The 144,179-nt window shown below is 36.6% G+C and overlaps 1 protein-coding gene and 1 non-coding gene across 2 annotated transcripts; one reads left to right on the forward strand and one right to left on the reverse strand.

Annotated features, from left to right (window-relative positions):
• Nucleotides 1-14,061: 14,061 nt before the first annotated feature.
• TSBP1 (testis expressed basic protein 1) lies at nt 14,062-99,536 on the forward strand. The gene is made up of 33 exons (XM_040462546.1): nt 14,062-15,080; nt 16,789-16,875; nt 17,622-17,654; nt 18,466-18,498; nt 19,642-19,674; nt 19,760-19,789; nt 19,883-19,903; nt 32,298-32,318; nt 36,493-36,513; nt 39,530-39,568; nt 40,117-40,137; nt 42,264-42,284; nt 43,007-43,027; nt 43,628-43,648; nt 44,302-44,322; nt 47,046-47,066; nt 47,585-47,605; nt 49,770-49,790; nt 50,661-50,675; nt 51,312-51,335; nt 51,794-51,817; nt 52,114-52,140; nt 52,596-52,616; nt 53,063-53,225; nt 56,965-57,046; nt 65,713-65,920; nt 65,978-66,058; nt 67,824-67,841; nt 70,333-70,350; nt 75,788-75,808; nt 92,989-93,009; nt 93,699-93,713; nt 98,454-99,536. The coding sequence occupies exons 1-33, from the start codon at nt 15,068-15,070 to the stop codon at nt 99,284-99,286; spliced, it is 2,070 nt and encodes a 689-aa protein (XP_040318480.1). The 5' UTR covers nt 14,062-15,067; the 3' UTR covers nt 99,287-99,536.
• On the reverse strand, nt 44,993-45,101 carry LOC121021868 (U6 spliceosomal RNA). Its single transcript, XR_005786724.1, has one exon. It is a non-coding gene; the product is annotated as a U6 spliceosomal RNA (small nuclear RNA).
• Nucleotides 99,537-144,179: the final 44,643 nt, after the last annotated feature.

Raw genomic sequence — 144,179 nt, forward strand, 5'->3', positions numbered from 1 at the left:
TAGAAGAAAAATCAACTACTCTCAACATCCAGGGTAGATTTTCCATAAACTGTAGGATTAATTATGTCAGACTGCAAAAAAATTGTAGAGGTAGCAGATATACACAATCCTTATTCTAAAGAAGGTAAATATGTAACCCTGTGAAGCTGGTATGAGAATGTTTCATTTAAATCTCTACTTTATGCTGTTATTTTGAAAACAACAATAAAAACAATAAAAGGAAGAAGAAAGGTAGTCTTTCTTCAGAGGGTTTTTAGGTGTGTGTGTGTGTGTGTGTGTGTGTGTGTGTGTGTGTCCTCATGCTCATATAAACATATAAATATCTGGATTAAATACTATCTTTACAGTCATGTGAGGTCTTTATTACTATCATATAAAAAGAGAAAAGCAACGTGCAGTCTAGAGTACACTCACTGCTGTCCCATGTCCTTATGTCACTCTCATGTCCCTGTTGGTTGTAGTACAGGGAGGAAGACAACTGAATGGCCTGAATGAAGCTTCTAGGTAATAGGTTTAGGTATTTCAGAGGGGGCTCAAGAGGAGAAGAGAGATGTACAGAGTATCCTGAGAAACATATTTTTGGGTTGGTGATTAAGCCAGGTAAGTGAAAAGAAATTTTCATGGTAGGGAAGAAGGGCAGAGTTGGGGAAGGTCAATAGAGACAGCGAACAAATCCAGGGGAAATGGCCTCAATTTAATGTCTTTCACCCTCATGATTTGTTCATCTATGTTCTAATTAGTTCCTTCCTGTAGTTAGAATTAATATTGAAGATTCTTCTACAAAGCTATAATCCTCTCCGATCTTAGATACTAGGTGTTCATCTTACTCTCTCTCGTCCTCAGAAATTATGTAGTTTTATTCTATTGGTTCTAAACCATTCCATGGTCCTTATATTATCCCTACATCCCTTAGTTCTCCTATCACTGCCTTTCCAACAGGAACATTTATTTTCTGTCAAATGAGAACACTCTGAGTCTCTTTTCTTTCCTGTACTCCCTCCCCAATCTCAATCACTCACCCAAAACCTACTCAAGAATTCGTTCAGGAAAATTAGAATCTTCCCTATGTCTTCTAGCTTTTCATACTTCCTTCAGGAAGATGAGGGTGACAGAAGGCTTATAACTAGGCAGGGCTTCCTATACTCCGCTAAATTAGTGCTGCCAAATGATACTACCTTTCTCAAAGTGCACATCTGACCCAGAACAGAAGCTCCTTCCCACTCTAACTCTGTCCTCAATTTACCTAAATAATACAAAAGCACTAATACTAAAGGATATATGCATTCTTATGTTTATAGCAGCATTATCTACAACAGCCAAATTATGGAAACAGCTCAAGTGTCCACTGACTGAAGAATGGACAAAGATGTGGTGTGTGTGTGTGTGTGTGTGTGTGTGTGTAGCCCATTTTTAGTTGGATTATTCATTTTTTGGGTTGTTGAGTTTTGTAAGTTCTTTATAGATTTTGGATATGACCTTAGCTGTGTGTGTGTGTGTGTGTGTGTGTTATTATATTGGAGTGATATATATATATATATGAATTATAATGGAATATTATATATTATTATATATGGTATATGTATATATAATGGAATATTACTCAGTCATAAAAAAGAACGAAATTTTGCCATTTGCAATGACATGGATGAAGCTAGAGTATTATGCTAAGTGAAATAAGTGAGTCCAAAAAAGACAAATACTCATATGTGGAATTTAAGAAACAAATGAGCAAAGGTGGGGGGGGAAGAGAGAGAGAGGCCAAGAAACAGACTATTAACTATCAAGAACAATTGATGATTGTCAGAGGGGAGGTGAGTGGGGGGATGGATTTAATAGGTGATATCGATTAAGGATTGCACTTGTGATGAGCATCAAGTGTTGTATGGAAATGTGGAATCATTATGTTGTACACTGGAAACTAATATTACACTGTATTGAACTAACTGAAATTTAAATAAAAATTAAAATTAATATTTTATCCCAAACCCTATATTAGCTTTTTATTACCTTAACAATGTAATTTTTTTAATTTTTTAATATTTATTTGTGAGAGATAGAGAGAAGGAGTGCAAGTGGGGGAAGAGGCAGAGAAAGAGAGGAAGATACAGAATCCAAATCAGGCTCTGAGCTGTCAGTAGAGTCTGATGCGGGGCTCACATTTGTGAACCATGAGCTCATGACCTGAGCTGAAGTCCGACGCTTAACCAACTGAGCCACCCAGGCACCCCAACAATGTATTGTTGAGAGCAGGATTTCATTTAAAAAATTAATCCTGGAAAAATCTATTAAAAAACAGTTCTTCCATGTATCATTTTAGTTTCTTTTGCTTTGCTTTTATATTATGTTTTCCTATAAATAAATGTACATGGTATGAGATGAGGACAAGGTTGATACTTAAAATATATATTCAGGGGAGCCCGAGTAGCTTACCAACTCTTGATATCGGCTCAGGTAATGATCTCACTGTTCGTGGGATCAAGCCCCTCATTAGGCTCTGCGCTGACAGTGTGGAGCCTGCTTGGGATTCTCTCTCTCCCTTTCTCTCTGCCCCTTCCCCTTCATGCTCTCTCTCTCAAAATAAATAAACATTTAAATATATATATAAATATTTTTAATAAATGACACCTAGATAACTGAATATTCAGTTATTCATTTATTAAAAATGTCATCTATTAAAAATGTCAGTGTCATTTATTAAAAATCTTAATTACCTTGACATCTTTGTAAAAATATCAGTTGACTTGCCAAAACCTAATGCTGGTGGTAATGTGGAGTAGCAGGAATGAGCATGCATGTCTGGTAAGAATGCAAAATGATACAGTCACTTTGGAAGACAGTTTGGCAGTTTCTTACAAAGCTAAACATCGTCTTACATACACTCCAACAATTGTGCTCTTAGTTATTTACCCAAATGAGTTGATAAGTTATGTCTATACAAAACCTACATGTGAATGCTTGTAGCAGTTTTAAACATAATTTCCAAACACTGGAAGCAACCAAGTGCTTCAATGGGTGAATGAATAAACAATAATATATTCATAAAATGAAACATTATAAAGCAATACAAATAAATTAACCTTTTGCATCAATGTTCCTCAGAGATATAGACCTGCAGTTTTCTCCTCTCATGATGTCATTGTCTGGCTTTGGTATCAGGATAATGCTGACCTCATAAAATTAATTTGGAAGTGTTCCCGCTCCTATTGTTTGCAAGAATTTAAGAGTAATTGGTATTCATTCTTTTTTGAATGTTTGGTAGAATTCACCTTTGAAACCATCTGGTCCTAGACCTTTCTTGGGATGTTTTTGACTACTGCTTCAATCTCCTTATTTATTGGTTTGTTTAAACATTCCATTTCTTCTTGACTCCATCTTGGGAGATTGATGTTTTAGGAATTTATTAATTTATGCTGCTGTATTATCCAATTTGTTGGCATGCAATTGTTTATAATAATATCTTAGGAAACTTTTTTGTTTCTGAGGCATTTGTTTTAATGTTTTCACTTTCACTTCAGATTTTATTTATTTGAGTCTTCTCTGTTTTCTTCTTAACTAATCTAGTCTAGCTTTGTGTTTATAAATTTTGTTTATCTTTTCAAAAAGCCACTCATTCTTTTGTTCATATTTTCTGTGTTTATGTATTATTAATTTATCTCTGCTCTGATCTTTACTATTTCCTTCCTTCTGCTAAGTTAGGCATAGTTTGTTCTTCTACTTCCTTGAGATGTAACATTAAACTGCTTGAGACCTTTCTTCTTTTTTAGTGTAGGTGTTTATTTCCATAAAATATCCCGCTTAATATTTCCTGAACAGAAATGTAAAAATCCTCAATAAAATATGGCAAAATGAATTCAATAGCACATCAAAAACATTATTCATCAGTATCAAGTGGGATTTATCCCTGGGATACAAGTTTTAAAATACACAAATCAGTCCATGCAACACAACATATTAACCAAGTGGGGTAGGCAGAGCACATGAAGAACATTAAGAGGTATAAACTTTCAACTATAAAATAAATAAGTCTTGGGAATAAAATCTAAAGCACAGGGAATATAGTAAATAATACTGTAATAACTTTGGTGATAGATGGTTAACTACACTTATGGTAGTTATTGTTGTATACATGGAACTAATATTATATGCCAACTGTACTTCCATTAAAAATTTTTTAAAAGCCTCTGCCAAAAAAACTTATAGAACTAACAAACAAATTCATCAAATTTGCAAGATACAAAACCAACACAAAAATCAGTAGTATTTATTTACACCAACAATGAAATATCCAAAAAGGAAATCAAGGGAACAATCTCATTTATAAAATCATCAAAAAGAAGAAAATACTTAGCAATAAATTTAACCAGGGAGGTGAAAGATCTGTACACTGAAAACTATAAAATACTGATGAATGAAATTTAGGAAGACATAAATAGAAAGATATCCCATGTTCATGGATTGGAAGAATTATCAATGCTAAAATGGCCACATCACCCACAGTGATCTGCAATTATAATACAATCCCTATCAAAGTTTCAATGGCATTTTCATGGAAATAGAAAAAAAAATCCTAAAATCTAATTAAACCAAAAATGACAACAAATAGCCAAAGCAATCTTAGAATAATAAAGTTGGAAGTATCACATTCTTTTATTTCAAATTATACTAATCTAAACAGTATGACACTGGACTACAAGTAGACATATAGATCAATAGAATGAAGTAGAAAGCCCAGAAATAAACCCAAGCATATAGGGTCAACTAATTTTAAGGAAGGATGCCAAGAATACACAATGAGGAAAGAAAAATCTCTTTGACAGTGTTGGGAAAACTATATATTCACATGAAAAACAATGAAATTGGACCTTTATCTTACACAATGCACAAAGATAAACTCAAATGTGCTAAAGAATTAAATGGAAGTCCTGAAACTATAAAACTCACAGAAAAAAAAAGCGTAAGGAAAAAGCTCCTTAATAATGCTCTTGTCAACAACTTTTTTGGATATGACACCAAAAGCACAGACAACAAAAGCAAACATAAACCAAGTAGAGATATATCCAACTAAAAAGCTTTTATACAGTAAAGAAAATAATCAACAGAGTGAAGAGATAACTGACAGAATGAGGAAAAATATTTGCAAACCATGTTAAGGGGTTAATATCCAAAATATATAAAAGACTCAAATAACTCACACATGTTAGAATAGCTACTATCAAAAAGACAAGGGGCACCTTGGTGGCTCAGTTGGTTGAGTGTCCAACCCTTGATTTCAGCTCAGCTCACGAACCCAGGGTCATGAGATTGAGCTCCACATTGGGTTCCATGCCAGGTATGGAGCCTGCTTTAAATTCTCTCTTTCTCTTCCCTGTCCCTCCCCTGCTCTCTCTCTCCCTTTCTAAAATAATTTTTTTAAATTTTATATATATTTAATTTTTTTAATGTTTATCTTTGAGAGCAAGAGAGAGCTCACACATGCACACGTGAGTGGGGGGATGGTGAGAGAGAGAGAGAGAGAGAGAGAGAGAGAGAGAGAGAGAACCCAAAGCAGACTCGAGGCTCTGAGCTGTCTGCACAGAGCCTGATGCAGGGCTTGAATGCATGAGCTGTGAGATCATGACCTGAGCTGAAGTAGGACGCTTAACTGACTGAGCCACCCAGGTGCCCCTAAAATAGAAAAAAAATTTTAAACAAAAAAGATAAGTGTTGGAGAGGGTATGCAGTAAAGGGAACTCTTGTAAACTGTTGGTAGGAATGTAATTAGTAGAGTCATTATAGAAAACAAATAGAGGTTTTTCTTAAAAAATGAAAAATAGACCCACTCATTCGTTAGTAGGGTGTTCTTTAACCTCCATGTTTTTGGAGGTTTTCCAGACTTTTTCCTGTGGTTGATTTCAAGCTTCATAGCATTGTGGTCTGAAAGTATGCATGGTATAATTTCAATTCTTGTAAACTTATGAAGGGCTGTTTTGTGACCCAGTATATGATCTATCTTGGAGAATGTTCCATGTGCACTCGAGAAGAAAGTCTATTCTGTTGCTTTGGGATGCAGAGTTCTAAATATATCTGTCAAGTCCATCTGATCCAATGTCTCATTCAGGGCCCTTGTTTCTTTATTGACCGTGTGTCTAGATGATCTATCCATTTCTGTAAGTGGGGTGTTAAAGTCCCCTGCAATGACCACATTCTTATCAATAAGGTTGCTTGTGTTTATGAGTAATTGTTTTATATATTTGGGGGCTCCGGTATTCGGCGCATAGACATTTATAATTGTTAGCTCTTCCTGATGGATAGACCCTGTCACTATTATATAATGTCCTTCTTCATCTCTTGTTACAGCCTTTAATTTAAAGTCTAGTTTGTCTGATCTAAGTATGGCTACTCCAGCTTTCTTTTGGCTTCCAGTAGCATGATAAATAGGTCTCCATCCCCTCACTCTCAATCTAAAGGTGTCCTCAGGTCTAAAATGAGTCTCTTGTAGACAGCAAATAGATGGGTCTTGTTTTTTTATCCATTCTGATACCCTATGTCTTTTGGTTGGCGCATTTAATCCATTTACATTCAGTGTTATTATAGAAAGATATGGGTTTAGAGTCATTGTGATGTCTGTATGTTTTATGCTTGTAGTGATGTCTCTGGTACTTTGTCTCACAGGGTCCCCCTTAGGATCTCTTGGAGGGCTGGTTTAGTGGTGACAAATTCCTTCAGTTTTTGTTTGTTTGGGAAGACCTTTATCTCTCCTTCTATTCTAAATGACAGGCTTGCTGGATAAAGGATTCTCGGCTGCATATATTTTCTGTCTAGCAAACTGAAAATCTCGTGCCAATTCTTTCTGGCCTGCCAAGTTTCAAAAGAGAGATCAGTCACGAGTCTTATAGGTCTCCCTTTCTATGTGAGGGCACGTTTACCCCTTGCTGCTTTCAGAATTTTCTCTTTATCCTTGTATTTTGCCAGTTTCACTATGATATGTCATGCAGAAGATCGATTCAAGTTACGTCTGAAGGGAGTTCTCTGTGCCTCTTGGATTTCAATGCCTTTTTCCTTCCCCAGTTCAGGGAAGTTCTCAGCTATTATTTCTTCAAGTACCCCTTCAGCACCTTTCCCTCTCTCTTCCTCCTCTGGGATACCAATGATGCGTATATTATTTCTTTTTAGTGTATCACTTAGTTCTCTAATTTTCCCTCATACTCCTGGATTTTTTTATCTCTCTTTTTCTCAGCTTCCTCTTTTTCCATAACTTTATCTTCTAGTTCACCTATTCTCTCCTCTGCCTCTTCAATCCGAGCTGTCGTCGTTTCCATTTTGTTTTGCATTTCATTTCATTTCATTTCATGCTTTTCAGCTCCTCGTGACTGTTCCTTAGTCCCTTGATCTCTGTAGCAAGAGATCCTCTGCTGTCCTCTATACTGTTTTCAAGCCCAGCGATTAATTTTATGACTATTATTCTAAATTCACTTTCTGTTATATTATTTAAATCCTTTTTGATCAGTTCATTAGCTGTTGTTATTTCCTGGAGATTCTTCTGAGGGGAATTCTTCCGCTTGGTCATTTTGGATAGTCCCTGGAGTGGTGAGGACCTGCAGGGCACTTCCCCTGTGCTGTGGTGTATAACTGGAGTTGGTGGGCGGAGCCACAGTCAGACCTGATGTCTGCTGGTGTTATTTTAATAGGGATTGCACTGAATGTGTAGATTGTTTTGGGTAGTATTAACATTTTAGCAATGTTTGTTCTTTCAATCCAGGAGCATGGAATGTTTTTCCATTTTTTGTGTCTTCTTCAATTTCTTTCATAAGCTTTCTATAGTTTTCAGTGTACAGATCTTTTACCTCTTGGTTAGGTTTATTCCCAGGTATTGTAGTTTTTGTCACAGCTGCACACACACCAAAGGGCAGGGATTGCTCCCTGCATGGCCAGCTAAGAGGCTTGGCTGCAGGAAATGTGGGTGTGCTCATGTGCAAGGTTATCTCTTCCCTTCCCCAAGGCAACAGTCATTTTGGAGTGATGCTGGTCCTGGCAAGGGCTGCCTGCTTGATGTGGTAGGGTAGTAGCTGCTTTGGAGAGATGCCTGCCGAAGTGTGTGGTTGGATGGTTGGGTCAGGATGGGAATGCTAGGAGGAGACTTACAGTGCTAGCAAAATACATAAAGAGTATTAGCAAGAGCTCCCACAAGTGTCTGACTATCTAGGTTGAGGAAGGGTAGAAAAATAGTACCCACTAGATCTTTGTTCCCTGAGTAATCCTCTGCAGACCCTGCCCCACTAGAACACATTATAAGGATAGTCAATAAATCTCCTTCAGATTTATCCCAGTTATCCCTCAAACTGCTGTGTCTGTGCTATATCCCTTTCTGAGTTATTTAGTATGCTTGCACTCTGAGGGCAGGAACGTGGTTTCTTACTGGCCTCCAGCTCTCCTGAGTTAAGCCTGCTGATTTCTAAAGCTCAAGGAGTTACACTTTGCTGGTTTTCAAAGCCAGATATTGTAGGGACTGATTTTCCCAGTGTGGGTCCCCATGGCCATGGGGGCCCAGTGTGGGGTCCGATCTCAGTTTTCTGTGCTTGTAATGTTTCTTTCATTTGTGATTAGTCAGGCTGGGGTTGTGGTTCCCAACCAGACCTCCACATTTTTTTTTTTTTTACCCTTCTGGATGTGGCCTTCTCTCTACAATTGGCTGTGAAAGATCTGTTCTGCCAGGTCATTCTCAGAGTCTTATAGATGTAGATGTCACCTTGGTGTGTCATGGGATGAGGTGAGCTCAGGATTCTCCTACTATGCTATCTTTCTTGGTTCCTATTTTAATCTTTTTAAGGAGCTTCTATACTATTTTTTATATGGCTATACCAATTTATAATATCACCAAAATAAGATAACTGCTATTGGGAATGTGGGGAAGAGAAGTTATCTTTTTAGTCTGTTGATTGTTTTCTTTACTGTGGAAAATTTTTTTGGTTGATGCAGTGCCACTTGCCTATTTTTGCTGTTTTGCTTGTGCTTTCTTTGAAGGTCATACCGAAAAAATCATTGCTAACACCAACACAAGAAGCTTTTCCTCTATGTTCTATTCCAGCAGTTTTATATTTTCAGGTCTTCTATTTAAGTCTTTATTCCACTTCAAGTTGGTTTCTGCATGTGATGTGAGGTACAGGTCAATTTTCATTCTTCTTCACAAGGATATACAGTTTTTGGAACAAAATTTATTGAAGACACTATCCTTCCCCCATTGTATGTTTTGACACCTTAAAGATGAATTTATTATAAATGTGTGGATTTCTTTTTGGGCTTTCTATTCTCTTCCATTGATCTATATGTCTGTTTTATGCCAGTATTATGCTGTTTTCATTATTATAGCTTTGGAATGTATTTTGAAGTCTTGTGGTGTGATTTCCCCCCGTGTTCTTTTTGCTCAACATATCCTTGGCTTCAGTGTTTTTGTGGTTCCAAATGAATTTTAGGATTTTGTTTTCTATTTGTTAAGAAATTCATTGGAATTTTGATAGGGATTGCATTGTATCTGTAGATTACTTTGGGTAATATGTACCTTTTAATAATATTAATTTTTCCAATCCATGACATGATATTTACTCATTTGTGTCTACTAAAATCTTTTCATTGATGTCTTTTAAAAAGTTTTCAGTATAATATCTTTCACCTCCTTGGTTAAATGATCTCCTAGGTATTTTTTTAATACTACTGTAAAGGGATAGTTTTCTTAATTTCTTTTTTTAGATAGTTCATTGTTAGTGTATAGAAACACAACAGATTTTTGTATGCTATTTTATATCTTGCAACTTTATTGAATTTATTAGTTCTACAGCTTTTAGTTGATCTTTGCATTATTCTACATGTACTATCAAGCCATCTGCAAACTGAGTATTTTATTTTTTCATTCAGATTCAGATGACTTTTTTTCTTGCCTAATTGCTCTAGTTGAGACTTGTAGTCCTATATTCAATAAAATGGTGACTATGGGCATCTTGTCTTGTTCTTGATCTCACAGGAAAAGCTTTTAGCTTTTCACTTGTGAGTATGATGTTAGCTGTGGGTTTCTCATATAAGGCCTTTATAATGTTGGGGCACCTTTTTACATACATAACTTGTTGAGAGTTTTATCCTGAAGAGGTGTTGGATCTTGTCATATGCTTTTTTGTGTCTACTTAAGTGTTCATGTGATTTTTAACCTGATGTCTGTTAATGTGGTGTATTATACTTCTTGATTTGCATATGCTAAATCATCCTTTCATCTCAGGGGTAAAACCCACTAGGTTATGATTTCTGATACTTGTAATATTCTGTTGAATTCAGATTAATTGCATTTTGTTGCAGAGTTTTGTATCTATGCTCATCAGTGTATTGACCTATAATTTTCTTGTAGTGCACTGTTCTGCCTTTGTATGAAGATAATGCTGGCTTTAAAAAATAAGTTTGCAAATGTTCCCTCTTCTTAAACTTTTCAGAATAGTTGACAAGGATTGGCATTAATTTTTATCTTAATATTTAATAAAATTCACCTATGAAATTATGTCCTGGGCCTTTCTTTATGAGAGGGTTTTGAATACTGATGCAATCTCTTTAGTCCTTACTGGGCAGTTCAGATTTTCTATTTCTTCATGATTCAGTCTTCATAGGTTGTAAGTTTGTAGGAATTTATCCATTTCTTCTAAATTATCTGACTTTTTGGTGTTATTTGTTCATAGTGGCCTTGACATAGTGATCTTTTGTATTTCTGTTTTATCAGTTGTAAGATCTTCTTTTTCATATATAATTTTTTTACACCTTCTCCCATGTTTCTAAGGTAGTGTAACTAAAGATTTGTCAATTTTGTTAATCTTTCCAAAAAACAAGTCTTAGTTTCACTGAACTTTTCTATTGTTTCTCTAGCTTTTCTTTCATTTATTTCTGCTATGATCTTTAGTATTTCCTTCCTTTAATAATATTGGGTTTAGTTCCTTCTTCTTGTATTTCCGTAGAGTGTCCATTTAGGTTGTTTATTTGAGATTTCTCTTCTTTCTTTATTTTATTATTTTTAATATTTAATTTTTTTGAGGGAGAGAGAGGACATGAGTGGGGAGGGGCAGAGAGAGACCCAGAATCCGAAGCAGTCTCCAGGCTCCAAGCTGTCAGCACACAGCCCAAACCGGGGCTTGAACTCACGAGCTGTGAGATCATGACTGAGCCGAAGTCAGACACTTAACCAACTGAGCCACCCAGGCTCCCCTTTCTTCTTTCTTAATGTAGGAATTTATTACTAAGAAATTTCTCTCTTAGAACTGTTTTTGCTATTTCCCTTTGGTTTCTGTATGTTGTGTTTCCATTTTCATATATCATAAGATATTTTTGATTTACCTTTTGTTTTCTTTTTTGACCAACTGGCTTCTCAGAATCATGTTGTTTAATCTCATTTGTCAATTTTTCACCTTGCCTCCAGTTATCGACCTCTAGTTTCATATCATTGGCATTGATGAACATTCTTGAGGATAACAATTTTCTAAATTTGTCAACTTGTCTTGTGATCTAACATATGATTTATCCTGGAAAGTGTTCCTTCTTGAGCTCTGAGAAGAATATGCATTTTAGTGTGTTGAATGGGATGATCTATGTATACCTGTTAGGTCCATTTGATATAAAATGTACTTCAAGTCCAATGTTTCCTTATTGACTCCAGGTCTGGGTGATCTATCCATTGAAGAAAGTTGGGCATTGATGTCCCCTACCATGATTGTATTATTTATTTCTCCCTGGATTTTTGTTTGTAAATCTCCAAAATGTGGACAGTTTCTTGGGGATTGAAAACAGCAGAGCTTTTACAAATATTTCCATTCCTTCAATTAACTTATTCCTGTCTTTTTTCTCTCTTCAGTCTCATTCCTGTCCTCTCAATTTACTTTCTTATTTTCTCTTTCTCAGTAGTTTACTTCAGTATGATAATGATTATCATCATGATAGGTGAAAGCAAAACTTGGAGACACAGGAATAATTGAGGATAAGTAATTTGACGAACAGCAGAAAGAGAAAAAAGGAAGGATGCACTGAGGAAAGAAGGAACAAAATTATGACAATATTATTTACTTTTGAAAACTTTTCCAGTTAAGTATTAAAAATTATATAGTGATTGTTTCAATTAAATAAGTTGTGAAGAATTAACTGACAACTCAATTGGATAGTGCTGCAGTATCTACCAATGTAAAAAAGTGAAAGTGACAAAGGCTGAAAAACTATTTGTATGCATTCATTGCCATTATTCACTTCCTAAGTTCTTATGATGAATTCCAGAACCCTCGGGGTGCTTGGGTGGCTCAGTTGGTTGGGAGTCTGATCATGACTTCGTCTCAGGTCATGATCTCACTGCTTGTGGGTTCGAGCCTCCCGTAGACCTCTGTGCTGACAGCTCACAGCCTGCGACTGCTTCGGATTCAGTGTCTCCGTCTCTCTCTGCCCCCAGCCCACTTGTGCTCTGTCTCTCTTTCTCTCAAAAATAAACATTAAAAACATTTAATAAAATCCTATGCCAATAGTTGACAAATGAATAATACTTGTGTGTATATATATATTATACATACAGATATAACATGTATGTATAACATATGCTTATATGAATAAACATGTAATTGGTGACTATATATATCATAAATATATATATACACACACACACATATATATTCCATATATCTCCATATATCCCACTCGCACACACACGCAGATCTGTATGTGTGTGTGTGGGTAGGGGGTATATGGAGATAGAAGGATAGACATAGAAAAAGTTAAAGAACTTATTAGGGGAAGAAAGAATGAAAATGTTATAAAAAGATGTTAATAAAGTGTAACCACAAGAACTAATAACCCACATTTATTCTCTAAATTCAGTAAAATCATCACTCTTCTCCCTTCCTTTTTCATTTCCTGGAGAGCATTATGTAAATCAAAGTGAGCTCACCTGCTTCCAAGTGTGTGTGTGTGTGTGTGTGTGTGTGTGTGTGTGTGTGCATGTGCGTGCAGCATCCTGGTTACTTTTGACTTTACATTCTTATTTTTCAACAAAGTCTAATTTTCTTCTTGTCTGTTTACCTTGATATTTACATTAATATCACATTAATCCTTTTGTTTTGTTTTTCAGAAGAACTTCAGAAAAGAAATGTGAGACCTGAAACCATAAAAATCCTTGAAAAGGGCACAAGCAGCAATGTCTCTAACATCAGCCCTAACTATATCTTTCTAGATATCTCTTCTGAGGCAAGGGAAACAAAAGCAAAAATAAACTATTGGGACTACATCAAAATAAAAACTTTCCATTCCATCCTATGGGATGGAAGAAGGGTAGTATCCAAAATATATAAAGAACTGATACAATTAATATCCAAACCATAATCCAATTACAAAGCCATAGAAGACATGAACAGACATTTCTCCAAAGAAGACATACAAATGGCTAACAGACATGTGAAAAGATGCTCAACCTTACTCATCATCAGGGAAATGCAAATCAGAACTACAATGAATTATCACCTCACACCTGTCAGAGTAGCTAAAATCAACAAGACAAGAACAACATGCATTGAGGAGGATGTGGAGAAAAATGAACTCTCATGAGCTGTTGGTGGGAATGCAAACTGTGGAAAACAGTATGGAGGCCCCTCAAAAAATTAAAAATAGAACTACCCTATGATCCAGCAGTTGTACTATTTGTTATTACCCCCAAGATATACAAAAACACTAATTCAAAGGAATACATGCACCCTTATGTTTATTGCAGCATTATTTACAATAGCCAAACTATGGAAGCAGCCCAAATGTCCATCCATGGATAAGTGGATAAAGATGTGGTATATATATACAATGCAATATTATTCAGCCATAAAAAAAATGAAATCTTGCTATTTGCAACAACATGGATGGACCCAGAGATTCTGATGCTAAGTGAAATCAGAGAGACAAGTACCATATGATTTCACTCATATGTGGAATTTAAGAAACAAAACAAAGGAGCAAAGGAGAAAAAAGAGAGCAAGAGACAAACCAAGAAACAGCCTCTTAACTGCAGAGAACAAAATGATTGTTGCCAGAGGGGAGGTGGGGGGGGGTGTAAAAGATAAATCAAAGTAGTCCAGAGCTACCCCAAACCTGGAGGGTGCAGCATCCTCAAAATGGAGGCCATCACTGTGCTCTTCCAGTGGCTGACTGCTTGGCCTATGACATACTACCACAAACAGCAGGCCCCCAAGATTGAAATGAAATGTGGCTTTGTGAATACAATGTGGGCTCTGGAGTCAGAAACTCTGCCATTTGTTGGCTGGGTGACTTCAGATGTCTCAGCCTTGAAGAGTTTCATTGTAAATGTTATTAAGGATTAAATAAATTGTACGTGTAAAGTATGTGTCTAATATAAAGCCTTGGAGTTCATATAATTTTATTACTCCCCTTGTTGTCTACAGTGGCTTGAAATCCCATTCACTGGCTCTTTTTTCCTAGCACCACAGACCTCTTGACTTTCCCTTACTATCTAATTCCAATGGCTTCCCTTCACCGGTTCACCCTCCATTTGTTTCAAGGCCCTCCTTTTTATAGATATAGGAATTTTTCTCTCTTCTAATTATTAAACATTTATTAAGTGCCTATTCTATAGGAAGTTCTCTGCTTCAAAATGTCTAGAAGTTACAAGGATGAAGGAAACAATCTCTGGCCTCAAAATGTCTGGAAAATAAGAACTTATTCAAGAGCCCAAATAGAGTAAATCCCCTTTCAAAATCATAAAATCCCCCTCCAAAATATTCTGAAGTCTTCCCAGCCTCTTGGTCCTCAACTTCCTTTCTTCTTGTCTCTCTGAAGTTCTAGTTCTTTGTTATGACACAGATTCTGGAACCTTCACAGGCCACACTCCTTTAGTCTGCTTAGGTCTGATTAACCTGAGCCACATAGTTCCTCTGTAACCCTCTGCATGCTTGTCTACAAGGACCTCTGCCACATCCAAGTTCATACTGCTCAGAAACAGTGAGCTTGGGGTGTTCCTTTTATCTTGATCTCCCTTTGACAAAGAAATCCGGATGACACAGAACCCTCTGAAGACAACACCTGAAAAATGGCAGTCTTGGGTATGGACTGACTCCTTCTCTAAGGTCACCCAGACCTTACTGGCTCAGAACTCTTCTCTTCAGAGACTTTAACACACTCCTTATCTGTCTGCTTTCTTTCAAATTCAACATCCTTTCTTTCACTCTCATTGATTCCTCTGGGAGCCTGAGGAAAACCACTCAGAGTCACCTCAGCTCTAGAGTGAGGACAATGATTTCTTCTTTGGTTTCAAGAGTTTGGACAACTAAAACAAAACAACCATCCTCTGGAACAATAGGAAAATTCCTTAGCCTGTTGTCTTACTTCTGGTAGTATTGCTCACTTTATAATGTTTTAACCCTTCTTCTTATTTTCCTCAAAAATGGAATGGATCATCTTTTGTCTAATAGCCAGAACATTTCAGACACCACTCAAAGGGAGTACTGCCTTCCAGAAGCTTGATCCAAGTACACCACCTGGTTATCCCTTCCTCCTCTAAGGATTACTTCACATCAGTTATGAAATTCTGACTTGCCATGAAAGAGGCCAAACTATTTACTATTCATTTTAGTGGTCCATTAGGAGCAAATCTCTGAAGGTTGTTTTGTTGGGAAATTGTTCTCACGTGACCTAACAACTGAAAGATTGTGTAGACATATGACTGATTTTCCCCAACTTGAGGTGTTTCATTACATCTTGAGGTGAATTCATCTACTGCTTTCTTGCAGCAGCTTAATCTTGGTGTAATTAAATTTTTTAGCCCTTCATAGTTCAGTTGTCTCAGCATTTATCACTGTCACAGGCAGATTTATGATTGGTTTATTCACTCATTTATTCATTTCTTCCTTCTGCCACCTTCCCTTCCTACATCTTTTTCTTTCTCTTTCTCTTTTTCTCTTTCTTCTTTCCCTCCCTCCCTCTCTTCCTTTCTTCTCCCCAGAGCTCCTTAGTCTCAGTTCTTCATAACCGTAGCAAGGTATCTACTTAAGATTTGTCTCTCCAGTTATACATAAATAGATATAGGCTAGCAGTCCCAGCATGGGACTTTGGGAGAAATTCTATTAACCAAAGTAACAACTGTCACAAATATGTCTTATCATGAGAGGCTTTGTGGGTGATGACTGAAAGGTCTTTCCCAATGATAAGAAATTTCTGTCTTCTGTTGTGGTTTTCGTTAATATGATCATGTTCAGTCAGGGGCCTCTAAAATTTTTGATCGCCTACCCATGTAAAAGTATTTGTACACACACTGCATACACTGCATACACACACACACACACACACACACACACACACACACACGTTGTAAACATACTACTGTACTAATACATGCTTCAAAACAGAAAATCTAGAATTTTAGTTGTAATATAAAATTACATAAAAATAGAACTAATATTTTTTCTCACACCCCAGTCAATTACTTTACTTTGTATCAATGATTTCCTCTAACCTTCTGCCTACATAGAGTAAGGGATTCAACTAAGGAGGAAATGTGTCACATTTTCCACTCTCTAAACCAAGGGTACATAGAATCTGAGGTTCTTAGTATCTGACCAATAGGACCAATATAAATAATGAGTAGGGGAAGGAATGTGGAGACAATAAGATAAGGAACATTAAGGAAGAAAGCAGAAAAGGGGGCATAGGGGAGATGCCTATTTGGTGAAAACAGTTAAGAGGTGACCAGAAGCTGTCTCTGATCATGACACAGTCTAAATAAGAAAGAGTACAGTTGAATTTTTGTTGCAGAAATAACTTTGGCTGTCATCCTGACTCTACTGGGACTTGTTATTCTGGCTATTTTATTAACAAGATGGACACGACGCAAACAAAATGGTGAGTAACAAGTCAAAATGGAGATTCCCTGTGAAAGTCACAGTGGAAGGAATGCCAAGGTTCAGTCTCAGTTTCTACTTAGTTGATAGCTAGAGACTTTGCCAATATTCTGGGAGCCCATGTCAATACATGAACCACAGAATCTTTGACCTACTAGTGATTCCCCCTGCACTTTTAAACTCCCAAAGCTCATATTACCAATAAGGCCAACCCCCCCAAAAAGCAGACTGAATTTAACAACAGTAACAACAAGAATACTCTAAAATTATCTGAGACCCAAGGGAAATTATCTGAGGAATAAAAATGGAAAAAAGAAGACACTGTGCTAGTATTATATAAAAAGAATTCAAGAATTTTAGTGACTTCATACAGAAGAGATGATAAGAGACCAGTATACAGTATTTGTCAATGAACCCGAGATGGGACTCATGTAGGCAATAATGTATTTCCATGCCACAACATCTCTCTTTCCAGGATTTTCCTTAGTATTCTCCCACCTCCCTTCTAATCAGCTGCATCCCCTCCTTATTTCTCATCCTAGCACCTATGTGGAGAATTAGTGTGGAGGGATAGGTAGAACAGGGCTGGCTGGAGGTGCTTAAAAGAGGTAGGAACCAGTAATGCATCATATTAGGGGGCCACCTTGGGAGCAAGAACCACAGTTTAGAGTGAGGAGAGTTGCGTTAGGAGGAAAAACACCTCTTGCAAGTAGATAATTGTAATATTTTTGCTTGATTCTTCCACAGAAATTGATGTCTCAAGATACAGTTCAGAACAAAGTAAGTACTTAGATCCATGAGAAAAGGAAAAGTTAGAAAGCATAATGGCATTTCTATAAGTCAGGGATCAAATCTGTCTTGTTTATCATTGTATTCCCAGCACCTTGCATAATGCATCATTCCATGAACTGAACTTCTAATTTACTGGGAGAAACCCACCACCAGAGATTTCCATGCAACACTGAGTGTCAAACTGAAACTGGGCAGAATGAACTAATAGAGGGTAGGTCTGCATGATTCTGAGGCTCTCTTCAGATGCCTCCTGTGGTCCAAGAGCAGCAACAGAAATACCAAGCCATGAAAACAGCAGACTCCTCAGGCAATGGAACAGAAGGTCTCAATCTGGTAGTGAAGAGGGCCTCAGCAAGGTGGGTAGGTAGGCGAATGGAATGTAGCTAGGAATAGCAAGAGTGAATACAACTAAGATAATTATGATTCAAAAGAGAACCAAGTTCAAGATGTAAAGAGGTGAAGCAGATTTTCTACGGCAATGTCTAGTAAGATGCCAAAGTTGCTGAAAAGACAGCCCAGGATTAGTAAGAGAAGAAAAACAGGAGTTAAGTGCTGGAGTACCAAGAAGGAAGAGTATTCTGAGGCCCTTCTGATTACTATGTAGCCCGGTGAAACTGATGACCAGCACGGTCACTTACCACCTGCTCCTGCTATGCACAGTCCTAGTTCCTGCAAAAAAAATTAATTCCTATTATTATTCACTATCAGGAGTTCATGTCTACATTAGCTCTCAGAGTCTTAAAGCTCCACTCATTTTCAAGAAGCAAAACCATGGAGCACTCTCTCCTTTTTTCTCCAGGTGCTGGTCTTCTGGACTATGAAGATGGTAGAGGTAAATAGATTAGGAACTACTACAGAATTAATGGAAGAATGTGTTCCTTAGAGCATAAAATGAACTCATCTCCCTTTGAGTATGATTTGTTAAGTCAGCACATCTTTTCCTGTCATACTATCTAACTGCCAATCCATCTGTGTGTGCGCGTGTATGTGTATATATGTATATAAATAAGATTTCAGCACTTTTCTCAGAAAAGACAAATAGGCCTCCTTCCTAAGACCATTAAAAAAATCCCTTCCAACTCCTGTTTATCCCAAAATCATGGAAAGGCTAAGAAACCTCTCTGAAACAATTTCCTGGATGGGTAAAATAGGGATAAAGTACATAAAATTCATGAGTTGTCATAAAGTCTGAATACTCTGCATAAAAAGATGCTTTGTAAAGCTATAAAGTACAATAGGTGAGCACAACTTATATTATCTTCATTTTAGAAGGTGAAATTGATACTCAAAAGGTTATGAGACTTACCCAAATTCACCTAGCAAAAGGAGGAGTTGGATAGAAAATCCAGGTTTGTGGCCCTGAGTCCAGCACTCATATTCTCAATTACACTATCCCCACTTGGTTAAGACAAAAAAGGCTCATTTTATACTGAATTTCAGTATTTATTATTAATATTACTAATATTAAATTAATCAATATTAATCAAATCAGGACATGTGGTCTAATGTAACTGAAAAACAACATAAAGCTTATTTGAAATAAAACATCCAGAAACCTAATGGTTCTAAGTAGATTCCAAGGCACTCTACTTTTTTGTAGCGACACACACATGTACGCATGCATACACATGTGCGCGCGCACACACACACACGCACACACACACACGCTACAAGTATAGGGATTCACATTTCCAAAAGGAGAGAGGAAGTAGCTTGATCACGCTGCTTGCTGTCATGCCCCACACTTGGCCTCTTGGTCCATGCCTCCTCCTCTTACTTCTATGATTCATCTGTCATGAACAACAGAGTGAGGAGCAAAGCATATGGCATCCTTTCTTTCTTTTCTGAAATGGAATCCAAAGAAAATGGGAATATCTGGGAAGGGAGAAAAATCTTCCTGGCTGGATTTAGACATACGATGAAACATTTCTTGATGCGCTGTTAGTAAATTTAATCTGTTTCTTTTCTCCAAAAGATTTTCCCTCTCAGAGATCTAAAAGAGGAAGAGGTAAACAGATTTTTACCTAATAAGAAAACGATGCAGACATAGTTGCCAAGGTAGAATCTCATTATGTTTTCATGTTGTCTTTCAGGATTCCGACATTTATATTCAACAGAAAGTGGTAAATAAATTATATGCTGAATTGCTAAGAAATTAATACAGAAATCCATTTATGAGAAATTAAGAATCTTATGTTTTTCCTTCAACCCTCTAGACACTTCATATGATGATCGAGGTAAGTATATTTAGAGATTATGGTAAAATTAAAAAGGAAAATCAATGCTTTTTAAACTGTTATAACAGGAGGTGCTTTAAAACCTAGGTAAAATAATAGGAAACCAAAGTAACAAATAGAGGATTCTGAGAAGTATTCATAAATGTTTCCCTTCACACTGTGCATTATTTTTACCCCTAGTACTATCCAATTCCTCTTTTATCCACCTACTAATAGGCTAAAAGTAATCTGAGTACTCAAGAAAAATTCAAATGCTAGCCACTCAGTGTGCCGTTCTTCACATAAATGTTAAGAAATGGAGGAATAAACCCCTGAAAATTCGTCACATTACAGTTTGACCTGTGTACTGAAATTCCAAGAGCACAAAGAAGGGCTGCTTTTGTCTACTGTTGTCATTTACATCTCCTGTTTCTTGGGAAACCCCCTCAGAATAGTTTATCATCATGACACCACATTAAATCAGTGCAAGAAGCTAATGTAAGGGTACACAGATAAGTAAAATGCAATATACAGTATAGGAGAGGAAGAGAATTAAGATGCACTTGGTACTTCCTATGTGCTAGCCACTCTTGTGGATGTTTTTCATTTTATTTTAATATCTACAAGTGACCCTGTGAACCACACAAGGGTGAACTACCCCAAAAGCCCCTGTGTCCGTTCAGGGCCTCTTCAGGTTGGCCTACAGGTTGCTTTGGTACAAATTAAAGAGTGCTCCTTTCTCTAGGCAGATGCAGCCCCACTCAAGAATACTGCTGGGATTTCAGTCCCCAAATCCCTCTGTGCTCTGAACAACCTATACAACCATAATACAGTGGTCCTGAATATAGAGGAGAGGTATCTCACTCTTAACATGTCCAAAACCCAAGGCTTGATCCTGCTACTTACAGATATGGACACCTGCATTCCCCCAGGTGCTCAGGCCGTCTACCTCTTTAACTTCTTTATTTCACTCTCCTCATCCAATCCACCAGGAAATCACATCCCCACTACTTTCAAATTATATTCCAAATTAGACCACTTTTCACCATGATGGCAATCTTGGCCCAAGCATCAACATCTCTTCCTTGAACTGCTTTAACTGACCCTAACTGGTTTCTCTCTACTCTTGCCCTCTTATAGTCTGTTTTCCTCATAGTAAAGATAATCCTTAATAAGCAGTTCTTAAATCAATTAACTTGCTATGTATTGTTATCCCAAATTTACAGAAGAGAAATATATGCATGAAAAATGCTAGTGACTTGCCTAAAGCTATAGTGACTTGCAAGCCACTCAACCTAACAGAAATTCAGAATTGTCTGACTCTAGATTTCATGTAGTTTATTTTTACACAATTTAATAATATCTTATTAATTTCTTGCTATGGATCTTTAGTGTAGAGTCTGTAATCTTAGCTTCTTTCTATTCCAGGCAAACCTTGTATTCTTAGGGAAAACCTGGATCAATAAGTATTTTATTGTCCATTTTATTTGTGATCCAAAAAAGCCACAATTTAAAATTCATAAAGCCAAATGGCAACTTATTTCTTCAATTTCCCAATCACCTCTAAGGTGGCCCTATAAATCCTAGTCATCTTGTTTCTAAGTTTCCAAGCTCTACCACTCTTCCCTCTATCATCTCTGGACACAGAAATATAAATGTGGTGGTCAACTAGAGACTACAAAAATCTTCTGACGGGAAAATATTGGACAAGGTCACTGTATCAGTTTAAGTGCATGGAATTTAGTAAATTTTAAATTTTAAATTTTGGTATTTAAATATATCACATGTTATATCTATTTTTCAGTTTTTTAAACAATTTTTTATAGTTTATATATTTATTTTGAGAGGGAGAGAGAGCATGTGAGCAGGGGCGGGGCAGAGAGAGAATCCAAAGCAGGCTGTGCACTGTCAGTACAGAACCCAAAGCGGGGCTTGAACTCACAAATTGCAACATCATGACCTGAGCTGAAACTAAGAGTCGGATGCTCAACTGACTGAGCCACCGAGGTGCCCCACATCTTATATGTTAAAGTTGCCATGATAATTCAAAAGTTTTGAAAGGCACTGAATTTATTTTTAATGTTACTAATTTTTACAGCAAGTGTAAGTGCAGCACATCAAAGTGTTCAGCACCTTAGTATTTTCTGTTTTTAAAATACCAGCAGAGGCCCCTGAGTGGCTCAGGTGGTTAAGCATCTGACTCTTGATTTTGGCTCAGGCCATGATCTCACGGTTTGTGAGTTTGAGGGCCCACCCCCTAGCTGGGCCCTTCGTTACAAGCACAGGGCCTGCTTGGGATTCTCTCTGCCCCTCCCCCACCCACACAGGCATTCTCTGTCTCTGTAAAAATAAATAGATCAATCAATCAATCAATCAATAAAATACAAAACCAGGAGAAACAAGTAACACTAATGTAAACCAGAAGATTTTGTGTTTCTTGGACTTAATCACACTCAAGTATGTAAGGAAAGCACTCATTTTATTTTTTTTATTTTTTTTCCAATATATGAAATTTATTGTCAAATTGGTTTCCATACAACACCCAGTGCTCATCCCAAAAGGTGCCCTCCTCAATACCCATCACCCACCCTCCCCTCCCTCCCACCCCCCATCAACCCTCAGTTTGTTCTCAGTTTTTAAGAGTCTCATGCTTTGGCTCTCTCCCACTCTAACCTCTTTTTTTTTTTCCTTCCCCTCCCCCATGGGTTTCTGTTAAGTTTCTCAGGATCCACATAAGAGTGAAAACATATGGTATCTGTCTTTCTCTGTATGGCTTATTTCACTCAGCATCACACTCTCCAGTTCCATCCACATTGCTACGAAGGGCCATATTTCGTTCTTTCTCATTGCCCTGTAGTACTCCATTGTGTATATAAACCACAATTTCTTTCTCCATTCATCAGTTGATGGACATTTAGGCTCTTTCCATAATTTGGCTATTGTTGAGAGTGCTGCTATAAACATTGGGGTACAAGTGCCCCTATGCATCAGCACTCCTGTATCCCTTGGGTAAATTCCTAGCAGTGCTATTGCTGGGTCATAGGGTAGGTCTATTTTTAATTTTCTGAGGAACCTCCACACTGCTTTCCAGAGCGGCTGCACCAATTTGCATTCCCACCAACAGTGCAAGAGGGTTCCCGTTTCTCCACATCCTCTCCAGCATCTATAGTCTCCTGATTTGTTCATTTTGGCCACTCTGACTGGCGTGAGGTGATATCTGAGTGTGGTTTAGAAAGCACTCATTTTAAGAAAAGAGATGAGAAAAAAAAATACATGCTGTCTTTACATTTCTGGGTAGATCTTTACTTATACACTAGGAAAATATCAAATTGGACCATCATGCAACATAATTTAAGTCACTTCCAGCTTGTTGGTATTATTTATTTTTACACTTTTCATTAAAACAATAGCAACAATAGCATGACAACTTTTTGTGTAATTCGCTTTGTCTGTCTCCAGGTCTTTTAGAAAATGTTTCCATGACATCATTAAGAAATAAGTTTTAAGCTATAGGATGCACATCCAATCACAATAGATATGTGTGTGTGTGTGTATTCATTATAATTTCCCATCTCTTCATTAAATTTGAATTCTCAGTCAGCTGAGTCAATATTTTGCCATTTTTCTCTTACTTGGCCTCAACTTACTTTATAACTAATATATTAGTCTGTTTCAGTGTTTCTTTCCATGTATAGTTTGTTATTTCTTCTCACTACATATTTACCTTCATTAACCTTTGCCTGCTTTGTCTTGTCATTTGGCTCATAAATTAAGCCATGAAAAGATTTTGCCTCTAGTTTCTTGACTATTTGACTCTTTGACGGTGTTGATTGGATAATCCTCTCTTGATGATATCAAAACTACAGAAATAGAATATCCAAACTGATTTTTCTTGGTTTTACTTGTGTTTTCAGAGGGATCCAAAGGAGATTACAATTAAGTATTGTCTTGTTTTTCAACAAAATTCAACAAAAATTTGCTTCCCATCAGTAACACTTCTCTAGATTGTAAACACTTTGAGGAAAGAGAGAAACCATCAGTTCATACGAATATTAAGCAACAGAGAAAGTCTCCGAACACTGGTTTAGAATAGTCTGACAATAATAAACTGTCAGTTTCCAAACTTGGTCTGTTGGTTTCCATACTGACTGAGAGGAAAGGGAAAAAAAATAGAGGAAATGATGAGTGAGAAAAAACGAAAGAAATAGAAATAAAATAGAAGAAAAGAAAAGGGGATGGAAATGAGGGAGGGAGAGAGAAGGACAGAGAAAAATTAAGCCACAGAGTTTCGTAGAAATAACATCTGTCTACTAAAGTAGAAAAACCCTTATTAGAAATTGAAAGGATGAAGTTGGGAGTGGCCTCCAGTTCTCACCACCAGGTCAGTGGGTCTCCCTGGGCCTGGGCCTGGGCCTGGGCTTCAACTCCTAAGAGGGCATGATGACTGACACTGATATGGAAAGGTCAGGAATCGAAATTCTGATGATTCACCTCACGCTTCTGTATGTTTTAGCACCATCATTCAATTCCCTAGGTAAGTTCTTGTGGCTTTTCCACTGTCATCTGGTTTGCACACCTTGTAGTTTTTGTATTTGTCTTTTTGTCTCTTGAAGAAATTTTTAAATTAAAGTGCAAAACTAATTGACACTTGTAAATCCACACCCTAGGTTTCACAACTGATATTTTGTCATATTTCTCAAGTGACAGATAATCTAGAAATCCCTTTTGTCCCCATCCCTATACCCATTCCACTCTCCCCACTTCCCAAACTCTATAACGTACCATAAATCTTAAATTTATTTTCATCTGTTTATATAATCTCTATGTATCACTGAACAATACATAGTATTGTCTTGTATGTATTTCTTTAAAATTTTTACTAAAATGACATCATTTTGAAAGTATCATTACAGCTTGCTTTTTTCCTCCAAAATATTGTAATACTGAAAATATATAGAAATCCAAGGTATGCATTTTAAGTGCTAAATAAATATTCCAACTTACAAATACGTTTTTCTATTATTTCTCCTACTGAGGCATTCTCAATGTTTGCAATTTCTGCTATCATAAATATTGCTTGCGAAATGTCCTTAAGTAATTTGGAAAACAGTTTATCCAGAGTAGATACGCTGTAATGGGATTAATGAATTGTCATGTATATAACATTTATGTAACTTAAGCACATTTTTACTATACTATCTGTTGTTTAATTGAATTCCATGGTAGTTACATAACAGGCACACCAAAATGTGTAAAAGTTTCCCACTTCCCTGAATTAATAACCCCAATTCCATCATACTTTCACAATATTGCCACTTTGATAGGTATAAAATTTTTAATTTGCATTTTCCTGCTCATTCCTGAAACTGAGAATTTTCTTGTATGTATATTACCCACTTAGGCTTCACCTTACACAAACTATTCATTCACTGATTTATCCATTAGGTTATTGATTGCAGAAATTCTTTATAATTTTGAAAACTAATCTTTTATATTTTGTTAAATATTTAGAAATGCTTCCTCAAATTCTCTTACTTTTAAAATTTTGTGGTGTCTCTTGACATTTAGAAGGTTCCATTCTCCCTCCTCCCCAACCACACACACAATTTGTTGTAATAATATTTGTCAATCTTTTGTTTTCTTTTATATTTTGTGCTTTTTTTGGTCTTTCTTTCCTAGATATCACAAAGATGTTATACTATACTTTCTCTTAATAGTTACAAAGTTTCTCTTTCTACATATAGAACCTTAATCCAAATGGACGTTTCTGCATTTGGGATTTTTTTGTTTGTTTATAAATATAAAGGTCTAATTTTTCTAAAGAAAAATTTTCTTCTGGAAACCAACTATTCCAACTGAATTTATTAACTCACACATTCTTTCTCCACTGATTTGTAACACCTCTTTTATCTCGTGCCTAGTTTTTCCCTGATTTTCTCTTCTGTTTCAGTGAACTTTTGTCTCTTGCTTAATAGATCCTAAATTTCTTCCATTACTAAAGCTTCAAGACATGTATTATGAGGAACAGCACATTCTCTTTGTTGTTCTTTTCAGAAATGTTTTGGCTATTCTTGGACCTTTATTCTTAAACAAATTTTAGAATCCATTTCTCAGGGCGCCTGGGTGGCTCAGTCGGTTAAGCACTGACTTCGGCTCAGGTCATGATCTCGTGGCTTGTGAGTTCACACTCACAAGCCCTGAGTTGGGCTCTGTGCTGACACCTCAGAGTCTGGAGCCTGCTTTGGATCCTGTGTCTCCCTCTCTTTCTGCCCCTCCCCCACACTTGTTCTCTGTCTCAATCTCTCTCTCTCTCTCTCAAAAATAAAATAAACATTAAAATATTCTATTAAAAAAAAAAGAATCCATTTCTGAAGTTCATATGAGTCACACTAGGACTTCACTGGAATTTCACTGAGTCTATACATTTATAAAATCAGTTCTTCCCATGCATTAATACGATGATGTATCTATTATTCAAATCTTCTTATATGACCTTCAATAATGTTCTAGAATTTTCTCTAAAGGGTCTGGAACATCTATTGTTATATTAATTCCTATGCACATATTTGTTTTTGTTGTCAATGACATTTTTTTCTACTGGATTTTACAAATAATTATTGCCACTATATAAATAATTGTATGTTGTACTTTTGGAAGAGATTTTGGATCTAGCCAGCCTGCTGAGCTCTAGGAGTTTTAATAATTTAGAGTCTCTTGGATTTTGTATGTAAAATCCTATCTCCAAAACTAACAATTTTGAGTTTTCTTTCCAGTTCTTAAAACTGTTTCCTTATTTTATTGTTTTGCCCAAAATATCCAACACAATGTTAATACCAGCAGTGATCATACGCATCCCTCTTGGTATCTGACTTTAGCAGGAATGCCTCTGGTTTCACCATTAAATGTGATGCTTGCTTCCATTTGGCAGCTCCCTTTTATTGGGTTAAGACAATTCCTTTCAATTTCTAGTTTGCTAACAAAAATCTTATTAATAAGTTTGAATGTATTTTAATTAATTTTGTTTGTATTTAATGTCATAAAATTATTTCATTATTCTAAAAATTGCTCACTCTATCTATGGACATGCCCTATTTTTGTTCCTAGCATCACTGGGCTTGTGCCTTCTTTCTTTGATCATTCATGCCAAAGATAGTTGTTCCTACCTATTAATCTATTAAAAGCTCAATGGTGGGGGCCCTGGGGTGGCTCAGTCAGTCAAGCATGAAACTCTTGGTTTCAGCTCAGGTCACAATCTCACGGTTCATGGGTTTGAGCTGCACGTTGGACTCCACACTGACAGCACGGAGCCTGCTTGAGATTTTTTCTCCCTCTCTGCTCCTCTACCTCCTCAAAATAAATAAATAAATAAAAACTTAAAAAAGCAAAAATAAATTTTGGTTTTGTTAAACATCTACTAATTATTTTTCTCTATTTTATTAGTTTCTGTTTTTATTTTTAGTATTTCCTTCTTTCTACTTTTTCTTCCTTTTCCTAGTTTAATATGTGAAACTCTGCATAAATTTTAAGACTTTCTTATTTTCTTATAAGCATTTAAATCCATTCTGATGCTACTAAAAGCTTTGATATATAGCATTGTCTTTGATTTTCAGTTTAAACATTTCATAATTTCCATAATTTTAACAAATAAGTTACATAAAAAGTGTTTTAGTTTAATCCATTTTAGCTTTATTATTGATTTAAAATTGTATTGTATTATGATACAAAAGTGGGATGTGTATAATTTAGATTCTCTGAAGTGTGTTGAGACTTTTGAGTATCTGTAAGTAAACTTTCAAAGAATATTTTTTATTGGTTTGGGCTCAGGATTTTACCCACAGATGTACTATCAGCCCAAACTTATTAATATTCAAATGTTCTCTATTGTTATTCTTTTTCATGATATACTAGTTTCAAAAAGATATGTTTAAGACAACTACAATTGTCTCCTTTTGATGTCATTTTTCTTTTTAATACTTCCCATTTTTCCTTTACATATTTTGATTTTTGTTAGATGTATACAAGTTCATAATTGTTCTTTTTTATTAAATTTTGCTTTGTTCAATGATACCATGTCCATCCATAGACTCAGGAACACTTCTGGCTAAGTTCCACATTATCTGATACCAGTATTGCTCCAAAATCTTTGTTGTAATATGTGTTTGCCTGTTATTTATTTTTCTATCCTTTTATTTTCAACTTCACAGTTTGTTTTTGTCTCACTTGTATCTTTTTTAAATAGCATATTGCATGACTATGCATATTAACCATTATAAAATTTTTTCTCAAATAAATTTAGTCCATTTTACATTTATTGTAAATTGCTGATATATTTCATCTAAGTTATGCCAGTTTTATTGCATTTTCTATTTACCAGGTTTTGCTCTTTTATTTTTTAAATCTTCTTTCCTACTTTCTATTAGATTGCTAGATTTTGTTCCTTTTGCTTTATCTGTTTGGTAGCTTTTGTTTTCTTCATCCTTACATTTGTAACATGCATACTTCTTGATTTTTGCAAAAAAAAAAAAACAAACAAAAAAAACCTAATCAGTATCTTTTTCTTCCTCCAAGAGTAGACAATAGCCTCTTCAGACTATCTTCCCTGTCAATGTCTTCCATATAGTATGATTTAAAAAAAATTTTTTTAATGTTTATTTTTGAAAGAGAGACAGAGTGTGAAAGGGAAGGGGCAGAGAGAGGAGACACAGAATCTGAAGCAGGCTCCAGGCTCTGCTGTCAGCAGAGAACCCAATGCAGGACTTGAACCCACGGGCTGTGACATCATGACCTGAGCCAAAGTCGGATGCTTAACCAACTGAGCCACACAGGTGCCCCTATAGTATGATTTTTAAAAACAAAATTTTATACAAAATTGACTCCTTTATAAATAGCTTTAAAAAAATGTCAGCATTTTCTCTGTTTATAATTGTTTGTCATAGCCTGTGCCTTCTTCTCCTTAATTCTTGCCCAAGTATAATCCTTTAGTCATTCTTAAGGTCCTATATGTGTGTGAAAATGTCTTTAAGCCCTTTATGAATTAAAATACCTTTACTTCACCCTCAATCGTGAGAGTTTAAGTATACAATTAACATTTCTTTTCTCTCAAGATTTTGAAGATTTGTTCCATTTCCTTCTGGCATTTCTTATTGTTGATAACAATCTGCTATTAGTTTGATGGTTCCTAAGTAAATATGGCTTTAAGATTTTCTCTTTATCCTTGTATTCTTCATTTTAATTATGATGTATCTGGGTTTAAGATTAACTTCGTTTATCTTGCTCACGACTCAAGATTTTCCATTCTGTGGACTCATATCTTTCTTTAATTATAGAAAATTCTTCACTTTAACTGCTATGAATATATCCCATTTTTATAACTACCTCTATACTTATCTAACAAACTATAGTCTCTCCTTTTTTTTATTTTTTATTTAAATTTTAGTTAGTTAACATACAGTGCAATATTGGTTTCAGGAGCAGAATTCAGTAATTCATCACTTAATATAATACCCGGTGCTTCTCACAAGTGCCCTACAGTCTCTCCTAAGATTACTATCAAATATATGTAAAGATTCTCCTCTCATCTTTCTGGCCTGTTAACTTCTCTTTTGTCTATCTCGTCTTTATTAATTAAGTTAGTCTGTGACCTTGTAACAGATGAATCTTAAAATCTCAGTGGTTCTATTCATAAAATTCTTTTATTATGTAAAATCAGGGATGCCTGATTGGTAGTTGGCTCTCCTCTCAGCAATGACTTAAGCAAGCAAGTTCATCTTTTTTTTTAAGTTTATTTATTTTGAGAGAGAGAGAGAGAGAGAGAGAGAGAGAGAGAGAGGAAGAGAACCCATGTAGGGCAGACAGAGAGGGAGAGAGAGAAAATCCCAAACAGGCTCCTCACTGTCAGCACAGAGCCGGACGCAGGGCTCAAACTCAAGAACGATGAGATCATGACCTGAGCTGAAATCAAGAGTCAGATACTTAAGCGACTAAGCCACTCAGGTGCCCCCAAGAAAGTTCATCTTATCCTATGTATTTCCACCATTTTCAACTAACAGCTTCTAGGTTTATCACATCTGTCTTAAGTGAGCACAGGAGAAGAAGAGTAGACAGCATGAGTGGGAGGGTTTTATGGGGAAGCCTGGATGTTATTGTACATATCACTTTGACAATTACATTGGCTACAACTCAACAGTATAGCCCCACCTAACTGCAAGAGAATCTGGGGGAAATAGTTTAACCGTGTTGTATTAGTTTTCTTTCGCTACTGAAACAAATTACCACAAACTTAATGGCCTAAAACAACACAAATTTATTATCTTAGTTCTACATGTTAGAAATGTGACACATGTCTCACTGGGCTAGGGTGTCAGCAGGGCTGCACTGCTTCTGAAATTCTAGGAGCAAACCTGTTTCCTTGCTTTTTCAGTTTCTAGATATTCCTTGCTTCATGGTCTCCCATTCCCCATCTTCAGAACTAGCAAAAATTAACCAACCCACACCCACACAACACTCTAGCCTTTTTCCATTGTCATGTCTTTTTCTCTGACACCTTTTAATCCCCTGCTTCCAATTTTAAAGACTCTTATGATTCCATTGAGCCCACACAGATAATCCAGGATAATATATTTCCCTATTTAAGGTCAACTGATTAGCAACCTCAATTCCATCTGTAGCCTTAAATCCCTTTTGCCATGTAGCCTAACATATTCAGGTTCCATGGACAGGGATTAGGACAGGGACAACTCGGGGGGGGCCGTGGGGATCCTATCCACCACATATGTGCCTTGGAGAAAAAGGAAATTATTTGGTGAACAGCAAAGCAATCTCTATCACACTATCTCCTTATTTCTCGATACTCATTCCTGGATGATTTCCCTCATATTTACCATTCATTAATTCTTTCTTCAGTTCAGTCTATTTTCTTTGTTTTCTCACCTAATGATTTTCTAATTTAATGACTGTATTTTCTATATCTGCTATTTCCATTTTGCCCTTTATCAAATGTATTTGCTCCTGATTAATGCTTTCTTAAAGCTTTATGGATTCCATTCCTTCTTTCACATCTCCAAATATACTAAACACACTTGGTTAAAAATTCCTTTTGAATTCCCCTTTTTATATGTGTTACCCCAACTGTTGTGGCTATCAGTCATGTCATTAAGTCTCTTCAAATGTATTTTAACTTTAGTCTGTGAGTTCATTAGTTACCACTTGTTTGAATTCCTCATAAACTTCCCATTGTTGTAATAATCCTATTAATGCATAGATTTCATAGGTTAGTTTTTATAACTGTTTCTGCATTCATAGTTTCTTCCCTACATGAATGTAGGGAAACTACATGAATGGTTCAAATGTAAGCCTTATACCTGAACTTGGCTTACCCTGAGAGTTTTACAATTGCTAGAGACTCAATTTCCAGCCATAGCCTGGTACAAATAGATCACTTCCTGACAAACCCTGACAAACAGATCTAGATTAATGGTGCCTTTTTCACAGATAGTGCTTATGTGAGCCTTAGATATACAAGATGGCTAGTTCCAGGTTCTTCCAAGGCATGAGGTCTGTGGCCTTAATTTTCACTCCTGATTATGTGTTGAAAACCCAACCTCTCAAAAAGATACATGGGTGATGAAACCTCTTACTCGCTATTGAAATTATGGGCTCCCTCTTGATATAGGACTCTTGGAGACTTCTCTTACTAGTTTTCAAGTTAAGCTTCATATTTTAAAACTTTAACAAATACTGTGCCCAACTTTTCCAAGTGATTAGAGGAGAGGGTGAAATATCTATCTTGATAGCAAGCAATGCCCGTTTCCCTGCCCTGACTCTTTATCTTCTAATATCTAGAGATGTCCTGATTTTGTTTTCTTGGTATTAAACATCCCCACAGGAAACAAATGATTTTTGAAAAAAGTAGAGACCCCTTGTTGAAGCTATTAAGTAGCAATAGTTTGCTGCAAAGATCTTTCAAACAAAGGGGAAAAAAGAGAAAGAAAACTGAGATAGAAGAGGAGGAGAAAGATAGGTAGAGAAGGAAAACAGAACAAAAACAGCAGGATCTGGAAAGAAGAAAAACAAAGAGGCAGAAAAGTTTCCATGGACTAAGAAACTAGCAATCCCCCTAAACATTGTTATTCTCTTACTAGGAGAACTTAAAAGATAGGTTGCGGAGGTCTTGCAATCCTACCCTACCATAAGAGTATTACTGAGGAAATACACAAAAGCCTAAAATTTATAACCCAAAACGAATCCTTAAGTGGATATCCATCTGCCCACAACACTGCATTGCACCTGATCATAGAAAATGGGATGTGACCCATGGCAGTCTTCTTTCCCACAACCTCTTCCTTATATAGTAGCTGTGGAATCTGAAGTTCTCCCTGAAACACAAATATCTCATTCTTACTTTGTTTTCTTTTAGCACTGTCTCAATCAAGTATTGGTAAGTTCCTTTACTTTTCTCCAATTCAATTCAAGGTGCCCCCAGGTTTAAATGGCAACAATGAAGATATCTAATCCCCTACCTCCTTGAGCCACCACTGACACTCAGGGGTTGGTGCTCCCAGGGGTTCCCTATTTTGATACTCCCCAAATCAAAAACAGCAACAAAAAATGCCAAACAGCCAGGAGAACAAAGGGGTAAGTTCCTTTTCTGTTTCTCAATTCTATTCTCTTTGGTGTATCACAGACATGGGGATCATGTCCTAACTGTGGTTAGCCTTGTCCCTCATCTTCTTTTCCTTCTCCATCATTGAACATTTTACTTGAAATTAACGAGAGCTTTAGAAAATAAAAGGTCCATTGATTAAGAATGAAGAGAGAATTCAAATGGTTTTAGCTGGCTACAATGATTTCAGCAAAACAAAATATCTTCTTTCACTCAGAAACAAGAGGAAGGAAAGAGGTTGTTAAAAGGGCAGAGAATGGAAGAAAAGAGGAGAGTTGTAATTCAAAAAGCCATGTTTGTTGAGTCTATATTTACCGGTATTAGAGATGAGAAAAGTGAAGTTCAAGGACATTATCTAACCAAAAGGCACATAGCTCATAGAAAGTAAAATTGAAGTTCTAAACACTGACTTTTCGACTCTAAATCCCATGCTTGTCCAACTACCCCCAGGACACCATTGAAAATATTTAATTTTTCAGGGGCACTTGGATGACTCAGTTCAGTTGAGCATCCTACTCTTGATTTCGGCTCAGGTCATGATCCCAGGGTCATGGGATCAAGCCCTGCCTCAGACTCCATGCTGAGCATAAAGCTTGCTTAAGATTCTCTCTCTCCCTCTGCACCCCCTCCCAGTTCATGCTGTCTCTTAAAGAAAATTAATTTTTCAATTTAAAGTTATCTTCCTGAAATAAAAAGTCTCAAGAAATTTAGGATATTATGCATATATGAAAAAATGTTACTTCAATTTTTAAAACATAATTCAAAATGCAAAAAATGTGAATTAATCTGAATCTCAAAATTATTTTGCTAGTCTACTACTGTGGCATAACTGCATCCCATGAATGAGGCTGTTTTATTACATATATATGTAATATGTATATATTTATACATATTACATATATATGCCATATATATATATACACACACATATATATAGTATGGGATCAAAAAATTGACATTGTTCAGAGGGCTGCAAGAGACACAATATTTTATTTTATTTTTATTACTTTTTAAAAGTTTATTTATTTTGAGAGACAGAGACAGAGCGCTAGTGGGGGAGGGGAAGAAAGAGCAGGAGACACAGAATCCGAAGCAGGCTCCAAGCAATGTGATGGGATTTTAGACAGTAAGGAAGAAAATCAAATTAGGAGTTATACTAATCATTATGATAATATACTTCTTAAGATGAGAATTATCCTCTGATGGTAAATAAGGTAAATAAATATGTGATACATATTGGGTTTAATCTCAGAGGAAGGGAGTAATTAGTTATTATAAATAGTATTTAGCTGAAAGATGCATGGGGCCATTCATCCCTGAAGTTCAATAGGCTGTGTGGTTCTACAGGATGAATGAGGCCCTCCTGAGATGTACCTATACAGGCATACATAGATAAGGACTGCAATTCGAAACAATAATATAAAAATATGTACAGAGTTTATGTGCCAAGCTGTATCCTAAGCATAACAATCCTATGAAGTAGATATTATTATACATCTTGTATTTAAAATGAATAATCTTAGGCACAAAAACGTCAAGTAACTTGTGCAAGGTCACACAGCTATAAGGTAGAGGAACTAGGATTCAAATCCAAGTATTTTAGCATCTGATCTCCCACTGTACTTCATGAAAACTAATCAGGACCCCCTTTCTGTTAAATCAATTAATCCAGACTCCTGTGGATTTTTGTTATTATTCTTCAGCGTCGACTCCAGAAATGGTATTTAAGTCTCTTTCTATTTCTCAGTTCAGGAAAGAGAAATGTGAGTAAGCAGGAGGTCAAAATAAAGGAGTATATAAGGCAGCTAATGAAGGTTTAACCAAGACCTGGGTCTTCTGAGTTCCCTTAAGAGTTTCAATCTTCACACAGGCTGAAAAGAAAGAGTAAATGGCCTCCCTGCTCATCACCAGTCCTACAAGTCTTTCTGCGCCTCCATCACAGCACCAAAACACAGTACCCTTACACTATCCATGACTAAATCACACCGCAGGTGGCATAGAGGATTTGGTAATTCCTGGAGATGCCAGTGTGAGAGCTTCTCTCTGAAGCTTCTCTTCAAAGGGTATTAATTCTGACGACTTTAAGCAGAAGACCTCAGGAATTTATCTGTGTGTCCATTTAGTAGTTTACTAGGGAACCGAGCACGTCCTGATTGCTTCTCTGTCATGAAACCTTGGTATCTGGAGGCTTTTACCCTGTCTTCTCTCTCCTAGGCAGGCCCTAAATTTAGAATGTGAGCCCCATGGAGCACCTGAGTGGCTCAGTCAGTTAAGCCTCTGACTTTGACTCCGGTCATGATCTCACGGTTTGTGAGTTGCATCCCGGTGTCAGGCTCTGTGCTGACAGCTAGGAGCTTGGAGCCTGCTTCGGATTCTGTCTCTCTCTTTCTCTACTCCTCCCCCACTTGTGCTCTGTCTCTCAAAAATATATAAATGTAAAAAACAAATTTAGAATGTCAGCCCTTTTGCTTCCCCATTATCCTAGATTTTATCAGCTGAGGCTGAAAGACCCAGGAATAACAAGACTACAGTGTGTGGATTTAGACTAATTGAATCATTAAAAGTTGGGCTTAACAGAGCATTGTTAAACCCTGTTGTTTTAGAGATTAGTTAAATAAGGTCCCCAAAAGATGATGGAAATGATCAAAGATCATACTTTAAATTGGAGCAATTTAACCTCCAACGTAAGACAAATAAGGCAAATGCTTCCTTCTTTCATTCTTTTTTTTCATCCTTCCTTCAATAAATATAGTGGGGTTCATTCAATAGTAGTCTATATTTCTGTACTGTCATAATTTTTATTAAAAGTTACACAAATCTTCCCTATTATTTAGATCACTTTATAAGAGGAACACTCTAGAGATTAATAAAAAGAACAGAAAAAAATTGGGAGAGTCAATATGTAGGAAAGAAGTTAATTTACTTCATAAAGGAATATTCCAAAAGGAACAGAAAGAGAAAACTGTGTGAGGTACAGAGGAAAGTGCACTGAACCAAAGTCAGAAAAATTGGAGACTAAAACTGCATATAATTTTTATTAAAAAATTTTTTTCTGATGTTTATTTTTGAGAGAGAGACACACAGAGTGTGGGGGGGGGGCCCGGGGGGGGCCCAGAGAGAGAGGGAGACACAGAATCTGAAGCAGGCTCCAGGCTCTGAGCTGTCAGCACAGAGCCTGACACGGGGCTCAATTCCACGAGCCATGAGATTATGACCTGAGCCAAAGTCGGACACTTAACTGAATGAGCCACCCAGGCACCCCATAAATGACTGCATATAATTTTTAGCACACTCAGCCACAGACCTTCTCTTCTCCCAGCCTCAGTTTTCTTTTTTTATAAAATTAGAAATTTTTTTTTTAGAGTGAGAGAGCACATGCAAGTGGGGGCAGGAGAGGGCAGGAAGGATGTGGGGGGTGAGAGAGAGAGAGAGAGAGAGAGGGAATCACAAGTAGGCTCCATGCTCAGCACAGAGCCTGATGCAATCTCCAGGCTGGATCTCATGACCCTGAGATCATGACGTGAGCTGAAATCATGTGTCAGATGTTTAACTGGCTGAGCCACCCGGAAGCCCCAAATTGGAACCTTTCTAACATTGCCTTTCTTTGGTTCTTGAAGCTATTACATTATGGAGAGGAGATTTTCCAAACTGAGAAAAGAAAGAATGAGGGAGAAATGGAAAATAGGGGAAAGAAAAGATGCTGAATGAAATCAGAATATTGAAAATACAGTAAACCTGGATTCTCTCCTGACCACTTTTACTCCTGGAATAGTGTCCAAGGGGGAAGAAGGTTCAAGACCTGCAAGCGTGGTAATAATCCATGTGCCTATGGGGGAATGGAGGGTCTAAGGTGTCCTGAGGGTACAATTTCCAGAAAGACTCCTGGGAAATGGGTGGATTACTTAAACCATTAACTCTACTGATCTGAATATTTGTTACTGTTCTTTAGCTTTGGTGCAAGGATCCATGAGTAAGTTTTTCTTTTCCTTTCAAAATCTGGTATTGTAGGGCTCCCACACTAGGCAGAGGATGTCTCCCTGTCTTATTTGTTCCCTGGTATGTCAGAGTGGCAGGGCTTGAAGCTCATCATTCTCTGCCTTCTCCTTCATTAGGTATCTTACCTACGTCAGGCGTACCTGTCTCCCCTTCTTGTCTTGAAGCAAATTCCTCCACTTATGTCCAGTTATGGGACCTCATCTCCCAGCCCGACCTTCTCTTCAGCAGTCACAGCTTCTCCCTTCTATATCTTTGTATTTTCCTCTTCCAGTAATTCCCTCTCCTGAAAGTATAGAGCAGGTTTGGTTTTCTTCCACCCCAAACAGATCCTCCCTTGACTCTGTGTCCCTCTCTAACTACAAGCCCCCCAGGCCCACAAAGAAGGAAATTATGCTGTTTACTTTGGCTGTGGGCTTGGGAATAAGTTACTGTTTCACCTCTACTATTGAAAAAATGCATTATTTCTCCATGAATTGAGAGTGGTACAATAAGACTTTTAAAAAACCACTTTAAAAATAAGCCTGCTTACTTATTAATGTATTATAAATAAACAGAGAGACTGTTACATAACGCAGGTTCTGGAGCCAGGCCGTCTGGAATTGCATTCCAGCCCCCTATTTACTGGTTCTTTGAACACAGGCAAGTTATTTAGTCTTTCATTAAGCTTTTATTTTTTTTTTTTTAAATTTTTTTTCAACGTTTATTTATTTTTGGGACAGAGAGAGACAGAGCATGAACAGGGGAGGGGCAGAGAGAGAGAGGGAGACACAGAATCGGAAACAGGCTCCAGGCTCTGAGCCATCAGCCCAGAGCCCGACGCGGGGCTCGAACTCACGGACCGCGAGATCGTGACCTGGCTGAAGTCGGACGCTTAACCGACTGCGCCACCCAGGCGCCCCTCATTAAGCTTTTAAATTCAACAACCAATTGAAAAACTAACAGAACAGAACACAGATGTGAGTAAAAATAGAAGACATGAATACAGAAGGAAGAAAACTCAAGATAACGCTTAAATCAGTCTCCTGGAACTGATTTCCACTTACTGCCAAACCGAGATGAACACATTTTCTAAACAAATGAAGAGTGAGAGAGGAATGAGGTACAGAAAAGTAAGGCAATCAGAGAAGATCACACACACACACACACACACGCACACACACACACACACAAATTCAGAAGCGAGAAACAATCCTGGTTGGACAGATTTTTTTCTTCTAAGTTTATGTGCTTCTGATAAAATTTTTCATATTGAATATTTACTTTTGGTCATACTTACAGCAAGCAAAACTGTTTCTTGTTCAAAGATAATAATTTCATGATTTTCTCCAAAAAGTATCACAACTTCCAGGTGCTTCACAACCTCAACAGGTTTGTCAATCACAGGTGTGAATTAAATGTGACCCAACCAATACCTGTGATTAAATTAATGGAAAAAAAGGGATTCATTTGGTCTATCTCAGCTCAGCCACAGCCTGTGGTGACACTGATCTCACACCACACTGTTGTGGAAGAATGTAGGGTGCGTACTTAAATCCCTTCCTTTTTCAAAGTAAAGCTCCCAAACTGGCAATCCATTGGTCCAATGCCACCTGTATATTGGCTGACCAATAAAGCATTATTTTAAATCTTGCGTTTGAATGATTCTAGATAGGGTATGCACTTTTCAAATGACCAACTTCTTTACTACCCTGTATATAGCTGACAGATTCACAATTCAGGAGACTTGCTGAGGCAACAGAGCATACGACCCCCTGTGTTTTATAAATTATCTCTATTTAGTAGTGGGAATGGCTGTATGCTACCTTAGTCTACAATACATAGAAAAGGTTGTATCTCTTCCCAAGTGCTGAGATCTTATCATTTCTGTGAAAAGCTATTATTTTCTTCCAAACATAATAACAAACAAAATTGAGTCATAAATATACAAGAACTATATTTAATTATTTCAAGAGAAATAAATTACATTTTTCAACTCACTAAAAGCTTTCTAAGTGTAATTTTTTTTAAATAATACTTTAGCATTTAAAGAATGCTCAACAAAGAGAAATAAAAGTACATAAAGAAAAGATCTGAATAGGTAAAAGAAGAAAGTGTGGGAAGGAAAGCAATAGGAAGGTAGAATTTCAGTGAAAATCTCCAGAACAGGAAAATGGAAGACCAAAATAGGTTCTGAAAGTCCAAATCATAGTTTCACACATACAGAAAACCTTTGAAATTCCACGGGAAAATTAGCTCATCTCGTAAACAAACTTGTTTCAGTAAAGAGGCTTTCAACATCTTCAAATAAGATTGGTTACTCTCAAGGCAGAAGCAATGGTTCTCAACTGATGTCAAAACTCACTGAAATGTCAGCTTGCGTAACTAAGGTACTGAGGTAACTAAGGAATACCAAAGTATATTTTTTTTAAGAATTGAATCACACAGATTAACAAATAAACAAAGAACACAGAGAAATACTCATGAAAATGCCCTGTCACCAGCATTCAGAACTTTCCAAATGACGGTAAAGAGGGAAAAATAGAGAAAGTAGAAAGTAAACTAAAGCTTAATGCCTTAAACACAGTGAAAACTTTCTACTTTGCAGAAGAGTTTCATTCCTTTGTAGTCCCTGAATATTTCTTTCATAACAATTTTGATAGAACTTTTCAGCTTTCCTATCCATTATTACTCTTGATTTTTCACTGCAGCCATTTGATGTAAGAAAGGAGATATAATTTTCATTTTAAAGATTAGAAAAGTAATGTTCCAAAGTTTAGTGACTTACCTAGTCATAGAGCTACAGAGTAGTAAAGCTGGGACTCTAGTCTTGGATCTTTAACCTCAAGACTATTTGTACCTCACATGTGGGGAGGAGGGAATAGGACTGCCTACATTTCATGCTCTCTGAAAGTCTAAATCTAGATAAGATTATATTTGTCTTTTTTTTTTTTTTTTTTTTGCTTAAACAACAAACATTTATGTCTCATAGTTCTTCGCAATTTTCATTACAGGTAATACAAAAGCCTTCAAAGCAACTTCAGAACCTTTATGTAAGTTTCTCCTATTTCTCAACTCAGTTCTTTTTGATCTTCTACAAAGTGCCTACTATTGGGGGAGTTGCGTGGGGGCTAAGGAGGCACAAAAAAAAGGAAGAGGAAAGGAGAACAACCTACTATTTAACTGTTCTCCTTTGCCTTTACCAGTATGAGGAACCTGAGGCTGATTTCAGGACCCCCCTAAGTAACTGATGATTTTCTTATTTAGCAAAGTGGAAACTCTGCTAATAAAATTAATTAATAAGTGAAAGGAAAAATCCTGTGATTAGATGGAGCTGTTTGTCAAAAACAAATAGTTCTAGAAATATCTGACAACAGAAAGATAGCAAAAATTGAAAACAAGAAAAGTAACTGCAGGAAATATGATCTTATGGGTCTCCTGGGGGGAGGGGGCTTGGTGGGGGAGGGAAAATACTGACTGACCTTCTTACGGCTTTTCATGTAAATGTAATATGTAGTAAATGCTTGACCTGAATCTCCCTGAAATGTACATCCTTCATGCATGCACTCTCCAGACTTACCTTTTTGTGTTTGTGTTTTAGCAGGCAGTGCAAGACCCATAAGTAAGTTTCTTTTCTGTGCTTTAATTCCCATGTGCTTTGCTTTACTACACTGTTAGAATATGTAATATGTAAGACACTCCTATTCATGGATGTTTTTATTTCCTCCTGCACAAATTGCCAATTCTTTTGTCCTTCTTTATTTCCTATTCTTTTTTTAAAGTTTATTTATTTTGAGAGAGATAGAGAAAGAGAGACAGAATCCCAAGCAGGCTCTGCACTGTCAGCACAGAGCCCAATGAGGGGCTCAAACTCACAAAACATGAGATCATGACCTGAGCCTAAGTCAAACACTTAACTGACTGAGCCACCTAGGCGCCCCAATGCTTCCTATTCTTATTCTTTTTTTTTTTTCAACGTTTATTTATTTTTTTGGGACAGAGAGAGATAGAGCATGAATGGGGGAGGGGCAGAGAGAGAGGGAGACACAGAATCAGAAACAGGCTCCAGGCTCTGAGCCATCAGCCCAGAGCCTGACGCGGGGCTCGAACTCACGGACCGTGAGATCGTGACCTGGCTGAAGTTGGACGCTTAACCCGACTGCACCACCCAGGCGCCCTGTGCTTCCTATTCTTATTCTAATAAGCTGGGAGCTTCAGTGAGGAAGTATTATCACTTTTAGTTTTCTCAAAATCTTGAGATTCAATAGCAAAGAGAAAAGTGCTAACAACAAAAGTGGTAGAAAGGTAGGAAGGTCCCTTGCTAAAAATCCCAGTCACACCAAGAGGAAGGGAGCAGTGAGTCCCAGCTCGCTGAGTGAGGCTCCCTAGGCTGCTGTGGATAGTGGTGTGGAATGTATATGCCCTGCTATTAGGCCCTGATGTCAACAAAGAATCAGTCTGGAAGAAGTGTCCAGATTGCATCTTAAAGGACATTACATCAAACATCTCTGGCAGAAGCACTGGTAGAGGACAAAGAATGAGGGATGGGTGAGAAGCAGTTGATTTAGAAAAGAAAAAAAATGATAAATGGACACAGTGATATATAAATGCTCTGACCTTTTACCCATCTGTTAATGGCCTTGCCGCTTAAAGCGGGTCCAAGGATCTGCATCAGCATCACCTTGAAGTTTGTTAGAAATGCAGAATCTCCACCTAATGCCTACCAAATCAGAATCTGCATTTTAACAAGATCCCCAGATGGTTTAGAACCATTACTTTGCAGAGTTTCAATCCTCTGTATGTAGAAAACAAATGTAAAGTTGAGTGTTCTTGATCTAAGTTTAACCAGCTCCTCCATTCCTTCAGATTCTCCACAGGAAGAGTAGCCTTAATGCCAGTGACAAGAAAAATGAAACTCACCAAGGTTTCGTTCATTTCTTAACATATTTCTGTCCATTGCCTCTAAGGACATTCAGACATTGAGCTCCTGGGTCAGAGCCAACACTAAAGGAAGACGAAGAATGATTTGAGGGTTAGAGCTCAAGGCAAACCACACTCTGTGTCTACACCTCCTGGAGCATTTATACACATGAAACATGATTTAAAAAATCAAAAGTCAATCAAGAGCAAACACTGAGCAAGTGTCACTAAAGCACAGGTAGCCCAAGAGATACAGAGAGGTGTCTGTGCAAATGTGTTTGTAAAGGAGAAGGCTGTTATTGCTAAGCATGTGGGTCTAGTTAATGCCTCAATCCCTTTACCCACTAACTTCACCTACAAAAGTCTTGAACCTACCCAAGAGTTTCTATTTCCTCTTATGCTAAGATATTGCAAGCCAAGTTACTCTGATGACTAAGGCAGTCAAAGGTCACCCACAGGAGACAGAAATTCCCACTGTCTCCTTCAGAAGATGAGGCTATAGATTCTGGCTACCCGAGTTCAAATTAGACCAGTTGAAAGAAAGGCAATTATCTATGGAATCTACTGAGTTACAAACAGTGACCCATCAAGACAGGAACCTTGACCACTGCATCCCTCCAGCTCCACCCATCAGATCCCAGTAGTTATGAGGGTCCTCCAAGGTGGGGAATGAAGAATGAAGCTTATTTGCTCCTCTGGTGAAGTAGAAATATTGTTCCTTGTGTCTGTTTTTTATAATGTTTTCCCCAAAATAATTTCAACTCAAACTAAATTTTCTATGCCAAAGAACCATACTAATTAGTCTGTCTTGCTTTTCCCATATTTTAGCTGGAGTCATTGGACCCATAAGTGAGTTCCTTTTCTGTTTCCTAATTCCGACACTCTTTGGTCTTCTGTGAGGTATGGGACCTCTCCTCACCCAAGCTCTTTCCATTTCTAGGCCTTCCCACCCATGCTTCTTGAGTACATTTGAATTACTGATACTTCTAATGCCCAAACCTTCAGGGGGGAAAAAAAAACCCCAGCCTGAACTGACACTAAGTTTAAGACAAAGGAAAACTAAATCATTCATATTTAAAATAACGCCCCAGAAAAAACATTCTCTCAACTATGATAAAAATGATTAAAACAATTATTGTGGACTTTTGCTAAACTGAAGGTAATGCTACAAGAAGAGCAAGTGGTTCTAGAAGGTGAAAGAATAAGCACGATAAAGACCAAAGAGGAGGGTGATGAAAAATGGCCAAAAGACATTCTACCTACCCCTGGGAGTGTCAATCCTTTGAGACAGCTGAGTGTTGGGCAGGGCAAAGAAGGAAAGAGAGGAGAGATGAAAGTGAAGGAGACTAACAACCTTCAGCCCAGGTTCTATACATTTCCCTCTGCCATTTAAGATGAACTCTGAATGACTTGATCTGGTGGGAGGGGTATGGGGCTCCTTTGCTACTACCTATCTGCAGTAGTAATTCTCCCTCTGAGTTGCTTCACGGGTTCTTTTAAAAAGAATATTGGTGGCATGGGCATTCTAATAATGTCAAACCACACTGATTTTCCTCTTCTTTGTATTTTAGTGCAATTCACAGCACCAATTCGTAAGTATTGAATTTGTTTCTCCACTTTGGTTCCTTTCACTTCTTACCCTCAAGGCCTTAAGTATTGACCTACCCTGTTTTCTTGATACCATGTTTCTCAACTTCCCTAGCATTCCTATTACACAGATTTCAAAGAAGCTATGCATGAAATAGACAGACTGCAAAGCCCACGGGCTAACATAAGAAAAGAGAAAAGGACCCTCTTAATAGCAGCCATAATGCCCTGGCAGTAGGGAAGGTTCACTTTTCAAGTAACAGTAAGCCCCTAATGAAATGAGAAAGAGAGAGAGAGAGAGAGAGAGAGAGAGAGAGAGAGGAAATTTTTTAAAGGAGACATTATAAATTAGTATGGAATGAGTCTATCCCAATCCTCTAAAGGTTTCAAACATCACTGAAAACAAGGCTGGTGGAGGGGGTGGTCTATTCCTATAAATCCCTTATATTGTACAACAGGGAGCTTATTCAAAGATTGCCAGGCAAACAACCCCAGATGTTCCTAGGGTTTCTACTTATGACACTCCCTCTAGAGTAAGTTTTGGGGAATGGCTATTTCCTTCACAGTGATGAAGCATACTGATTTTCTCCCTCTCTGTTTCTCAGCTGGCGGTACAGGACCTATCAGTAAGTTTACTGTCTGATTCTTCACTGTAAAGAATTTTAATTTCCTGCAATATCTTAGGGACCTTTCCTTGAATCCCATGTTGGGATTTCAGGGGTTTGTGGGTCCACATTTTCTTGGCCTTTTTTGTTTTCTTCTACCTAGCATTTCCATTAAGTCATTAATAATCATGTGAATGTACACTCCACCACTAAACACAAACTGTAAAGTGGAGGATGAACCCTTAAAGGTTTCCAGTGGCTTATCAACATCAGCAAGGGATTTTTAAAAACAGAGTGAAATGAAAAGAAGTGAAATAATAGGAGAGAGGAAGAAAATTAAGTTTAAACAGAGAAGGATTTTTCCAACCATCTACAGGGGTTTCAATGGGCCAAAGTGGGGTCCCCTACTTAGTACCTTTGCTACTTACCCTCTCAGTGGATGCATTAGGTAAAGAGGCCCTTATATATATTAGATTGTCTTAGCATCTTAGCAAAAAAACAAACAACAACAACAAAAAACACCTCAACTTCCCTACTACCCCACTGCAGCTGAGCCCAAATTTAGTGGTACAGATTCTTACCAGGAAAAGCATATAAATGAGAACTATGGCCTCCAGAGCCCAAGAGCACCTACTAACTTATTCTCTCTTTTCTTTTATTTATTTATTTTTTAGAGCTGTCTCAAAAAACCATTGGTAAGTCACCTAAACCTCAATTACAATGCCTTTTGGTCCTTTACAATGTTTAGAATGTCAGTCAATTTCTATTTCAATGACTCGTGCTCACAAACCCCAGGATCAAGTGTTTCTACTGTCTCATTATCCCACTCAGAATTCCCAGAGGTTAGATTCAACCAGGTTCTTCAATAGAAAGATATTAACTATGAAGCTGAAATACAATATCAAAAAATAACCCCCTAGGAATGGTCTTTTCTAAGTTATCTAATCTAGCTTTACTACCAACCAGTAATAAAGATTTAGAACAAGTACCTAAACTTCTTGCTTTTCCTGCAAATAATTTGTTACTAGATTATGTTCAAAATAATGCAAATCTTAAATTCTTTTTATTTCTAATTGCTCTGAAAAGTTCTCTCCAGGACACATGGGTTTATTGTCACCAATTTTTAGCAACTTACCCTATTGCATTTTTCCACAGAAACATTATAAATAATAGGTTCCAAGATATAGTCGTTCATAATTACATATTTTTAAACTAAGAGCAAATAGTTATATCTTCACACACTGGATTACAGTATTCCTAATAAAAATTAGGAATTTTTGAAATTAGAAAAGTAAAGAAATATGATTTGAGGTTCCCCACATTCACCTGACAGAATGAATATAAGTCCTGTATAGGTACCTGGTCATTCTTTGCATGATTCCTTCAGGAATTTGTGAGTCATCCTTGCACAGGGGCCATGCTAATCTTCTCTGTACCACTCCAATTTTTGTATATGTGCTGCTGAAGTGAGCACTTTGTGATTCCTGTAATGGCTTACAGTTTTTCTACCCCTCACATGCATTATTTTGTTGGGCCTACCAACATTTCAATGGTGGTACATAAAGCAGATATTATACCCATCTTTAGAGATGGAAAAATTGTTTCCCGTAAAAATTTGTTTACTCCCAAATAAGGGGAGGAGGACAATTAATAATGAAGTTAGGACTGAAGTTGTGCTGACTCTTAGTTGAGTTGTTTCCACTACTATTTTGAGTGCTCTAATAGGTTATTAGCAAGAGAAACCATGAACTTCTAATATTAGAAACCAGGGACACAAAGACTTATGGGGAGAGGAAGTGAGACAATGCAACAAAAATAACACACAGACAATGAAGATGTTAAAAAGACAAAAATCAAAAGAAATTTGAAAAGAACAAAAGTAGGAAGAATACTGGAAGAAGAAAGATTAAGTGAGTTGGAGGCAGGAGAAGAGTAAATATAAATAAAACTGAAAAAGAGAAGAAAAGGAAAGCTACAAGGACTCACAAACTAAAAAAAAAAAAAAAAGTAAGAAAATATAGGAAAACTGAAGAAACAAATAAAATTTGAAATGATTTTCTCTCCAAAGATTTTAGTGGCTTATACCAAAGGCAGGTGTCCTAGGAGTTTTATTCCAGGATCAAGGGCAATTTTTTTTTCAATATATGAAATTTATTGTCAAATTGGTTTCCATACAACACCCAGTGCTCATCCCAAAAGGTGAAGGGCAATTTTTTTATAGATACAGTCAAAGCCAACAAATTATTTTTGCAAAGTAACCTAAATTTCTAGCTTGTCTACAACTCATAGCCCAGGACATCCATAACTGGTAAGACACCTTCTAGCTTTTTCACCTAGAAAAAAATATATCAAAATTAAAGGTTTAGGGGTATATGGGTCAGAACTGAGATATTTTTCATCATGAGTGCCATGAAGCTATGGAGGAGAAAGACAATGAAACACCCACTGGGAAGACGGGTGGTCTATTTAGAAAAAATATTTAACCTGCAATAAACCATGCAGACTCACAAGATGATCCCAGTCCTCACCTGGCACCAGGCTACTCAGCAGAACTTAAGGCAGGAAGCACAGCTTGCCACCAAGGCAGCATCAGCCATCCCTCTTTTGTGGCAGTAGTCCTCAAAGCTGTCTATGCAGGGGTCTACAGAGCCACCCAGCAACTATTCTCTTTGGCTGTCCATAGCTATGTACAGGAGCTGCCCTGACTTAGAAGCCCCGGGAGCTAAAATATCCTGTAAAAACTCCACATATATAAACTGCAGGGATCCTACAAGGAACATGCCCAAATACATGGTCACTACACTCAGGGAAGCCCAAAGATACGACCTTCTAACAGGTATTTATAGTTCTCCCAGTTCACAAGCAGTTTACCAACCAAGGATCATTCTTAAAGAAAAGGAATGTTACAAGTAAGACAGTAGGTGTAATCAGAGCTGGAAAATCAACCGAAGGCCAAATTCTCATTAAAAAGTGAAGGTGTTGTTGACCCTTTCTTTGCCCAGAGACACTCAAGCTAATCAAAGCGATAGTCAATAAGCTGAAAGCTATCCACCTTCACACCTACCCTAGAGCATATTAGTTGGTCAGAAATATTTTAGTACAAGTATGGTGCAGTCCACTTAAAAAGTAGTATCTTCTGTTACTGACAAGAAAGAAAAGTGTAAAGTTTCAAACTTTAATGTCTTGAACCTCTCCTAGGTTGACAAGGATTCTAGAGAGACCCTCATCTCAGGCAATATAGGCTAAATATCTCTTTTGTTGTATAGTTATCATAACCGGTTTAGTTCTCCCTAATGTTCTAATTCTGTTATCACTTCCTCTCCCTTACTCTACCTTCCAAAGCCCCATCCCTAGAATAAAATTAAAAATTTATTCTTCAAACACCCACACTAATATGTCAATTTGGATCTCTTTTTAGTGCAAACTCCAGGACCTATTGGTAAGTTGCCTATTTATATATAACAATTCATATATATCACTCAAATTCATAATAGCATAACATTTTTCTAGTAATGATTATAGTAGCTTGTCTATAATCATCAGAAGAATATTCCAAAGCAAAGGTGCAATAGAGAGAATCTGGGGGAGGACATAAGAAATGAGAAAGAAGACAAAAGAAGGACAGCCAAGAGAGTGAAAAAAAAAGTGACATGAGAGAAAAAAGATGGGGAAAAGCAGAAGGAAAGGAATACAATAAAGATTTTACTTCAAACACCTGTAGTAGTCAAGGGCAAGAATGAAGTGGTTCTCCTTCCAATTAAAACAGCGTTACAAGTCTCCTAGAATAAGATCTGATTTTTATGGAGAGGATATAGTCCAATAAAAATATTTAATCCCGAAGACTGAGATTTAGTAATTCTGGGACATTATTTAACTGTCCCCTTTGGAAAACATCAATAGTATGTGTGTTTATCATGTTCAACAACCACAGTAATTTATGTTTGTTTCTATTTTTAGTGCAATATACTGGGCCCAATGGTAAGTCCCTTATCTATCTTTTTCCTCTGGTGTACTCTGATCTTCTACAGTGTATAGAGGGCCTATCTCCAGTCCCAAATGTAACCATTACCATAAGGATAGTGTGTTTTTAGGCATGTTTCCATGCATCCCAGTTTCCACTTGCTGAGAATTCTCCAGGGTTATTTTTTTTTAAAGAAAAAAGTAAGAACATTTCCCCAGTAATGGTCAGAATGGCTTCCATAACAATACAGAATTTTCTAAAGTAAGAGAAAGAATAAGAGTAGCTTTCCATTTCTGAAGCGCTTTGTAGTTCATAAAGGGCCTATCAAACACAACAGAGATAATATAAAGAAAATGAAAAAAGGAAAGCAAATTTTAAAAACAAATGTAGAAGACGGAAAAAACAAATTTAAATAAACTGAGGTCTGATCAGGTTTCCTCCTCGTTTCCTAGGAAAGGTGTACCAGGGAATACTACTAAGGATCCTACGTACCTTGAGTTCTCCAACCTTCTCTCTCAATGCCATTTTCCTCATGTCCTATCCTGTCCACTTGCCCCAAATACCCAACACACACACACACACACACACACACACACACACACACACACAGCTTCAGGGAACAGGATATGACAGGAGGTGGGCTGCCAACTACAGGAACTGGCAGATGCGTCAGGTATTCACAAACCATAAGTGAAAGTGAAAGGTAAACTCATATTGTGACTAGCTAGGGCAAAAACAGTGTCAATTTCTAGAATATCAAAACAAACTTTGGTTCATTGGGAATTCTGAGTCTGGAAATTAAGTGATAACATTCCAGAGTGTAAGCTGAACAAGAACATTATCAGAAGGCAAGTCAGATGTACTCAAACATTCCTTCAACTAGGTGAGCTCTTGTATCAGAAACTGAGCTGAGGCCTAGAGACAAAGTCATGAATAAAAAAGAGAAAGATTTGGCTGATCTCTTGCGACATGGAGTTTACAGTCCTATAAGACACCTTAAGGAAAGGAACTCAAAACATGGAGAGGGCAGGCAGTCTCCCACACAACCACACTATGACCACTAAAACTGGATGCTGCCTGCTCTAAACACTGGTTCTAAATACCTTCCTGTTATAAATGAACATAACCCATCAACTATTCTCCTAAATCAGGGTTTCCTTTCTCAGTACTCTTAATTATCACCAAGACTTACAGCCTTAGAAGTTCTCAAAGGGGCGCCTGGGTGGCTCAGTCAGTTAAGCGTCTGACTTGGGCTCAGGTCATGATTTCACAGCCTGTGAGTTCAAGCCCCGTGTCAGGCTCTATGCTGTCAGTTCGGAGCCTGGAGCCTGCTTCGGATTCTGTATCTCCCTTTCTCTCTGCCCTTCCCCATTCATGCTCTGTCTCTCTCTGTCTCGCAAAAAAATGAATAAATGTTAAAAAAATTTTTTTTTAAAGTTCTCATAATTCTTATAAAGGAGAAACCATAAGCCAGCTCACCTCAGAGGACCTCACTGAGGCTAAAGGAAGGGTTTCATCTGGCCCAAAGTCCCCCAAATAACTACCATGTGCCTGAGAATCTATATGGGTACATGGATTCCCTTTCCCTTTTCTTTCCTGCATAATTCCCTCTCCCCTATGTATAAACACTTAAAACAAAGAGTAATATATAAATGAAAATTATACTTCTACATTTATTCATTCCTAGCTTTCCCTTAAATTACAGGTCATTTGGAGAAAATGAAAAATGCACTGATTATTTTTTTTAATGAACAAAAATGAGTGCTTCAGATGGGAGTAGTAAAAAAAGAAAGGAGTGGGAAGAAAACTTTTCAGATCAACTAAACAGTTAGGTAGGAAAAAGAGATAAATGAAAATGAAAATGACAAAAGTGCACAGAAGTACAAATTTAAGACATTATGAACCCCTAGAAAGTTCAAGCATTTACCACCCCAGAAAGGAATGGAATGGAAGGAGCACAGCCACTCTCCTGCCCCAGACCAGCAGAAGGAAGCCTGAGGATGCAAAGCACAGAGGTGGGAGCTTAGGTCCAGACATCACAATGAGCTAACAGGCAGGTTTTACAGCTCCCTGCATCCTCTCTACAGTTACCCTTTTTAAGCCCATCATAGGAGAACTGAGTTCACTTAGTTCTACACACACTAATTTCTCTCTTTTCTTTCCCTTCCATTTTTCCACCAGTGGAAACTTCAGAAATGACCAGTAAGTTCCATACCTGCTCCTATATAATAGTTTCCTTTGGCTTCCTACAGGGTCTGCAATCCTTTACTTCTGTCTCATAGGTAAAGACTTTCAGGTTTCTCCATCATTTGCTTATTCCACTACCTAGCTGCACCCCCACCCAAGGAATGAATGAATTAAGGGGAATACAGGGGCGCCTGGGTGGCTCAGTCGGTTAAGCATCCGACTTCGGCTCAGGTCATGATCTCGCGGTTCATGAGTTCAAGCCCCGCGTCAGGCTCTGTGCTGATGGCTCAGAGCCTGGATCCTGTTTCAGATTCTGTGTCTTCCTCTCTCTCAGACCCTCCCCCGTTCATGCTCTGTCTCTCTCTGCCTCAAAAATAAATAAACGTTAAAAAATTAAAAAAAAAAAAAAGAAGGGGAATACAAACCCCACTTAATAATCCAAACTACTGTGAATAATATATATATGTATAAATAAAAAAATCGGATGAAAATATCTGAAGTTTATTATGACTTGTCAACAAAGGAGGGAGGACATTTGTACGAGTGTGTGGATATGTGAAAGTTTACACAGGATAGCAGAAATAGGGAGAAGAAAAGTAAAAACAGCAGTTTAAATTACCAATCCCCTGTAGGATTTTAAGCAGTTACCAGTCACTGCAAAGGGGAAGAGAAAAATCATCCCCCTTTCCCGAAGCCTCTCAGACTAAGCAGGAGGCAGAATCCCACAAGGCATGATGGCAGCTGTGTTCCCCAGCACTGTGCACTGCAATACCTATAAGGGTTTGATGCTCCCTCCGTGAGCATTTCTGATATTCCCTCTCAGAAAACTAGCAGAAAACTAATTTCAGCAGCCTTTCCTCACTAACTTCTCTCTTTGTTTTTCAGCTACAGAATCCTCTTGTAAGTCTCCTTTCATGATGGAACTCAATTACCTCCAGCAGTGTCTAACAGACCTACTTGAACAAAAATGTGTCCATCCACATTGGGATCGCAATAGTTTAAAGCTCCTATTTCCTTGACCCCTATTTTTCCATTACTCAGAATTCCACTAGGTTATTAATAAGTTTCTAAAATGTTCACTGAGTCACATAACAATTAAAGAACAGAGAAAAAAGTTTCTCCATGGCTCTAAAGACTGTCAGGGACCCTCTCTATATAGAAGGAGAAAAAAATGAACAGGGAAAACAAAGATACAGATAATATTTCTGTTTACCAGCTGGGTCACCTATTCAAGCAGTTAGTAAGTTGTATATTTGTTTCTTTGCTGTGCACTTATCAAAGTCCAGTGATATATATTAAAACTTGAGTTCAAGTATAGGAACTTTAAACTCATTTTCTTAGCTTTTGCTTCTCCGTTAACCAGAATTCCACCAGCTGATTTTAAGTTTTCTGGAAAGTTCAGATATGCCTGGTCAGAAAACCTTTTCAAGCAGTTACATCACTAGAAAATTTACCAATTTCTACATCACTAGAAAAAAATGAATAGGACAGTAAATGAGGAGGGTGCAATAAGAAATCTTTCTGCTTATTTTTCAGTGGAATCAACTCCTCACACAAACAGTAAGTCTTGTGTTTTCATTTAATTCTGTCACAGGGTTCAATTGGTTTCTAGTGAGGTCCAAGACCTCTTTATCTGGACATGATGGTATGCGAAGGGCTTGAGGTAACTCTTGGCCCCTTGCTTCCCTCATTGTCAAAGTCCCTCTGGGTTATTAATGATGTACTAGAAAGTTCTAACACTACTGATTTATATAAATATAAAGAGGAAAGAAAAAAAGTTTTGCTTCGTTACAAAGACCATCAATGAGAGGCGATCTACAGAAAAGGAAAAAATGATGTAAGAAGAACAGTTTTTCATTTGGAAATGAAAATTTTATGATTTACATACAAAATAAAGATCAGAGGGGAACATTTCCCAGAAGTTAAAAATGACATGTTATAAGGGACTTGACAAATTGAAAAACTGAATGAGGAAAAAAAGAAAAGGAGATAACAATTTTCTCTGTTCTGTTTTCCAGAGGGAGCGGTTCCACCTGCCCTCAGTAAGTCTTTCCATGTTTCCTCCACTGTGGGGTCCTGTAACTTCTTTCTCTGACAATGTTGCATTTCTGGACATGGGTACATACTTCCTAAACTACTTGCCTTCCCGTCGCCAAATCCCATGGTTATTAATGCTTTTTGGAAAGTTCAAATCCTGCGGATTTATATTAACAGTAAATGAAGGCCAAAGGGTACATTGTCCCTATTGTTATAATGACCTAGTGAACAAGAACTCTCTACACAGAGAGGAAAAAAAACAGTGAGAGAGAAAAGGCTTGTAAAGATACTTCTCTTTCAGCTGGTCCACCACCTTCAGTGCACAGTGGTAAGTTCAGTCTGTTCTTTTACTGTTTTCTGTTGTTGTTGTTCTTTATGAGGCCTATGAACCTGTAATTACCCTACTCATTTCTCATCCCTGTGCAGCCACCTGAGACTCATAGTTCTCATCTTCCTTTGCTTTCTGCTTATCCTGTGAAGTAAACTTACATTTACTTAATATCAAGCATATGTTTACTTTGCATCTCCTCAGTGATAAGAACTACATAGGTGCTTTAACTACTACATGATATCCCATTCAATCCTTGGGGTAAATCAATTGATCTCTTTGTAATGGCTAAGAGACCGAAGCCACATACTTGCCTAAGAACACGCTCACTGAACAACAGTTGGAACCAAGAGCTGTGTGACTACCAAACTTCTTCACCACACAAATATGCTTCCCTAGAAAGATACTTGTTCCTTTCAAACAATTATTCACTGATATCTAATTTGTTTTTTAAGGTTTGCCCTTGGCACCAATAAGTAAGTATTATATTTGTTTCTCTACTATAGTTCTCTGTGCGGTCTTCTTCAAAGTCTAAGGAACTTTGTTCTGTTAAAGTGATTTGAGTTTCTCACTGCTCTTGCATTCTGGGTAATAAGCTATTACCCAGCTTCCCCCTATAGTATAGATAATTTAAGAAAATACTGATTAAAAGAAAAGGAGTATAGTAGCATTGGTTGACAACAACAAAAACCTAAAAAATATTAAAAACCCTGAAAAAAAATACCAGAGGTAGGCAAAACGTTTGAGACAGGAAGTCCAAAAGGATGTTTAAATGGAGAGAGATTTTTGAGTGTTCCCTCAAAGTATGCTTTCTCGTATGTCTACCCAAGTCCTCCCCTCAGAGACACCAGTGGAATATATTAGATAATACTATGTTTTCTCTATTTAAGAAAAATTGATATTTTTTTTTGCTTTTTTTTAGTGATTTCACAAAGAACCTCAAGTAAGTTCTTTACTTCTCAGCCTGTCAAATATAAGACCTTTTCTGAGCACAGATATTATATTTTTAAAGTGCACCAAGGATTGAGATTCATGTTTCCATACTTTTTGCTTTCATATTACCCACAGGCCTCCCAATTAGAACTGCAAGACAATCTTTTCGATTCATAACTGTAGGAGTTCCCATTACTTCAGTTATTAAATCAACTTCCCAGGAAACCGATACCAACAGTGACTCAATATTTAAACCAGATCAAGTACTGACAACAAGGTGGTATTTAACATAGAAGTCGCCTTTAACACTATGTCCTACATTCTATAATTCAAATCTGGTCCTCATATCTATGTTACAAATGATTTTCATATAATACCAATATCCCTTGGGGTTCCTCAGACTGGAATTAAGTCACATTAATATTAAAACCCCAAGATTTAATTCAGACTAATATTCAGATGCCAACAGAGCCCAGGCAGATAATGAAAATGAATAGGTGAGGAACACCACCTGGGAATAGTGGAAAGATCATGTACAGTCTAAAGAGGGTGGCTGCTGCTCAGCTCCAGCCAGTTTCTCCACACAAGAACACATATCTAGAGCATTTGAAATTTTTCAATAATGTCAGGACACATTTGGAACTGTTAACATAGACATTCTACACATTCTTTCTGAGTCCTGAGCAAGGAAGATGACCAGCTAAACAGTCTCACTGACAAATGAAAATACTGAGTCCATGGAGTCAATGATGCAGACCCAAGGATGAGGTTGGAAACCTCAGATGTCCATGTTTGAGAACAGACCCTACAACTGTGAACATTTGAGTTCAGCAGAAGGGATTATTGGTTTCGCAGCCAGAAATTATAATCCAGAAGCTAAACTGAAATAATTTAGTGTCTTTTTTCAGTGGAGGCACCAGAAAGGGTCGAAGGAAAGAGTTTTAAAATCCAAAACCCAAGGGATCGGGAGAGGGAAAGGCACTAAAGGATAGTGCCTTCTTTATGGCTGTCTTGGTCTTGGCTGCTATGTATTTTTATTATTAAAAGTACACAGCAGAGCTTAAGCATAAAAAGAGGTCCTATGGGGTAGAATGATTTCCAAGGGGGCAGAAACTGAATAGGAAAACATTGTAAGGAGAAACTAACATTAAGTTCTTGGCATTTTGTTGAGAAAATTTAAATAGGAAAAAAAGGAAAAACACAAATGTAGGAATAAAAAAGGAACTTACCTACATACACAGTAAAAATTTTTTAATCATAAAAGAATACACTAAAAAACTCTATGGGAATACATTAAAAACAAAATTACCAATTAAAAAAATACATGAATTACCAAAACTGACTCAAAGAAATATAAAACCCCCAAATTATCCATAATTAGAAAATAAAATGAACAGTGAGTCAAAAAAACTTTCACCTAAAAAGCCCCAAACAAGATAGTTTTACAGGGAAGGACTTTCAAGGAACAAATTTTCAAGGAACAAATCATTCCTCTATTTGGAACTGTTCCAAAGAATACAAAAGAAATGAAACTCACTTCAACTCATTTTATGATGTTGTTATTCCTTAATTTCAAAGCAAGGCAAAGATTGTAAGAAAAAAAATGCATAGACATATTTTACTTAGAAACACAGATACAAATTTCCTAAATAAACAGTGCAATGTTACACCGATCATAAACACAGTGATACAGAATTTATTTTTAATGCCTCATAACTATGATAGAAATTATAGAAAATTTATCAATAAATTCACTAAATTCATGGATAAAAAAGAAAATGTATGATCATTTATAAAAATAAAGAAAAATTATTGTATAAAATTCAACACAGAATCCTAACCAGAATTCTTTTTGGAAGAAATAAAAACTTAAAAGGGAATAGATAAGAACTTCTTTAATCTAATTAAGGAGATCTATTCCTTTATCATTCTTAAGGATCCTAAAAAACAAGGGGTGCCTAGGTGGCTCAGTTGGTTAAGCATCTGACTCTAGATTTTGGCTCAGGTCATGATCTCCCGGTTTGTTGGATCAAGCCCCATGTCAGGCTCTGTGTTGTCAGCTTGGGATTCTCTCTCTCCCTATCTCTCTGCCCCATTCCTGCTCTTTCTCTCTCAAAATAAATAAATATATAACAAAAAGAATTCTAAGAAATAAAATTTTAGAAGCATTGCCACTCAAGTCAAAATCAATAACAAGATGACGACTACCAATTTATACCAGCCTGTGCAATAAAATAAAGGCAAAAGATATAAAGACACAAAGGGAGAAATTCATCATTATTTTCAGATTATGATTATCTGCATAAAAACTACAAAAAATGAACAAACTACTAATACTTAATATGAAGTCAGCAAAGTTGCTACATAACAAAACAGCAAACAAAACTTAAAACATTGTTTATGCCAGCAATAGCAATTCAGAAAACAGAATTTAAAAACAAAATTATACCAATCACTAAAGAAGCATAATAAAAATCTCCTAAGAATAAACTTCTAAAAAATGTGTTGTCTTATAGAGAGAGCATGACAAATATTGAGAAAGCAAACTGAACCCCTTGTTTTTTAACCTAGCCAGGTCAGTCATTTTGCCTGAGCACTTGACATTACAGAAGATGAAAAAATTTTATATCCTGAGATAAACTGAGAGATAAATATGGGGAGGTAAGAAAAGTAGGGGAAGGGAAAGAAGGAGGAAGTAAGGAAGAAGGAAAAAAGGGAGGGACAGAAGAGAGGCCATCCATCCAACTGGTCTTGTCTACTCTTAAATAGCTCAGTTTAGCACAAGGACCTAAAATAAAACTTTAAGCCCATTTGCTCTATACTGCTGCTGTTATGCCCAGAATTCGTGATCCCCAAAGACCACTAGGGAGCCGAGTCCGATGCAAAAGCAAAGAGCCTTTATTCGAGCTAGCTCGAGCCCAATCCCCTACCTGCACCGACGCAGCGGTGAGATACCAGGGAAAGAGAGCGAGTTTCAAAAGGACAAAGGTTTTATTGGGGCCTGGGGGCAGTTGGTGAGGTAATGGCTGTGGCCTCAGCCAACTGGCTGGGGAAGGGTCCTGGGGAAGGGTCCGAGTCCTGTTAGGCAGGTGAGGGGGGGTTACTCAAGGGGAGGAGGTGTGGTAAGGTGAATGACACAGAACAAGATGGAGTTGGCTGGCGTAGGCCCGCCCTTTCACTGCCTCCCTAATGGAAATAATTTTAGTGCTGACTTTAACAATGTCAATACATATAGATGGGTAGTGACCTTTGTCAATATATAATTATAATGCAGAATTCATTTATTTGCTAATGATAACAATGAGAAAGCTGACTATAACTTTGTAGATTATTCCCCTTATATTCCTGCTGTATCTTTTATTATGTGAGCAGTTCTTCTGAATCAAGTCTCCCTCCAAGCATTGCAACTTGAAAGAAAGAAAGAAGAGAAAGCTATTTCTAGGCATTCACTTTGCCTCTAGCTTTTGACAATACCTTTAAAAGACATAATATAAGACCTGAAAATAGATAAACTATTTTAAAAGACAGGGAAATTCAAGAACATATAAATGTTAATTCTCCCCCCAACTAATTTGTAATTCAATAAATTCAAATAAAATCACCAACAGGATTTTTTGTGCATCTTGACAAATCCATTCTATAATTCATATAAAAGAGAAAAACAATCCAAGAATAAATAACATATTTATAAACATGAAGTTCCCAAGAGGGAAGGCTCACCCTAGGTATTTCATTTGATTATCAAGTCATTTAAAACACTATAGTGATTGAATGCATCTGGTCTTAGCATAAGAATAAACTAATCAGTGGGGGTATACTAACCAGTGGGGGTAAAGGAGAGTGACATCAGCAAAATGGCAGCAATGAAATTTCTAGCACATGTCTCTCCAGAAACAGCAATGTGAACAATTATCCACACATGAGAATACCTTCAAGAAGCCAAGGATTCCAGATGAGGGACTACAGCACCTGGGTAAAGTACAGAAATAAGACCCACTGAGGAAGGAAGGAGAGACAGATTCACGTTATTCACATCACCTCTCTTTCATGCACAGGCAGCCCAGCAGAGAGGGAGACACCTATGGGAGGAGAGTCCTCAGGTCCTCAGCTCACTCTGGCACACACTAACGAACTCCTATGGCATCAAGCTCCTGATAAACTCCCATGAATCAGACTCCCCACACACCCCAGCACTGGTGAGCTCTTGTGGCCTGAGACTCCAGGACAGCCTTATCACTGGGCCATTTCCCTTCGACCCCAGCTGCCACACCCAGTCCCGTGAAACCAGGCTCCAAGCCCATTCCTGTACTGGACCAACATCCACGGACTAAGACGCTAGGCATAACTCAATGGTTACCAATGCCTGATTGGTAGCTATGGACACAGGATCTAGATCTGCCCATGTTGACCCAGGTCACAGTCCCTTCATCACATTCAAGGACCAGGCCCAGGCTTGCTCCCACAGACCCAGGTACCAGGCTGGTCTCCATGTACCCAAAAACAGGCTTACCTATCTGCTGACCCATGAACCAGATCTGCTTTCCTGAAAACTCTAGCAGCAAGTCTGCTCATGGCATCACAAGCAGGCCTACCCAGAATCTCTTAATGGCCTGAATGGTGGAGTTTTGCTGCCAAATCCATTCTGTAAAGACTGGAAGTGGTGCCTACTCCCTCAAATACATAGACACCAAAACAAGGCCACAACAATCATTAATCAAGAAAACATGACTCCATCAAAGGAAACTAAAGAAATGACAATCTATGTACTATTTGACAAAACATTCAGAATAACCATCTTAAAGAAATTCAGTGGACTATAGAATAGACAACTACTGAAAATAAGAAAACAATGCATAAACAAAGTGAGAAATTCAACAAAGTAATAGAAACCATTTTTAAAAAAACAACTTGGAGCTGAAGAAAAAATTGAACTGAAGAATTCAATACAGAGGCTCCGTAAGAATTCAGCCAAGTAGAAGGTAGAAGAGTGAACTAAAAGACAGGTCATTTGAAATCATCCAGTCAGAAGAGCAAAAAAAAAAAAAAAATGAAAACTAGTGAAGAAAGCCCACCTGAATTACTTACAGGACACAAAAGAAACAATCTGCACATTCTTGGAGTCTCAGAAAAAGAGGGGGAAAAGAGCAGAAAGCTTATTTAGAGAAATAATGACATAAAACTTCCCAATCTGGGAAGAAATTTCGAAATCCAAATTCATGAAGCTAGTTAGTCACCTCAAAATTTCAACCCAAAACATTCTTGTCCAAGGCACATTATTTACAGATATCTAAAATCAATACTAAGAATTTTATTTAATTTTAAACTATGATGGCTTTATTTTTTTAAGTTTATTTATTTATTTTTGAGAGAGAGAGAGAAAGAAAGAGAGAGCAAGGGAGGGTCAGAGAGAGAGTAGAGGGAGAATCCCAAGCAGGATATGCACCACCAGCACAGAGCCCGCTGTGGGGCTCAAACCCATGAACCATGAGCCTGTACCAGTTGGATGTTCAACTGGCTGAGCCACCTAGGCACCCCAATCTAAGAATTTTAAAAGCAGCGAGAGAAAAAAATGGAATCCTCCTAAGGCTTTCAATTAATTTCTCAGCAGAAATCTTTCAGGCCAGGAAAGTAGATTGATATATTCAAAGTGCTAAAAGGAAAACACTGCAAACCAGAATACACAGCAAAGTTGCCTTTTAGGAATGAAGAAGAGAGAAAGACTCTCAAACAAACAAAAATGAAGGAGTTCATCACTACTATATATGACTTACAAGAAATTCTGAAAGGAATCCTTCGGGGTGAAATGAAATGCTACTTATTAGTAATACTAAAATATAAGACACTCTGATAAAGTTAAACATGTAGCCAAATTCAGAATATTCTATTACTAATACATTGTGGTGTGTTAATCGCTTAAATCTAGTATAAAGTTTTAAAGGATAAAAGTATTAAAGTAACTAGCTACAATAATTCGTTATGGGTATGCAATATGAAGAAGTTAATTATGATATCAAAAACATAAACTATAGGAGAAAATAAAAAGAGTTTTGTACAGGATTGAAAATATCAGCTTAAAATAGAATGCTATAAAATGTTTTATGTAAGCCTCATGATAACCACAAGGCAAAACCCTACAGTATATTCATAAAAGATAAAGAGAAGGGGGATCAAATCATACCACTTGGGAAAATTTTCCATTCACAAAGAAAGACAGCAAAAGAGGAATACAGAAATAAGGGGCTTAAAAAAAAAACAGCCAAAAAACCAGTAAGATGGCATTAGTAAATCCTTACCTATCAATATTTACCCTAAATATAATTAGATTAAATTCCTCAATAAAGAAGCAGAAATGATTAAAAAAATAAGACCCAAGTATATGCTACTTATAAGAAACTCACTTCACCTTTAAGGATACACTTAGGCTTACAGTGAAAGATGACAAAAGACATTACATGCATGAGGAAATGAAAAGAGAACAGAGAGGTAGCTGTACCTCTATCAGACAAAATAGACTTTAAACAAAGACTATAACAAGAGACAAAGAAGTTCGTTATATAATTATAAAGTGATCAATTCTTCAAAAGGATATAACAATTATAAATATATATGCACCAAACTTTGGAGTAGCTAAATATATTCAGCAACTATTAACAGATATTAAGCAAATACTAACAGGGAGAAATTGACAATAATACTATAATAGTAGGGGACTTCAACACCTCACTTTCAAAGTGGAAAGATCATACACAGACTGAAAATCAATAAGGAAACACTGGATTTGAAATAATATCTTAGACTAATGAACCCAACAAACATATACAAAACATTCCACCCAACAGCTGAATAAACATTCTTCTCAAGTGCACACATATATTCTCCAGATATATAGGTCACATCTTAGATCACAATTTAAGGCTTAGCAAACACAGAACACTGAATCATATCAAATACCTTTTCCAGCCAAAATGCTATGAAACTAGAAATCAACACTAAGGAGAAAACAAGAAAATTCACAAATGTGTGGACATTAAACAACAGGCTGCTGAATAAACAATGGGTCACAGAAGAAATTGAAAGGCAAACCAAAAAATATCATAAGACAAAAAGTAGAAAAACAACATATCAAAATTTATGAGATGCAGCAAAAGCAGTTCTCAGGGGGAAGTTTCATAATGAAAAACACCTATGTTAAGAAAACAACCCACAAACAACCTAACTTTCCACCTCAAAGAATTACAGAAAGAACAAACTAAGCCAAACTTAGCAGAAGGGAAGAAATACTAAAGATTAAGATCAGAAATAAATGAAATAAAGACCAGAAAAACAATAGAGAAGACCAAGGAAACTAAGAGCTATTTTTCTGAGAAAATAAACAAAATTGACAAACTATTAGCTAGAATAAGTGAAAAAGACTCAAAATCAGAAATGAAACAGGACCATTACAACTGAAACCACAGAAACACAAAGATTATAAAAGACTACTATGAATATTTATATGTCAACAACTGGATAACCTAGCAGAGGTGGATGTTACTAGAACCATACAACCCACCAAGACTGAAACAGGAAGTAATAACATTTGAACAGACCAATAATGTGTAAGGAAACTGAAGCAGTAATCAAAACCTCCCAACAGGGGCGCCTGGGTGGCGCAGTCGGTTAAGCGTCCGACTTCAGCCAGGTCACGATCTCGCGCTCCGTGAGTTCGAGCCCCGCGTCAGGCTCTGGGCTGATGGCTCAGAGCCTGGAGCCTGTTTCCGATTCTGTGTCTCCCTCTCTCTCTGCCCCTCCCCCGTTCATGCTCTGTCTCTCTCTGTCCCAAAAATAAATAAACGTTGAAAAAAAAAAAAAAAAAAAAACCTCCCAACAAAGAAATGCCCAACACCTGATTGTTTCATTGGTCAATTACATCAAACACTTAAAAAGAGGTGACACTAATCTCTCTCAAATTCTTTCCCAAAAGATGAAGTGTAGGAACACTCTCAAATTTTATGAGGCCAGCATTAACCTCACAACAAAGCCAAATGAAGCCACTATAATAAAAGAAAACTATAAACCAATATCCCTGATAAAAAAGATGCAAAAAATCTAAACAAAATACTAGGAAACTAAATTCACCATCACATTTATAAGATCATACACCATGATAAGGTAGGATTTACCCCTAGGATATAAGGATGGCTCAACACATACAAACCAATAAATGTGATACATCACATTAATAGAATGAAAGATAAAAATCATATGACCATCTCAAGAAATGCAAAATAAAAAAAAAGCATTGGATGAAATTCACCATCCTTTCATAATAAAAATTCTCAGCAAATTCGATGTAGAAGAAATATACCTCAACATAATAAAGGCCATATAGGAAAAACCGCAAATAACAACATACTCCATAGTAAAAGGTTGAAAGCTTTTCCTCTAATATCAGGAATAGGGCAAGAGTGCCCACTGTCACCACTCCTATTCAGTGTAGTGCTGGAAGTCCTGGCCAGAGTGATTAGCTAAGGATAAGAAATTGAAGGCATTCAAATTGGAAAGGAAGAAGCAAAACTGTCTTGCATGTATAGGATATGATTTTATATACAGAAAACCTTAAAGACTCCACTGAAAATCTGTTAAAACTAATAAACTCAGTAAAGTTGCTGGATACAAAATAAACACACAAAATCAGTTGCATTTCTATACACTAACAATGCAACATCTGGAAAAAATGAAAGAATCCATTTACAATAGCATCAAAAACAATAAAATACTCAGGGATAAGTTTAAGCAAGAATGTCAAAGATCTGTTCTAAAAATTACAGGATGCTGATGAAAGAACTTGAAGAGGACATAAATATATGGAAAAATATCATGTGTTCACACACTAGAAGAATTAATATTGTTAAAAGTCCATACTACCCAAAGCCATTTATAGAGTCAATGCAATTCCTATCAATTTTCCAATGGCAATCTTCCCAAAAAGAGAAAATACAATTCTAAAATTTGTATGGTACCACAAAAGACTGTGAATAACCAAAGCAATCCTGAGTAAGAAGAACAAAGCTGAAAGGCATCACATCTCCTGATTTGAAACACTGTTACAAAGCTATAGTAATCAAAACAGTATGTTGTGGCATAAAACACTGACCAGTGGAATAGAATTGAGAGCCCAGAAATAAACCCGGTCATATACAGCTATCTAATACTTGACAAGAGAGCCAAGAATATTCAAAAGCAAAAGGATAGTCTCTTCAATAAATGGTGCTGGGAAAACAACATATCCACATGCAAACTAGACTCCTATCTTACCCCATTTGCAAAAATAAACTCAAAATTGATAAGAACAAACACTGTAAAATTATTAGGAGAAAATCAAGGGAAAAACTCCTTAACATAGACAAAATAAAAAGGTGTAAATACACCAAACTAAAAGGCTACTGCATAGCAAAAGAAACAATCTGCAAAATGAAAAGGCAACTTATAGAATTAGAAAAAAAAATACCTGCAACCCCCCTAGTTGATAACAGATTCATTTCATTCATATATCTCATGTATTATATAGAAATCAACTCAATAGCAAAAATTCTGATTTAAAAATGAGTAGCAGAATTGAATTGAGATTTTTTCAGAGAAAACATACAATGGCTATGCTAGCAGGTACATGAAAAGATGTTCAACATCACTGAGATGCAAATCAAAAGTACAATGAGATATCACCTCACATCTGTTATAATGGCTATTATGGTAAAGAAAAGAAACAAGTGTTAGTGAGGTTATGGAGAAAAGGGAACCTTGTCCACTGTTGGTAGTTCACACTATGAGGTTCCTAGAAAATTAAAAACAGAACTACAATATGATCCAGCAATCCTATATCCAAATATATATCTGAAGGAAATAAAATCATTATCTCAAAGAGATATCTGTACCCTTATGTTCACTGCATGTGGTACTGTAAGGGTCATTTACAATAGCTAAGACATGGAAACAATCTCAGTGTCCATCAACAGATGAATGGGTACATATATATATACCATTTATGATACCATTATAAATTTTAGAATTGTGGTCTATGCGCACACACACACACACACACACACACACACACACACACACACACAGAAAAATTATTCAGCCATTAAAAAAGGATATCCTGCCTTTTGTGACATGGATGGACCTTGAGGGCATTATGCTAAGTGAGATAAGCAGACAGAAAAAGACAAATACTATATGTTCTCATTTATATGTGGAATCCAAAAAAGCTGAATTCAGAAGTAGAGAGTAGAATAATGGTTGCCAGAGGCTGGAGTGTGGTTGGAGAAATAGGGAGATGGTGGTCAAAGGGTACAAACTTCCAGCTGTAAGATGAATAAGTTCTGGAGATCTAATGTACAGCATGGTCACCAAAGTTAACATTACTGTACTGTATACTTGAAAATTGTTGAGATCTTAAATGTTATCACCACACACACACACACACACACACACACACACACACAAAGGGTAATTATGTGAGGGACTAGAAGTGTTAACCTTATTGTGGTAATCTTACCACAATGTGTATGTGTATTAAGCCACCACATTGTACACCTTAAACCTACATGTTTATATGTCAATAATATCTCAGTGAAGCTGGAAAAAAAATCAGTGAGACAAAATCAAAAACCCAGAGATAGATCCTTATTGTATGAGAAAGTTGAGCTCATAACAGATGAAGAATTCAATAATTAGTCTCAGGTCAAAAGATGTTCTACCTCATACTTTCCTAAAGTAAATCCAGCTGAATTAAATACCTAAATATCTATTACCATTTAAGAAAACACAATAGAATTGATATATGACTCAGATAGGAAGGAGGCTTCCTTCTAAAATACCCAGAAAAAAAGGTAAAATAAATGTTGACTAACAAAAACTCAAAACTTCTTATGGACCAAACACAGTACAAACAAAGTTAAAAGACAAGAGGGAGTTGGTTGAGAGAAAATTTTTGCAGTGTGCATAGTTATCAATGTTACACAGCATTAAGAATATAAATAAAATCCCACAATCGGTAAGAAAAATAAATTACATGACTTAAGGACAAGAATAAACAGTTCACAAAATAGGGAAATTGAATGCCTAATAAACATAAATTGCCAAATTTCATTAATGATCAAAAATACAACATGAAAATGAGATATTGCTTTTCTCAAAATATACTGGCCAAAATTTTAAAGCTTGACAAGATCAAACATTATTGAGATATGTGGTTAAGTGTCAACTCTCTCTGAACAGCAATTTGTCAATATCTAAATTAAATCTAAAGCATACTCTGAATTCTACTTCTGGGTATAAACACTAAAGTCATACATATGTACATAAAATGTCACGTACAAAGATGTTTGCTGTGACTTTTTAATAATCAAAAGTCAAAAATAAATTAACATATGTATGCTGATAGGATAATACACAGCAGCTTAAAATGAACTAACTACGTATCTATGTGTATATAAGCAACATCTCAAATCATAGTGTTGAATGAAACAAACCAGATGCAAAATGACATCTCTTGATACAAAATGATACTAAAAGATGACACGCAAATTAAAGCAAAAATATTCAAACCCACCATATTCCTTAAGTATCCACATATATATGAAAGTACCTTTAAAAATAATTGGATATACATTGAACTCATAATTGAGGGAAGAAAATGAACCTGGGGTTGGTGATTCAAAGGAATTTTATCCATCCCTGTATTATTTTCTTTCTTAGAAGAAAAGTTGGGAACAAATATGACAAATGTTACATGATAGGTAGTATGATTATTGATTCCTGAGGTATTATTATTTTTTACAATATCTCAAAGAGAAGGCAGGTCATCATGAAAAAGCCACTGATCTTCAGAGTGCCTCAGGGTGCTGGGTCCAAGAAAAATAAAATTTTCATACTCTGCACTGATACTTATAACCTGAGTTCCAAAACAGCACAGATTGAGTTCAGTCTCATAACACTACTTCAGTGAAATTGCTGCTTACTCAACTGTAAACAAGAACACACACACACACACACACACACACACACACACACACACACACATTCTTACACACTCAAGGAACAGTTTTCACCATTAGCACAATCCAAGTTCATACATAGAAAACAATAATCTAGAAGCGCCTGGGTGGCTCAATAGGTTAAGCATCCTACTTCAGCTTAGGTCATGATCTCATGGCTTGTGGATTCGAGCCCCGCATCAGGCTCTGTGCTGACAGCTCAGAGCCTGGAGCCTGCATCAGATTCTGTGTATCCCTCTCTCTCTGTCCCTCTCCTGCTCATGCTCTCTCTCAAAAATAAACAAACATTTAAAAAATTTTTAAAAAGAAAGAAAGAAAACAATAATCTTCTTTGTGGGTTTTCCATTCTTACACGTAGTTTGATTACTTGGAGTCATAGTGTATCAGATATCTCCTTTTCAAATCTCACTTTGTCATGTGATCTCTGCTTTGTTTTTTTTTCATACGTGGCCCTTTTAATGATTTCCTAGAAAAAAAGAACAAGCTGCCCCAAACGTGTATTATTTCAACTCTTGCTAGATTTAAAACAAAAAACAAAAAAACAAAAACATAACTTTGAACTTATTGTTCCTGGTCTGATTAAGTTTTCAAAATCTTACAGCTAAAAACCTTCCAGGGCTTAGGCACAAAACGTCATACGATCACCCCTCTCCCACAGTCTCTTCTGCTCACCCTCATACATCTTATAGCAGAGATCACTGTGTGCCTTCAAATACCCCATACCTGTTTCACCTGCAAGGCACAGAACCTTCTTAATGGGTGCTTGAAGAGAACAGAGGGAAAGGGGGAGCAACCTGATGCTGGCTACAGTAGGGAGAATTTCTTCCTTGATTCAGCAAAGATTTGTTAAGTGTCTGCTCTCTCAGAGACCATGCTGAGTGTGGGGTTTGATGAAGAGAAGATAGAACCTGCTCTCATAGAAGGGAGTGACAGTATGGGCAAACCAAGTAAGGAACAATGGCGAGGACTGCAGAGATGGAGAATGTGGGTAGAGATTAGAAAAGAAAAATGACAGAGGAAGAGAAAGAAAGTAACTCAATTAAAATAGGTTGGGATACGACACATTTCCTGATTTCACACAATCAGAGACCTAGAGGGGAAAGGGAAAAGTGAGCTCCGTCACTGGCTCTGTATCCTTCCTTCCAGAACATTCCCAAGGCAAATGCCCCTTGTCACTACTGTTCAGTGTGTGATGCTTCCACTGGAATGACATCAGTGAAAATGTGTTTCTGTTTCATCAGACAACCACACTAATTTGTTTGTCTTTTTTTTTATTAAAGCAAGACCCGAGAAATCTAAGAGTAAGTCCCATGTTTCTCTCAATTATATTATTATCATTGGTGTTTTATGGTATGTAGAGGCTCTTTTGTGTCCTGTTTTTAGTGTGAATCTACCAAAATTTAAGATTTATATTCCTGCCTCTGGTTTTATTAATATTTCCAGCATTCTTTGTCTTCTAGCTTCTTGTTTTCTTATTCCTATTTCCAGTAACTTGTTCCATTTTCAACTATCCATGTCCATTTGGAGGCTATAATTAAAATTGGTACTTAATATGGTGGTAGTATAATAATAAATAATACTTATTCAGTAATTACAGTGTGTCGGGGACTTTATTCAGGGCCTTATATGTGCGTATACATTATATCAGATAAGTATTGTTATTCCTATTACAAACAGAAGAAAATAGTGAAACTAAGTAACTTGCCCATGATCCCACAATTAATGAGCAGCAGAGGCTGGGAATCTAATCTGGACTCTAAAAGTCTGGCAGTGCCTCCATCTCAGTGAGAAATATGGTCACCCAGCCCTAAGATACTTATGCTTACAGGGAAAAGAGAAACCTTTCTAAAATGAACATAATGAACAGTAATTAGCCAAAAAGAATCACAGTAATGATCAAGATAAACCAACACAATCATCCCAAAGAAATGATGGGAAGAGAGGAATAATAATAAAACAAAGTGTAAGTGAGAAAAATCTTACCCGTCAATGGGTTTTTCAAAATGCTTATTTAGGGGCGCCTGGGTGGCTCAGTCAGTTAAGAGTCCGACTTCGGCTCAGGTCATAATCTCGCGGTCCGTGGGTTCGAGCCCTGCATCGGGCTCTGTGCTGACCGCTCAGAGCCTGGAGCCTGTTTCAGATTCTGTGTCTCCCTCTCTCTCTGACCCTCCCCCGTTCATGCTCTGTCTCTCTCTGTCTCAAAAATAAATAAACGTTAAAAAAAAATATTTATGTTTTGAGGAGGGGAGGTTCAGAGAGAGAAAGAGAGAGAGAATCACAAGCAGGTTCCACACTGTCAGTGCAGAGCCTGAGGCGGGGGCTTTAACTCACAAACCATGAGATCAAGACCTGAGCTGAAAATCAGAGTCGGATGCTAAATTGACAGAGCCACATGGGCACCCGCCCCATCAGTCAATGTTTTTTTGAGAGTTTGAATTAGCAGACAGAAACCAAAAGGAAGAAATAGCATCTCCCAATGATTCCATTCTTAACCTTTCTTTCCAAAAAGGCACTCAAATTAAGAAAGACTGGGGCAGAGTGATCTGAAAGATACTTATTCTCGCATCATAGTGAATTGATTCTAAATACAGATTTGGTAGTTTCTCAAAGTCCTATTTCTAAAACTTCCAGCATAAAGTTTAAGAAGTAACTCCATTGTTCATCCAGAAACCTTTCACTCATTTATTTATTTGATTTTTTTTTTTCCCACAGAAAGACAAGAATACCCAAGTAAGTTCTATATCTATTCATCAATTCTGGGGTTGGTTCCCATACCTGTTATGTCCTTTTCTGGACATGAAAGACCCTGACATTCAAAATTTTGAAGTTTGTCTCTCCTGTTTTTGTATTAAATAACTTCCTCTAAAGTAAATGATGAATACTTTAGAAAGAAAAAAACCCATAGATGGCAGATCAAATAATGAAATGGCTAATGCTGACCTGGAATTAGAAATAATACTTCTGAACATTTTTAGTAAATTGTCACCTATAGAAAAATATTCTAGGGGCGCCTGGGTGGCGCAGTCGGTTAAGCGTCTGACTTCAGCCAGGTCACGATCTCGCGGTCCGTGAGTTCGAGCCCCGCGTCGGGCTCTGGGCTGATGGCTCGGAGCCTGGAGCCTGTTTCCGATTCTGTGTCTCCCTCTCTCTCTGCTCCTCCCCTGTTCATGCTCTGTCTCTCTCTGTCCCAAAAATAAATAAACGTTGAAAAAAAAATTAAAAAAAAAATATTCTAGTTGTTACTACTTTCACTACTAGAGTCTTTAAATGCTTTTGGTAGCAAATTTAATGACAGAAATAAAACTGAGTTGCAAAGTTAAATTGAGATCTTACTCACTCAAATATGTATATATTTATTGAGGGCCTACCCTGTGCCAGGCACTGGGAATACAGCAGGGGGAAGAGAAGAGAATAACTAACCTCCTGGAGTTTGCATATGAATTTAAACATTCCTGACATGCTTCTTATTCAGTGAAGTTGAGGAGAATATAAAGAAAAAGTAGTTCATTTCTCTCCACTTCTAAAAATGGAGCTCTTGCATCTGACAAATAATGCTTTGGTAATAAAAGAGAGTATACTTCTGTCTTCACCCATTGAACAGTACCAATGACAGCCATGTTCTCTGTATCCACTTTAAGACACTGCAATTCTAAGAAACTCCCTTTCTGTTTGATATTTCTGTTATGCACTCACTGTGGGTATTTTTCCTAAACGTGGCTGTTTCCATTTCAAAAGAAAGATTGACATTTCTATTTCTCACACCCTCTCCTCAGAATTCTACTGGAATATTTATCATTTTTCACAAAACACAAACCACAGATTGGTGGAAAAATCAATCATGTTGATTTTTTTTCCTAGTAAGCTAAAATGTCCTACCTAAAGCAAGACTTGACATGCTTAACACTCATGATAAGGACATAACAGAATCATAAACTATTGCCTGAGGAGGGAGGCAGGAAAAGTAGGATTTATCCTCATTTCTGACTGGCTGGAGCTGCTCCTGTGCACTGATCTTTGCTTACACCTCAACCAACATTTTGTCTCTTGGATTACTGAATAATGTCTGGAAAATGAAACTGATAAAAAGAAATAATTAAGAGTGAGATGAAAATCTCTTCGGATTGACTCTACTTTTCAACAAAATACATTTTCAACTAAATATAAGGTATAAATGACGGAGAAAAGTGGGAAAACTCAGAGTAAGCAAATGAAAGAAGGGAGTAGAATGAAAATGAAAGCAAAAATATGTAGAAAATAAGGCTTTTCCAGCTCTGTGGTATTCAATTTCCAAAAGAAACTGGATGATAAAAGGAAAACCAGTCAGTTCCTTGCCACTCTTTCAAAATGACTATGTTACTGGAAAAGAGAGACTAAGATAACTCATGTGAAAGGCTAGAGTTTGCTTTCCCTTTTTCATTCTAGAAATTCCCATCTGGAAACAGTATCAGTAAGATTAATGTCAATGTAAATTTTGTTATCAATATCAACCTATCCTAATAACTTGTGTTTGGATTTTAGCATATGTAGCAGTACCTATCAATAAGTTCTGTTTCTCTTCCTAAATCTGGTACAAGATGGGTTCCCAAAATAAGGAGAAAATTTTTTCTAACTGACCATTTCCATTCAATTCTTGTGTTTATAAATATTTCCTCTCCCTCTTGGCAACCTACTAGGTTATTACTCAATAGAAAGAATAAACATTTAACTAAGAGACTATAAAAGAAACAAATTTTGTTTTCTAAAACCAATTTCAAATAGCTTTTAATAACACATAAAAGGAAAGATACATAAGGTGGAATATCACAAATGTGGAAATACCAACAAGGGGCAGAGGAAAAATCAGGAAGATATCTTAGGTGTAAAAAGGAAAAAGAGTAATGATAATTAGCATTCAAATTTACAATTTAACAGTCCTCTGTGGGATTTAAATCCTGCATACTAGGTGATAAAGAAAAAGAATGACCTAAGGACATGTATTCTAGCCTACTCTGCCTTTCTACTAAAATGAAATATAAGAAAGCCAGTTACATGAGAATGAAACTATTCCTGTAACAGAAAAGAAATACTAATCCCTCTTATTTCATTACGGATGTTTTTACTGGGGGATTTGGCCGTCTTCCAAACATCTATTTGCTAATATCTTGGGAAAAGAAAAAAAGGAAACTATATTCTTGATCCAAAAACTCTGCTAATATATTTTTGTTTCATATTATTCTGCCAGTTACTCCAATACCTATTGGTAAGTGATCATTCACCTATTTCTTAATTCCAGTGTCTTTTAGAAAAATTTCCTTTAAGTAAAGGATTTCACATTCACATTCTCAACCCCCTTTATATCCCCATTATGTAGTACCTCTTTAAGTTACAGATGAATTTAGAAACTATAGTATGCCCAATGTTTAGATAGATAGATAGATAGATAGATGAATATCAAAACACTGAGGTAGTATTTCTCAGCTAATAAAAAGAAAATTTTAAATATGATAAGCAATGACAGCAATGCTTTGGGAAAAATTACACATTCATCATACACCACTGACCCCATTTAAATTTCTGTAACCTTTTAGAAAGCAAACTTTCAGTATGTTGCAAGGTACAATGAAATACAGTTTCCCTTAAACTCATAATTCCATTTCAAGAGAGATGCTCTAAGGAATAATTCTAAATATGGAATAAAACCATTTGCATGATATTATTTGTTTGGGGGGTTTTGCATGATATTAATTAGTAAAAATTATTTTTTTAACAATTATTTGCATGATATTAATCTGTAAAAAAAAATGCTAAGGTAATATACTGCAATGGTTAATCAGGTAATCAGATGGACCTAGTTTCAAATCCCAACTAAAACACTTAACCAGATATGTGCTTTGGGTGAATTATTTAATTTCTCTAAAGCTTTAATTTGTGTTATCTCTAGTTATCTTCCCTCAGGCAAAAGAGAAAGGGCATGAAAGTTGAAAGCTAAGTTCAAATGTGGCAACACCTGATTCCTTCCTCCTACTAGTGCTTCAAAGTGTCTACTTTAGCATACTTTTCAGTGGATGATTTTCAAGAGAAACACTTTTTCAAAACTCACCCGCGAATGTGTAATTTTTTTCCCAATCTCCTAAGAATTGTGTATATTTCCCTATCCTTATCTATATCACCTAAAATAGACTTAAAGTTTTTATGTTCTAGTTACTGAAGGATGATGACCTCACCAACCCAATTAGGCAGAGAGACTATATTACTTTTTGAAAAAAATTGTTTAATGTTTATCTATTTTTGAGAGAGAAAGAGACAGAGTGCAGGCATGGGAGGGGCAGAGAGAAAGGGAGACACAGAATCCCAAGCAGGCTCCAGGCTCTGAGCTGTTAGCACCAGAGTCCTACGAGGGGCTCAAACTCACGAGCCATGAGATCATGACCTGAGCTGAAGTCGGACGCTTAACCGACTGAGCCACCCAGGCGCCCCATGTTACTCTTCTAAAATAATCCTTCCAAAGAGGACCTATTTGTCTTTTTTTAATTAAGGTTTTTTTTTAAATTATCAACTTTTTATTTATTATTTTCTTATTTTATCTATTATTTATTTATACTATTACTTAAGTATTATTTATTAAGGTTTTTTTCTTTATTAATCTTTCCAAAGAGGACCTATTTTTTTTTCTCTATTAAGGTACATTGACACACAATGTTACATTAGTTTCAAGTGTACAACACAGTGATTGGAAAATTCTATACATTATGCTACCATCTGTCACAATATCATTGACTATGTTCCCTATGCTGTATATTTTTATGTGTTTGATGGAGGATTGTGAAGTACCTCTAGTAGTTTTAGCCCTTTATTTGGGAGTCATAAAGAGCCTCAAAGTTGAAATAAGCTGGTGCAATCGCTTTAAGTATTGTGAAAGAGCTGGGTATTTTTATCAGATTATATAACATTTGCCCATTCTTACTATTTTTAAGAGCACTAGAATTAAGACAAATTCTGTTCAAGACACTAGGTGGAGGTATGACTCTGACTTGGATAAAACTTTCTGTATAAACTCACCAGCTGCCTATCTCTCAGCAGCTTTCCATATTCCCTCCACCTCAAAAAAAGCCAGCCATTTTATCTAATGACTGTATTTCAACTCTTTTCTAAATGACCTATAAGCAAAGAATAAATTTTTAATTTATTGTAACAGTCTTTACAGTCACTATTAGCTTAAAACTCATAAGTAATGCTTATCAATAATTATACAAAATTAATATTTGATACTAACTGGAAACTAATATCTATTAATAACTCCTAATAGCATAACAATAATAGTTATTGCATGCCATCCCCCACCACTCTGCTGCAGTTTATACAAAGTTGGGGATATACTGATGCCTCCAGCTTTGCCCTTTGGCCTAAAGCTGACCGAACAAAACGATGGAACAGTGGATCTACTGTATTTCTTGGCAGCTTCCTTCTTAGGAAGGAGGACAGTTTCAGGAATTCTTTTCCTCATCTGCTATAAAGAATATGATTAGTTACTGAATTTTGGTGAGCTTAAATTTTGTGTTAGGTTGATTAGTTTTTTCCCCAAACCCACCAATACTGCTGCGTGGCAAGTCTAGCATCCTTTGGACTCCCACAGGGTTCAGGTTTCATGCTGCCATGGGCTGAAATCGCTTCTGTTAACGCAAACTTAAGTGGCATACTTTTCCATCTTCTCTTTGCTGTCAGATTTTTCTGCATTTCCTAAAATTACTGATTTTAAGTGAAAAATCTACTGATGCAAAGGATAAGGAGGACAGATATTATATGGACTTATTAAAAAAATAGAACAAATTTCCTAAAATAATAAGACTTTACTTCAGGTATTTTTTTAAGTATGACAAGGAATCAGTAAATAAAGGATGGACCTAGAATAATAATATTATGGAAAGTGAAGAACAGAACAAAGACATTATGAGATAAGAGATCGAAACAGGAAAGAAATAAATGAGTGAAATCTAAATAATCATTGCTAGCTCTTGTAGAGTTTTAAATTCACATAAAAACTGATAATGAAGAGCAGCTAAACTCGACTCCATTTTGCTGACACTAAAGATAACTACCTTGAAAGATTTAGGACTGTTAAAGAGGATCAGGAAATTGAAGCTTTGGAGATTTCTCACTTATGATAATAGTTATAATCCTTACTGTATCCTATTCTACACTTACTGTCTAACTCATTCTACTTTTTACTGTCTACTTCTTACTGTCTAACTCATTCTACTTCTGTTTTTTCTTAATTTAAATTTTAGTTAATGTAGAGTGCAATATTGGTTTCAGGAGTAGAATTCAACACCCAGTGCTCATCACAAGTGCCCTTCTTAGTACCCATCAGCCATCTAAGCCCATGCCCCACCCGCCTCCTTTCATCCTCCAGCCCCCTTCCACCCTCAGTTTTTTCTCTATTGTTAAGTCTCTTGTGGTTTGTTTCCCTCACTTTTCTTCCCCACGCCCTACTTCCCACAACTGTTTTGTTTCTTAAATTCCACATATGAGTGAAATCATATGGCATTTGTCTCTGATTGACTTAGTTTGCTTAGCATAATACATTCAAGTTCCATCCACGTTGTTACAAATGGCAAGAATTCATTCTTTTGGATGGCTGAGTAATACTCCATTGTACATACATGCCACATCTTCTTTATCCGTTCATCAGTTGATGGACATTTGGGCTCTCTCCAGAGTTTGGCTATTATTGATAATGCTGCTATAAATATTGGGGAGCATGTACCCCTTTTAATATGTATTTTTGTATCCTTTGGATAAATACCTAATACTGCAATTGCTGGATTGTACGGTAGCTGTATTTTTAGGTTTTTGAGGAACCTCCATACTATTCTCCAAAGTAGCTGCACTAGTTTGTATTCCCACCAGCAGTGCAAGAGGGTTCCCCTTTCTCTGCATCTTGCAAACACCTGTTGTTTCCTGTATTGTTAGTTTTAACCAATCTGACAGGTGTGAGGTGGTATCTCACTGTGGTTTTGATTTGTATTTCCCTGATGATAAGTCATGTTAAGCATCTTTTCATGTGTCTTGATGGCCATCTGTATGTCTTCTTTAGAAAAGTGTCTATTCATTTCTTCTGCCTATTTCTTAACTAGATTGTCTGGTTTTTGGGTGTTGAGTTTGAGAAGGTCTTTAGAGATTTTGGATACTAACCCTTTATCAGATATGTGGTTTTGCAAATATCTTCTATTCTGTAGGTTGCTTTTTAGTTTTATCGTTTCCTTTGCTGTGCAGAAGCATTTTAACTTGATGAAGTCCCAATAGGTCCATGTTTGCTTTTGTTTCCCTTGCCTTCAGCAACATGTCCAGTAAAAAGTTGCTCTGCTTGAGTTCAGAGAGGGTGCTGTTTTTGTTCTCCTCTAAGATTTTGATGGTTTCCTGTCTCACATTTAGGTCTTTCATCCATTTTGAATTTATTTTTGTGTATGGTATAAGAGAATGGTCCAGTCTCATTCTTCTGCATGTTGCTGTCCAGTTTTCCCAATGCCATTTGTTGAAGAGCCTGTTTCTTTTTCCATTGGATAAACTTTCCTGCTTTGTCAAAGATGAGTTGGCCATATAATTGTGGGTCCATTTCTGGGTTCTCTATTCTGTTCCATTGAACTATATAGGTCTGTTTTTGTGCCAGTATCATACTGTCTTGATGACTACAGCTTTGTAATAAAGTTTGAAATCTGGAATCGTGATGCCTCCAGTTTTGTTTTCCTTTTTCAGGACTGCTTTGGCTATTCAGCGTCTTTTGTGGTTCCATAAATTTTTGGATTGTTTGTTCTAGCTCTGCAAAAACTGCTGATGGTTTTTGTTAGGGATTGCATTAAATGTGTAGGTTGCTTTGGGTGATATAGACATTTTAACAATGTTTGTTCTTCCAATCCATGAGCATGGAATGTTTTTCCATTTCTTTGTCTTCAATTTCTTTCATAAGCGTTCTATAGTTTTCAGAGTACAGATCTGATTTTACCTCTTTTGTTACGTTTATTTCTAGGTATCTTATTATTTTGGTGCAATTGCAAATGGGATTGATTCCTTGATTTCTTTTTCTGCTGCCTCATTATTGGTGAATAGAAATGCAACAGATTTTTACATATTGATTTTTATATCCTATAACATTGCTGAATTTATGACTCATGCTACCTCTTAAAATGGATTTAGAATCTGGATTTAACCCTAGAGATTATCAGAAAGAAAAAAAAAAACAGAGATAAATGATCGTGAGAAAAGTTTTTAAATTGGTAGTTAAAATAATCTTTCTATACTGCAAAAAGGAATACAATGAAAGCTGACATGGTGATAGAGGTTTGCAAGGGAGATAAAATGTTGAAATACAGTGAAGAAGATGAAGAAGGAACTTTAGTAACCTTTAACTGGTAACCAGTCTCCTTCAAGGCTGTGACCCTTGGCATGGTTAAGAGTGTTTAAAAAAATATTTCGTTAAAAAAACTAAGTTTTACTCATATAATCCACCAAACAGGTATTCCAAAAAATTCTACCTATTTACATTATTAAACTGTAGCTAATATTGAATTAATAAGGGATAGCATATTTATGTAAGATTTAATGTTTCCCAATAGTCCTTTTCCAATATTCCAAGTAGATTTTCAATAGGAACTGAGTACATAATTTTAAAAACTAATAATGTATTTTATTTTCTTTTTTAGTAATTGGTCCAGTATCAGCTGGTAAGTTCCAATTGTCTTTCTCCATTTCCTCTGGTCCTCTGTAACATCTGGGTTGCTTTATTCACACTGATACTTTTGACACCTGGCCACTCTGAACCTGGAGAGTTAGATTATATTCCATCCCTTCTCCTCCATACTTTCTAATATTCCTTTAATTTACAAATTATTTGGGGGTAATGGGTGGTATAACAAAGTCCCAGAGAAGGGCAAGAACAAAGAAAAAAAGTTGTTCAGCTGGTTACACTATTAAGTTACAGAAGAGGAACAAAGGGAAACAATGTTCATAAAATATGTTGGGGTCAGATCACAGGAAAGACCATGGAAATAGCACACTAAGAAATTTATATTTCAATCTGAAACTTTATGGTCACAAAACAAAATCCAAAAGATGAAAAGTGGAAAACATATAATGAGAAGATAATGAAGTTCTCCTTCATAAAGTACCTAAATCTGAACCACCACTGCTGTTCAGAGAAAAAGGGTAAAGAGCAGTACTTCGAAAGCCTTTTCTGACTTCTCCTTGAAAGAATCTTTTGGGACTTGCCATTCATACCATTCAGGCAAACTACAAAAATTTGTGTTTCCATAAAAAAAAAACAAACACAAACCTATTGGTCTAAATGTACCAATTAAAAAACAAAGACTAACAAAACTCTTATAAATAGAACCAAAGAAAAACCAAATAAATAGCTATTCCATGTTCATGAATGAATAGGAAGACTCAATATTGTCAAGATATCAATTCTTCACAACTTAATCTATAGATTCAGTGCAATGCCATCAAAATCCCAGCAAGATATTTTTTGGATATTGGCAAACTGATTGTAAAATTTATGTGAAAAATCCAAAGACCCAGAACAGCCAATACAATGTTTAAGGAGAACAAAGTTGGAGGACTGATACTACTCTCCCTCAAGATTTACCTGATAAAGCTACAGTAATCCAGATAGTGTGGTACTGTTGAACACATAGACAACAGACAACAGTGGAACAGAACAGGCATCTCAGAAACAGTCCCACATAAATATAGTTAACTTTGACAAAGAAGCAAAGGCAATACTATGGAGCAAAGATATTCTTTTCAACAAATGATGTTAGGACAACTGGACATCCACTTAAAGAAAACAAGTATCTTCTCCCATACCTTACACTCTTCACAAAAATTACCTCAAAATGGATCACAGACCTAAATGTAAAACTTAAAACTATAACACTCCTAGAAAATAACATCAGAGAAAAGCCAGATAACTTTGGGTATGGTAATGGCTTTTTAGATATAATACCAAAAGCATGACTCACGAAAGAAATAATTGATAAGCTCAATAACTCAATAACTCAATAACATTAAGAACTTCTGAAGACAGACAATCTAATTTAAAAATGGGCAGAGGATTAACTAAATATTTTTCTAAAGAAGAGATACAGATGGCCAACAGATACATGAAAAGATGTTCAATGCCACTAATTATCAGGGAAACAAATCAAAACCACAATGAGATATCACCTTACACTTGTCAGAATGGCTAAAATCAAAACCACAAGAAATAACAAGTGTTGAGGATGTGGAAAAAAAGAAATCCTGCTGCACTATTGTAAGTTGTTTTGAACCGTGAAAAACAGTATGGAGTTTCCTCAAAAAATTAAAAGAAATATCATGTGATCCAATAATCTACCCAAAGGAAACAAAATATTAACTTGAAAAGGTATATGCACCCCTATGTTTATCACAGAATCATTTACAATAGTCAAGATACAGAAGTAACCTAAGTGATGATCAATAGACAAATGAACAAGAAAAAGGTGATATACAGAGAGAATATTATACAGCCACAAAAAGGATGTGATCATGCCATGTGCAACACCACGGTTAAACCTAGAAGATACTATGTTGAGTACATAATTTTAAAAAATAACAATGTCAAGTAAGTCAAAGAAGACAAATACCATATTATTTCACTTATATGGAGATTCTAAAAAAAAACAGAACAAATGAATAAACAAACAAAAGCAGAATCAGGCCTATAAATACAGAGAACAAACTAATGGTTGCTAGAGAGAAGTGGGGCTGGGGGGTGAAAAAAATGGGTGAAAGGGGTATGGGAGATATAGTCTTCCAGTTATGAAATGAATAAGTCACAGAGATAAAAGGTACAGCATAGGGAATACAATCAATGTTTCTGTAATAGTACTGTATGCTGATACAATTTAAAAAATACAATTTAAAAAAAAATACAACTTAAAAAGAAATTACAAATTTCTGTTACCAAACAATCCAGCAACCATGCTTCTTGGTATTTACCCAAAGAAGTTGAAAACCTATAACCACATGAAACCTACACACAGATGTTGACATCAACTTTATTCACAGTTGGTAAAAACTTGGAAGCACCTAAAGGTCCTTCAGTAGGTACATGGATAAATAAACTGTGGTACATCTGGAAAATGGATTGTTATTCAGTGCTAAAAAGAAAAGAGCTATCAAGTATAAAAGACACAGCAAAAACTTAAATGCATATTACCAGGTAAAAGAAGCCAATCTGAAAAAGCTACATACTATATGATTCCAATTACATGACATTCTGAAAAGGCAAAACTACTAGGACAATAAAAAGATCAGTGGTTGCCAGGTGGAGTAGAAGAATAAGGATGGATAAAGAGGCAGAGCACAGATTATTTTCAGGGCGGTAACAATACTCTGTATGATATTATAATAATGTATACATGTTACTATATATTTATGCAAACACACAGAATGTACAACACCAAGAGTAAACCATAATGCAAACTATGGAGTTTGAATGATCACTATGTGTCAATATAGGTTGATTAATTGTGACAAATGTACCACTCTAGTGGGAGACAATAATGGGGAGGCTGTGCAATTGCATGTGGGCAGGGGGCATATGGGAAATCTCTATACCATCCTCTTAATATTGCTGTTAACCTAAAAGTGTTCTAAAAAAGTAATCGCTTTTAAAAAATTATCAGAGCAGATTTAAAAAACTGACCCAACTCAACCCTCCAAAAAATGAATAATCCAATTAAAAAATGGACAGAAGACATAGACATTTTTCCAAAGACACACACATGAAAAGATGGTCAACATCACTCATCGTCAGGGGAATGCAAATCAAAATCACAATGAGGTATCACCTCACACCTGTCAGAATGGCTATAATCAACAACACAAGAAACAATAGATGTTGGCACAGATGTGGAGAAAGGGGAACCCTCTTGCACTGTTGGTGGGAATGCAAACTGATGCAGCCACTATGGAAAACTGTATGTTAAAGTTAAAAATTAACTTTAAATTAAAAACAGTTAAAAACAGAACTACCCTACAGTCCAGTAATCGCACTACTGGGTATTTATTCAAAGGATACAAAGACACTAATTCAAGTGGATATATGCACCTCTATGTTTATAGCAACACTATAATTATGGAAACAGCCCAAGTAACCATCAATTGATGAATGAATGCATAAAGAAGATATGTATGTTTACACACACACACACACACACACACACACACACTGAAATATTACTCAACCATAAAAAAGAATGAAATCTTGCTATTTGCAAGGACATGGATGGAGCTAGTGTATTATGCTAAATGAAATAAGTCACAGAAAGACAAATACCTTATGATTTCACTGATATGCAGAATTTAAGAAACAAAACAAATGAGCAAAGGGACAAAAAAAGAGACAGAGGCAAACCAAGAAACAGATTTTTTTAAAAAATATTTACTTATGTTTGAGAGAGCGCAAGCAGGGCAGGGGCAGAGAGAGAGGGGGGGACAGAAGATCCAAAGGAAGCTCTGCACTGACAGGCTAACAGCTAATGAGCCCAACGTGGGGCTGGAACTCACAAACCGTGAGATCATGACCTGAGCTGAAGTCAGATGCTCAACCGACTGAGCTACCCAGGTGCCCCCAAAATAGATTCTTAACTATAGAGAACAAACTGATGGTTACCAGAGGAGAAGTGGGTGGGGGCACTGGTTATATAGGTAATGGAGATTAAGGAGGGCACTTGGGGATTAAGGCACTTACATTACATTAAAACTTCTAAAAATAAGTAAAATAAATAAAATTTTAAAATTTAATAAAATAAATCAAAATTTAAAAATGACCCAGCTATATGCTATCTGTAAGAAACTCCAAATTTTACAATAAAGAGAAAATGACAGAAAATGTATACAATGGAAGCATTAATTTTTTTAAAAGCAAGAGGAGCTATATTAATATCACATAAAGTAGACCTCAGAGTAAAAATTTACCAGAAACAAGAAGGGATATTACATAATGATTTTAAAAAATCCAACAAGAAGACCTAGAAATCCCAAATGTGTATGCACAAAACAAGACAGCTTCAAAATATATGGAAGAAAAAACTGATAGAACTGAAAAGAGAAAGAGAAAAAACTCAGTTATAGCTGGGAAATTCAATACCCCATTCTCAGCAATTGATAAAACTACCATATAGAACATGAAAGAAGTGAGAGGATCAGCCATGTGGATATCTGAGTGGAGAATAATTTAGGCAGAGAGGACAAGGAGTAAACCAGTCTGGAGTAGGAATGTTTTTAGACTATTTGAGGGATAGCAAGAAAGCAAGGGTGGCTGGTACAGAATAAAATAATACAATGAAGATAAGCTATTAGTGAGTTATAGGGGACAGATCTTCCAGTATTTTCTTCTGAGAGGTGCTGTAATGGCTTTGACTGTGAATCAAGAAAGATGGAAAGTTATAAGTGAATCATAATCACAGGGGTGACATGAATCTTAAAAGGATCCCTGTGGCTGCTATATTGGGACTCACTGGAAGGCAAGGGTGAAATCAAAGCAATCAGAGAGATGAAAGTAACTTGGATCACAGTGACAGTCATAAAGGTAGTGAGTAGTAGCAGGTTCTTACATCATACTGAGGGATCTGCTGTCCTACTAAAGCACTGTATCCTGCTAGGAGTCTTGAATGGTACTTAGAACAAAGAATTAGGGAAATGGGAATACAGAACTGTGTTTCTAATCCAAAAACACTACCATTGGGGCGCCTGGGTGGCGCAGTCGGTTAGGCGTCCGACTTCAGCCAGGTCACGATCTCGCGGTCCGGGAGTTCGAGCCCCGCGTCGGGCTCTGGGCTGATGGCTCAGAGCCTGGAGCCTGTTTCCAATTCTGTGTCTCCCTCTCTCTCTGCCCCTCCCCCGTTCATGCTCTGTCTCTCTCTGTCCCAAAAATAAATAAAACGTTGAAAAAAAAAATTTTTTAAACAAAAACACTACCATTAACATACTTTGTTGTTTCGACTTTCAGAAATGCCTTAAGTACCTCGTAGTAAGTTCCTAATCTATTTCTAATACTTTAGTTTCTTTTAGGGCAGAGGTGGGGGAACTTTTCTATAGAGGGACAGATAATAAATATTTTAAGCCTTACAAGCCATAAAGTTTCTGTCGTTACTACTCAACTAGGCTGCCATAGCACATAAGTAGTCATAGACAACATGTGAAAGAAAAAACATGGATGTGTCACAATAGAACATTATTTGTAGACAATGAAACTTGGTTTTCATATAATTTTCTCATGTCACAAAATACCATTCTTATTTTTGCAACCATTTAAAAATGTAGATCCATCCTTAACCCATAAGACATACAAAAACAGGTAGCAAGCTGGATTTGTTCCATGGGTTATACCTTGGCAATCCCAGATCCTTGAGTTTAAATACATACTTTTATCCCTGATAAACATAATCTTGGGGTTCCTGTTTCTCACAATGTTATGCTTTTTTTTTTAATTACTTTGTGCTAATATTAGATGTAACCAAGTAACATGAACATAAGAGATACACACACATATCAGTACCTGGCAAAAAAGTACCTTAACGATTTCATAAATAGTGTCACCATACATCATTAAGCAAGACCATTATGCATCCCCTATTTTATAAATTTTAATTGTGCAACTCTAGACAAAATTGCTAATGATTAATTAAAAGTAAAGGCAATTTGGGGCACCTGGGTGGCTCAGTAGGTTAAGTGTCTGACTCTCGATTTTGGCTCAGGGCATGATATCATGGTTTGTGAGTACAAGCCCCGTGTAGGGTTCTGCACCATCAGTGTGAAGCTTGCTTGGGATTCTCTTTCCCTCTCTCTCTGCCCCTCCCCTGCTCATTCTTGCTCTCTCCCTCTCTCAAAAGAAATAAACTTCAAAAAAAAAAGTAAAGGCAATTAAAGTAGCTAATCACAGTGACATCTGCATCAGGCCAGTTATTCCTTTTTCCCTTCCCCTTAGATTTACAACTAATTAGACATCCACAATGAACCTGAACTTCCTCTGGACAGTATAACAATATCCAGGAGTTTCTACCCATCTGTACCTCCAAAAGTGGGCACATAGGACCTCAGTGGGGACAGTGGATCCAAAAGAGTCCATGAGCCTGCCCCACCATCACTCCCCACAATCAAGAATAAGGGAACCAGGAGAATACAAAACTGGGCACATACCCACAGCCAATAGGGAATTTTTTGAGGTCAATTTTACCTCACCAGGGAATCTAGCACACCATCATAGTGGGATAGAGACAAGGCATGGGAAATGGAGGAAATCACCAAACTGGCCCCACTCCCTAGGGTGTCTGCAAGGCACTGGGCTTTCAGTAGTATCAGAAGCAAATTCTGCACAGGAGATGGAAAGCAAAAGTAGTGATTGACCATCTGGCTACTCCAGTTGTGTGGGCTGCACCTAGAGGAAGGACCTCTATGACTGGGGAAATATCACAGGGCACTTGAAAGAATGCATTTCCTGCTCTCTGCTTTTAGATTTAAGCAGGAGGTCTGCTCATGGACCGCTGGTAGTGCCTTGCCTCACTAAGGATCCCCCTACTGGGCTAGCAGCAGGCACCCTCCAAAGTATCTATCCCTGTCCATTCCCACCCACCCACCTTCCCCATGAGGCCCCAGGTGCTAATCACAGCTCCTCCCACTCTGTTGACAGTTCTTTGTATGTGCTGCCAAGTGCAGCCCTGAGGAGAAACACCACCTTCTGGAATACAAAAGAAAGATTTTCTAATTGCCTGACCCCTGAATTGCAAGAAACAAAGTTACCATAAATTCTTAACTAAAGAAGGTGTCTGCTACTTCAAATGTGAACACAAAAACACATATTGTCAAATACTATGAAAAATCAAGGAAATAGGTATCATTTTAAAAAATGATAATTCTCTAGCAAACAAACTATAAGGCATAGAATATTGTGTTTTAGCTGATAAAAGAATTCAAAATAGCTGTTATGATGAAATTCAATGAGTTACAAGAAAACTCAGAAAGGCAATTCACTAAATTCATAAATAAAATTATTGAAGAGAATGAATTCTTTACCTAAGGAATTGAAATTGTTTTTAAAAAACAAATTCTGAAGCTGAAGAATTCATAAGTGAAATGAAAATGCAATAGAGCTTAAGTAACAGGGCAGACCAGATGGAAGAAGGAATAGATGACTTGGAGAACAGGAATAGAGAAATATTTTAGTTACAAGAAAATAAAGGAGAAGAGAAGGAGAAGGAAATACAGAGTTTATTTAAAGAAATATTAGCTGAGAACTTCCAAACCTCGAGAAGGAACCAGACATACAAGTCCACAAAGCTAACAGAACACCCTATTACCTCAAAGCAAAAAGACCTCCAAGACACATGACAGTGGAGCTGTCAAAATTAATGATAAATAAAAGAATCTTAAAGTCAGGCAGAGAGTGGAAAAAAAGTAACCCCCATTAGGCTATCAGCAGATTTCTTGGCAGAAACTGTATAGGCCAGGATAGAATGAAATGATCTATTCAAAATATTAAAAGTTAAAAATTGCCAGCCATTTTACCTGGCAAAGTTATTTTTCAGACACGATGGCAAAATAAAGGCTCTTCCAGAAAAACAAAAGCTGAAGGACTTCCCAGTACTAGATCTGCCTTGCAAGAAATACTGAAAGGAGTCCTTCATCTGAAGTGAAAAGACACTAAATAGCAACATAAAAACATATGAAAGTACACAACACCCTGGGAAAGGTGAGAAATAAACAGAATTAAAAGATGGTAATGCTATATTAGAATGGTGTGTTAAGCACTTAACTATAACGTAAAGGTTAAAGGAAAAATGTATTAAAAATAACTAAGCTACTTCAATTTGTTAATGAATTTGTTAGTAGAAAGAGCTAAATTGTGACATCAAAAATAGAACAGAATAAAGCCTTTATAGGCAAATGAAAATAAGTTGTCATTAGTATAAAGTGGATTATTGTATCTATGAGATGCTTTATGTAAGCCTCATGGTAACCACAAAGCAAAAGTCTAGAGATTTACAAAAAATAAAAAAGGGGAGATTGAGCATGTCACCATTGTAAACCACCAATTTACAAAAGTAAGCAGAAACAGATGGAAAAAAGCAATGGAGATACAAAAACAAAACAAACAAACAAACAAAAAAACAATAAGATGGCAGTAAGTCCTTACATGTCAATAATTGCTCTAAATGTAAATGGATCAAATTCACCAATCAAAAGGCATAAAGTGGCTAAACAGATACAAAAACTAAACCCAACCATATGTTGTCCACAGGAGACTCATTTCTGCTCTAAAGACACACACAGGCTCAAATTGAAGAGTTGGAAAGAGATATTGCATGCAAATGGTAACCAAAAGACAATGGAAATAGCTATGTTTATATCACACAAAAGAAACTTTAAGCCCAAAACAGTAACAAAGACAAATAAAGTCATTATATAATGACAAAGGGGTCACTACATCAAGAAAATATAACAATCTTAAATATATACACTGCCAACACTGAAGTGCCTAAATATGTTAAGCAAATACTAGCAGATCTGAAGGGAAAAATAGACAACAATACCACAAAAGTAGGGTATTTCAATACCCCACTGTCAGCAATGGATAGATCATGCAAAAAGAAATCAACAAGAAAACACTGAAATTGAACCCTACTTTAGATTAAACAGATTTAGAAAAAATATATAGAATATTCTATCCAACAAAAGCAGAATACACAGTCTTCACAACTGCTCATGGAACATTCTCACAAAATAAATCTTGGCAAATTTTGGAAGACTGAAATAATAACCAACAATGTTTTCTGATATAAATGGTATGAAACCAGAAATCAACAATAAAAGGAAAGTTGTAAAATCTACAACTCTGGAAACTAAATTCACTTCTGAACTACCAACAGGTTGAAGAAGAAGTCAAAGGGGAATTTAAAAAATTATCTGAAAACATGTCAAAACTTACGGGATATGGCAAAAGCAGTTCTGAGAAAAAAATTATAGAATAAATGCATATATTAAGAAATTAGAAAGACCTCAAATAAACAAACTAACTTTATACCACAAAAAAACTAGAAAAAGAACTAATTAAGCCCAAACTTAGCAGAAGGAAGAAAATAATAAAGATCAGAGTGGAAATAAATGAAATAGAGACCAGAAAAACATAGCACCAACAAAACTAAGAGATGGTTTTTTGAAAAGGTTAAAAAAATTGACAAACCAGGGGCACCTAAGTGGCTCATTGGGTTAAGCATCTGACTTCAGCTCAGGTCATGATCTCACCACGCAAGAGTTCAAGCCCTGCATCAGGTTCTGTGCTGATAGCTCAGAGCCTGGAGCCCACTTCAGATTCTGTGTCTCCCTCCCTCTCTGCCCCTTCCCCACTCACACGGTCTTTCTCTCTGAAAAATAAATAAACATTAAAAAAAATTTGACAAACCTTTAGCTAGATTAAGAAAAAAGAAAACTCAAAAAAATAAAACTAAAAATTAAACAGGAGACATTACAATGAATACTATTGAAATATATAGGATCATAAGAGACTACAATGAACAATTATATGCCAACAAATTATATAATCTAAAAAAAATGAAAAAAAATCCTAGAAGCATGGAAAGAAATATGAAGAAAAAAAAATCTGAACAGACAAATGACAAGTACAGAGACTGAATCAGGCATCAAAAACCTCACAACACAGAAAACCACGACCAGATGATTTCACCAGTAAATTCTACCAAATATTTAAAGAATCAATGCCAATCCCTCACAAACTCTTCCCAAAATTTGAAGAGGAAGGAACACTTTGGACCATTCTATGAGACCAGCATTACCCTCATAACAAAGCCAGGTAACACTACTACGAGAAAAGATCATCAATATCCCTAATAAATATACATGCAAAAATTCTAAACAAAATATTAGCAAATTGAATTTAAGAACACATTAAAGTGATTATATACCATGACCAAATGAGATTTTACGTGGAATGCATGTCAGATTCCATACACATAAATCAATAAATTTAATACATCACTTTCATAGAAAGATAAAAATCACATGATCATCTCAATACATGCAGAAAAAGCACTTGACAAAACACAACTTCCTTTCATGATAAAAACACTGCACAAATTGGTTATACAAAGAATATACCTCAACATAATGAAGGCTACATATGACAAATCCACAGCTAAGATTATACTGAACAGTGAAAAACTTGAAGCTTTTCCTCTAAGATCAGAAACAAGACAATGATGCCTACTCTCACCATTCTCATTCAATAATAGTACTAGAAGCTGTGGCTAGATCAATTAGGCCAAAGAAATAAAGGCATCCAAACTGCAAAGGAACAAGTAATACTGTCACCATTTGCAGATGATATGATTTAATATATAGAAAATTCCAGAGACTAAAGCCAAAAACTGTTGGAACTAATCAACCATTTCAGTAAAGCTGCAGGATATAAAATCAGCATGCATTATTTCTACACACAAATAATGAAATATCTAAAAGTAATAAAAAAAACTATCCCATTCACAACACATCAAAAATAATAAAATACCTAGGAATAAATTTAACCAAGGAAGTGAAAACTACAGGATTTAGCTGAAAGAAATCCAAACAGATACAAATGAAAAAATATCCTGTGTTCATGGACTGGAAGAATTAATACTGTTAAAATGCTCATACTACCCAAAGCCATATATAGATTCAATGTAAGACCCACTTAAATACAAACAGCATTTAAGAAATAGACAAAACAGGGGCGCCTGGGTGGCGCAGTCGGTTAAGCGTCCGACTTCAGCCAGGTCACGATCTCGCAGTCCGGGAGTTCGAGCCCCGCGTCGGGCTCTGGGCTGATGGCTCAGAGCCTGGAGCCTGTTTCCGATTCTGTGTCTCCCTCTCTCTCTGCCCCTCCCCCGTTCATGCTCTGTCTCTCTCTGTCCCAAAAATAAATAAAAACGTTGAAGAAAAAAAAAATTAAAAAAAAAAAAAGAAAGAAATAGACAAAACAGTCCTAAAATTTGTATGGAACCACAGAAAAACCTGAATAGCCAAAGCAATCTGGGGGGAAGGTAGAGGGGGAGTGGAGGTATCATACTTCCTTAATTTAAACTATATTATAAATAGTAATAGTAATAAAAACTGTACATGAATGTAGACACATAACCAACAGAACAGAGAGGCCAGAATTAAACCCCCACATATAAAGTCAACTAATACTCAAGGAGCCAAAAACAATAGAAAAAGAATAGTTTCTTTAACAATGGTGCTGGGAAAACAAGATAAATACATGCAGAACAACAATAATAGTAGGAGATTTTAACACCCCACTTACATCCAAGGACAGATTATCTAACCAGAAAATCAACAAGGAAGCAGTGGCTTTGAATGACACACTGGACCAGATAGATTTAACAAATACATTCATGGCATGCCTGAGTGGCTCAGTCGGTTAAGTGTCTGACTTAGGCTCAGGTCATGATCTCATGGTTCGTGAGTTAGAGCCCCATGTCAGGCTCTGGGCTGACAGCTCAGAGCCTGGAGCCCACTTCAGATGCCGTGTCAACACAAGAAAAATCCGGAAAGACCACAAATAGCTGGAGGCCAAATAATATGCTACTACACAATGAATGGGTCCACCAGAAAATAAAAGAAAATTTTAGAAGTACATGGAAACAAATGAAAGTGAAAACACAATTGTCCAAAACCTTTGGGATCTGGCAAAAGTGGTTACAAGAAGGAAGTTACTTCAAGAAACAAGAAAAATCTCAAATAAACAAAGTAAACTTACATCTAAAGGAGCAAGAAAAAAAAACAATGAACAAAACCTCAAAGCAGCAGAAGGAAGGAAATTATAAAGATTACAACAGAAATAAATGACATAGAAACTAAAAAAAAAAAAAAAAAAAAAAAAAAAAAAAAAAAAAAAAAAAAAAAATAGATCAATGAAACCAGGAGCTGGTTCTTTGAAAATAAAATCAGTAAGATTGATAAACCTCTGGCCATACTTATCAACAAAAAAGAGAAAGGACTCAAATAAATAAAATCACAAAGAAGACAGGGGAAATAACCAACACCACAGAAATATAATCATAAGAGAATATTAAGAAAAACTATACGCCAAACTATATGCCAACAATTGGACAAACTAGAAGAAATGGATATAAATACCTAGAAACATATAACCTACCAAAACTGAAAGAAGAAATAGAATATCTGAACAGACTAATATCCAGCAACAAAAATGAATCCGTAATTAAAAAAAAATAAATAACAACAAACGAAAGCCCAGGGCCAGATGGCTTCACAGGCAAATGCTACTAAACATTTAAAGAAGATATATACTCTTCTCAAAATATTCCAAAAAAAACAGAAAAGGAAGGAAAAATTCCAAATTCATTCAATGAGGCCAGCATTACCAAAACCAGTTAAGGACACCATGAAAAAAAGAGAACTACAGACCAATATCTCTGATAAGCATAGATGAAAAATTCCTCAACAAAATACTAGCAAACCAAATCCAAATCCATTAATAAAATCCAAATCCATTAATAAAATCACTCACCATGACCAAGTGAGATTTATTCCTGGGCTGCAAGGGTGGTCCAATATTTGCAAATAAATCAGTGTGATACATCACATCAATAAGAGAAAGCGTAAGAACCATTATGACCATTTCAACAGACACAGAAAAAGCATTTGACAAAGTACATCCATTCATGATAAAACAAACCTCAACAAGGTAAGTTTAGAGGAAATATACCTCAACATAATAAAGGGCATATATGAAAAACCCACAGCTAACATCATCCTCAATGGGGAAAAACTGAGAGCTTTTCCCCTAAGGTCAGAAACAAAATAAGGATGTCCACTCTCACTACTTTCATTCAACACACTACTGGAAGTCCTAGCCACAGCAATCAGACAATACAAAGAAATAAAAGACATCCAAATTGGTAAGGAAGAAGTAACACTTTCACTATTTTCAGATGACATGATACGATATATAGAAAACCCTAAATATTCCACTAAAAAAAACTACTAGAACTGAAAAATGAATTAAGTAACATCACAGGATACAAAATCAATGTACAGAAATGTGTTGCATTTCTCTAGACTCGGATAATGAAGAAGCAGAAAGAGAAATTAAGAGGGCAATCCCATTTACAATTGCACCCAAAATAATAAGATGCCTAGGAATACATCTAACCAAAGAGGTGAAAGACCTCTATTCTGAAAACAATAAAACACTGATGAAAGAAATTGAAGATAAAACAAATGGAAAGACATTCCATGCTCATGAATTAGAAGAGTAAACACTGTTAAACTATCTATACTTCTCAAAGCAATCTACACATTTAATGCAACCTCCATCAAAATACCAACAGCATTTTTCACAGGGCTAGAATAAACAGTCCTAAAAACTGTACAGAACCACAAAAGACACTGAATAGCCAAAGAAATCTTGAAGAACCAAAGCTGGAGGCTTCGTTTCACAATTCTGGACTTCAAGTTATATTACAAAGTTGTAGTCATCAAAATAGTATGGTACTGGCACAAAAACAGAAACAAAGATCAATAGAACAGAACAGAAAACCCAGAAATAAACCCACAATTATCATCTTTGACAAAAGCAGAAAAGATCATCCAATGGAAAAAAAGACCATCTCTTCAACAGAAAGTGTTGGGAAAAACTGGACAGCTACATGCAAAAGAATGAACCTGGACCACATTCTTATACCATACACAAAATAAATTCAAACTGGATCTAATTCCTAAATGTGAGACCCGAAACCATACAAATCCTAGAAGAGAACACAGGCAATAACTTCTTTGACATCAGTTGTAGCAACATTTTTCTAGATACATCTTCTGAGTCAAGGGAACCAAAGTAAATATAAACTATTGTAACGAAATCAAAATAAAAAGCTGCTACACAGCAAAGGAAACAAGCAACAAAACTAAAAGACAACCTACAGAATGGGAGAAGATATTTACAAATGATATATCTGATAAAGGGTTAGTGTCAAAAACATATAAAGAACTTATAAAATTCAAGGATCAAAAAACAAATACTCCAATTAAAAATGGGCAGAAGACATGAATAGACATTTTTTCCAAAGAAGACATCCAGATGGTCAACATATACGTGAAAAGATTTTCATCATCACTCATCATCAGGGAAATGCAAATCAAAACTACAGTGAGATATCACCTCTCACCTGTCAGAATGGCTAAAATCAACAACACAAGAAACAAAAGATGTTGATGAGGATGTGGAGAAAAAGGAGCACTCATGCACTGTTAGTGGAAAGGCAAACTGGTACAGCCACTGTGGAAAACAATATGGAGGTTACTCAGAAAGTTAAAAATAGAACTACTCTATGATCCAGCAATCTTGCTACTGGGTATCTATCTAAAGAATACAAAAACACTAATTCAACTGGATATATGCACCCCTATGTGTATAGCAGCATTATTTACAATAGCCCAATTATGGAAGTAACCCAAGTGTCCATCAATTGCTGAATGGGTAAAAGAAGAAGTGAGACTAGAAAGATAGATGATAGACAGATATAGAGATACCTACATAAAGACAAAGTGATATATATATATATATATATATATATATACACACACACATATATATATACACACACACATACACACACATATATACATTGGAATGTTATTCAGCCATAAAAAAGAATGAAATATTGCCATTTACAATAATATGGATGGAGCTGGAGAGTACAACCTTAAGCAGAATAAATCAGAGAAAGCTAAATACCATATGATTTCACTTATATGTGGAATTTAAGAAACAAAAGAGCAAAAGGGAAAAAAGAAACGAGAGACAAACCAAGAAAAAGACTTCATTACAGAGAACAAACTGATGCTTACCAGAGGGGAGGTTGGTGGGAAGATAGATTAACAGGTGATGGAATGCATTTGTCAGGATGAGTATCTGATGATGTATGGAATTGCTGAATCACTATATTGTACACCTGGAACTAATATAACACTGTATATTAAGTAACTGGATTAAACGTAAAAACTAAAAAAAAACATAAAGAACAATTAAATTAAGCCCCTGTCTTACACCACTCACAAAAATTAACTTGAAATGGACCACTGATTTTAACACAGACCCTGATACCATATAACTCCTGGAAAAAACTGTAGGGAAGAAGCTCCTCAGTGTTGGTCTTGGCATTGATTTTTCTAGACACGACACCAGAAGCACAAACAACAAAAACCAAAACCAACAAGTTGCACTACATCAAACCTAAAGGTTTCCCCACATCAACCGAAAAAATTTTAAAAAGGAAAAGACCACCCATGGAATGGGAAAAACTTTTTGCAAACCATATATTAGATAATGCGTTAATATCTAAAATATATGAAGAACTCTTACAACTCCATAACAAAGAAGAATCTGATTGCAAAATTGGCAGAGGAACTGAATAGAAATTTTTCCAAAGACATCCAAGTGGCCAACAGACACATGAAAGAATGGTCAGCAACACTAATCATCAAGAGAAATGCAATCAAAACCACAATGAGATATCAAGTCACACCTGCCAGAATGGCTCTCATCAAGAACACAAGAGGTAAGTTTTGGCAAGGATACAGAGAAAAGGGAACCGTTGTATACTGTTAGCAGAAATGTAAATTGGCTCAACCACTATGGAAAACAACCTGAAGGTTCATCAAAAAGTCGGCACAGGGGCGCCTGGGTGGCGCAGTCGGTTGAGCGTCCGACTTCAGCCAGGTCACGATCTCGCGGTCCGGGAGTTCGAACCCCGCGTCGGGCTCTGGGCTGATGGCTCGGAGCCTGGAGCCTGTTTCCAATTCTGTGTCTCCCTCTCTCTCTGCCCCTCCCCCGTTCATGCTCTGTCTCTCTCTGTCCCAAAAATAAATAAACGTTGAAAAAAAAATTAAAAAAAAAAGTTGGCACATATTCTAGGTATATATCCAAAGGAAATGATAACAAGATATCAATAAATACATATACTCTCATATTTACTGCATCATTATTCACAGTAGCCAAGATATGGAAACAATCTAACTGCCCACACCAATGGATGAATGGATAAAGAACATGTGAGATACACACACACACACACACACACACACACGCACACACTGCAACAGTATTTGACCATGAGAAAGGACATCTTTCCATTTGCAACATCATAGATGGACCTTGAGCATATTATGCTGAATGAATAAGTCTGACAGAAGACAAGCACTGTATGGCATCATTTATATGTGGAATCTAACATAGCCAAACTTATAACAGAAAGTAAAATGGCAGTTACCAGGGAATTGCCGGGGAGAGGGGGAAGGACGGGGTTGGACAGGTGTTCAAAGGTACAAACTTTCAACACATAGTAAATAAGCCCTAGAAATCTAATGTATATTATAGTGAACATAGACAATAATATTGTATGATAATCATGAAGCTTGCTAAGAGACCACATCTTAATGATTCTAACCACAAGAAAGGATCATTATGTAATGCGATAGAGGTTCTAATTATTGCTATAATGGCAGTTATATTACTATATACAAATCCATCAAATTTACATGTTATACACTTTAAATTTGTACAATGTTATATGCCAAACATATTTTAATAAAAAATTTTTAAATAAAATAGCTAATCACAAGATCTTTCTAAAACTACGATAGGCTAAAAGAAGGGGGAGGGAAGATGGAGTTTCCCTATTAATTAAAAGGAACTTCATTGTTTACGACACAGATTCCATCCAGTGCAGAAGCTTGGGGGTTGGTGAAGAAGGAAAAGCCCAATATCTACTGATATTTTTTTCTTTGTCTCTTTCAGTGGACAGTTCTGGAAAAATCAGTAAGTTTGGGTCATTTCTTTGCTTTACCTATTTCTGTGTCCAGAACCTTTGAGTTTTTGTTACTCAATTGTTTTGCATTTCAAGTTCTTTTACCTTAGAAGAGTCAATATTTTAAATAAGTGATTTTCTCATACTTTGATTTCCCCTTTTCTATCTCCCTTTTGGAACAAAATACAATGGTCTTGTATTATATCTTGGTTATTTACTACCAAAGATTATTAGGAGCATATATTCCCAGCTAGTTTACCACAAGGCATCTGTTTTCTTTGTGGTATCATCTGGCAATGGATAATTTTTACTAAAAAAAAGAAATTCACCTAAAATTGACATATAAAGAATAAATGTCAGGACAAGATGGTGATTTTGATAAATAACCAACAATACACATTTATTTTCAAACTGATCTAAAAGAGAGTGGGTTAAAAAATGATTTGTGACAGAACAATGAAAGTAGGAAATGCAATCACTTGAATTTTGATAAAATAGATATTCCCTAAGTATTCAATGAATACTCTGTGAAGTAGGATGTGGAGCCTTTGCACTCCTGAGGGTTAAACAGAGGGATATTTTACAATGCCTGAAGGTCCTGCTTCTGCATTCACCTATATAGGGTATTCTTGCAAGTAGGGTTTTCCTTGAGTTAGAAAATTCACACTGATTGATTAATCTTTTGTGTTTTATTTTTTAGCACTAACTCCTATGGGTAAGTTCTTTATTCTCAACTGTGAAATTTTACATCGTTTATAGGTATTTTCTGTAATTGCTGTTTCTACTCCCAAAATAGAGACTTGTGTTTCTAAGGTTATTTTAAATGTTCCCATCCTCGAGAATCTTCCAATATTTTAAATTACTACTTTTAGAGATACTGCTGCAGAGGAGATGAAGTTCATAGAAAAGGATGCCATAATCTCTGGCCATCTTCTAGGCTCTGAAAAACAATCTCCTTTCTGACTCCCAGCAAAATATAGTGAAAGAAAGACTGGTTCCTAAATTCTGTTGAGTTCTTTGCTGGTAACTGAGAACTCTTTTTTAGTTATAAGTGAAGGCTCACTGAATCATACTAATAGAAAAAGTAGTTAAGAACAAAACTTTATTTTTTCTTGGCTTCTAAGTAACTTTACTTTTGAGGAATAGTAGGCATTGAGCACCTACTATATACTGTATACTCTGCTAGGCATTTTCAAAAACAGTATCTCATTTTTACCATAGCCTGCCTGGTAGCTATTGTTATTCCCCACTTTACAGATCAGTAAATTGGCTCAGACACTTGACCAAGATTAAGGAGTTGGTAAGAAGCAGTGTCAGGATCTAAATCTAGGACTTCCCATCTCCAAAGTACATACTCTTCCCACACCAACACATTGCCTTCTTTACTGAACCACAAATGCCTTTTTGGTGATTAGTCCTGAAACCATATCTATAAATAAAATGTTTGTTAATATAAAGGTACTTCCACTAGTGAAGCTATATAATTAAATGTACACAGAAGAATAATTTAAAAACAAAAGACATCCCATTTAAATCAATGTTGGGCTTTTAACTGTCTTCTAAATTCAGATTTCTTATTAGGATTGTGTAATGCCTCAGCTCTTCAAGACAATCATATGAAACAGAATAATAATTCTTAAAACTCTGTAAATATACAATCATAAGAAGCAAGTAAAACTTAAATTTAATAAGATACAGTTCAAGAATCTCAACACTGTAAATACCGACAAACACAAAATATGCCTTTATATTTAGTCTTTCTTTTTCAGTTCACACTAGAAGGAGAGTGGGTTTGTGAGTGGCAGTGGGGAGTTGGAGGAGGTGAAGTTAAAAGGGACAATTGTTTTCTTTGGATTTATAGTACAAGAAACAATATGCATTCAAGCAATCATGACATATCTACATCCTTCATATGCCCTCCCCACATGGGGAAGGTGATAAGTGTATGTTTTCCTTACAAAACGAAAGAGGGCTTTGAGAAGGGATCATAGGCCAAGTCCCTCCCTGGAGGTGAATTCATTTTTAATGAATATGCTTTTTTTTTAATTGCCAGAACAAAAATCAGTTCAATCTTTTAAAATGCTTTCTTGTAAAAGATATATCCTTGTTGACAATATTTCAAACATATTCTTCTCAATTGATATTTTTAGCAAAAAGTGATTAAGGTTTAATTCATTGTTCAAAAAAGATTTAAGACAGAACAGTGCATCAAACTTCACCACCCTCTCAAGTTAAGTCTCTTTATTTCTCACCTCCACAATCAGCTAATTAAGTATATGATTTTTTTTTTAATGCTAATTCATGGCCTGAGATCTATAATGAGTCATCTTCTTAGTGCTGAACAGATCTTTATGGTCTAGACAGCTCCCTGACAGCCAGTGGATTAAGAACCTAATAGGATTAGTTTTGTTGTTTCCTTTGTTGTACAGAAGCTTTTGATCTTGAGTTTAAATAAAAATAATAATAAATAAACATTAGGAAAATAAAAATAAAAAAATTTAATGTTTATTTATTTTTAAGAGAGAGAAAGACAGAGTGTGAGTGGGGGAGGGGCAGAGACAGAGGGAGACACACAATCTGATGCAGGCTCCAGGCCCTGAGCTGTCAGCACGGAGCCCGACACGGGGCTTGAACCCACAAACCGTGAGATCATGACCTGAGCTGAAGTTGGATGCTTAACCGACTGAGCCACCCAGGCGCCCCTAAAATAAAAGTTTTTTAAAAGAACCCAATAGGATTAGTTTCCTAATAAAGCCCATAGTCTAGTTGCTGCATTATTTTAAGTATTGCATAATTAGAATTATTACTATGATCGCTAATTCATCTTTCAGCTTTAACAAAAATTAATCCAGTTTAAAATCTTTAAGCAGCCTGAATACAATACAATGACCTCCAAGGTCTTGATTAAATCTTTCCCTTAAAATTAGAATTTTGCTGTACAGGTTACTATCTGCAATAAATGGACTTTGAGCCAGGACTTACAAATATTTATACTATGGAGATTATGAGATCCAAAGGGAAAAAAAGATGTATGCACTATCTAAAAATTTAAAAGAAGGGAGAGAAGAACTTAGAATTTGGTGGACTAATGATTTGTGGCTTACTTCTGCAATGCTATTAAGTTCAAGATGGAAAATATACAGCAAAAACACTAAACCAAAGATATGAAGATACTATTAGAAATGACTAGAAGTACTTTTCAGTTTAGTGGGAAAAAGAATAAAATTCTTTAAAATCCTGTAAAATTAGGAAAAGTGTAGCTAGAATAGACATTGATTGTTTCATCAAACCCTAGAATATTTGCCTTTGATTAACAAAATCCATACAATTTAGGAGATAAAGTTTGCTTAAAATGAGTCTTGCAGTAATATACACAGTACGAAACGTGAAACAAATACTCCCAAGAGATGGTATAAAACTAAAAATATTCCCATATTTGAAAACACCCAGCTTGTTTAGGAGTACATTCCACAGAATTTGTCAGGTTGGAAGCATCAGTGGAAACACATACTCTTCTCCACACCACACACCACACACCACACCTCCCCCCTCAAAAATAAGTAGCCACTGGTGGTACTGTCAGGTATCAGAATATTTTGAACTCTTTCTCAGTACAAAAGTGCTTAGGATATATTACCACTGATTTTCATTAGTAAATTGGAAATGAGTTTGTCTAGAATAAAATGTCGGTACCCATAGCTTATTAAATAAGCACTAGGGAGGAAAAAATACACAAAAGGTTCAGAAAGCATTATTGCAAGATTCTTACTGTTTTATTTTGGTGCCAGAAGTTGAAAATATCAAACAGAAAGCACTAAACTGCAGCATCCCGTCAGATTTATAGTTACCTTATTACCTAATGTAGGAATGTCTCACTTTTTACAACTTGTTATTCAGTTGTGTGTGGATCAGTATTTCAGACGTCAAACCCTAAACATACCAAAAGGCTTTCTCTGTTAAAAAAAAAAAAAAAAGACAATTTTTAAGTAAGAAATCTTCCGGTAATGCAATTTACATTCCACTAAAGTATTTGGTTGGAACTAAGAATGCCTTATCTTGATAGATCAGAGAGAGTTTTTGCCTGTATTATCTCATTTGGTAGTAGTAACAGCCAATACTTACTGCACTACCCACCATGTTCCATGCACTGTACTGGGTGCTTTATTTAGATAATATTATTTAATCCTCATAACACTTCGGTGAAGTAGCTACTACTATTGCTCCCATTTTGCAGATAAGAAAGTAAAGTTTGCCCAAGTTAGTTAGGTATGAAGCCAGGATTTGAAGCAGTCTGTCTGTAAAAGCCATGCTCCTTAAACATTTGTCCAGAATCTTTAAATTACTCTACAAAGTGGGCAGAGCAGTAAGTCTTTAGGGAGTAACTGATTACGTTAGGGAGTAGCCCAAATAAACCCAGCTGGCAAGAATACTAAACCCAAGTGTTCTGATTCAGCTTTTAAATTCAGTATCCTTTCTACTGCATTAAATATTTAAATAGGTTTTCTTAAGGCAAGGCATCCCATTGCTTCACAGCAAGAACCCACAGAATTCTTCTTAGTAGCATAGATAATTTTTTTTTCTTAATCCGGGGAACCAAATCACTAAAAAAAAGAAGAAGAAAAAAAAAAAAGCAGAAGCTAACAAATTCAAGTTCATTAGATCTCACAGAAATTGAGAAACAGCAGAGCTAACTTACCTATACTTGGAAAAAGGGACCAGAAACTCGTGAGTTTGCAGGTGTCATAAGAAGCAGTCTAAAGTATCGGTTAAGACTGAACTCTGGAGTCTGACTCTTCAGGCTCAAATCCCAGCTCCACCACTTACTAACTCTATGACCATATTCACATTCATTTAAGCTTTTTGTACCTCAAGTTTCTTCATCTGTAAAATGGGGATAATAAAATGCCCTATATGGTTGTTGTGAGGATTAAATGAGTTAATAGTTCATATAAAATGCTCAGAACACTGAGTGCCTGAAGTACGGTGAGCACCCAATAATTATCAGCTAGTACTATTATTACTTTTGAATAATGAGATATCCTTATACTCAATATGCAACGCATATTTAGAGGGTTTTTTCTATTTTAAGAAGCAATTATTGCTTATTTCCAAACTTTTTTCTACAAATAAATTCCATTTCTTTTCAGAATACATTCTCCTCTAGCTATTAAGCATTAATCATTAGCCATAATATACTGAACAAATGCCAGCCAGTTCATTTATAGTACATTTGAGCTCTTCTTTGATTAATATTCCAGTTTATTGAAGAGAGTCTGGAATATTACCAATACTTACACAATTTTAAGTGCAGAGTTCCACCATTTTCTACTTTCAGGAAATCTCAAGTTATCTCCGGTTTGTCACCTTTAAGACAAAAAATAAAGAAACGAATATCAGGGGGAAAGTAGGAATAAAGAGAAAGTACCTGAAATGTGCACTTTTGTTGTGTGCTCAGTTATATTTCCAGGTCACACGGATGCACAAGTTGCAAAAAAGTCAGATTTCAAGGCCCATATTCTAAAAAATGAAGACACTACAAAGACTGAGAACAGCCAAGAAGAAAACAAGAAAACATTAAAGAAAATCTTATTTACAGATTCTGATGAATCCTTGACCTTAAGGCACAAAACAGAGTCAAAAAGCAAAGCAAAAGGCATTGAGTTGGAGGACGGTGAGATAGGTATGGAGGTTGAGAAAAAGGAAAGTGACACCAGGATGCTGGGAGAAGAAGACCAAATAAAGGGGCGTGACACAGGAATACCAATAGAAGAGGAAGCCCAAGTAAAGAGAAGTGAATCCAGAATACCACAAGAACAGGAAGCCCAAGTAAAGATGAATGACACTGGGACACCACAGGGACAGGGGTTTCAAATAAAGCAGAGTGAGTTAAGAACACAAGAAGGACAGGGATCTCAAGTAGAGAAGAGTGAGTCCAAAATACCACAAGCGCAGGAGTCTCAAGTAGAGAAGAGTGAGTCTGAAATACCACAAACACAGGGCTCCCAAATAGAGAAGAGTGACACCAGAATACCACAAAGACAGGAGTCCCAAGTAAAGAAGAGTGAGTCTAGAATGCCACAAGCACAAGGGTCCCAAGTAAAAAAAGAGAGTTCTGAGAATAAAGGAAAGCAGGACAAAAACAAAGGAGATGCAAGGAAGAAGAAAGATACAGGAGAAAATGATACTATGAAGAAAAGTGATGAAGGAAAGCACAAAGTTAAAGGAAAGAAAGAATTAGAAGTCAAGAGTAAAAAAACAGAAGGTTCAGTAAGGGGCAAAGTCAACTGATTACTATGATTCCCATCCTCCAAATACAAGTCATAACCCAGTTATTGCCTAAATGGATCATAATTACAGAATCCCTTTAATTTATACATCCACAGAGTGTCTACTGTAGTTCTTTCACCATTTTTAGTCCTCTCAGCCACAAATCTCAGCTTCCAATTGTTTGTTTTCTAAGTTGATAATTATGACTTAATCAAGAAAGACTGGATACTTTCTGAAATAAACATTTTGACTAAAGAAATGTATAATTTTCTTTGACAACTATTACATTAATTCAGCCTAACCAATCAACCAACCAGGGCTTCTCATAAAACATTTTTTTAAATTTTTTTTATTAACATTTATTTATTTTTGAGACAGAGAGAGACAGAGCATGAACAGGGGAGGGGCAGAGAGAGAGGGAGACACAGAATGTGAAACGGGCTCCAGGCTCTGAGCTGTCAGCACAGAGCCCGACGCGGGGCTCGAACTCACGGACTGTGAGATCATGACCTGAGCCGAAGTCGGACGCCCAACCGACTGAGCCACCCAGGCGCCCCAACACATTTTGATTAAAGAAATGTATAATCTCCTTTGACAACTACTACATTAACTTAGTGATAGACTAACCAATCAATGCTCCTGATGGTAGGCTGAATGTTCATGAGCACTCTTCCAGCAGTAATGGGTACATAAAAATATAAGTCAAGCTCCTTTGCAATCAAGTAGGGTTTAACACACACAGTGATACAATATATGTATACATGACAATTTTTTAAAAGTAAAATCTGAGTGTCGAAATGTAGTTTAGATGCATAGTATAATACAAATTAGCAACCTGTAGGAATGAGAAAATTAAGGGGATAACAGCTTCATGGAGAAAGGAATGGTGGTATATATGTCTCAAAAGATGGATAAGATGTTGCTACACTGAGTGAGGTAGGAAGAGTACAAAAAAAGGCAAAGGAATTCAAAACTGCCACACCACACTCTAGGAGAAGTAGGCAATTATGTGACGTAGGCTCATGAGAAGCATTCTAGAGTACTATTTTGAAAAGGAGGGTTAGAGAAGATACTGAAGAATATGCAAAACAAACCAGGAATTTATATTTTACTCATCAGGCAACTGGAAGCCTTCTGGGGTATTTGAGAAGTACAGTTAGGTGAATAAGGTTGCATTACCAATGTGTTAATCTTGTGATTGCACAAAATACACTGAAGAGGAGCAATGCCATAGGTAGCAAATCTAGTAAAGAGGTGTTTGGAGTAATAAGTGATGGAAACAGAATAAATAGAAGGGGTAGATATGAACTGTTTTTTCAAAGAAGAAATCATTACCTCATGATGACTAACCAAATATGAGCAAGGAAAAGAAATAAAAACAACTGATGACTCCCTAACTCTTGAAACTGGACGAGAGAAAATCAATAACTAGGACCTAGTGTGTGGCACAGGGAGGGAAAAACAAATTGCTGAGTTTAAGGGAACAAAGTAACACTTGTCATTTGATAGGGGGTCTGAAGTCAATCCAGTAGAGATAATTTGAAGCCACAGAGTAAATGAGTTCCCCAAAAAAGAAAGTACAAAGCTAGCAAAAGCACAGGTCCAAGAACTGGGCCTGTTAGATATAATAGGTTGAAGAAAAAAATTAAGGTACGGGAAGATGTAAGGAATACCTGTAGAACAAATGTTCTGATAATTAAAGAAGATGAGAATTTAGAGAAAGGGTGTTTAAAGGATAGCCAAGATTTCAAGGAGAGGAAGGACAGAAAAAGACCACTGTGGCTGCTACCTGGAGGTGACTGATGAACTTCCAAAGAGAGGCAACCAGGGGAAGGAATGGAAGAAGGCAGAAAATAGAAACACAAGCAAGTAGCTGCAGGATATGCCTTTCAATAAAACCAATTTTAGTCTGCTTTTTAAGTATTGTTTTTAGGAATTTCATCTTTATAGCACTCTATTCTGTGCTAGTTGGCCCATAGTCTGAATATTACATTGAGTTCTGTCAGAGGATGTGGATCAAGTACAGGGCCTTCAGGAGAGAAGGGCTATGATGCAAAGGGATTCAAATCCTTTCAAGTGAGCAGTTTTACCTAGTGCAGAAAACACAGAAGAACACAATGAGAATTATCTTCATATACTAGGTTATGATTATAGATTAGATGAGAATTTTTGTATGGCTCCCAAGAAAATAAGGAAATAAGAATAGAAGAAATAAGAAATTAAGGAAATAAGAAAATAAGGAAAATAAGAGTAGAAGGATCCAAGTAACAGATCTGTATCTCAGTATAAGAGCAAGTGGGATGCCTAAAAGTGCTGGAGGGAGAGCTTAAGATTGCAATAATCACTGGGTGGAAATGCTGCAGAGGAGATTTTTAGGAATCAGCTGGGTAGTTGGAGCAGGTAATCTTTATGGTTCCTTTAAAATATAAGCCCATAATTCAAAGTATAAAATTCTTTTGGACTAACTAGATGTCTTCCAATGAACCTTTCACACTAATCTAATATGCTAGGATTCTTTAAAGAGGTTTCCTCCTCTCTCTCTCTCTCTCTCTCTCTCTCTCTCTCTCTCACACACACACACACACACACACACACACACACAAAGAGAAATCAGACTTTAGTCCCTGCTGCCCAAAGTATAAAACATTTCATAAATATACCTAACCACAAGCTAAAGAAAGCAGTTCCATAACTTCTAGCACAATCCAAACCACTACATGGATCTCTACTGTGTGCCCAGAGTCCTGCCACAGGTCTAGAAGCCTAAGTCAATTTTAGAAGTCACATAACCCTGAGGCCTTTGATGGACCACATAGATTTAGCAAAACTGAACTGAAAAAAAAAAGGAGGGGAGAGACGGGAGGACAAATATGAACATGAGATTTTTATATTGTAAATTACTTCTATGTCTCTGGAATATACACATTACAGATTTTATCAGTATTAGTTGACATATCTCTTACATATATTATACTGTTACCAGGGGAAAATGTGACCAGAAGGCTTTTCATATAATTGAAAATATTTAGGTTTTCATGATCCTATATAATTTTCTACAGCTCTCTCTGGTCCATCTGGCAGCAAGCTATTAGGTTTTAGAGCTATAACAAAAGCAGCTTTTCTCAGATTTCTGCTAAAAAGCACAGATCCTATCAAGGCAACTACTGAAAAGCAGTAAGACTTTAGCGAACATGCTTAGCTGACTGCATATCTGAATGTATACCCCACTGAACAAAGGATTCAGAAGACATGGATCCATTGAATCCTCCCTGTATCTTCTCCATAACATCTAACTTGCAGTCAAAACATTTTCATTCCCACCAAGTCTTGAAGGCAAATAAGTCACATAATAGGAAACACCAACTATGATAACCATATATGCTATTCTCTAAAGGCCACCAAAAAGCAGGCCAGTTAAAAACAATTGCTAAATTTCCCTTAAAGAAACAGGCATGGAAATCTTAAAGGATCCCAGAAAAAGGAAGGGGAGCTATCAAAACAATACCATGTTTACCAAAATAATGCAAATACTAGGAAAATGAATAAACATATGCAATTTTCAGAAATTTGAATATAAAGATAGTCAAGTGGGACTTAAAAAAATCAACAGTAAATTTTGTTTCACACATAAGCTAATATAAACATCACCTCCCCTGTTCACAGATGCCCTGTTTAGATCTTAAAAGTTCTCATCACAAGGAAAAAATCTTTAACTATCTGAGATGACAGATGTTAACTAAACTTATTCTTGTGATCATTTCACAATATGTACATATATCATTAGGTTGTACACCTTAAACGTACATAATGTTGTATGACAGTTACATCTCCACAAAACTGGGGGGAGGGCAAAGGAATCAAGTCTTACACCTCAAATATGTGCAGTTTTTATTGTAAGTTTTACCTGAATAAAGACAGAAAGAAAAAAGAATGAATGGAAGTCTTACCATAAGTCATTTTATGTGTGGGAAAAAGCATATGAAAAGCAGGAAAATGAATTTAGAGATAACAAAGCTGAATAAGAAATGCCAAGATAGGGGTGCCTGGGTGGCTGAGTCCACTGGGTGTCCAACTCTTGATTTCGGCTCATGTTCGTGGGAGCAAGCCTTTGGTTAGGCTCTGCACTAACAACATGGAGCCTGCCTAGGAGTCTCTCTCCCTCTCTCTCTCCCCCACTCCCCTGCTCACACATGCTCTCTCTCAAAATAAAACAAACATTTTAAAACACCATAAAACTAGTCATAATTATATTTAATTACACTTAAATACATTTAATTATATTTATTTTGACCTATTCATATATTTACTAATCTATTTGCTTACTATTTCTCCTTGTATCTTAATCCTTGCTTTGTGGATTGATTTCCTTCTTCTAGACATGCATCCTTTATGTTTTTTATCCAGGTCTATGAATAATAAACTCCTTGGACTTTTTATGAAAAATTTTTCAACTTCACTTTCATTATCAAATAATATCTTTGCTGACTAAGGAATTCTGGGTTGGCAATTTATTTTCTCTAAGCTAATTGAAGTTACTATCCATTGTCTTTTGGCCTTTGTTTTTGCTCTTTACAAGTCCTCTAAATACCCAGTTTGGAAGTTACTTTGGCATTTTCTGACTGCTTACACTTAGAATTTTCTCTTTGTTTCGGTGTTCCAGTTTCACTACTATGTATGTAGTACATTCTCATTATTCCTGCTTTGAAATTACTCATCTGAAACCTTCAGAGTCATGTCTTTTATCAATTTTGAAAAATTCTTGGACATCATCTCTTTGAACTTTTGTTTTCCTCCATGCTTTCTACATTCTCCTTCTGGAACCCATATTAAATTGATTTTGGACCTTCTCATTCAAATCTCTTTCTGTTAACCTTGCTCTCATATTTCAAAACTCTCTCCGTAATGAAATATAGGTCCTTTCCTCAGGTCTGCCTTCCAGTTCATTATTTTTCTCTTCAGTATCTATGTTCTGAACAGCTCATTGAGTTTTTAGTCACTTAGTAACATTTATCATTTCTAGAAGTCCCATTTAATCCTCCTAATGGTTTATCCGTGTGTGTGTCTTGGACTTTTTTATGGTTTTTATTCTCTTAATTCTCTTCATGATTGTGCTATAGTAAATATTGGTAAACTTTTTCTGTAAATGGTTAGATAATAAATAATTTTCAGCTTTGCAAGCCGTACACTATCTCAACTACTAAACTCTATAGTTATAATGCAAACGTAGCTATAGGTAACATATAAACCACTGGGCATGGCTGGATTTTGCCTGTGGTGGGCTGCATTTGACCCATGGGCCAGAGTTTGCCAACTCTTACTCTATTATCTCAAATTCATAAGTACTGATCATCCTTTCCAATCCTAGTTTGCTGTCAGCAACTTTGTCAAATGCTATTTCTACATCCTATTGAGTACCATAAAAATTTCCTTTTATTTTGTTGATATTAAGAATTATGTTGATTGATATGATTTTTAAATGTCACACCAACTTTGTATGACTGGCTCATAGTGTAATAAACTCTTCATGTATTGCTGGATTCAAAAATATTTTATTAAGGAATTTTCCATCTACGTTCATAAAGGGATATTGGTCTAGTTTACTTCTCTTATAATTAGTCTTTCTTTGGTGTTGGTAATGTTGACCTAGTAAAATTAGTAGGAAGATGTTCAGTCTTCTATTTTCTGATAAAGTTTTTATAGAATTGGTATTATTTCTTCTTCAAATATTTAACAGAATTCATAGTGAATCTATGTGGATCCAAAGTTTTCTTTGTTGGAAGGGAATGTTTTCAGTTGGGAATGCAATTTGAATCAGGACTACAGAAATACTCAAATTTGTGTCTTTCAAGGGACACGTCCATTTCATTTTAGTTGTCAGATTTATTGGCCTAAAGTTATTCATAATACCTCCCTATCTAAAGGATCTGTAGTGACTGCCCTTTTTCATTCCTGATATTGGTAACTGTGTCGTGTCTTTTCTCAATAATCTAACTCTAGAGGTTTATCAATTGAATTAATATTTTTAAATAGCTTTTGATTACATTAGTTTTGTTTCATTAATTTCTGCTCTTTTGTTAGTCCTTCTTTCTGCCTATTTTGGGTTTATTTACTAGTTTCATAAATTTGCTAGTTTCATAAATTTAAATCATTGGTTTTGACTTTATTCTTTGCTAAAGTAAAAAGTTAAGGCTATAAATGTCCCTCAACACTGCTTTAGCTGCATACCAAATATTTTGATACGTTGTATTTTCATTTCTATTTAAAATATTTTTAAATTTCTCTTTATTAATTTATTTTTAATTTCTTCTTTAACTTATGGGTTCCCAGTATTTGGGGTTTTTTTTCCCCAGATATATTTCTGTTATTGATTACTAACTTAAAACTGTTGTTACATTTACAACATACACACAATTTCAGTCTTCTTAAATTTACTGAGACTTGTTTTATGGCCAATCTTATATAGTCGATCTTAGTGAATGCACTTAGTGAATCTTAGTGTTAAGTGGATTTTCTATAAATGTCAATTAGGACTCAGTTGACTGATAACATTGTTCTTCTATATCCTTACTAATTTTCTGCCTATTTATCAATTAATGTTAGAGGAGTGATGAAATACCCCATCTAAAATTTTAATTTGTTTATTTCTCCCTTTGATTTGTTAGTTTTGGATACACACACATCTGGTATTGGTGTCTCTTCTTGATTTTTACCACTTTATCACTAGAAATTGTCCCTGTTTAACTCTGGTAATATTCCTTGTTGTGATTTCTACTTTGTTTGATATTAATGTAGCTACTCCAACTTTCTTATGATTAGTTTTTTCATGGTGTATCTTTTTCTGTCATTTTAATCTGTCTGTATCTTTATAATAAAGGATTATTTTCCTTAATGAGCATATAGTTGGTCTTACTTTTTTTTTAACCTACAGTCTCTGTCTTTCAAATGGAGTGTTTATGCCATTCGTATATGATGTGATTATTGATATGCTGGGATCATGTCTACCATTTCAGTATTTGCTTTCTATTTACCCATCTGCTCTTTGGGCCTTTGTCCTCTTTTCCTGCTTCACTCCAGATTAATTGGGTACTGTTCAATTTTTTTCCTCTTTGTGCTTGTATTGCATATTATCTATTGTAATGTCTTCAAGTTCACTGACCTTTTCTGTTGTTCTGCCTAATTGCTATTAATCCTACCCATTACTTTTTACCTTATATATATACTTTTTTATCACTAAAAGTTGCATCGGGTTTTTTTTAACTTTTAATTTCTCTCCTCACAATGTTCACATTTTTCTTTAAATAATATATAATAGATGTTTTAATGTCTTTTTTGCTTACTTTCTTTGTTTCATTAAACTCCATGTTGCCTGTTGTCCAATGACTGATAACACTGATTTATTTTGTTCAGTTGACTAGTTGTTTACTGTGGAAAAGAAAATCCAATCTGTTACTCCATCAGGGCTCAAAGCAGAAATCTTTCATTATCATTTTTATATGCATTTCTGTGACTGCTACATTTTCGTGTTTATTAGCTGTTTGGATAGGCTCTTTTAAAAATGGTTCAAGCATCTTGGCCATTATTAGTGGGCTGTCTCTTTTACTTACTGACGGTGAATATTGTTCATATAGCTAATTAAGTATCTTATTTCATTTATATGTGATGTATGTGTTTTGTCCAACTCTCTGGCTTACTTTTTCAATCATTTAATGATTTCCTTTGATAAGTGCAAATTCTTCATTATAACATGATCCCTATCTTTTCTTATTATTGTTTTTTGTGTACTATTCAAGAAAGATTTTCCTACCCTTAGTCCATGAAGATCTGCTCATACACTATTTTCAAGAAGCTGTATTGTCTTATCTTCAATACATTTAGATCTATAATCCAACTAGAATTTTTTTTTCTCCCAGATATCCAGTTAACCCAACATCATTTGAAAAGACTTTTCTAAACCATAGTTCTGTATTGCACCATTTGTTATAAATCAATTGTGGGTCTACTGCAGGGCTTTTCTGTTCCATTGATAAATAATTTTTTATCTTTGCACCAGCATCACACTTTTTTTTACAGTTCCATACATTACTCAGTGCTCAAAATGTACTCTTAATCCCCTTCACTTATTTCACCCATCCCCCCCACCCACCTTCCCTTGGGTAACCATCAGACTGTTCTCTAAAGTTAAGAATCCATTCTTCGATTGGTCTGTTTTTCTTCCTTTGTTCGTTTGTTCCGTTTTTTGAATTCCACATACAAGTGAGATCATATAATATTTTTCTTTCTCTGACTGGCTTATTTCACTTACCATTATACCCTCTAAATCCATCCATGTTGTTGCAAATGGCAAGAGCTCATTATTTTATATAGCTGAATAATATTCCATTATGTGTGTGTCTATACATATGTACATATATATATCACATATACACATGTATACATATACATATATGATACATACATATAATTATATAATTAATATATAATTATATATATATATATATATATATACACACACACACACACAATCACATCTTCTTTGTCCATTCATCTATTGAAAGACACTTGGGCTCCTTCCATAATTTGACTATTGTAAAGAATCCTGCTATAAACATAGGGATGCATGTATCCCTCTGAATAGTGTTTTTGTACTTTTCAGTAAATACCCAGTAATGCAATTACTGTTCTATTTTAATTTTTTGAGGAACGTTCATACTGTCTTCCACAGTGGTTGTACCGGTTAGCATTCCCACTAACAGTGCAAAAAGTTTCTTTTTCTCCATATCATCTCCAGCACTTGTTTCTGGTATTTTTTTATTTTAGCCATTCTGACAGGTGTGAGGTGATAATCCATTGTGGTTTTGATTTGTATTTCCCTGGTGATGAGTGATACTGAGCATCTGTTCATGTGTCTGTTTGCCATCTGTGTTTCTTCTGCCCATTTTTTAATTGGATTATTTGTTTTTTAAGAGTTTAGTATAAGTTCTTTATATATTTTGGACAGTAACACTTTATCAAATATGTCATTTGCAAACATCTCCCATTCTGTGGGTTGCCTTTTAGTTTTGTTGATTGTTTCCTTTGTTGTGCAGAAGCTTTTTAAATTGAGGAGGTCCCAATGGTTTATTTTTGCTTTTGTTTCCCTTGCCACAGGAGACATTTCTAGAAAGACGTTGTGGCCGATGTCAGAGAAGTTACTGCCTGTGCCTTCTTCAGGGATTTTTATGGTTTCAGGTCTCACATTTAGGTCTTTAATCCATTTCTAGTTTATTTTTGTGTATGGTATGTGAGAGTAGTCTAGTTTCATTCTTTTGCAACACCACTTGTTGAAAACTGTCTTTTCCCCATTGTATATTCTTGTATCCTTTGTCAAAGGTTAACTGACCACATAATTGTGGGTTTATTTCTAGATTTTCTATTCTGTTCCATTGATCTATTTGTCAATTTTTGTGTCAGTACCTTACTGTTTTGATTACTACAGCTTTACAATAGAACTTGAAGTCCAGAATTGTGATATCTCCAGTTTTGTTTTTCTTTTTTCAAGATTGCATTGGCTATTTGTGGTCTTTTGTGCTTCCATACAAATTTTAGGATTGTATATTCTAGTTCTGTGGAAAATGCTGTTGATATTTTGATAGTGATTGCATTAAATATGTAGATTGTTTTGGGTAGTATAGACATTTTAACAAGATTTGTTCTTCCAATCCATGAGCATGCAATGTCTTTCCATTTCTTTGTATCACCTTCCATTTTTTCATCAGTGTTTTATAGTTTTCAGAGTACAAGTCTTTCACCTCTTTGGTTCACTTTATTCGTAACATACACTGTCTTAATTACTGCAATATAGTATCTTAATAACTGGTAGAATAGGTTCTTTTATATTTTTGTTTCTCTTGAATATTGTCTTAGACTTGACATTTCCATATTTCTTTTAAAATTCTTTTTTTTAATTCCAGTTAACATACAGTGTAATATTAGTTTCAAGTGTACAATATACTAATTCAACACTTCCATATGATGCCTGGTGCTCATCACAGCAAGTGCACCCCTTAATCACCATCATTTATTTTACCCATCCCTCAACCTACCTCCCCTCTGGTAACCATCAGTTTATTCTCTATAGTTAAGAGTCTGTTTTTTGGTTTGCCTTTTAGAATCTTTTAGAAACTTTCTAAATCTCTCTCACATACATACACCCCAAAAAAGAAAAAGAAAGAAAAAACCCGTATGAATTTGTTTGGAATTGCATTGAATCTATAGTTAATTTGGGGATAACTTACAACTTTATGAGTCTTCCAATCCAATAATAAGATTTTTCTTTCCATGTATCAGTCTTCTTGATTTTTTCTGAATACAGTTTTATAGTTTCCTGTGTCAAGGTCTTGCATATCTTTCATATGATATAAAGATAATGATATCTTTTTAAAATTCCATTTATTTTTTTGTTTTTTAATGTATAAAATAAAACTGAATTTTATAGTGACTTTATATCCGGCAATTCTGGTAACTTAATCTATTATTCTTGTAATTAGTCCATATTATTATGGATGTTCTATGCTCACATCCAGGTCATCTGCAAATACTGAATTTCATTTCTTCTTTTGGAGTTGCAATGTTTAGCATTTTATTTCTTTTTATTGTTTTCTTGCAATGGCTAAGAACTCTATGTTGAATAGAAGTTGCAATGGCAAGCTTCATCTTCCTGTTACTAATCTCAGAGGTAAAGCTGTCAAAACTTTAGTCAGAACTATTGTATTTGCTATAGGTGTTCCAGCCTTGCTTCTCTTCTGTTTCAAGTTTTCTAAGAGTTTGTATTATGAATAAATTTGATGTTTATCAAATGTTTTTTCTACATCTACTGAGTTGATCACATGATTATTCTTTATTCCAGTATGGTCATGAACTACAGCAACTGAGCCTCTAGAATGCTAAACTAAATCTCGCATTTCTGAAATAAACCAAACTTGGTCATGATGGCGTATACGTGAAAAGGAGGACTGGATTTACTTTACTAATAATTTGTTTAGGATTTTTACATTTTCATGAGAAATATTCACTGGTATCTTTGCTTTTTAAAAACGTCCCTGTTAGCTTTTGGTATCAAGGATATGCTGGCTTCATAAAATGGATGGGGAGTTATTTCTTTTTTTCTATTATGTGGAAGAGTTCTCCCTTAAACATTTCGTTGATTCACTAGTGCAACCACCTGAGTGTGGAGTTTTTTTATGAGATTTTGAATGAAGTTTCAATTGCTTTCAATCTTGTAGGATTACTCAGACTTTGCATTTCTTACGTCATTTCTTCTTTTTACCTTTGATCTTCCCCACTGTGTGTTTGTTTTCTATTTAATTTCTGCTCTTTACTACTCCTTTACTCCTACTTGCTTTCATTCAATTTTACTTTTTTTTTAATTTCTTGAGTTGAATGTTGATATCATTGATTTTTAGCCAATTTTCTTTTCTTTTTTTTTTTTTTCAACGTTTATTTATTTTTGGGACAGACAGAGACAGAGCATGAACGGGGGAGGGGCAGAGAGAGAGGGAGACACAGAATCGGAAGCAGGCTCCGGGCTCTGAGCCATCAGCCCAGAGCCCGACCCGGGGCTCGAACTCACGGACCGCGAGATCGTGACCTGGCTGAAGTCGGATGCTTAACCGACTGCGCCACCCAGGCGCCCCGCCAATTTTCTTTTCTAATATTTGCATTTAAAGTTCTAAATGGAATTTAAGGCTTTAACTGGACCCCAACGCTTTGAATAATAGTATTTTCAATATATTTCATTAAAAAGTATATCTGCTTCCATTCTAGTTTTTATTTAACCTATAGATATTTTTTAAATGTAATTCTTGGGGCACAGTTGGTTAAGCATTGACTTCAGTTCAGGTCATCATCTCATCAGGACTGATCTCACAGTCCATGAGTTCAATCCCTGCAACATGCTCTATACTGACAGCTCAGGGCCTGGAGCCTGAAGCCTACTTCAGATTCTCTCTCCCTCTCTCTCTGCTCCTCCCCCACTCACACTCTGTCTGTCTCTCTCAAAAATAAAAACAAAACATTAAAAAAAATTTTTTAATAAAATGTACTTCTTAATTTCTAAATATACAGGAATTTTCTAATTATCTTTCTTTTTATTAAATTATAGCTTAATTCCACTGTGGGAAAGAAAACATTTAATTTTACTTCTAATGTACTTCATAAAAAAGTGTATTCTTGATGGGTATAGTACTATATACATATCAAATAACAACTTTTTAACTATATTGTTCACATCACCTATAGCAAACTAAATTTTTTCCTGCTTCTATGTTTTAATGAGGTATAATCATCCATTCTGCTTGCTGATTATATGTCAGTCAATTTATACTTTATTTAAAGCGATGTGATTTCACACATACAAATTTAGACTTGTTATATAATCTTCATAAAATAATTATTTTATCATTATATCTAGTAATATTTTCTGACTTAACATCTACTTTGTAGGAAATTAACATAATTATTCCAGCTTCCTTTTGAATAGTGTTTGCATTAATTCTTTTTGATTCTTTTACTTACACCTTTTCTGTATTTTTGTTTTAGATGTGTCCCTTATAATACAGGGTACATTTCTAATCTAATCTAAGAATCATATTTTAAATGAAACATTTAGTCTATTTAAACTTAATGTTATCATAGATATACTGGGATTTAAATATATTCTACTATTTGCTTTCTATTTTTACTCTAGACATCCTTTTAGACTTCTACATTAGCAGTTTATGCATTACTTTACCATTCTTCTAATACTCACCTTAAAAGGTGCATGAAGCATCCCTGACTCAATCCACTGACATACAAATTAGAACATTTACTTCTTCTATATAATGTAAGGACATTAGAACCTTTTGACTTCTTTGATTTCATCTTAAATGCTACTTTTGTTATGGATTTTAATTCTATACAAACTAACTCTCACAAGATTTTATTGTTTCATAAGTCAGTATTTATTTAGATAGACCCACAAATTTACCCGCCCATTCCTTTTCAGTCTTCCTTATATCTGCTAGTGTATATAGAGTAATAATATTCTTTCTGCCGGAAGAATATCTTTCAGGCTTTCCTCTGGTGAAGAACTATTTGTGACAAGTTCCCCTTCTCCTTTATTCTCAATCTGAGAATATCTTCATTTCACCTCCATTTTTGTAGAATACTGTTACTGGGTACAGAATTCCTGATGGGCAATTATTTCCCAAATTCAATTTTATAGAAGTAACTCCTTTTTTGCAGTACATTGCATTGGTTTGCTAAACTGCATAATTTCAAAACAAAGTAAATGGGCACATGTTTTAAGTATAAATACAACTCTCACAGTAATCATACAACTTACATGATAAGAGCTGAAGTTAATGGATACACAGTACAGAGTAGCCTACTCTGTACTCTGTACCTCACATGAGCACTGATCAATATATTATATCAAGGAATTAAAATTTGACAATTTCATTAAATAAAGGTTGAAGAAGAAAACATCCACAATTCATTGGTCTAAACTATTTCCTCTTTCCCATCCTGAAAACTTTATTACAGTAGGCAGTTTCTAATATTTATTTCATAGAGCACATAAAAATACTACACTCATTGACAATCACTATGCCATAAAAGTTACGACAGAACCTGCTTATGTTGGTTGTCTGTGTACAAAGTGGAAAATCATTGTTCTTACACTTTCCTAACGACAAGAATTGGGAGCAATCTGTCACAGCAAGATGTGCGGGATCAAGGATACTCTCCCAGGACCACAAACAAGTGGAAAAGAACAGCCTTTCCCAATGGGCCTCATAGATTTTCACATGATGAGCTCCCTCAAAGAACCAAGTAATCCTGATATTCTCCCCAGGCCACAAGAAAAGTCCCCACTTCTAGGACCAATACCTCATCTCTACCATAGCATCAAAGGAAAGTTGTCCCTACTCTTTCTCCCTGAAGATCTCTATAGAACCAGCAGCTTCAAACAGATCCTCCAGGCATTATCAGCTGGCCTGCCTGTGGCTGTCATATTGCTTCAGAAAGTAAACTGACAATGGGAAGTCGTGATGTACACATCACTACATGTCACCATCCTCTTTATCAAGTATGATAAATATTTACTAAATATTGCTGACGAGCAATAGAAAAGAGCCCACTAATTATAACCTAGCACATCAAGTCCCTTAGAATGAAGTAGGTATCATGCCTAGGGAACAATGACCCATGCTAAGACTACCAAGCAATTGAAAATGAACACCCTATGCGTTCTACATTTGTTTTTGTTTGTTTGTTTGTTTGTTTGTTTTTCTGGCTAAACAAATAAGTAACTGGCGGTCTTAAATCCCTTGAATTTAATTCCTTAAATTCTTTAATTTCCAAAGTTCCTGTTCTTAATTCTTCTCCCCAGATAAGCAGGCCCACGAAGTTAAGAAGGTATAGATTTTCTTTTGGATAAAACAGTGTTTTAAATAATGGCCACTCCAGAGAATAAGACATAGGAAGAAGAGGCTCCATGGTAGTGTGAGGTCTCACTTAAGACATCCATAAGCAGGGGATGTGATATGATGTAGGGGGAAGAACTGAATTTAAAATCAACACACTTGTTTGTTGTCTGACTCTTGACCTTTAGGTTAATTACCTGGGAATGTCAGTTAACCTCTCTGGGGTTAATTTTCTAGTCTGTAAAATCTAAAGTATCTGTATTAGAAAACAGATGATTGTTACTCCTGTTTATACTTTTATTCGTTTTCTCAAAAAATTAGATTTTAAAAAAATAACAGGATTCCCATAATAAATAGAAGATGTCATTATCTGGGCATGGAACAAAGGGGAATGTTTTGGTCCATTTTATAAGCAAGAAAAGAGTGAAACTACTAACACCCTGTGTAGGATTGTGGCATCCTGGAGCCAATTTCCCAGCCGGAGTGACAACAGAGGAGGAAGAGCGACAGAGCCCATGCAAGTAATTGTGTCTATACCCTTGGCCTTTCCACAAAGATCTTCCACACTGACAAGCAGGCCTGACATGGGTGACTAAACAATAACAATAACAAATAGAATACAAAAACGAACAAATTAGCCATTGGCCTCACCAGGGGCACAAGCAACCTAAGGAAACAAAGGAGGTTATTCCTCAGTATAACTAAAGAAACTAAGCAAAATTTATAATGCAAACATTGAAATTCCTTGATTTGACTCTCGAGGATATGACAGTCCTTTCTTCTACAACTTCATAGTGATGAACCAGTTATCAGGCACCCAGAGAATGGATAGCCCCTTGATAAACTAGCACTTTCTGGTTTCTACAAAAATTATGGTGAATCTGGATTTCTCTGAACTTTCCTAATTAGGAATTTGTGAGAATTCTGATGGACTGGGAAGCTCTCCACTTTTGTATTTTCTACAAAGAAAGGATTTTGTTTTGGAAACAAAGCCTGTTTTAAAGTATAATTTTCTCGCATATATTCAACAAATATTAATTTATATCTACTATGCCAAGTTGTTAACATTATTCTGTGTTAGGAACTTAGAAGTCATTTGAGAATAAAGAAGCACACACACATAACCATAAATTCATTGCAACCAACCAATAATCTAATTTCATCACATCTCTTTATTAAAGCAAATAACCTATGGAGAACAATCAGACTACACTTGATTATTAAACAAGTTCTATTCATCACATATATTTTAAAAAATAGAAAGTCCCTTTTCTTTACAAATCATATGGAGCATTCAACCCTTGCCTTATTCAAAGAAACCAACTCTTAACAAATTAGTAATCCAAATTATATATTATCACACAGTATTGATGCCAGATATAATGCCAATAGCACTATGGTACCAATTTGAAAGGTGTTCAAATCTGGAAAGGAGAACAGCAAATCAAAGATTTTCTAACCAAAGTTAAGACTCATAAATATTAACTATGGTTTCTGATTCTCTCACCCTGCTTTAATTCAATATTATTAGGATGATTTGCTGTCACTGACAGTCTCACATCAGATGCCCCACATGAATTGTCATAGACTCTAAGTCTAAAGTTCTCTCTTGGCCAGTAAGATAGCAGACACAGGATTAAAAGCGAGAGATGGCTGGGGCGCCTGGGTGGCGCAGTCGGTTAAGCGTCCGACTTCAGCCAGGTCACGATCTCGCGGTCCGTGAGTTCGAGCCCCGCGTCGGGCTCTGGGCTGATGGCTCAGAGCCTGGAGCCTGTTTCCGATTCTGTGTCTCCCTCTCTCTCTGCCCCTCGCCCGTTCATGCTCTGTCTCTCTCTGTCCCAAAAATAAATAAACGTTGAAAAAAAATTTTAAAAAAATAAAAAAATAAAAAATAAAAAATAAAAGCGAGAGATGGCTAATGTCCAGGAAAAGGCAAGAGCTCCGAATAAGGGTCCTTGCCCCGTTTTTATTAGGATCAGAAGGCTTACAAACATGGTGATGGACATGTACAAAGAGACAATGAAACTGTGAACATTAACTCATGGACGTGAGGGTAAGGGGTCTTGAAGATATTCAGGGTTAGGGGTTTGGGTTAATACAAAACAAAATCCTGGTGCCAGGCAGCCAGGCAGAAGGTTGTTTACAGCAGATAAGAGGCACCCTCTCTGCTTATCTTAGCTAACCTAGGGGATGAGACAGATAGGACACGTGACCTCAGGGTTAACAAGGCACCTTTCTTTTGTTAATCATCTCTGCTCCGGGAAGCTTCACTTGCTGCCCAGCGGTCTATAGCCCTATTTACCTGTTTACCTAACTTGGTCCTTCCCTCCTGTGAAAGCAGCTTTCTGCTGTAGTACTAAATGGGAGTACAAAAATACCTAATCTTGGTTATTTCATATACCTATGTTCTATATTGGGGTCTTTGTCCCACCATCTTATACTGGGGTTTCTGCCCTGCCTTCTCTATACGTATTTACCTAATCTTGCTTACCCAAACTTGGGTGGGAGCATCGTATGGCTTTGTAATTCTTTATGCCTTGTTAACCCATTGGTGTAAGCCGGGGAATTTCTAAGCTTATTCCCCACAATGAATGAGTGGGAATTGTTCCATATGCAATAAAACCTATGTAAATTTTCCTGTTCAATATTATAGTAAAAATAATAAACACCAGGAAAAGCTGCCCTAAATCTTTTCTGGATGGAGAAATAGCAAACTTACACAAGCTTACACTTACTTACACATACATATATATCCTACAGGCACACATACATATGTGTATACATGTACATAATTTTACATGTTGCTTGTAGGAATAAAACCTCAAGATTACGAATACTGCCTTTCAACAACAAACATTCAGTCTAGGTGGGGGGGCAACTGGGCAGTGAGTATGAGAGACAAAATAAGAACAGGGAGAAGAGGTGGAAGTGGAAATACAACATACGTAGTGTTTGCACACCTCAGAGGCTGGATTCGAATCCTAATTTCTTCTTAAAGAGAATTACAGGCTTGAAAAAAAATCATAGACAAGAAAAACAACTTTATACCCAAGGCAAACAATGGTCATTTATGTTTGTAGGTGTTATGGGGGGGGGGGGGGGCGCGGGAAGCCCAGGACCTATTAACAATTCTTTATCTCCTTAACATCTCTATTTTTCTTTGTCCAAGAGAGGAACAGAAGGCAGTATTAATGACTATGGATATTATCAAAATCTTGATGTTCCTATATTCCATTCTCTTTTTCCTCCTGCCCAATAGTTAGCATGCCACTGTCATAGGCTTATTACTAGCAATGGGCAGGAGCATTTAAGAAGAATGATCAACAAAATCTATTTTTCTACTATATATATGTAATTGATGTGAACTGCCTAAGAAATAGGGGAAATGTAAAAATATGATGAAAATGTGAACATGCAAGATTTGCATGTTCTAAGGCCTTATACCTATAATGAAAAGTTTCAATGAAGGCACAGAAACATAGATGTTACTCCCCTCAATCTACCACACTCAGAAAATCTTAAAACCATCAGACTGGCACTGTTTTTAATTACAACAAAAGATGCACAAGATAATTAATTCCACTGAAGCTGACTCTTCTGATGCAACACTACAGGTTTGCTTTCTAATTTTCCCACTAAAAAATAAAAATAGAATCCTTCTTCTTAATTAAAACCAAATAAAAACATTTGGTAATCGGTAGCAAAACTTTTTGAACAAAAACAGAAGTCACTTCCTTATTTCTCAGCAAATTTACAGAAATCTTGATATCCCCAAAGTGAAAAGGGATGGAAGGGAGGACAGAATAGATGCACAGATTTCTCAAACCTACGACATTTCTACAATAAAGACCAAGAAGAGCAGATAAAGATGACCAAGAGCCCGAAAATAGTCCAACTTTAAATGAATCTCTCCAAAAGGAGTATCAGAGGAAAATGTAACATTGGGCTGCTTCTCTGAAGGAAACCACACTCATATAGGTTTGCATTCGATGGAAGACAGGACCCTCAGCAAGTCCCTGAACTCTTCCATAACTCTGATGGACTTTAGTAATCCCTTGAAAAACTTTAACTCTCTACTTACTATTATTTTCTTTTCTTTTTTTTTTTTTTTTTTTTTTTTAGTTTTAGGTGTTTTTTTTTTTTTTTAAATATAATTTATTGTCAAGTTAGCTAACATACAGTGTATACAGGGTGCTCTTGGCTTCAGGAGTAGATTCCTATGATTCATCGCTTACATACAACACCCAGTGCTCATCCCAGCAAGTGCCCTCCTCAATGCCCATCACCCATTTTCTCTTCCGCCCCTGCACTTCCTCATCAACCTTCAATTCGTTCTCTGTAATTAAGAGTTTCTTATGGTTTCTTACTATTATTTTCAATCCTACAAGTCATACACAAAAATTGTATTAGGGAAAGCTAGAGTCTCCTTCTCTTAGGCCAATGATATTTATATATTTATTTGTGTTTATATTTCAGAAAAGACAACAGACTCCTGCAGTAAGTTTCCTTCTTGTTTATTTCCTATTTGTGGAATATCTTTGCCTCTTCTATATATTACCAGTCTCATGTCTATCATGTTTAAATATGAGCCCCAAAATGAGTTCAGAGTGGGCAATGAAAAAGAGATAAGTTTTAGTTTAACAAGGCATTTACTCAACTCCCTTCTCAAAATTCCACTGGAAAGAAAACAAAGAAGTGGAAAAAGCATATACACAAAGCCCAAGGAACATGGGGAAAGGAAATGCAAGCAATTTTAAGTGTTGAAAAAATTCTGAAAGCAGATTACTAACTTAGGAGAAAGAAGAAACCCTAATACAAGTAGTAGAGAAAGATAAGAAGAATGTCATTTCAAAATTCAGGAAAGGCTCAAATATTAAAGGCAAAAATATGGGATGGAATGGCCAATTAAAAGTCTTTATTTGATGGGGCGCCTGGGTGATTCTGTCAGTTTAGTGTCCGACTTCAGCTCAGGTCATGATCTCCTGGTCTGTGAGTTTGAGCCCCGCGTCGGGCTCTGTGCTGACAGCTCAGAGCCTGGAGCCTGCTTCAAATTCTGTGTCTCCCTTTCTCTCTGCCCATCCCCTGCTCACGCTGTCTCTCTCTAAAATAAACATTTTTTTTTAAAAGTCTTTATTTGAGTAGTTCCAATTTAAGATCGCAACATAGGAAGATCCTGAACTCACCCTCTCCCACAGAAACACATATACATGGAATGGTTTCCTCTGGAAAAAAAAAAACTGGTGAAGTAACCCCCTCACCTAGGGTAAACTAGGGAAACCACATCAAAGTGGGTAGGAAAGGCTAAGGCACAATCCTGCCATATTCCCCACCCTGAGCTGCAATCCATAAATCAGGAAAGAACTCATAACCTGGAATTTCTCCCGGAGGTGCAAAGGATTTATACCCCACATCAGGCCCACCCACAGAACTTTTAAGACCACCAGTTGAGACGAGCCCCCAAAATATCTGACTTTGAAAACCAATGGGGCTCATCACGCCCACAAAACCCACAGGGCTCTGGAGAACCAAAGAATGGCCTTCAAAGGACCAGCCAAGATTCACCCTTCCCCCTCCAGGACCTAAGACTGAAGCAGCCGTTTTGAAATGTGCCCAGCCATTATGTGAAAGAGACTAATTTCTTAATTTTAAAGCATTGACCTAAAGTGCATGTGCCTGTTGGATACTCTCTGGGGATGGACACTGGTGACTACCATCTTCCTATTCTCCTCCCATCTTGCTAAAGTCAGTGGGTACCATCTTCTTCCCATTTTTTCCTTTTCTTTTTTTCTATTTCTTTCTTCTTTTTTTTTTTTTTTTTTTGTTTATTTGTTTTTGAGAGAGAGAGAGAGAGGCAGAGTGTGAGCAGGGGAGGAGCAGAGAGAGAGGGAGACACAGAATCCAAAGCAGGCTCTAAGCTCTGAGCTGTCAGCACAAAGCCCAACGTGGGGCTCGGGGCTCGAACCCACAAACCGTGAGATCATGACCTGAGCTGAAGTCAGACACTTAAATGACTGAGCCATCCAGGCGCCCCTCTTACTTCTTTTTTTAAAAATGCTTACTTGTTTATTTTAAGACAGAGAGCACATGCACAGGCAGGGAAGGGGCAGAGAGAGAGAGAGACAGAGACAGAGAGAGAGAGAGAGAGAGAGAGAGAGAGAGAGAGAGAGAATCCCCAGCAGGCTTCATGCTAACCACCTGGAGCCCCACATGGGGCTCGATATCAGGAATCATGAGATCATGACCTGAGACGAAATCAAGAATCTGATGCTTACCAACTAAGCCACCCAGGAGCCCCTTTCTTCTTTTTTTAATCTTTTTTCTTTTTTCTTTTTATGACCCTCCCTTGGTCCCTTTTAGTCAATGGACACCATCTTTGCACTCTCCCTCTGGCACACTACAGTGCCAGTATCTACCAGAGGGGAGCTTCTATGCACATCTCATGCCTCAGTTTGTTTGTTTTTTACCTAGTGACCCAGGTTTTGCAACTGCTGCCCAGAGGATGCCACTTGCTTGCCTGGCTCTGGAGACCATGGAGGCTTGCTTTCCTGGGTTCCATGAGACTTTAACAATTGGAGAAACAGCTTGAGGCAGACTACCAAGCCCAAGGCACTGCAGAGACAGCAGACTGAAATAATACCCCCAGTCCTTCCGGGAAAGAGACTTATTTGCTTGTTCAGGAGCTTTGGCCTCAGGGACGTGCTCTAGTTTGATATACTTTAGGAGCCTACAGAGGTGCTCTCAGGGAATGGAGGCCAGTGGATATAATCTTTGTGCTTTCCCTCTGCCTTGCTCCAGCTCACTGGTATCTTACAGAAAGGAGCCTATACCCTTCTCTGGTACCCGGATATTTGCGGCTACTAGGGAACACTTCTACATCACCTGCCTTTGGGGACCAGCAGGCCCCATTCACACAAGTCCCACAGGGTTGTAACCAATGAAGAAAGGGCTCTTAAACAGCTACCACCTCCAAGGCAGAGCAACAAACTCAGGAGCTTCATCTTTCTGTGACAGATTGAGAGGAACAGGATGCTAGTTAAACATATATCTAAGAGCTGACTGTAAACCTTTCCTGAGACTTCAGCAGGTAAGCACTATCTTCAGAGTAGTAGCATCTCTCAGTGGGGAGCTCTTATATATGCCTAGTGTCCCTCTTTTTATATCTGGTGCCCTGGTTTTTGCATCCAGTGCCCAGGGGACACCTGTTTGTCACCTGGCTCTGAGGGCCAAGAGAGCTTGCCTTCCTGGGTCCCATGAGACTGTAACATTCAGAGATAGCTCTTGGTAGGCTATAACCCCAGTGTACTGCACTGAAACACAACCCCAGCCTTTGTGGGAAAGTGGCTTATTTGCATGTCCTAGAGATTCAGACTTAGGGGTGGACATCACCTCTGGCACACATCTAGAGGCTACAGAGGCACTCTCAGGAAACTTAAGCCAGAGAATACCATCTCTGCAGTCTCCTTCTACCTCACTACACCTAACCATTATCTCCTACAAGGGAGCTTATACACTCCTCTAGACCAGTGATTTTCACAACTGCTGTCCAGGGGTCACCTCCAGATCACCTGGCTTTGGAAGTCTTGTAGTCCCACAAGACTGTACATAACTGCATTCATTAAAAGCTGCTCTGGGAGGGTCTGGCTTCCAATCAGCCTGACTCTAGGTGCTGACTGAGATCCTCCCCTTTGGGACACTGACTACTCTTGGCACACCCTCAACTACTGGGAGTTATTAAAAGTAAAATAGTCTGCTTGGACAATCATAAAGGCTTGAGAGACAACCAAGAGCCAAAGCAGGATGGAGTGATAAGGTTCATCTCCTGCACAAGAGGCAAACCTTTCAAGATTCTGAGAAGTAGCTAATGCCTAGAAACCAACACAGAGAGTCAAAGCAAAATGAAGAAAAAAAAGAGGAATATGTTTCAAATGAAAGAAAAAAAAAACCTCAGGGGGGAAAAAAGATAAAACCTCAGGAGAAAAAACAATGAAACAGAGACAGATAATTTACTTGATAAAGAGTTCAAAGTAATTCATAAAGATAGTCTCCAACCCTGAGAGAATGAATGAATAAAGTGAAAACTTCAGAGAGAAGGACAGAACTAAAGAACACAATAACTGAACTGAAAAATACACGAGAGGGGTTCAAAAGCAGGTCAGATAAAGCAGAAGAAAGGAGCAGTCAACTCAGAGACAGGGCAGTGGAATTCAACCAATCGGAATAGCAAAAAGAAAAATAAGAATGAAAATATATATATATTTGGATTTTATTTCTTAATCTAGTCTGAAAATACTTCCATTTAATGGAAATAATGAGACCATTTGCATGCAGTTAAATAGTTAGACCATTTGTTCATATATTTGTACTTTTTAAATCATGTTGCTAACAGTTTACTAATGCTCTGTCTTGTTTCTTTTCTTTTTTGCCTTCTTTTGAAATGATTTGTTTTTATAATTCTATTTTCCTCATCTCATAGCATGTTAGCTACACATTATTTTACAATTCTTTTAGGGATTACCATAGAGATAACAACATTCATCCTTGTCTTATAAAACTTTAGTATAAGTTACTACATTTAACACTGCAATTTAACAAGATGATTTAAAAGCTATAAGAACCTTTGAGGGGGTGCCTGGGTGGCTCAGTCATTTAAGCGTCCGACTTCGGCTCAGGTCACAATCTCAGAGTTCATGAGTTCAAGCCTTGGGCTGGGCTCTGTGCTGGCAGCTCAGAGGCTGGAGCCCGCTTTGGATTCTGTGTCTCCCTCTCTCTCTCTGTCCCTCCCACACTCGTGCTCGCTCTCTCTCTCTCTCTCTCTCTCTCTCTCTGTCTCTTCTCTCTCCAAAATAAGTAAACATTAAAAAGAAGAACATTTGAACACTCTTTTCTCTTACGTATCTACGTTCTCTTCATGCTCATTAAAACTGCATTTCCTTTAACCCCTCGATATATCACCATCACCACCATCATCATCACATCATCATCATTTTAGTCAGTCACTATTTGCTTAAGTTCAGCCACATATTACTTTTCTGTTACCTTCATTCCATTCTGTATTTCCATCCTTCCATCAGACATTTTTACTTTTATTACCTCAACATTTCCTTTAGTGTTTTCCCCATTATCACTCTCATCCTTCTATGACTAAAATTTCCTATTTGTTACATGACTTTGCCACACCCCATGTGTCTCCTATACTCTTTTCTGAGGTCTCTTGTGTCTTACACTTGTCACTTGCAGACACTCAGATCCCAGTGATACTTAGGTTCCCTGCCCCATAGCCCTCCCACGTGTGATTCACAACCAGGCAGCTTCTCCAAAGCCAGAATCTATCATTCCAGTCAGTCAACAGTGAGTCTTAACAATGTAACATTATCAAGTGACTACACTGTTGCACTGTCCATGTTCTTTTGCCAGAAGCAAGTTGCAGGTTCTTCCTTCACTCAAGGGGAGGGCACTTAACAATGAATGGGTGACTGCTTAGGGGTCATCACAGAATTCTGCCTATCACAGGAAGGAAAAGGAGGTGAAGTATTAAGTGGAAGAACAGGAAGGCCTCATCTTTCAGAGTTTAAAGTTAGTAGATACGATATAAAACTACAGTCAGGGTGCCTGGATGACTCAGTCGACTGAGCATCTGACTTCAGCTCAGGTCATGATCTCACGTCCATGGGTTCAAGCCCCGCATCAGGCTCTGTGCTGACAGCTAGGAGCCTGGAGCCTGCTTCAGATTCTGTGTATCCCTCACTCTCTGCCCCTCCCTTGCTTGTACTCTGTCTCTCTCACTCTCAAAAATAAACATTTTAAAAAATAAAAAATCAAAAACCTAAAGTCAAGAAATCACATTTTAAAAAAGCTATTTACTGCAGAAAGAGCCTACATTTAAATATGAAATAGATATAATTCAGGAGAACAAATCTGATTGCAAATGGCTGAGGTGAGGAACAGATGTTTTTTGTTATAAGCATGCCACATTAGTGTTTTAAAATGTAGGTTTATTATTATTATTCATGAATGGTAATGCCAATAGTAAAGATGAGAGATGACTGCATTGAAAACAGTTTGTTTCTCACAGCTTCTCAGTGCCCATGAAGAGAGGGCATGCCATGCCAGGCAGGGCCACATGGGGAAGCACCAGGGTCATTCAGGGGGCATAAGGAGTGACGGGGGAAGGTGGACAAGAGTCTTTACTATGGTTTTCAGGGGAGGAAATGAGTAAGATGTGGAAAGCAAGCTAAGCAGGTTTAGGAAAAATATAAAAGGCACAAACCTATAAAAAGTTGTGTAGGTTTGTTTGAATAATTTCAGCAGGCTGCAGGGTATAGTAGTTGCCACTAATTGTCTAAGTCCTGGCCTCCGGGAGATTAGGGCACACAAATAGTGGGCCAGGGTGTAAGAGCCCAATAAGGGAACAGGCTCTGGATTTGTTAGTTTGCAGATGAAAGTGTGCTGGCAGGAGAATTAATTTTAAGATCCTTAGGAATTGGCTAGACACAGAAGGGGCAGTTTTTCCACAGTCACCAAGTCCCCAGATGTCTAAGCATCAGAAATACAGAAAATAGAGAGGCATGATTAATACAATTAACCAGTTTTAAATTTTGAAAATATAGCACTTTGATTACAACAATTATTTAATGTATTAAATTAATTAATTAATAATTAAGTAAATGTATTAAATGTATTAATAATACATCTGATTAAGTCAATGCTGCACTGTACTCACCATGAAAAGTCTATTGGAGAAGCTAGTCTTTTTTGCAGGATCAGATAACAATTTTGTGTTTGTTTTGTGTTTCAGTTAAGACTCCAGAATCCAGTGGTAAGCCAATTTTCAAACTTTCACATAGGCTTCAGTCTCCCAGATAGAAAGAAGCCTTCCCCCTTTGCAGCTTGTCAAACTAAATTTACAGTTTTTTCGTTCCTCTAGACTAGATTAGAGAATGAAAATGTTAATCTCCTCTCAGGCAAATTACACTTAGATTATTATTTATATTCTAGGAAAGACCCTGGACCTATCAGGGTCTTTCTGTTTCTAATCTGTAGGCTCCCTTCTAGAGTTTGGTTAAATGGCTAAGAAAATTATAAGCAGCACAAACCTGTAAAACCGTCTAGGAAAACAAGAAATACTGCAAAAACTAACTGCAGAGAAAAGAAAAATTTACACAGAAAAGCTGGCATATAACACAGCTCTAAAGATTACTTACATGGGCATGATATTAATAACATATTAATATATTTTTTAAATGTGACATGTTCTATTTGTTGGAGAAATAAGAAAAGGAGAAAGAAGGGGGAAAAGGGTAGAAAAAGAAGTGAAACCTTGTTTCCCACAAGAGGAAACTAGTGTACCTTGTCCAAATTGGAGAAATCATAAAATATTAGGTAGGGATTCTAGAACTAAATATTTGTCAACAGCTTCCTCCCCTTAACACAGCAATCATGAAAAGGAAACTGAAGATAAGATTTGATGGGCCAGAAGCCTAGTGTTTTAATTTATGTGAATTTAATTTACATAAAACAATTTGACTTTATTTTTTTTTTTTAATTTTTTTTTTCAACATTTATTTATTTTTGGGACAGAGAGAGACAGAGCATGAATGGGGGAGGGGCAGAGAGAGAGGGAGACACAGAATCGGAAACAGGCTCCAGGCTCTGAGCCGTCAGCCCAGAGCCTGACGCGGGGCTCGAACTCACGGACCGCGAGATCGTGACCTGGCTGAAGTCGGACGCTTAACCGACTGCGCCACCCAGGCACCCCAAAACAATTTGACTTTAAATATAAGTACATATATTGACACATTAAAAATTAAACTTAAATACAACTCATATAAATTTCACATTCTAGTGCATACCTTTATAAAGATATAAAGCAAAATTAATCTCCTTCTAATGAGCAAACACCACCTAACACTTACTTGCCATCCTGTTTCAGTTATGTCTTCCAAATGTGTCAATAAGTTGATTTTCAAATACTATGTGCATTTATTACCAACTTACATGGGGGTCTTGCATTCTCTGGCTGTCGTCATGTCTACCATTGTAAATTCTTATTTTAGAGAAACAAAGAAAATGGCAATCTCATCTCTAATTTAGCTAAATGTTTGTTGTGTTTGTTTTCCCGGAAATAGCTCAGAACAAAGCAGTAAGCTCCTTTTCTGTCCCTTATCTCTAGTACGCTTGGTTTCTTAGAAAGAGGTATTTTTTCTCCAGAAATTGAGTGTAACAGTCTTATCAAGACATTCATTAAAAAAAATATAATTGTGAGACTGAAGTTACACATGAAAATTTGAAAAACTTAATTTTCCTTCCTGAATTCTGAAATCACACTACATTGAGAGAAAGTATAGTTTTGAAAGGCAAAACTTAGAAGTCTAAAAAAGTGACATAAACCATAGGTAGATGAAAATTTAAAACAAATGTTAAAGCACTGGGATGCCTGGGTGGCTCAGTCGGTTGAGCGGCCAACTTCGGCTCAGGTCATGATCTCGCGGATTATGAGTTCAAGCCCCGCATAGGGCTTTGTGCTGACAACTGGGAGCCTGGAGCCTGCTTTGGATTCTGTGTCTCCCCCTCTCTCTGCCCCTCCCCTGCTCATGCTGTGTCTCTCTGTCTCTCAATAATAAAAACGTTAAAAAAAAATGTTAAAGTGTAAACAGCTAGATTAGCTATTACTTATATATGATACACAAAAAACTTATAGATGATATACAAAACACCCATCCTCAGTAAATTCAAGAGGCCTAATCATAAACAGCACAAACCAGACTGACCCAGGATTATCAGGTACCAGGTAAGATTTAAGCCAGAGATGTAAAGATGTGGCTAAGGAAAGGATAATTTTGAAAAAATTGTTTAAGTAGATCTATATAAATCATCTCCTCCACCAGGCTTCCACTCTGGTACCTATAACATACCAGAGTAGAAGAAAAGGGGTTAATCCTAAGGACAGGTTGAATCAAAGGAACTCTGGCTACAAGGCCTCCATGTACAGGTAAAAACAGAGAAACATCCTGATAACAGAAAACAAAATGTACTGAAAGAACTTTGACAGTTTTATTGTCCATACCTAAGGAGGATACATGACTCTTCAAAGGAGAAAATGAACTACTCTAGAAGAAAGACCTACAGATTCTGATATTGGGGGTTATCCAGAGAAAGCCAACTGATTTGGGTGACAATCATTATCCATGCGCACATGATCAGCTATTTAGAATTAAATTCTTCAATATGAATGGACTTCCAATGATCACTAGATACTGCAGAACAGACTCTACCTTAAAAATGAAGAATGAATTATACAGAATATAGGTAATTAGAGGAAACCAAGAAAATTCAGCAAAACAGTGAAAAGATTTTTTAAAGCATTTTAGACACCTTAAGCAGATACTGATCTTGGAAAAAGGGCAGGATGATATAAAAAAGTGACACTCAGAGAACAAAAATGAGCTACAGAATATTAAAAATAGAAGCAGGTGACTTAATATTCTGTAAAATGGTTGGAATATAATGTCAAAAGAAACTTCCAGAAAACAAAATGAAGCAAAAAAATATTTTTTAACGCAGAAAATAGAAATAAAAAGAAAATTTAAAAAAAATCAGTTCAAGAGGATGTACTGCACAATAATAGAGGTGCCAGACAAGAGATTTTTTTTTTAATGGTGGGAAGAAAAAAGGAAAAACAGGTATGAGAAAATCACCTTGATTTTAATACCGCAAGAATCAAAATTGAAAAAGCCCACTACGGTCCCTGAACAATGAACAGTGAAGACAAGGCACACATCAAATTACAGCATGTGTTCTCAAAATATGCTAGGAATGAAGAAAAATTGATACATACAATAGAGCAATCAGAATGGCATCATATTTCTCAAGAGTAACCACGAAATCTAGAAAACAATGGAGCAAATGCTTCTCAATTCTAAAAGACTCCCAACGGGTTAATCTGAACCCCCAAGAAATCTATCAAGCAAATATAAACATTGAATGATTTACGGTCTCAAAATTTTCATCTTCCATGCATTCCTTCTCCAGGAAACACTGGAGAATATACTCCATCAAAACAAACAATGTAAACCACGGAAGAAGAAATCAAGAAATCTAAAAACATGCAATTTAGTACAGAAGGTCAAAATGTGGATTCCCAATTGTTATGGTCTTTTGATGTCAAATAGGCTAGGGATAATCCCAGTTCTTCAAACACTACTCTAGGTGTTGCTGTAAAGATACCTTGTTAGTTATGATTAAAGTCTGTAATCGGGTTGGCTTTAAATAAGAGAGACTATCCTAGATAATCTGGGTGGCCCTGATTCAATCAGTTGGATGGCCTTTAAGAGCACAGCTGAATGACAGCCAAAGCAGGAATCAGAACAGTCTGACTCTCACAGATCTAAGACCTTGGCTAGTTGATAATGGTGCCCCTAGAAAAGAAATGGACAGTTTTCTGAATTCTTACTTTATCTATATTAACGTAAGAGTTCTAGGTCTAGCGAACAGAAGTCCAACTTGAATCACTAAAGTGCAAAGCTCCTCAATGAGTTCTCAGACAGGAGCCAGTTTGCAGATCTAGAATTCAGAGAATGAAGTGGAGACCAGATCCCCTTGAGGACAGACCTTGCTATATTGACAAGTGTTTAATATTAATCTTTCCCCAAGCCTTTCACAAAGGGACCTAGGGCCAATTTCCAGAAATACTCTATATTAGGGAAAGGGAAATAATCACTTTTCAGGGATTACTGTCCACTAGCTCTGAACTGACACTAATTCTTAAAGACCCAAAACATCACTATGGTCCATCAGTCAGAGTAGGGGCTTATGAAGGTAAGGGATTAATGGATTTTAGCTCAGGTCTATCTCACAGTGGGACCAATGGGTCCCCAAATCCATCCTATGGTTATTTATCCAATTTCAGAATGCACAATGAGAATAGATATATAAAAAACTTGTCAGAATTACAATATTGGTTCCTGTGGAGTAAGGACTACTATGCTAGCAACGGCCAAGTGGAACCGACTACAACTGCTCGCTGTACCTAGGAAAATGGTAAACCAAAGGCAGTACCACATTTCCAGAGGATAGCAGTCATTGTTGCCACCGCCAAAAACTTGATCCTCATTTAACTCACCTATTTGGCCTATGCAGAAAATTAACAGGTCTTGAAAAATGGAAGTAGATTATCATAAATTTAATCAAATAATGACTCAAACTGCAATGCTGTTCCAGTCATGGTTTCATTGCTTGAACAAACCAACACATCCCTGTTACCATGCAGCTACCAAACTGCCAGGTAATTCTTTTTCTCTATACTTCTTAGTAAGGACCACCTGAGGCAGTTTGCTTTCCGTTGACAAGATAATCAATATGCTTACACTGTCCTACTTCAGTTCATGTCAACTCTACAGCCCTGTATTATAATTTAGTCTGCAGGAACTGTCATCACTTTTCCCTTCTATAATGTAGTTCGTTATATTGGTGACACCATGCTGACTAGGCCTGGCAAATGAGGGAAAGCAACTACTGTAGATAAAACATAAGTAGGTCAGAAGCAGAAAATGAATCCAACAGTAATTCAGGGGCCTTCCATCTCAGTAAAATTTGATGGGGTGCAGCATTGTGGGGCATGTCAAGATAGATCTTCCATGGCAAGGGCTAAGTTGTTGCCTCTGGACCCTCCTACCAACGGGGAAAAAAAAAAACAAACAAACAGAACACAATGCCTAGTGGCCCTCTTTGTATTTCAAAGGCAACCTGATACCCATTTGAGTGGGCTACTTCAGCTCACTTACAGAGTGATCTGAAAAGCTGCTAGTTTTGAGTGGGCCCCAGAACAAGTAAAGGCGAAGCGATAGATTCAGGCAACTTGCACAGGGAACATGCCATGCAAGTTGCTCAGCCACTTAGGTTGTATGATCCAGCAGATATGATGTGCTTGAAGTGGTAGTGGTAGTTAGTAGTAGAAAATGCTGTTTGGCGCCTTGGCAAGCCCTTAGGATTTTAAAGTAAATATCTGCCACCCTCTGCAAGTAACTGTTCTCATTTTGAGAAAAAGCTTTTTTATGTAAATTCATAGGCTGTGGCCAATGGTTTGTCTGGATGATCAGGGATTTGGAAGGAACACTGGGAAACGGATAACAAAGAAGTGTGAGAAAGAAGTATGTGGATAGATGTCTCTGAATGGGAAAATAATATAAAAAGATTTATGGCCCATGTGAATGATCACAAGAGTAACTTCATCAGACAAGGATCTTAATAAAATGGATAGACTGAACCATTCTGTGGATACCAGTTATCCTTTTTTGCCCAGTAGGATCATGAACAAAGGGATCATGATGGCAGGTTATGCATGGACTCAGCAACATGGATGTTTCCTCACCAAGGCCAACCTAGCTACAGCCACTGCCAGCTGCACAATTTGCCAGTAGGAGAAAATAGCACTGAGTCCATAATATGACAACATGCTATGGGGGGTTAGCCAGCTACCTGGTGGCATGTTAAATGCCCTGGACCGTTTACATCATGGAAGGAGTAGCACTTTGTTCTTACTGGAATAGATAACCGCTCTGGATATGGTTTGTCTTTCCCTGTATGCAAAACACCAACAGTGGATTTTCAAAATGTCTTATCCACCACCATGGTTACCACACAGCATTGCTTCTGATTGAGAAACTCACTTTACATTACAGCAAATGATGTCTAACAATGGGCCCCTTCTGAGGGAAGTCACTTGTCCTTTCATGTTTCCCATCATCTTAATGCAGATGGCTTGACAGAGGAGTTTAAGGTATTTGAGGATTCAGTTACAGTGCCAACTAGATGACAATACCTGGTCTGGCTGAGGTAATGTCCTGTAGGATGTTATACATACTCTAAATCACTGTCCAATATACAGCGAGGAATTAAATGGAATTGGCTTCACTGACTATTAGTCCTAGTGATCCACGAGCAAAAAGTTTGCCTTCCATCACCATGAACTTGGGCTTTGTTAGTCTAGAGGTCATAGATCCAAAGGAAAAAATGCTTCCACAAGGATACAACAATTCCACCGAACTGGAACTAGAGAATACCAACTAGCTACTTTGGGTTCCTCATGCCTTTGAATCAAAAAGCAAACAAACGGATTACTTACTTTGGCTGGAGTGACCAATCCCAATTACCAAAGGGGAACCGGGCTGCTACAATGCAATGGCAGTAAAAAGATCTCTTAGGTATCTCTTAGTATTACTATACCCTCTGATTTAAGTCAGTGGAAAACTAAAACAACTCCATGCAAGCAGGACTGATAATGGCCCAGAACTCTCAAAATGAAAATTTGGGTCACCCGGCCAGGAAAAGAACAAAGACCATTTGAACTGTTTGCTGAAGGCAAAGAAAATATGGAATCAGTGGTGGAATAAGGTAGTTATCAATACCCACAATAACTACAACTACATAACCAGTTGCAGAAACAAGGATTATGAGTATTTTTTCCTCATTTTTTATGTTTATTTATATACACATTAACCAAGTATTTTTATTTTATCTTATCCACTTAACATCTAATACAAGATAGATTAACAAAGTTAAGTTAATTTCACAGAATTTAATATCAAAGAAGAGTGAACTACACCCAAGGACCTTGCACACTCTTCTGGGGAAAACTGAGCATGTTTTTGGTTGTATGCAAGTTGTATCATGTGAACTGGAAATATAACCTTGTTATTATCTTTAGTAGGAGATTAAGTATAGTTTAAGGTAATGTGTATTGGTGCTAAAATGACAAGGAGTGGACTGCAATTGTCTTTTGAGGCTTCAGTCCCAAATTATTCAAATATGAAGCAAAGTATTGCTGGGAAAGTATTTTGTAGATGTGGTTCAAGTTCATAATCTAATTCCAAGTAAATCTGAGTGGGCCTGATTCAATCAGCTGAAAAGCCCTAAGAGTCCATCTGAGGCTTCCCTAATGAAAAAGAAATTCCCCAGTGGACAACAATCTCAGGCTGAGCTTAAGTATTTCAGCCACCCCCAGCAGATGGCCTAGCTTTAAATTTTCAGAATTGTCAAGCCAGCCCACACAGCTTACAATAAACCAATGGCTTACAATAAGGCTCTAACACACACACACATATAAATACACACACAGATATGCACACACACTGCGGAATATTACTCAGCCATGAAAAAGAATGAAATCTTGCCATTTGCAACAAAATGGATGGATCTAGAGGGTAAAACGCTAAGCAAAGTAAGTCAGAGAAAGAAAGGCAAATACCATATGGTTTCACTCATATGGAATTTAAGAAGCAAAACAAGCAAACAAAAACAGAGAGACAAACCAAAAACAAAACCAAAAACTCTTACATACAGAGAACGAACTGATGGTTGCCAGAAGGGAGGTGGGTGGGTGGGTGGCTGAAACAGACAAAGAGGATTAAACTACACTTAATAGCACTGAGAAATATACAGAATTGTTGAATCACTGTATTGTACACTTGAAACTAATGTAACACTGCATGTTAAGTGTATGTCACTAAAAGAAGAAAGAAAGAAAGCGCGCATTTTATTCTCTTTCCTTCAGAAATCCACTAAAATGACTGACAAAGAATAATAAAAGGCATAAACATGAAAAAATGCTCAACGAAGTCTCCCAAAATATCAAGAATCAACTGGAGAGAAAAGAAAACTTCGAGTAGGAAAGGTCTTATAATACATTACTCAATAATGAACATTATTTACATGGTCAACATTATGTACATAGTTATATTGCTAACACAATATACTGATTTACCATAAAAACTGAGCCAGGCTTATTGGATAAATAGGGAGAGGGGAAGTGAATTGAGAAAGGGTATAAAAGGAGGTAAATACTTACTGCCCGTAGTTGAAATCCAACATCCATTATCCAAATTTGAGGAATCATGAAGTATCATACAGACATTGTATAACTAAATATTAGTTCTAGACCCCCCCGCCCAGTTAAGTATAAGTTAAAAGGAAACAGAAAGTAAGAAGGGATGGGTCAGAGAACTGTTGGTTTTATTTACATTAAGTAATTTGACTTTTAAAATAATTACATGTACTTTGATATAAAAGAAATTTAAAAATTCATGTAAATTTTGCATTCTACAGATTGATTTTAGAAAGATATTAAGGAAAGCTAATCTTCTAATAGACAATCAATGTATATTTTCATTTTCTATTTCAGTTGTGACTTCAAAACTTGTCAGTTAGTTCTTTCAAATCTCAGATATTCTATGCTGTCATAACATCCTACAAGAGATTCTTGTATATTTTGGCTATCATCCTTAATAGCTTTGTAAATTTGCTGTTTAGAGAATTAGAGAAAAACAGTAATAACATCTTTAAGTTAGCCCATATGTTTGTTTTTGTTTGTTTCTGTAGAGACGATCTCAGCACAAACAGGTAAGTTCCTTTTCTATCTCCTATTGCTAGTATACTTTGGTATCTAAGGAATGGAAAAAATTTTTGCTCTGATAGCGACTGTCATAACAGTTTAAATCCCGTCATTGTAAGTATTACTGGGGTACTGAAAAACTTCATTTTCCTCCATGCACTCTTGGAAACACATTCAATTGAAAGAAAATAGTTTTTTAAGGCAAAACTATGATATCTAAGAAATAGCAACAGAAACAAGCAGATGAAAATTTGAAACAAAACTATTACAGCTGAAGAGCAGACAGATGAGTAATAATTAAACTATCCACAAAACATGAATCCTAAGCAAATTCAAGAGGGCTAATGGTAGACAGCAGAATGAGAAGGCTCAGGATTTCCTGGGACCAGGTAACATTTCAGTCAAGCATGTTAAGGTGGATATTAAGACTATCCACCTATTAAGAAGGTGGATGATCAGCTGGTAATATGTTAAAATAACTCTATAAAATCATCTCTTCCATTCCTCTCAATCAAGCTTTTACTTTGGTCCCACACTGCAGAGGAGAAGAAAAATGGTGTATGCTCAAGAGAGGTTAGAGCAAAGGAACCCTGGATACAGGGAGTTTCTATACATTTAAAATCAGGATGATATCTGACAACAGAGGGACAAAGTAAGAGCCAGGTCCTACTCAGAATGTACTCAGAATGTACTCAGAAAACTCAGAAAGTATAGATAACCCATGTTTGGAGAAAATGAACTACCACAGGGAAAAGACTGATTCTTTTTTTTTTTTTAACGTTTATTTATTTTTGAGAGAGATATAGCGTGAACGGGGGAGGGGCAGACAGAGAGGGGGACAGAGGATCTGAAGTGGGCTCTGTGCTGACAGCACAGAGCCAGATGCGGGTCTCAAACTCATAAACCATGAAATCGTGACCTGAGCCAAAGTCAGATGCTTAACCGACTGAGCCACCCAGGTGCCCCAAAACTGACTGATTCTTATATGAAGGGTTGTTCAGAGAAATCTAACTAGCCCAGGTGGTGATCTGCAGCCATGCGCACATTTAATATAAATGGACTCCCAAGGATCATAAGACTCTGAGACAGACTTTAAACCAAAAGACCAAAATTAAGCCATCATAAAATAAATAGGAAATCAGGGAAATCAAGAAAGTTTGGAGAAAAATGTTGACCTAAAAATATATTTAAGATACATGAGATAATTCGCTCATAAATCAAGAGTAAGGTGATATAGGGGCGCCTGGGTGGCGCAGTGGGTTAAGCGTCCGACTTCAGCCAGGTCACGATCTCGCGGTCCGTGAGTTCGAGCCCCGCATCAGGCTCTGGGCTGATGGCTCGGAGCCTGGAGCCTGTTTCCGATTCTGTGTCTCCCTCTCTCTCTGCTCCTCCCCCGTTCATGCTCTGTCTCTCTGTCCCAAAAATAAATAAACGTTGAAAAAAATTAAAAAAAAAACAGAGTAAGGTGATATAAAGTACATTCAAGGAAAAAGAGAGGTAGGATATTAAAGGTAAAAGTGACACAATAATCTATAAAATGGCTGTAACATGATACACATATTTTTAAAAGAGCTTCTGGTGGGTTGGTGAACACAAGGAAGAAGCACAGGAAGAGCAGTGGGCCCCTTCCCACACACCTTGCCCTGCATGTCTCTTTCATCCAGACATCATCTCCATTCAATGGGACAAGCACCAGCAGATACAATTTCATTACAGAGGATACTACAAGACTGGTAACTCCTTGAGGGAATAGATTTTTCTTCAATTCCAAGTGGCTACTAGTAAGGAGGAGAGTAGTGTGGGTAAGATTTCTTAACATGTACCTGAAAAATCCTTTTAGCCAGCATTGTTAGTAAGAGAAACAAATCCGAAATTAACATTGCCTCTGCAAATCTGTGACATAACAAAGGAGCAGTCTTTGGTAACAAAACAAAACAAAACAACACAACACAAAACGTCCAGAGAGGCAAATGAAATAAAACACAGAAGATGGGAATAAAACAAAGTAATGGCTCCAAAAGATCTGTTCTTCTTTAACAGGAGAGCAGGACATTTGTGAATCAACAACAGAGTGGTATGAAAAGCATATTAGAAGAAAACAAGAGGTGTAGGATATTAAAAATATGAAAGAACTAAATAGTAATATTCCGTACAATGCTTGGAAAATGATGTCAGTAAAATTCTACAAAGTCAACTGAATAAAAAAAAAAAAACAGACAGAAAATAGGAATTAAGAGAAAAGAAAAGAACAATTTAGGAACATTTACTCCACATTAACAAAAGTCATAGAGCAAACATTTTTTTTGATCAAAACAAACCATTTTTGTTGGGGGTTGGGGAGAGAACAGTCACCCAGATTTTCATACCATGAAAGTTAAAATTGAAAGAGTCCACCAGGGCTCTTCACAATAAGTGGGGAAAGGCACACACCAAGACATCGCATCATGTATTTTTGGAACACTGAAAATAAAGAAAAGTTGACAAATACCAGGGATCGGGATTCAGAATGGCATCAGATTGCTCAATAGCAACAGTCAAAATTTGAAAACAAGGGACCACTGTTTTGAAATTCCAATGTAAATAATTCCAATGGAGAATTCTGTATCCCCCATAATCTTATCAAACAAATGTGGTCAAATGGTGTTATTTTCATAAATGCAAGGTCATAAAATTTTCATCTCCCATGGCCTCCTTATTCAGAAGAAACAGGTGAATGTACTCCATGAAAACAAAGATATAATCCAAGGAAGAGAAACTCAAGAGATCCAAAACACATGCAATTCAATACAAAGGTTAAATTGTGTCTTCCCAGCTCATTAGTGACAAAAATCCCAAAATGACTATTATTCTGCAAAAGATTGAACAGTCCTGTTGAAATACTGAGAAATTTATGGAAGATGTCTTTGCAAGACAAGAAACTGGACAGATGCTCAGATGTGTTTCAACAAATTAAAAGACTATACACTTCAGGCATTAATTTTGGAGCTACATTAGTGATTACTGCAAAGAAAATTAAATGAAAAAATAAAAGAATATAAATTCTCGGTAATGCTAAAACTTTTTGAAGAGCTGAAGTTCTTTACTGATAAGTTGGTGGCACTTTAATACTATTTATCTGGTTACAGTAAGCAAACACAGAACAATGATTTTTAGCAGAAGTTGTGATATGCAAAATGAGAAAAGTGAAGCATATGGTGTAGTAGGTTCAAAAAATAGACGGGGCGCCTGGGTGGCGCAGTCGGTTAAGCGTCCGACTTCAGCCAGGTCACGATCTCGCGGTCCGTGAGTTCGAGCCCCGCATCAGGCTCTGGGCTGATGGCTCGGAGCCTGGAGCCTGTTTCTGATTCTGTGTCTCCCTCTCTCTCTGCCCCTCCCCCGTTCATGCTCTGTCTCTCTCTGTCCCAAAAAAATTAATAAACGTTGAAAAAAAAATTTAAAAAAAAAAATAGAGCTACATGGCATCATGTAGAACCTACTGAGATGTCTCATTTTTCACTCCTAATACTGGTAAATTTGTGTTCTCTTTTTAGCATTCTTGCCAGTGGGTTAATACCTTCTTTAGTCATCTTTCAAAGAACCAATTTTGGGCCAAAAGAAAATATTGAGAATAAATTAAAGCATATCAGAGTAATACCAGTTACAGAGAAAAGATCAAACATCTGCATAATTGATATGCCAGAGGAGAAAAGAGAAAGAACAGGGACCAGGGAATACTGTAAGAAGGAATTTCCCAATACCAGAAAGATACGCTACCACATCTGGTAAAAATCACTATAAACTCCAAACTAGATAAATTTAAAAACAAAATAAGATCTAGGATACCAGAATAATACCGCTAAGAAAGTTAAAAAGCCTGTCTTAAAACCTTCAGAGTATACCTTCAGAGATAAACCATAAGATTGAGAGCTCTCTCCTCAACAGTAACCAGAATAAAAGAAAATGAAACCTTCAACATACTGAAAGAAAAAAACTGCCAACACTTAATTACATACAAAACCTAAATGTTGTTAATATGAAGCTGAAATAAAAGCAATTCCAGGCCAAAAAAAAAAGTAAAATTAATTACAAAATTCCTTCTAAATCTCCTAGATTAAAGTTCCAAAACTGCTGTAAGGAATATCAAACCTGAAAAGGTAAATACACAATCTGAATAACTACTGACTGCAAAACAATAACATCCTGAGGGTTTTTAACATAGATGCTAATGTTTATATTTGTGTGTAATTAAAATAAATGAGTAATAACATATAAACAGAGACAAGGATAAATTGTGCTTGTTTTCTACAGAGATAAAAATACTAATTTTATCAGACTTTGATAAACCAAGGTTACAGTTTGTACCCTCTATAGTAACAACTGGAAAAATACTACAGTAATATAAAATATAAAGCTAAAGAGGCAGAAAATGAAAAAATTAGACAGTCCACCAGTAAAAGAAGAGAAGGCAGGAAAGAGGAGGAATTAACCAGTAAGGGAGGGAGGGAACAAAGCTGGGGAAGGAGAGAGAAATATTACAGGTATTATGGATGGAAAGCATGTAGTAAGATGGTTTTAAAGTCAATTATACCAATAATTCCTTGAATTACAAATGGATCAACTGATTCCATTTAAAACACAAGGATAATCAGACTGGCTTAAAACACATATTTACAAGAGACAAATCTAAAATATGAGGATGGCAAAAGGTTAAATTTAAAAGATGGAAAATACCACAGAAACTCTAATCTAAAGAGAGTAGTTATTGTTATATTAAGTTCAGGAATCTAAGGCAAAAAGCATTAGCGATTAAGATAAACATTACACGATAATAGGTTCAATTGACCAGAAAAATACAGCAATTCTAAACTTGTATACCAGGGGACCCTTGAACACCTGCAGCCCCTGCGCGGCAGATAATCTGGTTCTAACTTTTGACTCCCTAAAAACTCAATAACCTGTTGAGCTGCAGCCTCATCGATAACATAAATAATCAAACACATATTTTGTATACTCCATATTATATACTATATTCTTACAACAAAAGTAAGCTAGAGCAAAGAAAATGTTACTAAGTAAACCAGAAGGAAGAGAAAACCATGTACAATACTGTACCCTAAAAAATCCGGAATAGAGCCACGGCAGGCGAGGAGCAGAGCCGCTGCCAAACCACGAGGCCAGAAACAGCCAACTCCGGGGCCTCCCTGGGAACCTCGCTCGGAGCCCCACCTACCAGGCAAGGGCAGAGCCGAGGCTCAGCGGGCGGTGTGGCAGCGGGCGGTGTGGCAGTAAACCAGCGGCGATGAAGGCACTCATCGCCCCGCCCCCGCCCCCCCACCCGGAAGGCCCGCCCTGCAGCCGGCGCTGAGCTGGCCCCGCCCCTCGCTGCGCCTCTCCCGCCGCCGCAGCCCCAGCGACCCGGGAGACCCTGGTAGCCACGCTCCCAGGGAGAGGGCCGGGATAGGCGCCGCAAGCGGCCGAGGCTCAGCTTGGAGGGCGCCGCCACGCCGTCGCTGGACGTCTTGCATTACCGAGTCTGGTGAAGCGCACAGGAGGCTACCACTACGGAGCTGTCCTCTGAAATTTTGGCCTCAGCGCACCTGCACACCTTCACTGCAACTGCAGGATTTGCGAGAAGCAGGATACACACATCATTGTCCCAGCTCCTGAAGGGGAGCCCGGATAGTAACTACATACACAGTCGGCACTCTCAAAGCGCAGCACACCTTCTGTGTAAGAGATGTGACGTTCAGAGCTTTTGCACTCACCACTCAGACCCTGGAGGTTTCCCAGTCGCCCCACAACGCCAGATGGGGGCACCACCCAGAGTGTGGTCATTGAGGAATTCAATAGTAGAAACTGGGAGAATACAGAAAGGGCCACAAGACCATGAAGCTCATGTCTAAACAATGAGCTCCTGCTTCTCCTTTACTGAAAAGGAGGAATAATTGGGACCAACAGCTTTGATGTCCACACGGCACCTCGGTGGTGCTCATCCATGTGGCTGACCCAGACTTCTGGTGCCATTGGCCCATTGCCGTCTCAATTTCTACACTTTGCTCCAGCTACCAGTTTCTTTAGGCAGCTCTTTGTCCTTCCTCAGCCCAAATTTTGACGGTAGGCTAGTTGACATACTTCTTTCTCTTCCCAACTTTTGTGTGATCTTTTAGAAAAATAAATATTTTTAACAATAGCAAAAAAAAAAATCCATGTGTAAGTGGACCCATTGTAGTTCAAACATGTGTTGTTCAAGACTCAACTGTATATATAATAGCTTAGTCTCATATATAAAGCAAATCATGAAAGCATAAAAAGAGCAATCCACAATCATTTGGGAGATTTATATGTTTTTCTTTCACTGACTGATAAAATGTGTACACCCAGGCACAAACAGAATAGGAAAGATTTTAACATGATTAACAGATTTGATACTGTAGGTGTATATAAAATCTTACATCCTACAACAGCAGAAGGTATATGATTTTCAAATAGAAACAGAACATTCAAAAAATGACCATATGGGGGCGCCTGGGTGGCGCAGTCGGTTAAGCGTCCGACTTCAGCCAGGTCACGATCTCGCGGTCCGTGAGTTCGAGCGCCGCGTCAGGCTCTGGGCTGATGGCTCAGAGCCTGGAGCCTGTTTCCGATTCTGTGTCTCCCTCTCTCTGCCCCTCCCCTGTTCATGCTCTGTCTCTCTCTGTCCCAAAAATAAATAAACGTTGAAAAAAAAAAAATGACCATACGCTACACCATAGATGAAGTCTCAACAATTTTCAGAGCAAAAATTACAAAGTATTTTTTTCTCTTACATATGTCACCAACTTAGATTTCTTCTAATAATCCAAGATTGCTTTATCATCCAATATCAATCAATGTGATTCCCACATATGTTAAATAGAATAATACTCCCCTTACCCCAAACACGTCCATGTCCTGATCTCTGGAACCCCTATGATACCTTGTATGGCAAAAAGGACTTTACAGATGTGATTCATTTGGGATCTTGAGATGGGAAGATTAGCCTGAGTTATCCAGCTGGGCCCAATGTAATCACAAGAATCCTTATAAGAGGGAGGCGGGAGGATCAGAGTCAGAGAAGAGGCACAGAATGATGCACTTTGAACATAGAAGGGGCCATGAGACAAGGAAAGCAAGTAGTCTCTAGAAGCTAGAGAAAGCAAGGAAACAGATTCTCCCCTAGAGTCCCCAGAAGAACACAGCCCTGTCAATGACATGATTGTGGCCCACTAAGCCTGACTTTGGAGTCAGAACCTCAGGGTTGTTAAGTCACTAAATTTGTGGCAATTTGTTACAGAAGCAGTAAGAAACCAATACACCACAGATTGGTGTATTGGGGGAAAAAAAACTTGTTTAGCAAACCAGAAATAGAAGAGGACTTCCTTAATCTGAAAAGGCTTTTTAAAAAACTTCAAGCAATCTCATATTTAATTTCAAAAACTTTTAAGTTCTTCTCAGAAATAAAAAACAAGGATGCCCAGTATTATCTCTTCTAACCAAGTAGACCTGGAGGTCTGAACCATTCAAAGAGATTTTTTTAATGAAATATAAAGCATTGACATTTGAAAGGAAAAAAAATCAACCTCATTTTTTCAGACAATATGATTATGCATATAAGAAATCCCAAAGACTCCACAGATAAATTTTTAGAATGAATAAGACAGTTTAACAATGTTGCTAAATACAAAGTCATTATCAACAAACTACTATTTTTATACACATGTAAAGAAAAATTAGAAAATGAAATTTTAAGAAATAATACCATGTATAGTAGCATCAAAGAAATAAATACCTAGACGTGAATCTAATAAAAGATGTGCATAGCCTCTACATAGAAAACTACAACACTTCACTAAGAGAAATTAAAGAAGACTTAAATAAATAGTAGTCCTATTCATCAATTGGAAAACTCCATATTATAAAAATGATAATATTTCAAAGCATAAACTCTAGATTCAAGGTAATCAAAAACCAAAGAAGTTTGGTTTTGTCAAAAAATTACGGATTTTAAAACATACTTATCAAAAAGTATCAGTTAAGGGGAAGCAAAGAATCATGGAGTACAAGACTTAAAGAAAAGCAAGCAGGAAAACTTAGATTCTATCAGGTATTGTCTTATTATAAAGCAACTGTAATTAAAACAGACTAATATTGGGGTGAAGACAGACAAATGGATCAGGGGAACAGAAATGTGGATTGAGAAACAATTCCATGAATAACTGAAAACAATTTTATGAATAAGGTGTTGCCTCATAGTATTGAGACAAGGAAAGTCTTTTTTCAATAAATAGTACTGGATCAATTTAATATCAATAAGGAAAATAAACCTTGACTCCTCATTAATGTAACTAACTTGTCTCATTTGCTCTGAACTTTTCTGGTTTGGCACTGAAAGTTTTGCATCCTAGGAATTCCATTCAGTGCCTGGCTAACTGGGATGGTCACTCAATCTGTAAGTCACATCATACACAAAATCCATTCTAGCCAGATTAGCTCTAAATGTGAAAAGTGAAACAAAAATGCTTACAGAAGGATTACATAGAATAGCTTGATGACCTTAGGTTAGGTAAGAGCAGAAGACAAAAAGCAGTAACCCTAAAAAAGTGATGTTGATATATATTAAAAGTAAGAACTGTTCATCAGAAAGCACTTCCACAGTTAAAGGGGAAGACACAGAGTTGGAGAAAATATGTATAACCCATACACCTGAAAATGCACCAATATCCACAAAACAAAGGATTCTATAAATCAGTATGAAAAGGATAGATAGCTCAATAGAAAAATCACCAAGAGGTTTGAAAATGTACTTTACTAAAAGGAATATGCAAATGGTCTCAAGAAAATAAATGAAAGAAAGCATATAAAAAGGAGAGGTGCTTAGTAGCTTAGCCATCAGGAAAATACAAATATTGATCACAATGAGATACCTTACACACTTACGAGGATGGCTGCAATTAAAAAGATGAACAATTCCATGTGTTGCTGAGAATAGGAAGCAGTAGAAACTACTGCTAATGGGAGTATAACTGATATATTTATTTTGGGGGGAAAAAAGGTGTGATACTATACACTAAAGTTAAACCACTTTATGACTAAGAAACTCTACTCCTAGATTTATCCAAAGCTTATTAGCTATATACATTGCACACCCAAGATAAATGGGCAGAAATGATCAAAGTAGCATTATTCCTAATAGTCAAGTACTAAAAATAACCCAGGGTTGCCTGGGTGGCTGAGTAGGTTAAATCACCAACTCTTGATTTCGGCTCAGGTCATGATTTGTGGTTGGTGGGATCTAGCCCCACGTGGGGCTCCAGGCTGGCAGCACTGAGACTGCTTGGGATTCTCTCTCTCCCTTTCTCTCTGCCCTTCCCCGCTTGTTCACGTACGCTCTCTCTCTCTCCAAATAAATAAATAAACATTATATTTTATTATATATATATATATATATATATATATATATATGACCCAAATGTCTACCAACAGTAGAAAGGATAAATAAATTGTGGTATATTCGTACAATGGAATATTATATCACAATGAAAATAAACTATACTAAAAAGCAATAGCAGGAGAATCTCATGAACTTACTGTCAAATGAAAGACACTAGATCAAAAGGGGAAAATGGGTACTCCATGATTGCAGTCATATAACGTTCAAAACCTATGGTTTTAGAAGTCAAACTATTATTACCTTTGGAGGAAGGAGAGTGGAGTCAGTGATTTGAAGATGCCTGAAAGATGAACTACCATTAATTGTTCTATTTCTAAATATGGGTGGCGGTTACATAGGTATGCTCACACTGGGATACTTCATTGATAGAATAGGCACAGATATAGAAAGAATAGATATTTCTGATGTGGGCACTATTCTCTCTGTATTTATACTTAAATACAGAAGTTTTTAAATTTTTGTTTAACGTTTATTTATTTTTTTGAGACAGAGAGAGACAGAGCATGAACCAGGGAGGGTCAGAGAGAGAGGGAGACACAGAACCCGAAACAGGCTCCAGGCTCCGAGCTATCGGCACAGAGCCCGATGCAGGGCCCGAACTCACAGACCGTGAGATCATGACCTGACCTGAAGTCGGACGCTCAACCAGCTAAGCCACCCAGGCGCCCCTATACAGAAGTTTTTTAAACGATGGAATTACATGAGATGTTTACTACAAAACACATTTTAAAAACTTTTACACTTGTTACTATTACAGAAATAAGAGCTAAATAATTTAGAAATCCACGTGAAGTTTATAATGTACTTCATAATTTTTACCATAAATTATCATCAGAGAAAACTATATTCCATCCTTGGGAAACTTAAAATATTCTATTTATTTGTGTTTATGTTTTAGTTCAGAACATAGCCACATGTTCCTTATCTCTGATATTCTATAGATTTGTGTACATGAATTTTGAACTCTGATCATTACCAACTTCAGTCATAAAACTGGAAAAGTATTAAAGTGTTATTCAAGTTTACTTTAGCACTCTAAACATATATGTTTTCCTCTCCTCCATCCTGAAGCCTTGCTAAAATTATTACAGTAGAAGGATATAATGGGCCATAAATTCACACAGATAAACCAAGTAAAGAAAAAGAGAGAGAGTGAGAGAGAGAGAGAGAGAGAGAGGCGGAAATAAACTTCACAAAAATTTTTAAAATTAGTAAAAGAAATAAGGAAATGTGACCAAGTATACTTTTTTTGGCTCCAGAGTGAAGGGTATTTACATAGACAAAAGAGCACTAACACTGACTATTGACTTAACCAAAAATTATGACTAGATGACACCAGAAGAAAAAGAGAGAGGAGCGCATGAGTGGCAGGTAGAGTAAGATTAAAGACACATCAATGCATAATAGTAACTCAATAAGTAATCTGTAAACTTGAAGAATCAAGAAATAGCAATTTAAGAATTTTAAATAAAAAAGATGAAAATGATATCAAAATAACAAAACAACATCTAAAAGATTTGGAAGTGTTCTCCTCCAAGGGGAGGGAATTGGGGATATGAAATCATGGCCACGGGAAATGGGCCTAGGAAATAATGGGCCAAGGAAACTTTTAATTTTTAAAGCCTATATACATTTAGT

The sequence above is a fragment of the Herpailurus yagouaroundi genome, unplaced genomic scaffold (genome assembly GCF_014898765.1).
Source record: "Herpailurus yagouaroundi ecotype Mexico unplaced genomic scaffold, PumYag 332, whole genome shotgun sequence".
Classification (NCBI taxonomy): Eukaryota; Metazoa; Chordata; class Mammalia; order Carnivora; family Felidae; genus Herpailurus; species Herpailurus yagouaroundi.

Excerpts from the sequence above, each read along its gene's own strand:
- TSBP1 (XM_040462546.1), top strand. Across the intron at positions 32,319-36,492 it reads ACTGTCTCAATCAAGTATTG|CTTTGGTGCAAGGATCCATG; the intron begins GTAAGTTCCTTT and ends ACTGTTCTTTAG. Across the intron at positions 39,569-40,116 it reads AGCAACTTCAGAACCTTTAT|CAGGCAGTGCAAGACCCATA; the intron begins GTAAGTTTCTCC and ends TTTGTGTTTTAG.